Source organism: Marmota flaviventris, chromosome 3 (genome assembly GCF_047511675.1).
Source record: "Marmota flaviventris isolate mMarFla1 chromosome 3, mMarFla1.hap1, whole genome shotgun sequence".
In the NCBI taxonomy this organism is placed as follows: domain Eukaryota; kingdom Metazoa; phylum Chordata; class Mammalia; order Rodentia; family Sciuridae; genus Marmota; species Marmota flaviventris.
The window spans coordinates 4474618-4616974 of NC_092500.1; the positions used below are offsets into that span (position 1 = coordinate 4474618).

At 48.4% G+C, this 142357-nt stretch overlaps 2 protein-coding genes across 3 annotated transcripts; one reads left to right on the top strand and one right to left on the bottom strand.

Annotated features, from left to right (window-relative positions):
• The first annotated feature begins 2688 nt into the window (after positions 1 to 2688).
• Positions 2689 to 42184, top strand: Kiaa0930 (KIAA0930 ortholog). Of its 2 annotated transcripts, none has more exons than XM_027954576.2 (10): positions 2689 to 2795; positions 26644 to 26792; positions 30641 to 30766; positions 30845 to 30922; positions 31258 to 31359; positions 33015 to 33155; positions 33725 to 33919; positions 36380 to 36542; positions 37680 to 37838; positions 38275 to 42184. In XM_027954576.2, exons 1-10 carry the CDS (start codon positions 2732 to 2734, stop codon positions 38313 to 38315), a joined length of 1218 nt encoding a protein of 405 aa, XP_027810377.1. In that variant the 5' UTR covers positions 2689 to 2731; the 3' UTR covers positions 38316 to 42184. The 2 variants fall into 2 exon arrangements, with proteins under 2 accessions (XP_027810377.1, XP_027810378.1); XM_027954577.2 differs by having other exon boundaries at positions 30644 to 30766.
• Positions 42185 to 44814: 2630 nt separating this feature from the next.
• Nup50 (nucleoporin 50) lies at positions 44815 to 65687 on the bottom strand. The gene is made up of 8 exons (XM_027954575.2): positions 65349 to 65687; positions 62898 to 62976; positions 59009 to 59092; positions 54735 to 54918; positions 53005 to 53670; positions 51198 to 51279; positions 49371 to 49489; positions 44815 to 48501 (listed from the first exon to the last, which is right to left on the bottom strand). The coding sequence occupies exons 2-8, from the start codon at positions 62964 to 62966 to the stop codon at positions 48299 to 48301; spliced, it is 1407 nt and encodes a 468-aa protein (XP_027810376.1). The 5' UTR covers positions 62967 to 62976; positions 65349 to 65687; the 3' UTR covers positions 44815 to 48298.
• Between the last annotated feature and the right edge of the window lie 76670 nt (positions 65688 to 142357).

Below are 142357 nucleotides of genomic sequence, written 5' to 3' on the forward strand. Positions count from 1 at the left end.
ATTGTTTATTTTTATTCATTTATTTTATGTGGTGCTGAGGTTTGAACCTAAGGCCTTACATGTGCTAGGCAAGTGCTCTACCACTGAGCCACAACCCAGCCTCTGTAGCATTCATTTTATTGTACAGTAGAAACAATAAAACATTGTTACATTTAACAAACAAAACCATGGAATTCTTTTTCCATTTATTTATATATTTAGGGCTCAGACTTGAACTCGGGGCCTTATGCACATGTTCCAGTTTTGCTCAACACTCTAAAAAAGTGGATTTTATATCTTTTATGGAAAACATTTTCATCATAATAGGAAATACGGCTAAACCAGAATTTTTTCAAAGATCTCAAATCTTTTTGTTTTTATATATCTTATCTAATTCTATTTTATATTCTGAATATTTGTATACAGAAAAATGCAAAGACACCTCCAAGTCACAACTTGCTTAATTCCCACGAACCAAACACATCCATGTGAGCAGCACAAAGATGAACAAATGGCTGTGTGGAGCCCTGAGTCCTGTCCCCACCCTCTTCCAGTCCAAGATATTACTTTACATTTGCTGATGTCAGAAAATTCCCTGCATGGCAACGCCAGGAGTATTACTGACCTAAGAAAGGGGGAGTCCAAGCGAAGTTCATTTGTTCTTTCAACAAATCTTTTCTGGCACCCGTGCTGGGCTTGCCAGGGAAAACGGGATGAGGGATCAGTTGCTGGTCCTTTGGCTCAGACTCGAGGGAGGCAGGCTTGAGGGGTGGGGTGGGACTCCTGTGCAGTCCCTGAAAACAATGCTTTGGCCAAGCCACCCAGAGGGCCTCCAGGGAAGAATCTGCTGCAGGCAGGCAGAGTCCCAAGAATACAGGTGGGGGACGGGCCTGGGCAGAGGGATAGCAGTGGGAAGGCCGGTGAGCTGTGCAGCTGGGAGGCAGAGGGAAAGCCCATTGCACTGCCAGCCTCTGTGTTGTCCGCTGCCACTAGTGCAGACCCAGTGCTCAGGCGGGGCTGCAGATGCAGAACTGGAGGCCCCAACCCCCACAGAGTCCCCATGTTACAGATGGGGACGCAGGCCCAGTGAGAAGGGAGGTACAACCCCCAGTCACTTCATCCATTCCCTCCTGCACACCCTTTTTCAGAGCTCCTGCCTCCTGTGCCTGGCACTGAGGACAGGAGAGTCAGGCAGGGCCCTGCTCTGTGGAGCTGAGGAGAGTGCCTGAGGCAGGGAGGACACCAGTCCTGTGAGATCTGGGCGCCATGGTATGACCTGATTTAACTGTAATTACCTTCTGATATGCGTATCTTCAAATGCTGTCCTATGGGGGTTAGGGCTTCGACATATGAATCTCAGGCGAAGTCCTAGGCCCTGGGATACAGCCATGCAGAAAACAGACCTTCCCCCCTGGGAGAGTCAGGCCGTCGGCAGAACGTCTGCTTGGATGTGAGGTGCGGAGGAGGTAAGGGTGCTGTGCGGCAGAAAAATAAGCAGATCAAGGGGACAGGGAGGGGAGAAGGCGTTTGGGGAAAGGTAGTCAAGGAAGGCTCATGGAAGAGGTGCCACCTGGGTCCCAAGGGAAAGGAGCAAAAAAGTTTTAGGAGGATGAGGAGAAGAGTACCCCAGGCACAGTGCGCCAGGCGGGCAGTGGTGGGAGTGGGAGAGGGAGCCTGCCGGCTGGTGGGACTGCAGGGGGTGACAGTGAGATTTAGCTGGCCAGGGCTGGCTCCACCTCCCCCTGTCCTGGGACCGGACCACCAGGCCGAAGTTTGGGGAAAGCCTGTAGCTGCTGCTTTCCTGGGTCTTCCTCTCTCAGCCCATGGGCCTGCAAGACCACTAGCCCCGCAGACCTCGCCCACCTCTGGCCCCTCAGACGCAGTCAACTGAGGCAGTCAAAACACGGAGACCCCCACACCGTTCGCTCTTCAGCCACGTACAGCCACTGTACCGCGTGGCTGCAGAGGGGTCAGTGCAGGGCGGGAGGGACTTTGCCACTATGTCCCCCAGGAGACCTTCTTTTGCCGGGATCAGAGGAGGAACTTCCCCTTAGAAACCAGGCGGAAGGTTCCCGGAAGACATCAGCCCAGGCGGCTTGGTGGAGGGGGAGGGCAAGGAAAGGGCGGTGACAGAATGCCAACGTCGCGCGGGGCGGCGGAGGAGGGGCGTCCGGACCCCGGAGCAGGGCCTGGAGGAGGTGGGCCCCGAGGGAAGGGGACAGGCAGCGCGGGACACGAGGCCCGAGGCTGCGATGTGGTGCGGGACCCCGCGCACGGCTGGAGCCACGCGGCTCTGGGCGCGCCAGGTGGAGCAGGCGGCCGCGGGGTGGGCGGGGGCAGGCGCTCTGGCAGCGGGGGCGGGGCCAGGGGCCCGGAGGCGGTTCTGGGCGGGGCCAAGGCGGCGGGGGCGGGGGCGCGCGGCGGTGGCGGCGCGCAGTGCGCTCGCCTCTGAGGGCTCGGCGGGCGGCGGGGACGGCGACGGCGACGCGCACAAAGGCGGATTGTGGCTTCACTGGTGCTCGCGGCGGGCGGCGTCGGGGCGGGGGCGGCGGGGCGCGCCGGGGGCCCCCGCGGGCGCGGCGCGGGCGATGAGCCGGGGCCCGGCATGGCCTCCGCGCGGCCGCCGGGCCGGGCCTGTGCCTCGGCGCCGCCCGCGGGGCTCCGGGCCGGGCCGCCCGCCCTCCCCGCCGCCGCCGCCGCGTCCCCGGAGCCTGCGGGCGGCGCCGAGGCCGAGGAGCGCTCGCTGCAGCACATGCTGCGCGCCATAGCGGAGGAGCGCGGCCGCCTGAGCCTGCGCCGCGAGGTCTGCGGCCTCGGTGAGTGGGCGGCGGGGCCGGCTGGGGCCGGCGGGCGAGGCCGGGGGCCGGCGGGGTCGCGAGCGTCGCCCGGTGCGCCTCCGCGCGGCTCTGCGGGCCGCGTTCCTGCTGTCCGCCTCCTTGCTGTCCACCTCCGTGTGTCTGCACCTGGGTCCCTGCTTGTCCGCCCCGTGTGTCCTTTTCTGCGTGTCCATCTCCGTGTCAGTGTGCCTCTGCAAGTCCATCTCAGTGTCTCTGCGTGTCTGTCTCTTCGTGTCCATCTCGGTGTTTCTGGGTGTCCCAATCTGCTCTCCTTCCCTGCATCTGGGTCTTTCCTGTGTCCCTGTGTCTCCAGCTCGGTTTTTGGTACCTTGAGTGCTCTGCACTTTTGTGTCCCCCTTCTTTTTCTGCTTCCCAGGTCATTTGATGTCTCCCTCTGTCCATTCGTATGTCTGTCCCATCTCTATTCTTCCTCTTGGTGGTTCTGCAAGTGGCCTTCCTTCTCCAGGAAGCCGTCCTGGGGGCTTCAGTGCTGCTGCAGGGAGTGAGATTTGGGGAGACCCTTAGCTGTACGTCCTCAGCTCACATGGAGGGCCATGTCTCTGGCTTGCTGAGTCTTTGTCTGTACCTGCCTGGCCCTCTCCTCCAGCCACTCTGCCAGGGACCTGTTGGCCTCTGCTCCCTGAACCCACTGGCTTGGCTCGCAGATGGGGGATTGCTGCCTCTCTAGGTGGATCTGTTCTAAGAACCCTAGTCATGCATCTGCCAGGTGGTGTGGGTGGGGATGCCTCTTATTGTTTGAAAAAGGGCCTGGGACTGCAGGTGTGGGTGGGGTCTGCTGGCCTGGCTGGGTGTGAGGTAATCCATACTGATGGATTGCGCCCCCCCACCCCCAAGCCGGAAGGAGCCCCCTCCCCTGTAGTCTTGGTTTGTCATTTTCTCCATGAAAAGACCCCTCCCTCTCCAGGCAAGGAATGACTTCATTCCACATTGTCAGCAGCCCCTCACCCCACCCCTGCCTGGGCTGGGGATTTCTGAGGGGACAGTAGCCTTTCGCATTGTACCAGTGCCCTATTGGTTCACCTTTCTCAGACCCCAGGAGGGGATGCCTCCCCACTGAGGTCAGCAGCAGCAGGGGCCTCAGCAGGCCACGCCCTGGAGGCTGCGAGGAATCCTGTGAAGGCTTTTTGTGGGAGGCAGGCTTAGCACCAGGCTTAGCTTCTCAGGGAGCAGGTCCCAGCCCAGTCTGTCAAGTGTGAGTGCTCTTCTCGATAGGGACCGGTGTAGTGGGGGTGGCTTCTGAAGTGGGGACGGACAAGAACAGGTTTCAATGGTTTTGTCTCAGAAAAGGTGTCCAGATATGGGAAGATCCTTATTAATTCATTCAGCAAACATTCCCTGAGCACCTACTGTGTGGTCAGCCTGGCAGACCCACCTGTCACCTGGCACAGAATGTCTGAACTAGGAGGGGTCTGAAGACCATCTGCTGTAGGCCCTCAGCCCTGCAGGCTCAGCCACTCCAAGCAGCCCCTCCCCACTTAAAGCACTGCCCACCGTCGCCTTGACTGTGAGCATCTCTCCCCTCTTAGATGTTCCCTGTCCCCAAGGAGCCTGCAGTACTATCCCTCAAGAACAGCAGTGATGGCACCCAGCATTTACGAGGCTGTTGGTATGTGCAGGTGCTTTGTGCGTGTTCCGACAGTTTCATCCTGATACACTACTCAATGCCTTGGCCAAGTGGAAATACAAGCTCCGTGTCACCCATGAGTAGCCTTCCCAAGGACAGCAGTGAGGAAGTGGCACAGCTGACTGACCCCTGGCTAGTCTAATCCCACAGCCTCCTCCCACCCCACGTCCCCAGCCAGGCCTGCTGTGCTTACAGCTCTCACCTTTACCTCGCCGTCTCCCCTCCCTGCACCCCACTCCAGCTCCCTCACGTGGGCACTCCCGTTACCAGCTCCTGAGCTCAGTCCCTGGCGCTCTCACCCCTGGGCTTTTTTGTGTGCTGTTGGCACAGACAGCTGTCCCTGCTCGTTTGCCTCCCGAGCGGCCCCCGTCTTCCTTTAGGTCTCAGCTCCAAGCTGCTGCTGGGACCTTCCTGGACCCGGCAGACACTCCTGCTCTGCTGCTGCTCATTCTCTGTGCTGGACGGTCAGGAAGCCGAGGTGTCGTGTGTGTCATAACAACTGTGGCATTGTAAGGGACTGTGGTACTGCCCCCGGAGAAGAGCAAGTGAGCTCCTTGAGGGCAGTGTGAGTCTTATCAGTGCTTAACATGAGGCATGGACAGAGCGAGTGCCCGATAAACACCTAGAGAACAAACGCGAGGACTTTTGAACTGGCAAAGGAAGGGTGTGGATGACCAGGAGGTAGAGTCGGGACTCTGGGAGGGTCCACCTCTTTTAAGTTTCATCTGAGAAATTTGATGTTCCTAGAGAAGAGAGCTTACCAGGGACATATGCCCAAAGCAGAGCAGGGCCTGATGTTGGTCCCGTCACCTGGAACATGGGAACCCACAACACCTGAGCGCTGCACGTGCACCCTGGTGCTCCTTCAGCCTCTCACCTGTGGGTTCAGGATTATGGTTTTGTTCTTGTGATTTTAAAATTCTGTTTCTGTTCTTTTCCTTTGGACTGCATTTCCTTATCCTCTCTTTACAGCTGTGACAACCTGTTAGATTTATGAATGGATGTACTCATTCTTTGTGGTCCTGGGATTGAACGCAGGGCTTCACCCATGCAAAGCACATGCTCTGCTGCTGAGGTGTACCTCTGGCCTGCTCGAATGAATTTAAATCTCCCAGATTAAAAAAAAAAAACAAAACAGTTTGAGTTGTACATGGACCCAGTGCCTTTATTTACTTATTTTTGTGTGGTGCTGAGGGTTGAACCTAGTGCCTTACATGTGCCAGGCAGATGCTCTGCCACTGAGCCGCAACCCTGGCCCAAATCGCCCAGATTTTGGTGGTGGGGTTTAATGAAAGCTTTGGTCACTCAGAGCTGGTTGTGGCCTCTGAGGCTGTTTGAAGGTGTCCAGGAAGTCTCTGGTGGAGCTGCTGTCATCTCTGAGTCAGTGTCTGTGAGATGGAACAAAGCTACAGGTCCCCACGCCAGGTCACTGCTGGCTCTTAGGATGAAAGGCACTGTGTAGCTACTGGCTGACGTGACTCTCATTATGGTGGCCTCTGGCAGAAGTCTTTCTTGAGCACTTGCTTTGTGCCAGGTGGGGCTGACCCGGGTCCCTGCTTGGTGAGAGGGCACAGTCTCTGGGGAGAGAAACCAGGTGTACAGGTGGCTGCTACTGAAGTAAAAACCCCGCTGGAAACAGCCAGGGCCATGGCCACGCCCAGCAGGATTTTGATGTTGCTTCCACAGCAAACTTTTAGTTCTGGGTGAAAAATGAGCCCCGCTGGTGGCTGAGGTGCTTCTGTAGGGCTTCAGGGTCTCTGAGTGGGACTGATCCTGTGGTTCAGTGCTCAGGTGTGCAGTGCAGACATCTGAACCAAAGGTGGACAGATCCTGCCTCTTCTCCCAGGACGTGGGCCTCCTCCTGGGCTCTGAACAGCAGCCCAAGCACACCAGGCAGTGTGCGCTCTGGACCTGGCTGGGTGTGAGTCCTGAGAGGCTGGGACTGTTGGAGCCATCTATGCCTGGCGTTTGGGGCTCACCTCTGTCAGGTGGCATAGGGTCCTCACCTCTTCTAGAGTGCTGCAGGTCTAAGGAGTGGGGTATTTTGGTTTGTTGCTTGTTTGTTTTTAATATTGGGGATTGAACCCAGCATGCTTTACCACTGAGCTATATTTCCAGTCTTTTTATTTTTTGGGGAGAGGATCTTGCTAACTTGCTGAAGGCCTTACTAAGTTGCCTAGACTGTCCTTATATTTGGAATCCTCCTGTCTCAGCTGCTGACTCTGTCTCAGTCGCTGGGATTACTGGTGTGCACCACTGCTCCCAGCAAAGGAGTGTTTTGTGTTTATTCTTTTTTTTTGGTACTGGGGATTGAACTCAGGGGCACTTAACCACTGAGCCACATCCCCAGCTCTTTGTATTTTTTTACTTAGAGATGGGGATTCAGTCATCCTGTCTTTGCCCCCCCAGTTGCTGGGATTATAGCATGCACCACCAAGCCTAGCCAGAAAATCCACCTTTTGGTTTTTTTTGGTGGGGGGGTTACTGGGGATTGAATGCAGGGGCTCTCAACCACTGAGCCACATCCCCAGCCCTATTTTGTATTTTATTTAGAGACAGGGCCTCACTGAGTTGCTTAGCAGCTTGATGTTGCTGAGGCTGGCTTTGAACTTGTGATCCTCCTGTCTCAGCCTTCCGAGCTGCTGCGATTACAGGGGTGGGCCACTGCGCCCGGCTGAGTTCATTCTTTTTTTTTTTTTTTAATTTTTTCATAGTCGTAGATGGACAGATTGCCTTTATTTTATTTGTATATGGTGCTGAGGATTGAACTTAGTGCCTCACACAGGCCAGGCAAGCGCTCTGCCATTGAGCTACAGCCCCAGCCCCTGGCTGTGTTCATTCTTTTTTTTTCCCATATATATATATATTTTTTTTTTAGGTGGACACAATATCTTTATTGTATTTTCATGTGGTGCTGAAGATGGAACCCAGTGCCTCATGCATGCCAGGCGAGCACGTTACCACTTGAGCCACATCCCCAGCCCCTGTGTTCATTCTTTATACTTGGAATTAGTTTCTGAGGCAGGTCTCATTATACTCTTTGTCCCGACAGAACATAGCTTGGGAGGGGCTGTACTGTGCCCCCAGTCACAAGGGTAGAAAGTGCTGGGCGCTGCACAGAGCTGCAGGCTGCCCTTTCCTGTCCTCTGAGTGCCAGCTGCCCAGCCACTGATGGGCTGCCTGGCTGCGGAGGATCATGGAAGGGCCAGTAGAGCGTGAGCTCCCAGCCAGCTGGAGGGTCCCTGAATAGGGGCTGTGGCCCCAGGAGGCAGAACCTTGGAGCAGGGCTGAGGCTGGGTGAGACCTGCCTGATATAGGAGCAGAGGCTCCGGTGGCTTAGGTGGCTGGAGGGGTCCCTGAGCAGTTAGACTGGGTGGGGCCCTGTGTGCCTGGTCTCGGAATTTTGCAGGTGTGACTAGTGGGCCAGCCGTCAGCACAGACTGCCTGCCATGGGCCAGCTTCCCTGAACCTGCAGCTGTCCTTAAGTCCTACTCCTGTGGAGGTAGGCAGTGTCATTACCCCCATCTGACAGGTGAGGAAGCTGAGCTTTAAGAGGAAAGTAACTCTTCAAGGTCACCGTGCTGGGGGGCGGCAGATCTGGGATTCTAGTCAAGGCCTGTCAGGTGTGACCTGGAGAGGTCTCATGGAATAGGCTGTAGGAAATGGGGGCTACCTTCCGAGGAGCACTGTCCTGGCTGTACCCACCATGTGCTGGGCCCCAAGAACCCCTTTGAATTGGGACAAGCCCTGTGTGTCCTTGGTAGCTGGGCACAAGTGTGGGTCTGGGGATTCAGCTGGAGCCATGGTGGAAGGGAATGCTGGGGTCCTGAACAAGCACAACAGCCTTTGGACCTCCGTCTAGGGACATGGGATGCATAGGGAAGTGGCAGGTGGCAAGTGAGCTGTGGCAGGCACAGGCGCTCAGCCTGGCCCCGGCAGCCAGATGCAGTTTGCAGCTGTGGCTGTCGCTGTCCAGGATCAGCGCATCTGGCCCAGTGCCTGCACACAGAACCAAAGTCCAGACTGCTTGGCCATCACGGGGATGGGCTCCCTGGGTCTCTTGGGCCTCTAGTGGCCCCAGCCCTGAGGCAGTTGCAGCTGGTTGGGGGCCAGCATGGTGGGGAGGAAGTGTGGCTGTTGGGAGTGGGAGCAGGGCCCCTTTCGGTTCCTGGGTCTATTTTAAGGCCTTGGGTTGCGGCTTCTCCATTCCTGGGGCTGGTGCAGCCCAGGAGGCTCTCCTGAGGCAGAGACTCTGTGTCCTTCAGGACCCGAGGACTCTGGGCCTTGCACTCTAAAAAGGCAGGGCCACAGCCACAGGACATCTCTGCAGTCTGTGTCGGCCTCACCCATCCTGGGAGAGTGCTGTGCTGCTCTGCCTGGGTGCGTTTCCCCTTTGGGCCTTCCGCCTTCTGGCAGGGCGGGTGGACCCTGCCCCTGTCACCGGGCAGTGCAGGCTTTGGCGCATCCACTGAGCAGGAGGCTGAGGAAGTGCTCCAAGCCGACTATCCTTAAAAAGTTTTTAGGGCTGGGTTGTGGCTTCCTGGTAGAGTGCCTGCATAGCGTGTGTGAGGGACTGGTTCATTTCTCAGCATCACTTAAAAAAATAAATGAAATAAAAGTCCATTGATAACTAAACAAAAATTTTAAAAAAGTCTTTAAAACCCAAAGCCATTTTTTTTCCAATTAAAAATGTTACATTATAGAACTTGGATAAAGAAGAGGGGGGAGAATGACCCACAGAGCCTTGCGCTCCAGCCTTTTCAGAGCCTTGCTTAGGAATACTTGATATTCTGTGCAGAAAACTTCTTAATCATGCTTTTTCACTTAAAATTCCTAAAACATTTTCATGTTGTTCAAACTCCAAACATGATTTAAACTACTACACGACCGTGGAGCGGATGTACCATGATTTATTTAATTGGTTTCGTCTTGTTGGAAGCTTAGTTGGATCCAGTTTTTTGCTGTTTTAATAACTTGTGACAGACCTCATTGTTCGTGACAGGCTTCTATATGGTAGTAACCTGCGAGTCCTATTTCTTGGGGGCTGACATCTGACCCCCACAGTGTGGACAGATGTTTACCAAACTTAAGGAGAAGCTTATTTTTTTGGTACTGGGGATTGAACCCAGGGGTGCTTAACCACTGAGCCGTATCCCCAGCCCTTTTATTTATTTATTTAAAAAATATTTTATTAGTTGTTGATGGGCCTTTATTTATTTATATGTGGTACTGAAAATCAAACCCGGTGCCTCACATATGATAGGCAAGTGCTCTACCACTGAGCCACAACCCCAGCCCCCCTTTTTATTTTTTATTTTGAGACTCTAAGTTACCAAGGGCCTCACTAAGTTTGAGGCTGGCTTTGAACTCATGACCCTCCTGCCTCAGCCTCCTGAGTCGCTGGGATTGCAGGCGTGGCCACCGCGCCACACTAAGGGGAAGCGTTTACAAAAGCTGGTACAGAACAGAAAGAAAGGTGACTGCAGACAGAGCGATGAGCTCCCCCCACGGTGGCAGAGCTGAGGGGGCCCAGCATCGGGGCCTGGGCGGGCGTCTCTGCTCGGTCGGTCTGCTCACCCTGGAGGCCCCTGGGATTTTAGGCTTGCCTCTGCTTCCACAGGCAGAGGCCTCTGTTCCCAGCCAAGGAGAGGGGAGTCCAGAGCTGAGCCTCTGACACAGGCCAGGCTGGCTCCACCAGTCCCTGCGTCCCATCTGCACTCCATGGCTGGCTGCTGCCCCTCCCACACCTCACGCCTCTTAGCTTTACTCTGGGCCACTAAGTGGGCAGCTTTGTAAATCGTACCCTAGTGAATGCTCAGCCCCGGGGAGGTGGGCGCTTACCCGTGATTTACAGGAGAGCGAGTGGTGCTGCTGCTTGACCTTTCTGAGGAGGGCCAGGTTCACTGCCCAGTCCCTAAGCCCCGCTGTGGGTGGAGGCTGCGGGATGGAGGCTGGTGTCTTGCTCATCCCAGGGGCTGGGCTGTCCTCCCAGGTTCTGGAGAGGTAGGGACAGCAAGTGCCCCAGCAGCTGGGCCACCAGAGCTGTTTTAAACCTGACTTTGAAGACTCTTCAGGCATGTTCTGACCAGACGTGATCTCCCCAAAGGCCCCAGGTGTCCCTCCTCTAGGCCTGCCAAGGGTGCTCGCTGTGTTGCTCTTGACCCCAGGACTGTGCTTGCTTGGTTCACTTTACAGCCTGAGCCCCAGCTCCCTGGCCAGCCTGCGTGCCTTGGTGTACCCACTTGGTGCCGTACCTCTTGCTTCCACGTCTGGGCCACACTCCCTGCCCCCATGTCAGGGCATCTTCGCCAAGGATGACCAGGAACTTTAGAACTAGAATTCCCACTCCTTTGCCCACCTGGACACCTGAGTTAGATCCTCTGGGGGCCCTGAGTCTGTGGTGGTAACATGTTCCCTTCATGACTGGGGCATCAGCCAGAGTCAGTGGCCACTGACCTGTCCAGTTACCACCTCTTGCCTCATTTTATAGATGGACACCAAAGCTCATAACAGGGAGGGAGCTCGCTGTCACACCTCCCCCAGTGCAGTTACCCCTGCCTTCCTGCAGCGAGTGACATGGCTTAACTCCCAGCCAGTGCTCACGGATCCCCCTGGGCCAGCTGACTGCATCCCAGCAGCATGGACCTCAGTGTCCTCACCCTAGTGTTTGGCAGGAGTGGGTGGCCAGGTCATGCTCTGCAGAGGTGGGCCTCACACCCAGAGGCCTCTGCCCGTAGGAAGACAGGTTCCTGTGGGGTACAGATTAATTGCTCTGCCCATCAAGTGGGGAGGCAGTAGCCAGCCTGCCTGACTGTCCTGTCCTGGGAGGCCTGGTGGGACCTTGCCCACCTGGGGCACAGGGTGACCTTGGCAGCTTGCTCCTCATCTCCTCCTTTTGGCTCATGCAGCAGAATGCCCTCTGGACTCCGGCCTGTCCTGGAGGAGCTGGAGAGAGCAGGGAAAGCATCTCAGAATGTCCTTAGTAGGGACATGTGGGGAGGCTCCAAGGGGACCCTGACTGGCACAAAAGGGGTGTCCCGAGCCACGTTCCTGCCTTGACCCCTCCCTCCTGCAGCCCACTGCACAGGTGGAGCTTCTTGAACTCACTGCAACCTTGGGGCAGGCTGGAGGCAGGTTTCAAGGATTCCCCTCCTGGAGCTGGACTGTGGGCGGTGTCCGCTGATGGTCCTCAGGACCTGCAGACATGGGTTCTGGAGCCCGGGGCTCATTTGGGTTCACAGGGTTGGGGCACCAGCTGGTGGAGGACCCTTTGTGCAGTCCAGGCTTGGAGAAGAGAGACAGCACTCACCCTGGGGGACCCCCTCCTTCTAAAAATACCTTTTATCTGGCAGGATGTGAGACAAACACCAGCTTGCTTGAGTTTTTAAAATGATTTTTCTCCCATCGAATGACCAGTGTACACCTGAGGGATGTCTGTGACCATAAAAAGGAGGGCGTTGTTTTTGTTTCCTTGACGTGTAGTGGAAGTTCCAATGCTGTCAGTATGAAAACCCGGGCATTTGGATGTGCTCCGACTGTTGCAAAGTGATTTTCTTGCTTGGGACATAGCTGTGGACAGAGAGAAAGAAAAGCAGAATACCAAACGTGTGTGTGTGTGGTGTGTGTGTGTGTGTGTGTGTGTGTGTGTGTGTGGTGAAGCATGGATTTCCCATATAAATAGAGGGAAAACCCCAACTTGTACAAAGTGCTGTCTTCTCTGCACTCTCGTTTGTCCTCATGGCAGAGTGCAGGGTGCTGGCCCACTTCACAGGGGACAGAGGCTTAGGAGAAGGAGGTCCTGAGTTGGGGCCCTGACCGTGGCTTCCAGTTTTTTCTAAAACATGGCTACACAGGCACCTTTACAACAACCCCCTCACAAGATCTTTGTGTGCTGCTGTCTCACCTTTGTGGCTTCTACCCATCCCATTGCACGTTCTCCTTCAGTGTCCCTGGTCACTGTTGCCTGTCTCATGGGTCCAAAGGCCCTAGCCTGAAGGTGCACTGCTAAGTTAGAGCTGGCCCTGCCTCCAGGAGCCTGCAGCTTACGGAGAGGGCAGTACAGGTTGGTAGAGGGTGGTTATTCAGTGTGTCCTGTCCACGTCTCAGGACCTACACAGACACTCCCCAGGCCTCCAGCCCCCACTGCCAATGTAGGAGACAAACAGTGTTGCTTCTTCCCATCCTGAGATCGCGGCTCAGGTCCCAGCAACACGAGGCAGATTCACAAGAGAAGAGCACGCAGTTCAGTTTAGTCTAAGTTCTGCACACATGGAGCCTTCACAAGGAAATGAAACCTGGAAGGATGGAGTGATCCTGTGTCTTTTTTCTTTTTTGGTAGATTGAACCCAGGGGTGCTCTACCACTGAGCTGTACTGCCATCTTTTTGTTTACTTTTTAAATTTTGAGACAGGATCACTATGTTGCTGAGACTGGCCTGGGACTTGGAATCCTGATCAGCCTCCTGAATATGGGGCGACAGGCGTGCACCACTGCGCCCAGCTTGACCCTGTGACTTTCACTGCTAGGTGTGGTGGGGAGGTGGGCAGCCATGGAGAACTGTGCTTGGATAAAGAGGTCTGTGTGCTCTAATGCTGCTAAACTGCCGGGACTCCCCAGGGCCTGGCCCGGTCTTCTCTGTCTGTGTCTGTGGAGATAGGGACGTTCCTTTCCTCTGGGTTTAGGGAGTCACTTCTTGGGTGAGGGTCTTTGACCTGCTTCAGGGAAGGTCAGAGCATCTTTCCTAGTTGTGTGCCTGCTGCAGGGGAAGAGGGTGAGGGAGGCCATATTGGGGATAATGTGTCCTGAACCCTGTCACCAACTGCTTTGGACATCTGTCCCCACCTGAAGGATCCACTGGTTCCTCCCACTCAGCCTGCTCAAGGTGACTCACTGCTCGGCCCCCAGCTTGCTGCCCTCCTCTCCCCTGTGCCCAGCCACAGCCAGCCCCACCTGCGCAGTCCCCAGACAGTGGCTGCTCTTGACTGTCACCCCTGTAGTTCACACCTTCGGTGACCTCTGAATGCCTACACAGCAGAAAGTCCAAGACCCTTCCTGCCGGAGCTGCAGCGACACGGCTCTTGGCTTCGCGAGGCCCCTGCCCTGCTGTCCCATGTCTGAAGTTGCCGTCCTTGCCCTATCAGGGGACCTCGTTCTCACCTCACGGACCCTTCTCTGTCCCTGTGGCGTGGCCTTTTCCTGACATCTGCTGGAGTTGGCTCCCGCCCTCTTTGCAGGATTCCTGCTGCCCGTTTTGTGTGGCATGGACTCCTTGCTCACCCACCTGAGCTCCCCCTCAGGGCAGGGTTGGTGCTGGCTGTGGGCCTGTGTGGAGTGGGTGATGCCCAAGACAGCCCCACAGGGCAGAGGAAGCTGCCATGGGCATGTCAGGCGGTGGGCTGGTGGAGGGGCTCCACTTAGTAGGGAGAGTGGTCAAGTCTTTGGGAGGAGCCCTTGAGTGGGGCCTTCCCACAGGGACCCACCTGAGCAGGGCAAGAGAAAGGTCTGAAATTCATTTGCTGTGCTACTTTGGGGAAATCACTGCAGCTCTCTGGGCTGAGTAGAACTGATCACTGCTCTTTCTCTCCCCAGGAGGCAGTGAGGGGCAGACCTAGAGCCCGCGGACACCACAGAAGCTGCCTGTGACAGCAGGCCTGTGGGGGAGGCCCTTTCCCCAGCTCTGGGTATCCTCTTATGCCAACGCTGTCAGTGTCAGCAGTTGACATGGGTCACTGCTTCGGGCCCGGGCTCAGGGACACCTGCTTAACTGCTTAAAATGGTGCCATGTGCTTAAAGCACCCTTGGCAATCAGGGCCAGTTGCTCAGGCGGTCAGTGCCACATGCGTGCCTAGGTTCAGAGACAAGGGAGACGAGGGAGGAAGGACGCCTGCCCACGGCATGGAGCTGAGACCTGCTGCCACCTTCTGTGAAGAGCTGTGGCTTCGCCTCGGGCCCCACTGTCCGCAGGTCCGCCTTGCAGACCCAGGGGAAGAGGGCTGCCCCAGTGCCAGGAAGGGGGCTGGGGAGCAGCTCCCGCTGTCTGGCGGCTCCGGGAGTCCCCCTGCAGCAGGCCCTCACTGAGGTCACCTTCCTCCAGGCTGTGGCGGGAGGCTCTGCGCCGGGATCCTCACCTGAGCCCCAGACAGCCAACGCTTTCCCAGAGCCTCCTCCCCCGTGCCCAGGTGCGTGGGCAGCACACCACACCTCTTCCTGTGGGCACCCCTGAGTTGGGGGTCACCCTGCAGGCACACGGAGCCAGTGAGACTTGGGTGGAGGCTCTGTTCAGGGTTCCACAGCAAGAGTGGGTGTGGGACCCAGTTCCTTTGGCCTGGCTCACACTCCACGGGTCCATTTCTCCAGGAAGAGGTGTGGCCGCCCTTCCTGCTGTGTGTCTGGTCTTGGTCCAGTGCACGAGGAGGACCAGCCTCTGGTGTCCAGCAGGGGAGGCTGTGGAGTGAGGCTGAGGGGTAGAGGGTCTGGGCTCGCGGGGCCTTTCCAGGGGGTCGCTCCACAGAGGGCCAGGGATTGAGCAAGGGACTAAGGTGCCCAGGTCCAGGGGCTAGCTCGAGAAGGGCCACCTGGTGCTGAGGTGGGACTGCGTGCCTCTGTCGAGCCCGAGAGGGGGTAGGCTAGATGACCTCGAAGTAGGACAGCTGAAGGGTCCCATTGGTTCTTGGGGTCTGTGTAGGCGCCCTGGGCTCTTACACCTCATTCTGATCCCACGGGGAGAGCCCTGTACGTGTTAGCTGGAGCTGGGAACCTGCAGGAGCTAGCGTAGGGCACGTGTGGACGCGACGAGGCTCATGGCCGTGTGGACCAGTCTGCTCTAGCCCAGAGCTGGTGAGTGCAGGAGGTGGGTGCGCTCCCCAGCAGGTGCAGAGCTCCTGGGCCTGGGTGCCCCCTGCCCTCTGTGCTACCTGGGCTGCCTGGTAGCTGGCTGTGGGCTCTGGGCTTCCTGGGCGGGTGACTCCCGCGGGCCACGTAGTGCCTGGAGGAAGGGAACAGTGCCAACTGGTCGGCAGTTGGGGAGCCGTGTGCACGTGTGTGTCTGCCCGCCAGGGCTCTTGCTGCTGCCCTCTGTCTGGGACAGGTGCCTCTGAGTGTCAGTGTCAGCCCAAGGCAGACTCAGGAGAGCATGTGGCAGCTTGTCAGTCTCAGAGCCACTTGCCATATCCGAGAGGCAGCAGTTAGCAATTTGGATCTGGCTGCAGTGGTGGCGAGCTCATGGCTGGGAGGCAGATGTGGAGCTCCAACCCGACCCAGGAGCTGTGCTCAGGAAAGGCTGCGTGGGCTGCAGGCCGGCTGGGCAGCCAGGTGGCGGGTGCAGGGTGGTGCTGAGTGTCCAGGAGGTTTTGCAGGCACTGCTATTAAGGAGGGAGTACAGAGTCCACTCTGTGGACACTGTGATTGGTGACTGCCCATGACTGCCCTGGTAGAAGCCCTACCACCTGAAAGGGATCTTGAGGTCCTTGGGGACTCGCTGGGTAGCCTGGCCTCCAAGCTTGGTTTTCTTAACAGAGGAATGGGTCAATGGGGAATGGGTCAGCAGGGCGGTCACAGTGCTGCACCGGAGTTGAGAGTGAGGCTGCTGCTCACCTGCCGCAGTGAGTCAGGCTTCGCAAGTGCCCTGAACCTACAGTCCCAACTTTGTTTGTTCCACATCCACTGGCTTCCTGTTGCAGGCTTCCCTGTGCCGGGGACCAGGACACCCTGTTCAGCAAGCTGAAAGGACCCTGACAGACAGGTTGGAGCCAGCAGGACGCAGCCTCGGGCCTGGAATGTGGCCTTGAGGGCAGCTGCAGGTTATGGGCTGGTCCTGTCATCACACAGGGGACTCAAGCCTGGGCCTGCTTCCTCTTCAGACGAGTGAAGGTCACAAGGGGCAAGGAAGCCCTGGGTGGGCGCTCACAAGGGAGCAGGCGCTTGGGGACAGGGAGCCTAAGGCACACTTGCAGGGCACAGTTGCTTAGAGGATTCTGGCATGGGGTGGGTGGTGGGAAGGCTCCCACCAGTGTCAGCTGACCCCCAAAGGCTGTGCCAGACAGAGACCTGCTGGGCATTTGGTCAGGGAAGAAGGACCCAGGCTGGCTTCAGCCTCAGCAGACCTGGGGGTCTGGAGAGCCTGGCTAGTTTGGTGAAGAAGCCTGGACTTTTTCCCAAAAAAGATGGGGAGCCGGGCAGGGTTTTGAGGCCTGTCTGCCTCCTTGCGTCATTGAAAGCCCTTGGGCCAGGCCCTCGGGGTTGCTCACATGGGGACCCGACTGACCAGTTCCTCCTCCAAAGGCCTCAGCAAGCCAGCCTGGCCCCTCTGTGGGCAGCTCCTTTGTCTTTTGTGCCACAGGGAGGGCGGGGTCCCTGAGCAGGAGAGGCACAGCTGATGAAGGGCTCATTGAGGGGCCACAGAGGCCTATTCATCCTGCTTGGCCATGGCAGCGTGGGGAAGTTCTAGAGGGTCAGAGGCTGCCTTGCACTTGTCCCCAGAGACCAGCTGACTCCCCACCTTGGGAGGTGGCCAGAGGTGAACAGTCTGCAGCCAGGCACGTGCCCTCCCAGGGGCCCTTCACCCAGGCGTTTGCAGGCCACAACAAAGACACCGCACCAGACCTCTCAGGTTCCCCAAGCCACAGACCTGGCCAGGAGGTCTTCGGGTCCCCCCAGCTCTGGTTCTCACACGTCCTTGCTCCGGGGCTTTTTGTCCTATCCTCTCCTGGTCTGGCATTCCTGCAGGTGGACCTTGAATGCTGACCTGTCCCCGCCCCGCATTTGCCTCATTAACTTGCGTCTCTGCTGAGCTGCGCTCCTGGAGCCGCTGGCTGGGTCAGGTGTGCGCTGCCCTCCTGCTCTGGCTGCACCGCTTAGTGGTGAACATGCTCCAGGGGAGTTCTGGGAGGACAGAGCTTCTGCCCAGCCTCCTCAACCTCACTCCAGCCCTAACCCTGCCAGCAGCTGTGGGAGCGCTGGGCTCAGGGTCCAGCTGGAGCCACTGTGTCCCCAGGCGGCCTCCCACTTCTGCAGTGTAGACCTGTGGGATCAAGAAGGAAGTTTGGCATGGCGTCTGCACAGGGAAGGTGTGAGTCTGTGCTGCAGGTTATCTGGAACCAGGAGAGAGGTGGGCCTGCCACTCACATGAACCACGGGGCCTATGACACGCCCCCCTCAGTCTCTCAGTTCCATGCACTGCCACCACTGCCCGAGCAGTTTTCCAGTTAGCTCCATGGTTATTAGATGCAGCTAACAGCTTGATCTTTTGGTTACCTTTGGAATAGGTAAATGTGCCAAGGCGCAGAATTCAAAAGGTGTAAGAAAACTCAAAGTGAGAAAACCAAGTCTCCCGTCTCCCTGGTTCTGTCTCCACAGGCAGCAATGACACTAAGGATGCCTGAAATGCTACCCTGGGTTGGGGGGGCTTTGGTGTATCAGCTGATTTAAACTCTGGGCTGCCCCAGAGTGGGGAACCACTGTGACCACCAGTTTGCCGGTCAGGACATGGTGTCAGGACTGTATCGGCCCCAGCGGCAGCCAGACCTGCAGGGGCCCGAGGTGCCCGCAGGCTGCCCCAGCTCTCCGGCCTCCCTCGTCCTCTCTCCAGCCTCCAGTCCCACCTTCCAGGCCTGCCTGGTGCATCACTTGCGTTTATGTCATTTTAAACTCTTTTCTTTAATTTTAAAGGCCTCCAATATTGGTCTGCCCCACTTTTTTGTGTGTGAGGGCAGCCGGGGGCGGGGGGAGGCTGGCATGAAGCTAGGGCCTCATGCACGCTGGGCAAGGGCTCCACCACTGAGTGTCAGCCAGCCCTGAGCATCTGATGTGTGCCCATTGTCCCCATAGATGTTTTACCAGTGGATGTCTCCGTTGTAGGACAGGATGTCCCTGGTCCTACTTGAGACCTGTCAGGCAGTCTTGTCTTTGCAGATCCAACAGGTAGACGACACATCGTGTAGTTCACATGTCTGTGTGAAGGTGAGCTGCTTTTCATGTTGTGAAGGCCACTGTCCACTGTTTTCTTATGCAGTGCACAGAACTCCGTTTGTGTTAAGGTTGGCCCTTGTTCAGGAGCCACTTCTCTGCCAGCGTGGGGTTGGTTTTTGCTTGCTGTGCAGAGGCGTGTGGAGGTACATGTGTCTCCTTCCCCTGTAGGGACTAGTTTTTATGTAGTTTGGTTTATTGTTCTTTTTTTTTTTTCTTTTTCATATTTTTATTGGTGCATAATAATGGTGCGTTTGTTGTTGTATATTTGTAATTTTATTTTTTATTTGCCATATTTTTAATTTGCCATTCTTTTGTGTTCTACTTTGAAAGGCTTTTCCTTCTCTGAAAAAATTAAAAATTCATGTTTTCTCCTTTTTCCTTTCCTGTTGAAAGTTTTGATCTTGGCTTCCTGAAAAGCTGTGCTGTGGTCCTGCCCGGATCTATCCACTCGTGTGCTGGCCACCGTGCTTTCCTCCATCCCTCAGCCCGTCTTGTGTACTACTTCAGGTTAGGAACATTTACTGTTTCCTAAAGACCCTGTTGTAGGAACTGAGCCCACAGCAGTGAGTGCAACAGCCCACGGGGAAAAACACCGAGGCCCGCGCCACAGGTCCAGCCGGGCATCCCGAGGCCCTGGCTTGGGTGGCCGGTCTCGGCACTGTGGCCCAGGACAGTCTCAGCTCTTGCCCTTTTTTCTTTTGTGGTATGGGCACTGACCCCAGAGCATTTTACCAGTGAGCTCCGTCCCCAGGGCTTTTCATTTTGAGAGACAGAATCTCATGGAGTTGTTCAGGCTGGCCTGGTGTCTCCCTTCTGAGGAGCTGGGACTGCCACTGCAGTCCTTTATGTATCATGTGGCTGACTTTGTAGTTGCGATAGGCCCGTGTGCCTGCAGAGCCTAAGGTGTTTTCTGTTTGGATCTTGCAGGAAAGGCTGGGGACTCCTGTACAGAAGAAATGGGTAGAATGCCTCTTGTGTTAGATGCTGACAAGTACCACGGGGAAAGGCCAGAAGCCGATGCCGTGTGGGTGGCGATTCAGAGGGGGAGGTTTCAGAAGGTGGTGATTCTGTACACAGCCTGGAGCGAGTGGGGAGGCCAAGCTGAGGCCTGGGTCACGTTTTCACAGTGGGGCAGATGTAACGACAGGGTGGAGATGTGTCATTTTTGCACCGTGCTTGGATTTGAAAACAGAATCAGTGAAGCCATACAGCTTGCCGGGTCTGAGGGTTCCACGGGCGAAAAGCAGTGGCAGAAACGATGATCTGTGAATTGGCAAATCTGCCCAAGAGAATGGCGACCGGAAGGTTTCCGCCGGAGCTGGGGTCAGCGTCTGATATCAGAGACAGAAGCCAGGGGAGGATCTGGGGTGAGCCTCAAATGTGTGAGGGTTCTTGAAGTTGCAAGTGCAGGACTCACCCTGTAAGACTTAGAGGAGGGGAAACTTACCAGCCAAACCTCACCGGCTGAGGCTGGAAACGGAGCACCAGCTCCAGGTGCAAGGCTGCCTCTGCCTCCAGCCCCTCCTCCACAGCTCTCCGGCCTGTTCTCTCCTTTTTTATTTTCTCCTTTGAGACAGGGTCTTGCTAAGTTGCTGAGGCTGGCTTCGAGCCTGCGATCCCCCTGCCTTAGCCCGCGAGTTGCTGGGGTAACAGCCTGGCTGTCTAGGATGTCGTGACGTGACGAGAAGCCCCACAGAACTCTCCTGGATTCTCCTGGCTGTACTGGCTTTGAACACTGTCTGCCTGTCTCTCAGGGGTAGAGCGCCTGCCTAGCGTGTGCGAGGCCCAGGTTCCATTCCCAGCACCGCAAAACCAAACCAGACCAGCCATTCTCTCGGCATGTTAAATGGACAGATCAAATTAGACAGAGTTGCTCCCCTGTGACTTGAGGGCTCCCGGCTGAGAATGTGGTGGGCCTTTTCATCTGTTCAGGTCCTTCTGTTTCAAATTCTGAAGGACAGAACGCCCCCGTCCCCCTCCACCAGGAGAGTTGGCTCTGGCGCTCTGTTCCCTGCGTGTTCTGGCGACGCTGCGCCTGGTGCTGGTGCTCCCATCGACGGCTGGTCTTTCAGCTTCCCCGCCTGTGTCCTCCAGGGCAGGTGCTCACCGCGTCACACCGTCCATAGTGACGTGGCTTTTCCCCCCAGTTGCTGTTGTTCTCAGTACGTTTTTGTTGCCTGATGATAATGTCCAGCATCTTCAGAACAATGCTGATAATAGTGGACTGTGATGATCGATTTGTTTGTAACTCTGGAAGTTAAGATATATCATGTTTAAGGAAGTATCTGTTTATAGAAATAAACAGATTTTATGGAGGCTACTTTTTAGATTTTTAAATTATTACTTAGTATTTTTACTTGTGATATTGGGGATGGAACCCAAGGCCTTGCACATGTTAGGCAAGTACCTTCCCACTGAGCTATGTCCCCAGCTTTTTATTTTATTTTGAGGCAGGGCTTTGCTAACTTGTCCAGGCTGGCCTTGAACTTGTGATCCTTCTGTTTCAGCCTTTGGAGTTGCTGGCATCACAGGTGTGCACCACGCCCAGCAGACTATTTTTTAAAAATCAACAATGGGTATTGAGTTTCATTGAGTGGTCTTGACCCAGCCTCTGTGAGATGATCATGTGTTATTTCTCTTTTGAGTCATAAGTAGATATAAATGTATATAATAGTTTTCCTAATATTGGGCTATCCTTGTATTACTGACTAAATTCTGTTTGGCCATTGGCATATATTTTAATAGATTTCTGGACTCTGTTTAGTACTGTATATAAAATTTTTTTAAAAAATATTTATTTTTTAGTTGTAGTTGGACACAATACCTTTATTTATTTTTTTGTGGTGCTGAGGATCGAACCCAGGGCCTTGCATGTGCCAAGCAAGCGCTCTTCCGCTGAGCCACAACCCCAGCCCCTGTATGTAAAGTCTTTATGTTGATATCCTATGATCCGGGATATTAATGTGTAATCGTACCTGAGAGAGAGTGTGTGTTATCTTTGGAGTTGATATTCTCAATTAGAATTTGCCAGTTAAAAAGAATTCGCAATTTTCTGAGGCTCTGAAAGTGTGTGTGTGGCTCTGGACGGTCGAGACCCAATGGAGTCGCTCTCTCGGGGACACCTCTTGGCTGTTGCTCCAGTGTCCTCCAGCAGAGTGTGGTGCGTTTTCCCCTGAATACACGGCCGTCCTTTCTGATGGCCTTAGCACAGCTGGCTGGAACCTTGTGGGTTAGTGGTCCAGATGGCCTGGGAGAGGTCTCAAGCAGTGCTCCTCAGAACCAGTCCTCGGGTTTTCCAAAGGTCCAGCTGGTGGAAAGCAGCCCAGTGGTTAACTTAGCCACGGAGTGGTTGTCTGTCCAGGAGCGCTCACCGGGCCCGTGCTCTGCCCAGCCCCTCCTGCGGTCTCCCTGCTCTCCCTGGAGGCTTGCTGGCAGTGCTGGGTCAACAGTGTGGGCCAAGTCTCTTCTCGCTCCTGGTCTAACGGAGCCTCTGCAGCCTGCGCTGGTATTGTGAAAAGCCCTGAGAGGTGCAGAGGTCCCTTTCTGGTCAGGTACACTTGAGGGGTCTCTCTATGGGTCATTATTGGTGCTTACTTGGCACTCTGCGGGAAGTGGTCCCCACAGCACCCATGGTCAAGGCGGGTGTCCTCCTGGCTGGCCTGAGAGGCCCACTGTGAGCCACCCCCATGTGTTGTGTTGGGGAGGGCAGGGCTGGGGCTCAGTGAGGGGACCTGGGCTGCCTTCCCAGCCGTTCAGCCTGCAGTGCCATGTGTGGGCCTGGGAAGCACATGTCTGCCACACTTCAGGTCCCAGCTCTGAATCTCCCCTGAGTCTCTCCATTCCCAGGTTGCTTTATCTCTGGAATGAAGACCGAGTTTCTATTGAGCCCAGGGCCTCCCTCACCCCATAATGTTGCCTCGAGGGTGCAGTGATTGACAGGAGTCCCGCCAGCCACTGTCACTGCTCTGCCTTGCTCACACCAGTCCTGCTGAGCAGCTGGGCTCCCTGTCCCCCCGCCCTCAGTGTCCTGCAGGATGAGATAGCAGCAGCAGAGAGCACCCCAGATGAGGGAGGCCTGGCAGCATGCCCCGCTATGAGCCTCACCCACTCCTCCCTGAGCTGCTGGTCTGTGGGGGGCCTGCAGGTCTGTGATCCAGCGAGCAACTCGGGCAGACCCCTGGCTGGGGTGGGGGGGCACGGCTGGGCCTTGTGTTCCCAGCTGGAGCTGGCAGGGTCAGTCCTGATGCAGCCAGTACTTGTTGCTCATGGACTCTGTGTTTGTGAATTCGCCTCTTTGCTGAAATTATCTCTAATCCCAAATCAGTAGTGGGCACGCTTTTGTGGTTAGTGGTGGACATTTGGAAAATGTGTCCCCTGCACACTGGTTCCCAGCGAAGGGTGCAGGAGGAGACCTGTGTCCTGCCTGTAGATCTGAGTCTGTGGGCCCACGTGGTGCCGTGGGACTCACACCTCCTGCTTTTTGTGGGTGACTCATGGTGCTGCCCAATGCAGTGCCCAGATCCTGCCTGGCCCAGCACAGGAGGGCCGGGCCATGCGTCACAGAGGTGTGTTCAGTGAGCTTCCTTCAGGCTGCGTTCAGTTGAGGAATGAGCTCTGTGTGGAATAAAAGGCCTTTGGACAGAAACCTGCCTTGAGGCCATGAGTGGTCACTGGTGACGGCATAGTGACCAGAGGCTCCTGGAGCCTGCCCAGTATTGCCCCCAGGAGCAGGATCCTGTGTGCTCATTCAGTGCTAGAGGCTCTGTTGTGGGACACAGCCCCTTAGGACCCCAGCCCCGAGCCTGCCACGTGGAGCGCAGCTGTCCGTGGTGCTGCCTGAGTGAGTCTGTCTCAGCTTCAGGGGCTGCATCTGCTCCAGGAGTCCATCCCCTGGATTCCAAGGTGGCGTTCCCTCCAGCCAGGTGGCAGGGGCCACGGTGTCGATACTGGGGTGGAGATGCAAGAGGCGCAGAGGTGAAGCGGCAGAGCCTGAGCCTCTCAGTGCATTGATCCCCTGACAGGGATTAGCTGGGTGGTGACTGTAGGCAGGGGGGTGTGGCTGGAGGAGGTGGGTCACCCAGGAGGTGCCTGTGAGCGGAGCTGCTTCTTGGGTGCCACCTTCCCAGCTGCTTTCCTCAGCCACACATTTCCGCCATGATGTCCTGCCCCACCTCATACCCCAAAGAATGGAGCTGTGTGTGGACTGAGCCTCTGAAACCATGAACCTTAAAACTTCTCATCCTTAAAATTGATCTTGTCAGGTCTTTTGGTCACAGCAACGAGAAAGCTGCTGAATGCAGGTAGACAGGACGGTGGGTTCTGGAGACTAGGAGGCTCCCTCTGGAGGGCAGCCCCTGGGGCTGGACCCAGGGGACTAATTGCTGGGCAGTGGAGGCCTGTGTGTCCCTGGCAGCCTGGCTCTTCCTGCTGGTCTGCCCTGCTGGCACTAGATAGAACAGTGCTGGTGATGCTGGGCTGCGTCCCACTGCCGACAGCCCTGGGTTCTTGGAGCTCATTGGCTCGGGCTCTCCTGGCCCGCACCTGCCTGGCCCGCGGCGGCAGCAGAGGGAAGGTAGTGGACTGTGACATGGGCCTGCACCTTCAGCACAGCGGGTGCTGCAACTCCCGAGCCCAGAAGGGCAGAGAAGCGGGGCTCAGCCCTGGCACCTGTGTGAGAATCGGGGCTTCTTTGGAAGCTCACAAGTCAGAAACCCTGAGGCTAAAAGGGCTGTAGCTCATGGCCCGCACTCTTCTCTGGTCTGGTTGGGTACTGCATGTGCTCAGCCTGCATTTATTGAATGCTTGCTGTGTGCGTGGTGCTGATCTGGGTACTGAGATCTAATAGTAACCAAGTTCCTCCTCTGGGAACGCCTTCGTGTCAGTGCATGGGTGTGGAATGCCAGGTCGTGATAAGGCTCTGATGGCAGCAAAACAAGATAGGGGGTCCCTGTGGATATGTTTAACAGGGGTCGGGGGTCTCTGTTAAACATCTTAGGTGACATCTAAGCCAAACCTGGAGGGATGGGGAGGGGCTGGAGGAGGAGGAGGAGCCTGTATCCTGGCCCTAAAGGGAGTGTGTACGGCACTGTGGGCAGCCAGCGTGGCCAGGGAGAGGTGGCCAAGGGGGCCGACATGGAGTGCTTAGGAAGGACTCTGGACTTTTTCCTGATTTGATGGGAAGGCCCTAGGGAGAAGGCAGGAGAGGGCTTGAAGTAAAGTTCCAACAGCTGCAGGGGGCAGCCTGGCCATGGGGTAGAATCAGAGGCTGGTTTACACGAGGTGTTGGCAGGGGGTGTCGCCTGCTGGACTTTCTGATGGTCTCACGGCTGCTGGGACGTGTGCTGCAGGGGTGCTTATGGGCAGGACCAGCTTGGGGCCTGGCACACAGCACTGTGGCCTGCTGACCCCAGGGTGTGGTCAGCCACCCTGTGCTCCAGAACCCTGTGCGTGCCCAGCCACCCTGCTGGGAGTCCCCATAGGCAGGTAGCCTGCTTCAGCTGCCTGATTCCTGGAGCCCAAGGAGATTGGCTGCAAGCAGGGATGGGACCTGCTGGATCCTGCTGGGCTTGGAGATTCCTAGAGAGCCACCAGCAGCAGGAGGTGCCAGGCCCCAGACTCCCCTGATCCTGCCAATCCTGCCTGCACCCCTGGGGCTGCAGCTGCCTGCTGAGTGCGTTTTTGGACCCGTCTCAGGTTCAACAGGTTGCTGAGCACCGAGATTTCCCAGGAGTCTGAGTGTGGCACCTGGCAGATCTGTCTCCAGCTCTGTGAACCGGGGTGCCACCTTCATAATTTGGGGAGTGGCTATTGAGGGTTGAACACAGAGGCGCTCTACCACTGAGCTACACCCTTAGCCCCAGCTAATTAGCAAGAAAAAGGCCGGGGGTGTGTAGCTCATTGGCAGAGCACTTGAGCTCAATCTCTAATACAGAAAGAAAGAAAGACCCATCCTGTGTTTAAAGGGCCAGAGGTTAGTCCAGGAACAGCTATCCTGCCTTTGCCTAATTTTGCAGGGCTCTGGTGGGGTGGACTGTGCGTTGCATGTCGGGAAAGTGGGGCAGGAATTCAAAGGGGTGAGATGTCACAGACATTGGTTCTACCTGGGCCTTTTGAGCCTGGCCAGCTGCCTGTGCTGTGGGGCCTCCTGGCCTGTGCTCCTGAGGCTGACGAGCCTCACTGACCTGGACCCCTCCCTGAGGGAGTCTGCCTTTACCCTCCTACTTGCTGCTTCTATGTCTGGAGGCCAGGCCAGGCAGGGTGTGGGAGCTGGCCACGCCAGGGCTGGTCTTGAGCCCTGGTTCTCTGGCTAGTGGTGTGGCTGGGGCTCTCTGCTGGGGTCTTAGCATCATGGCTGACCTTTGGGAGGTGGGACATGGGCAGGTCCTGCTCATGCCACTGACAGCCAGTGAGGCTGGGAGATGGTCCTACTGGCCCTTAGGTTCTCCATGTCTAAGAGCAGGGACTGGGTCCTTCCAGCAGCACAGTACTAGGCCTAGATCAGAGTGGCACTGGGGTGGGAGGGGACAGCAACAGCTAGCGCACCAGTGGTGAAGAGGGCTCCACGGGGTGTGTTGGTTCTGACCAGGAGGGAGGAAGCCCACCTTGTCAAGCCTGCTATTCCAGGAAGGGCTTTTCCACCCACCGTTTAGTTCACCTAGCTCAGAGGCTGAGCCACCTGTCCACTGTCACATAATGATGTGGCCGCATTGGAATGGTGACCCAGTTCTCCTACCAAAACCTGTGGGCTTTTTCTTCTTGTGCAAAAAAAGATGACAAATATTTATCAAAAAGAAATACCCTCTGTAATGAAGTCTGTGCAAGAATTTAATAAGCAACCTGCGCAGGGCTCCTGTTTGCCTGGGAAGCAGCTGGCAAAGGGCAGCTGTCCCTTTAAGTCGGATTCTCCGTGGGAATTGCCGCAGCAGCTCGGGCGGGCGGGTGGAGGTGGGGACTCCGCAGCGGTGGTGGCAGCGGGGATGCCTGATGCCGCCTCCAGAGCCTCGACTCGGTCCTCCAGGCTCCCTGGGACCGGCTGCCCAGCTGCTGTCTGACTCATGTGGTGGATCGGTTGTGGGGGACAAGGAGCCGCGGGAGCCGGCCTCCGGGGGGCGCCCCAGCCTCTCGGGTGCCTGGCAGACGGGCGGGCGGGTGGGTGCTGGGCGGAGGGTCAGCAGCCTGGGCTGGGCGGCCGCTCACGGCTCGGGCCTCCCCCTGCAGGGTGCTTCAAGGATGACCGCATCGTCTTCTGGACCTGGATGTTCTCCACCTACTTCATGGAGAAGTGGGCCCCGCGGCAGGATGACATGCTCTTCTACGTGCGCAGGAAGCTGGCCTACGCGGGCAGCGAGGGCGGCGAGGGCAGGAAGGTGGGTGACCCGTGGGAGGCCTGTGCAGGCCAGAAGGACGCCTGTCGGGGCTGGGGCAGTCGCGGGTGCCAGGACGGCTGGGGCAGCGATGTCCGCACCACTGCAGCTTTGAGGAGTGCCCAGCCTCTCACTGCAAGGGAACAGATGGCAGTGCTGAGGCCTGAGCCCAGTGTCCTGGGCCTACCCACTGTGGGCAGGGCCGCCCGCGTGTCCCTAGGCGGAACACAGGCACCTCACAGCCTGGCAGGGTGGACATCGGGCAAGCCAGAGGGGGCTGTGGAGCCGGGCCCACTGCTAAGCCAACGCTCGCCGCCCAGGCAGCCAGTCGCAGCCCTTGCCGGCCTCGCATCTGCTCTGAGAGCCCGAATACATGCAGGACCGGCCAGTGGACAGGCCTGGGAGCCAGGGCAAAGGAGCTGACGTGCCTTCCTGCCAGGCTGGCCTTGGAGGGACCAGCAGGAGACTGTTGGCCAGAGAAGCAGAAGAGCCAAGTGGGGAAGGGCCTGGAGAGGTGGCATGGCCAGTGCTGGGACTGGGGACAGGGAGGGTGTAGAGGCCTGGCAGAGCAGTTTCAGTGGTGGGGGGTGGTGAGGAGGAGGCCTGATTGGTGGGGCCATCCAGCAGGTGTTGGTTGTGGGACCTCTCAGTCCAGCCACCTCACCTGTCCTGTCTGGCAGGCAGTCTAAGCCAGCTGCCTAGACCAGCTTAGCCCCCTAATTGTTGGGTGACACTTCTAGTCACCTCTTAGGCTCAGGCTCTTATTCCATAAGGGTGGGGCCCTGCTGTCATGCACCCCTGGGTGGCTGGAAGGCTTGGGTGATGTGACTGACCACAGAGATGCCCTTGGCAGGACACAGCTGGTGTCTGGCTCTTCCTCATGAGGGTGACTCTTGCTGTGGGTGCTCCCTGCTCCAGCCTCAGCATGGCCCTGGGGGATGGGACCTTCTCTCCCTTAGGAGGTGGAAGTCCTTGTCTGCCCAGCAGGGAGTAAGTAGCTGGGGTAGAAAAGCTCTGGGCCCCAGCCTCTGTCCCTAACCCTCCAGCCTGTTGGTGTCTGCTGGAGTCAGGTTGCAAAAAGTTCTTTTTGTGAAATGTTGGTCTTTTCCTCAAGGCAAAGGCTACTGTGGCCAGAGGCTGTGGAGAGGCCAGGGCACTGGGAGGCATTCTTGTCTTCCGTTTCAGGAGAGGTGGCAGCTCTGGTCAGGAGGCAGAGGGGAGGTCAGGTCTGTGTGCCCTGGAGAGGCCTGGTGAGGGGAGAGAGGGTTGGCAGAGATGGCACATAAGAGAAGTGAGAGATGTGAGCCCTCCTTGGGGAAGAGCAGCCTGGGCCCAGGACTGACGAGTTTGGAACAGGAGGGGCAGGGCTGCCTGCAGCTGCTCTTGAAGATGTGGGGGGGGGGGGGTTGAGTCCCACAGGAGCACTGTGCACCCATGGTGAGCCATGTGCAAGCACCCTTTGCCCCAGCATTGCAGCATAGAAGTGACCCAGAGCTGGCCACTGTCCTTAGGAAGCCCCCCTGTCTTATGGAACAGGCAGACATCATGGCCAGTGTTGTACAGAGTCACTAGTGCTCTGATGGTGGGAAGAACAGAGGGCCAGTGGGGGCTGCAAAAGGAAAGTAACATCTGCCCACAGGATAGCGAGGAAAGCTGTGTACTGTGGACACCCCAAGGGGAAGGACTAGCACCTGTATTATGGGAAGGGGGTTCCAGATACCTGTGACCCAGGGTGTGACAGTGTGTGACATATGTGACATGGCATTAACATAGTGCCTTTCCCGGGTAGCATTTGGTGCAGTATGTGGAGGGCCAAGACCTGCCCAGAATCCCTCTACACAGGGCACTTTTTATAGCTCACCAGGCTGCAGTGCAGAGGACGGCCTGCAGGGGGCGGGCTGGGAGCACAATCACGGAGCCCCGCCCCATGGAGAACTAACTGCAGACCAGCTTTGTTTGCTGCGCCTGCGCACCCAGAGTCTTCTGCAGCAAGCATGGAGCCAGCTCCCACCCCTTCCCGCTCCTCCCTATCCTGTTGGTCCCCGGTTGCCATGGTAACCATATGGGCTAGTGGAGGAGGGTGGATAGGCAGAGCCAGTGCTGCAGTGTGGGTGGGCACAGGATGCTGGGATCTCTGCACCCTGCTGCAGGGACACGTTAGGGATCCTGGCCCAGCCTGTCCCGGGAGTGTCCTTGATTCCCTACACTCTGTTTACACCACCCCTGGATGAAATACTCCTGGTGGCCATTTTGTCCCTGGCAATGATGAGCACTGGGGCACCTGTGGCCTACTCTGCTGGTGGCCCATGCAGTGTGCCACTGTCACTCCCATTGATGCCCTCAGCAGTCCTGGAGTACAGATTATCTTAAACCCACTCACAGGAAAACCAGAGCTCAGGGACAGGAAGGAGCCTGCCTTGGATCCCATCACTTCCCACGACGCGGCTCTGCTCCATCCCCTTTTCTCTTGGAGTAGGTTTTCTGGAGCATAACAGGCATGCGGGAAAGCGCACCGGCCAGCGTGCATAGCTTGATGGTCTCTCTCAGTGGGAACACCCGGGGTCGCCAGCCCCCAGATCCAGGCACACCTGAGGCCCTGGCCATCCTCGGCTACCTCCCTCCCCCAGGGCAGGCCTGGCTTCTTGCACCCCTGGTCATGGAGTTGCTGCCTCCTCGGTGTCTTCTGGGCTGTGTCTGTTGACTCAGGTGGCTGTGGTTTGTCTGGCTGCTGTATGCTGTTCCCCTGAGTGTACCACAGCCGTCCATCTGTCCTGTGGGTGGACATCTGAGCAGCTTCCAGCACATCCTTGGACCTTTCTTGTGGTGCATACTCGGGCGCTTTGCTGATGGGACTGCTGGTTCTGCTGTCCAGGGTGCGTGGTTCTGATCTGAAAGTAGCCCTGCGCTTGCACCTCGTACCTGTCCATCCACTCACTGGCCAGCAAAGACTTGCAGAGCCTCCACCACATGCAGGGTCTACAGCCCTGTTTGGGGCTGTGTTCTCTTGGAGGAGACTAAACAAGTGGGGCACTGGAGGAAAGGAGAGTGGCCCAGCCAGGGCCATGAAGTGCGACCAAGAGCAGCAACAGCCTGGGGCCCCAGGGACCCAATTCAGAGGTCAGGGGACTTTCTGCTGCACAGGCCGTGGGAAGTGGGAGTCCCGCCCTAGGACATCCTTTCTCTTGCTGAGGCTAAAGCCTCTGGCACCTCTGCATGGGTCTCAGCTCTACCTCCGGGTACACAGACCTGCACCCCTGTGAGAGGCCTGAACACTCCCTTTCTGGGGTGCCTGGTTCCCCTTGATGCCCTCTGGGCCTCACCAGGATCCAGGACAGGAGGCCTCCCAGCAGGACAGATGCATCAAAACCTGCTTTTGACTTTTCCCTAACGTTCTTCTCCGTGGAGAGGTGCAGGTAGATGCTCTCATTCCTCTTTCATGTGTGCGTATTATTTGACCTTCAATAAATTTGAGCTTTATCTGTTACAATGTGACTAATGACACTTGTCTTCTAGGAATGTTGTTAGGTCCAAAAAATAAATAATTCGCAAAACATTGAACCCAACCCCTCCTGGCCACTGTGAGCTCAATAGATGTCACTGTCATTAGTGACACTTAGCAGATATGATCTTTTTTAATCATCACAATAACTTTGAGTGGAAGATGCTGGCCCGGTGCAGATGAGGAAATCCAGACTCCAAGAGGAGAATGGATGCCCTGTGGGTCCCAGAGCTCGAGCGCTGGGAGTGGAACAGTGGGAGTGGGAGGCCTTGTCCATCTTGGGCCTGCTCAGCACCATGGTGGGGCACAGGTGTTCAGTGGTCAGCACACTCACTCCCGCCCGGTGCTGTAGCAGGCGGAGGCTGAGCCCGAGGTGGAGGTGGAGGTGTACCGGCGCGACTCCAAGAAGTTGCCGGGCCTGGGGGACCCCGACATTGACTGGGAGGAGAGCGTGTGCCTGAATCTCATCCTGCAGAAGGTACGAGCACAGTGGGTGGAGTTTGCATGGGTGTGAGGGAAGTGCCCCTTCTGCACACTGACCTGTGCTCTCTTCCAGCTGGACTACATGGTGACCTGTGCAGTGTGCACACGTTCTGATGGAGGTGACATTCACATCCATAAGAAGAAATCCCAGGTGAGCCCTGGTTCGAGAGCCCCAGGCCACCCACCTGCCACGTCAGTCCAGGGTTGCCTGGTGTTTAGGCTGGAAAGACTCCTCCCCCTCCCCGCCCCTCCTCCCTTCCCCTGAGGGGAGAGAGGGTCTGACTGCAGAAGTACCTTCAGTGCCTGGGGTCCTGTGTCCCATGCAAGGAGCATGCAACCAGGTCTTGGCACACAGCTCCTCCAGAGTGGCTCCTTGGTTTTGGACAGGCTCTGAGCAGTGTGGCCATGCCAGCCCGTACTAGAGTGGCCCTGGGCCAGCCCGCGAGGTATGACCTCTCTCAGCCCTTGAAATCTGCTTTCTTTCAGCAAGTGTTTGCATCTCCCAGCAAACACCCCATGGACAGCAAAGGGGAAGAGTCCAAGATGAGTTACCCTAACATCTTCTTCATGATTGACAGCTTTGAGGAGGTGAGTTGCTTGCCCTGGCTGCTCCCCAGCTCTATCCGGGAGGCGCAGGGCGAGGACCTTCTCCCACAGGAGGTGTTGGGCTAGTGGTGGTCCAGAGGCTGGCCAGCGAGGCCTCTCTTGCTGGTGTCTGACTTGGGGCAGGGGAGTTCACCCAGCCTCATCTGTAAAATGAGTGTGAATGTCATTGCGTGTCCTACTTGCCCATGGGGTAGATGATCCAAGGGCCGCTGGGAGGGAGAGCACCTTGCAGACTCACAGTGCGTGCCTCCTGGGCAGGAAGTCTTTGTTGTCTCCCATGACCACAAATGGGCATCTTCATGCCCCACCATCAGGAAATCCTGGTGTGTCAGGCAGGGTTGGGCTTCAGGAGTCACCTGGACCAAGACTGTGTTTAAAGCTGGGAAAACCGGAGCTCACTGGGCACAGGGCACTGGGTGGAGCAGAAGGGAAGCCACTGCTTCTCTCTTGAGGCCCTGGAGTGGTCCTTGTGCTCACCAGGGTTTCCCTGGGAGGACCCACAGGAAGGCAGGCATGTCTTTTGGGGCTTCTGAGCACCTGAGGCACAGGAGCTGACACCCTCCCCACCTCACACAGCAAAGCTGTTGGCATCTGAGTCTCTGGCTTTAAAACTCACATCTGGAGCTGGGGACAGCTCAGTTGGTAGAGTGCTTGCCTTGCATGCACAAGGCCCTGGGTTCAGTCCCCAACCACCCACCCCTCCCCCCCACACACAATCTGTGTGCCAGCCCCAGGGAATAGCAGCTCAGAAAGGCAGCAGGTGGTCATTGTGTCAGTGCTGCTGAGCATTTGACTTGAGCCCAGGGACCAGTTCAGGGCATAGAGGGCCAGGCAGGATGGGGCTGCATAGCTGGCATGGGGAGGTGCCCAGCGGCCAGGCCAACTTGTAACCTGTCTCACTTGCTTGCAGAAGAAGTGTGACGAGGGGCCTGGCCTTCCTGTGGCCCAGCAGGGGCCGCACTGCTGATAACGCCAAGGTTGCGGGTTCGTTCCCCGTACGGGCCACCAAATGCCGCAGTATGGCTGGGCACAATTCAGGAGCCACTTGTCAAAAGAAATGAACTTTATTTTTAGAACACACACACCACACTACCCAGCTCTTCAGGAAAACCCTCAGAGCCCAAGTGCCACCACCCGCTTCCCACAAGCCTCTCAACCTCCCCGACTCCTCCTGCTCTTGAGGCCGATTGGCTGGGTTGCATGGGCGGAGCCAAAAAAAGTCCCCCAATGAGCAGCTCTGTGGTCTGAAAGGGCAGGGAAACAATCCAATGAGCATCACCACAGAGGAGCCAATCAGTTGGCAGCTAGAAGTTTGCTGGGGCCGCTGTGAGCCAACCATCAGCTGGCAGCTGGTGCTGGCAGCTGGAAGTTTGCTGGGGCCCCTTCGGCTGTGGCTCTCAACACCGTACCTCTAGTCCTGGAGTTCCTGCAGTAAGCCCTGCCCAGTGGGAGGCTGATCCAAGGGTCTGGGGGACTGGGTAGAGCTGGGGGTCAGGACGGCTGTCGCCTTCTCCATCAGTGACTTCACGGGCAAACTGGGGCTTTGAAGCAGGCTGTCCCTGCAGGTGGGCCCGGCTGCGGTCCCAGTGGTGGCAGCGGACACTCCATATCCCCCTGTCCTCCTTGTGCCCCCTCAGGTGTTTAGCGACATGACCGTGGGGGAAGGAGAGATGGTGTGTGTGGAGCTGGTGGCCAGTGACAAAACCAACATGTTCCAGGGGGTCATCTTCCAGGGCTCTATCCGCTACGAGGCGCTCAAGAAGGTGTATGACAACCGAGTGAGTGTCCGCCTGGGGTCCCCCATCCCCATCTCCCTGCGTGGCCTCAAGCCTGCCTTTGGGCCATGCCTGTCCCCCAGCACCTGTGGCCCTGGGCCACGCTCAGCTGGCCCCCGCCTGGCCTAGCCTTGCCCTCCGACACAAGGGGGTCTTTCTCTTCTCCCTCCTCACTGTGCCATGAGCCCCTGGCTCTCCCTTGCCTGTTCCTGGGGACAGCCCAGAAGCTGGCCCTGACTGCCAGCCAAGGGTGAGGAGCCCAGGCTGCTCCTGTGTGGCAGGGCTGCTAGAGACCGGAGCCTCTCCCAGCCTGGGAAGGGGTCAGTATTAGGCCTTGTGTGCTGGTGCCCTGTCCTAGCCTGGTACTGCACTGTTGTGGCACAGCTTCCGGGGCAGCGAGAATGGCACCAGGAGACCGGAATACCTCCCCACGCTGCACCTGCCAGGCTGGGGTCTGCCCCTTCCCCCACGGGTAGCCCACAGGGATGGTCACCCTGGCTGCTGTGTCCCTGGGGGAGGCCTGAGGAGCAGTCCCCACCACTCTGGCTCAGGCCACATCCCACCTGCTGCAGGTGAGCGTGGCTGCTCGCATGGCCCAGAAGATGTCATTTGGCTTCTACAAGTACAACAACATGGAGTTTGTGCGCATGAAGGGGCCGCAGGGAAAGGGCCATGCCGAGATGGCAGTCAGCCGTGTGTCCACTGGTGACACGTCCCCCTGCGGGACTGAAGAGGACTCCAGCCCAGCTTCACCCATGCATGAGCGGGTAAGGGCTACACAGCTGGGGGAGGGGCCTCCTGTCCCTCGGATTTGCTTCTCACAGGTCCCCTACCCCATAGTCCCTGGGAGGTAGGTACCATCACTCCCACCCACGAGGAAGCCGAGGCTCAGAGACCTGGGGACCCTGCCCGAGGTCACACAGTAGGCTGGGCCTGGGCCACAGCTCCTTCTGCTTCTCTGAGCTGCCAGTGCAGCCAGGCTGAGTCCCCAGGGGCTGTGGACAGGAGAGTCCGACCAGAAAGCCAGGCCTAGCCCTGGTGCCAGCCCAGCTGGACCTGCTGGGTGAGGTGGCCACATGAAACTGGATGTTGAGTCAGAGGGAGGTGAGGAGGAGCTGGCCTTCCTGCTGCCCACTAGGTGGGCAGAGCACAAGCCCCGGAGCCGCCGGTTCCTCCTGTGGGTAGGGGGCAGGATCCTACCCACAGGCCTGGAACCCAGGTTGCTGCCCAGGTCACACACCTCTTGGGGACACCACTGGGCCCTGGGCACTGTCCGTCCCTAGGGCGGAGAGCTGAGGTCAGCAGTAGCTTCACCCCCAGGGCCAGGTGAGACCAGGCTCTGCCCACTGGCTCCCCTGACCTGCTGGGTCTCCAGAGCGAGGGCCACTCGGAGCTGCGGGCCCTGGAGGAGGCGGCATTTTGTGCACTGGCCCAGGCGCAGCCTGCCCAGCCCTGTCCGAAGACGCTGTGTGCTTGGGACCGTGGTGTGTCTGCCTCTTCCGCTCCAACCTCAGCGCTCTCCTTCAGACACCTGCCTCCAGGTGTGAGGGAGCCTGTGGCCCTCTGGCTGCTGGGGTGCTGGGCTGTGGCCTCAGGTGTGCGAGTCACGGCCCGGGAGCCTGAGGCGAGGGAGCAGAGGGAGCACTGCCTGTGCTTTGATTCTGTAAGAAGGTCTGAGCCTCGATCGTCTCCAGGGCTCAGGGCCAGCTTCTCTCCCCTCACAAGCTTTTCCGTGCTCCCATCGGTGTGTGTGTGAGACAGACAGATGCTGCTACTCAGGAAGATGGTGGAGTTCCAGGTGGCCTCTTGTCCCAGGAACGGAGGCCGTTCATATTTCTGAGATAAGGGGTCTGCTTTTTCCTGGCCCTAGACTGCCCACTGGGACTCTGAAAAGATGGGTGTAGCGTTCGTGTGGAGTTGTGGCTGGGTGCTGAGTGGCCACAGACGTGTCACCAGGCCTGCCCCAACCTCGATTCCCCAGGTAGTGTGGCTGTGAGGGGTGAGGCAGCCCCAGACCCTGGTAGCAGGAGGCCCTGGGCGCTGGGGTCACATGGGCCAGCAGCCAGGCCTGAGCTCTGGGGACCCTGCTCTTTGCTGCCTGTCACATGTCCTCTTATACCCAGAGGCCACCTGTAACCAGCGCGGATCACAAATGCAGACTGTGTGTATTGTAGCTTCTGGTGTTTGTTTTTTTTATCTTCTAAACCTTCCCGGCTTGTGGGAGGACCGTCTGGAGCCCAGCAGCCGCGGGACTTTGGTGGATGTCGGAGCTGTGACGAGGAGCCGATGGGGCTCTCGAAGCCTCAGTCCCAGCTCATCTTGCCGCCCTGATTCTTGTTTGCGTGGGGAGGAGGGAGGAGATGGGCCAAGTTCCCTCTGCCTGGAACGCCCTTCCCCCCCTTCTTCACCTGGCGAACTCCTACTCGTCCTTCAAGACCCAGCTGAAGCGCACCTCCTCCAAGAAGCCTACCCCGATTCCCCAGGCTGCCAGTCCCTTCTGCCTCTGTGCTCCTGTGTCCTGTGCTTCCCGTTCTCTGTCTCAGTGGCCAGCATGCTGTCTGTGGTTGTCACTCTCTGAGTCTGGCACCCCCAACAGACTGTGAGCTCCTTGAGGGCAGGGACCTCTGTCTGTACCTGTGTGTGCCAGCCTAGCCTCAGCGGCTGTGGACGTCAGGAGAATGGGACCAGTGTGCTCTGGCGGGAGGAGTGGAGATGAGCTATATAGTGCTTCTCAGGAAAGGGACTGGGAGTCAGAGGGGTGGGGCCTCACAGCGGGAGGACACTAGGGGATGACCTGGACTGCGGTCCTGTTTGCCGTCAGGCCTCTGGCTGACTTAGGCAAGTCAAGGCCGCTGTCTCGACTTCCTTTCCTGATGGTCAGATGGGCTAGCGCCAGCCCCTGGCCTATAGTCAAGGCTCCAGGGGGCGGGGCGGGGCTCGGGCTTGATCCATGGTTGCACCTGTCACCCTCCCTGGGTGGAGGCCAGGAAGAGGCACCCTGCATCCTTCCCGGTGGCAGTGGGCTTCCTCCTTGGAGGGCACTGCAGCCAGGCATCCTGCCCTTGCCCGGGTGGCTGCACTCGAGCCAGAGCCAGCAGCCGCAGCCCAGTGGCCGCTCCCCTGGGGCTCAGAGCTGGGCTGTTTGGGGGACAGGATGTGAGCGGCCCTGGGGCCCTCAGACCGCGGCTACTCTTGCTGCTCCAGTGACTCGGGCTCCTTGTTCCCAGGTGACCTCCTTCAGCACCCCCCCGACCCCGGAGCGGAACAACCGGCCTGCCTTCTTCTCCCCATCCCTCAAGAGGAAGGTGCCCCGGAACCGGATCGCCGAGATGAAGAAGTCTCACTCCGCCAATGACAGTGAGGAGTTTTTCCGGGAGGACGATGGTGGAGGTGAGCCTGGCCCCGAGGCTCGGCGGCTGCACCGTGCGGGCGCTGGCCGGGGTCTGGGAGTGCCGCGCAGATAGCCGCGTGCCACCTGGGTTGGGGCAGCCGCTGCACACAGCCAGCGGGCACTCAGCTAGGCCTGGCTCTGGTCCTGTTCACTCCTGTGCTGTCATGGCCAGCGGGCCTCACGCTGGGACCTTCCGTGGTGGGTGTGTCTCAGGGTCGCCCCCATCTCTGCTCAACGCCCTGTTCTCCAGGGGCAGAATCATGACTTGCAGGACCCCTCAGGCTCCCGCCCACAGCCTCCAGGGCATCTCTGCCCAGTGTCCAGAGGCCCCAGGTCCCTCAGCCGACTGTGCCTCTCACACACCAGCCCCTTCTCCGTGTCTTCTCAGTGATTACTGCTGCCAGCCAGCTGTGCAGCCAGACAGCAGGGGTCCTCTTCTATCCCTGGTCAGGGAGGCCACCGGAGGGCTTAGAAGTGGACTTCCAGCACGGGGAGGGAAGTCCTGGCGTACTCTGCTGGTGAGGGCTGAGTGTCCCTCAAGGACCAGGCCAGTGGGTGTGTGCCAGCCCATGTCATATCGTGTGAGAGCAGAAGTTCCAAGAGCACCGTCCCACGGGGGCCCCAAGGGAGCAGGTGGCAGCACTGATGGGGCTTGGAAGCTGTCCTTGTCCTGACCCTAACCCAGGGCCATGACCTTGACCTGCTTGGACAAGCCTCCCCTCCGCTGGCTTCTTCCCAGCTCAATGGGAAGTGCCCGCAGCACCTGCTCTGCCTGCAGGGGCAGCTCTCCTGCTGGGCCCAGAGCGCTGTGTCCTGCTGCCCCGGGGCCTGCAGCTGGCAGGGCCTAGTTCGAGGGTCAGACAGGGCACAGGGAAGCAGCAACCTTCAAGGAGACTCAGCTAGATACCGAGAAGGGGAGGCTGGGAGAAGCCAGGGAAGTCTCCCTGGAGGCAGAGGGTGGGAGGAGGGGCTGGAAGGTGAGGAGACAGCAGCTCTGGGGTGCATGGGTGCTGTGGGGGCCGTCAGGAGTGCCCAGGACACAGCCGAGGGGGTCCTGGCCTGGACTGGGGATTTGCTCCTGCAGCTCCTGCCGAGTCCCCACTGCTGGGACCCTGATCTGGCTTTCTGACCTCCAGCCGACCTGCACAATGCAACGAATCTGCGGTCCCGGTCCCTGTCTGGCACGGGACGGTCCCTGGTCGGGTCCTGGCTGAAACTGAACAGAGCCGATGGGAACTTCCTTCTCTATGCACACTTGACATACGTCACTTTGCCGCTGCATCGAATCTTAACAGGTGAGGTGGGGGGGCGGGGGCAGAGCCCCTTCTCCGCACTTGCCCAGACCCAGGGTCCTGTGGCTCGGGGCCGTCTCCCCGCACTGCTCACCCCTGCAGGGTCGGGCCTCCTGCTCCAGGCTTCAGGTGGGCTGCAGCTGACCCCAAACCAGGGTGCCCCTTTGCACACCTGCCTGCACTTCTTGCTGTCCCTCTTGAGTGGCTGCAGTCCTGGGTGTCATGTGGGCGGGGTTTGGCTCTTGGCCTGCAGCCTCAAGGGGAGCCCTGGAGTGTGCTGCTCCTTCCTCGCCCTTTCCAGGCTCTGCAGCTGCTCTGGGCACCTTTCCGCAGGGCAGGTGACGGTGTGTGGCCACTGTGGGCTCCTGCTAGGGCCCGTTGTGGCCAGGCATGGTGGTCGAGTGTCCCTGACCCCCCTGCCCCTCCCTGCTGGCCCTAGACATCCTGGAAGTCCGGCAGAAGCCCATCCTGATGACCTAGAGTGCGTGCGGCCCTCTCGGAGCCCCGGCCCTGCTCAGCCCTGGGACTGCTGCCAAGTGCCTACCTGTCACCGCCACGGGGTCTTCTGTGACAAGCCAGTGCTGGAGCCACAGCCAGGCGGGGCCACTCGACTCCCGGGGCCAGGGCCGACTCTAGAACACCAGCCCAAACTGAAGTGCCTCGAACTCCTCCCTCTGGCTCTGCTCCCGCCCTGTGCCGCCACTCGCCACCCCAGCCCGCCTCTGGAGGGCCCTCTGCATCCAGAGGCCAGAGACACCAAGAGGCCATAGGATAGCCAGCGTCCCGAATGTGCCAGACCCACTGACCTGGCTCACAGCTGACAGAGCCGGACCCACCCCGGGCGCTCCGTGGTCAGACTGTGTGTCCTTAGGGAAGCCCAGCTGAGGATTTTGCAAAGGGGTCCCGACACACCTGGGCCTCCAGCTAGTCCAGCTCAGCCTCCCCTAGTCACTGCTGTCACAATAGGTTACTGCAGGAAGACGGGGAAGATGGGAACTTGCTATTGGACGCTTTGCCCTGGGCTGGAGCACCTCACTCACACCCAGTTCCAGAACAGCCTGAGCCAAGCAGATCGCCCTGATTCCGCCAGAATGGCCTTTCGCTTCCAGCCAAAGAACACCACCAACACACAACCTCCGACCCGGACGCGTCCTGTTCTGGGCCTCGGCTGGAGGGTCCCCTGGAATTTGGATTCTTTGGGCAGGTGGGAGGGCTTGGTGGTCAGTGTCTGATGTGGGCTGGGGTTGGCCTCCCCTCAGGAAGGTTCTAGGCCTACCCGCCGTCCTGAGGCCGGAGGGGGCTGGGCATCATTTCCTGTCCTTGGTGGTCTTTGGCTAGTGTGCTGGCCCCTCTTCTCAGACCAGCTCCCTGGGCAAAGAGTGGGGCTCAGCTGGGTGTGCACGGCAGGTGCAGCGGTCAGTGTGTGGGCTGCCAGCCTGGCCTTGCCCTAGCGCGAAGGAGCCGCATCTGGTGACGCGCAGTGTGCTCTCGTGAGCAGAGGCCTCCCCCACCCAACAGGGAATAAACTGGAAGCTGGGTCTCTTTGTTGCTGTTTTGAAGTCCCCCATACTGGAGGGCACCAGTCGTTTAAGACCCTCTGCAGGCCGCAGAGGCAGACGGGAGCATGTCTTCCTGCCTCTGCGTTCTGCGGGCTCCGGGAATGGGGCACCACTTCGGGGCTTTCTCCAGATTTTGTATGTTGTTATTAAAAGCGAGCTGTTGCATTTCACCCTGCCTCCGTCTGCCCGCTGTGACCGGGGCCGGTTCCACCTACCTCACTCCATCTCCAGGGTTCAGTGCACCACGGGTCAGGGCGCCGTCAGTCCTTCTGCATGGTGTGGGTTGGTCATTGGGCGGCTGCTCTAGAGGCTCGCCACCTCTCCCCCTTTGTAATGACCTGTGTCAATGTGGACCTCCAGCAGCGTCCGGCCCAGGCTGGAGCTGCAGCTCAGCTCTGATGGTTGCGCCTAGGGCAGCAGGGTCAGGCCAGGCCCCAGAGTGCCTGCGCAGAGCCCTGTCCAGCACGCTCTTCTCCAGGGGTGCCTGACGCCGCTCCCGTCTGTGTCCAGGATGGCCAAAATACACCTCCTGCCTCCAGAACTTTCTCCCTGCTCATTCTGGGCTGTGGACTTGTGGACTGGGTCTCGGAGAAGTAAAGCCCTGATGTGTCTTCCATGGAAGGACAAGGCAGTCCAGGGCGGCAGCAGGTAGTGGGTCCCCACTGTACGGTGGGGTAGCTGTGAGGAGCTGCTGAAGGCACGTGGGAAAGTGCTTGCGATTTAGGTCACACCCGTGAGTGTAAGGCGCGTGAACAGGGCACGCGGTGGCGTGGAGCGCTAAACCCAACACTTAGGTTGGATTGTTGTTCCCATCTTAGGCGAGGAGGCAGCTGGAGGGGCTCAGAGCCCTGCCAGCACTGCGCCACAAGCAGTGGTGACAGTCGAGCTGGGCTTCAGCTGCAGCGTGGCCCACAGCGCGCTGCCCGGGACACGCAGGCACTCTGTCCTCAACCCGGAAGCCCTTCTCCAACACGCTCAGGGGCACTTGACAGCCAGACTTGAGCTGTCACTCCAAGTCAGGCTTTTTTCAGAATAATGAATTTTATCAGTGAAAAAGTGACAAATGCTGGCTGGAACCAGAGCCCAACAGCCCCATGTGGCACGCTCTTGCTTCTTGAAGGCCATCTTTAGCTTTTCTGGGAACGCCCGTCTCCTGAAGAGTAGAGGGTGACGGAAGCAAGCATACAGGTCCCGACTGGGGATCGGGAAGCTTTCCTTTGAGGAAACTTAGGTGTCAGTTTTTAGGACATTGAGAAAACTGAGGGTTTTCTTTTTTAAGTGTCCAGCTCCTGCACTCTGACGGGGCTGTGAGCCTCCATCCCACCCTCCGGCAGCTCTTGAAAGAACAGGTGGAGCAGCTCTGCCTTCTGAGGTCTTACTGGAACTTCTAGGTGCCTGCAAAGAGGCCAGGCTCACTTTTTCAAAAGAATATTATTTAAAACACAACTTAGCAGGGAAGTGGTCAAAAGAGGACAAAAAGCAAGCACTCCCCAGCCCACAGCATGGCGGGAGGGTGGCGTCTGGCACTCGTGTCAGGAATCAGGTTTCCGTGCAGCCCTGAGACCAGGAGGGTGTGCTCCTCCTGTGGCTTCTCTCAAAAAATCCAGCTAGAAAGAAATGGGATATTTTCCCTGTTTACTCACAAGTACATTAGTTAGTAGGAGACTTTAGAAGGCATTTCCATCCCTGATCCTAGTGACGGAAAATACATGTAACAGTGTCGTTCCTGGTAGATTTAAATCATTGGCCAAAATTCTTTAGAGGCCTTTTTTTAGATATCTGCCAACTTGATATTGAACTTGGTGGGTTTCACCCAGAAATGTTTGCAGATTTCCAGGTTAACTGGAATTTCACATCCAGCCTCAAAAACCAGATCCCTTGACCTCTCCCTGTCAGGCTGGGTCTTGTCTTTGTACTGGGAAGCAAATTACTTCTCAATAAAACCATCCTAACAGGACAAGGACTGAATGAAGGGAGTCTTTGGAGGGCTGGGCAGCAGCCCCTGCTGGAGAGCTGCTCCAAGTACCACCCTGTGCTCTGCAGAGGCCGCTGGGAGCTGGGGTACCCCCCAGACCTGCTTTTCGTACTTTGCTTTTCACTGACTAGATACTAAATGAGCCTCCGTGGAAACAGAACCCACCAGCCCTCTCTCTGAGCCCACTTGGCCGCCACGCAAACCAGACCACTGGACACCTGTAGCTGGGGCTGGGTGGAGCTCTGTCTGCAGCAGGTGGAGCCCGGAGTGGAGCAGCAGGATCACGGGGAGCTTAGTTTACAGCTTCCGATCATATTCCCAAGGCCATCAGGTCTTCTATTAGGATTCCGGACCATGGCCTCGGTCAGTCAAAAGCAGCAGCGATCCTCCGGCTCTGCTGAGCAGCTGGAAGCGTTGTCTGTTAGACCCTCTTTTGACTTCAGTCCTCCACTTTGCAGGTCAGAAAGTTTGTAAATGGGAATTTCTTATGGTTTCCAAACTAATTCTATGTTTGAGAGTGGTTAAATCTGCAAAGAAAATGTTGAGGGTTTTTTGCCACTTTGAGGCATAACTCATGGTTTTTACAAAATATATTTTAGCAAAAACATCATGCTGGCACACAGTGGGCACACTGGCATGCTGATTGTCCGTGGTGTTTCCATAAAGGTCCCGGCTAATTGATGAGCCATCTTCCGCCTCCAGCAGAAGTCATCTCTAGGCAGGATTTGCAGTTCCGTCAGCTTTGCTGTATGATTTCCTGTTTCTTTGGAAAGTTGCTTTGCATATTAAAGTTATTTTCTCCTGGTTTCCTCTGATCTGTACGTACATAGTTATTTTTTCTGTTGTGCTCAGTTCAGGCTATTGCAGATGTTAGAGCAAAGTGATAGCTTAATGATGGAAACTTGGTTTGCCCCAGAGCCCTGCAGTGGCTTTGGGGGCTTTCACAGGCACTTCTTTGGAATGGGATGTGCTGGAGTCCTGCAGAAGGCCCCAGGGTGCTCTGTCTATGTTCGTGCTAGCCATCCCGGAGTCTGTGACCAGAGGTGCCATGTTTACAAAGGTAAATCCCGAAACATGTTTCAGGCACAGCTCCCCGCCCTCAGAGTGGTTCACACCCCCACGGTCGTGCTGTGGAACTTCCCAACTCCTCGCAAATGTGGGCCAATGCCTGGAACAGAAGCTGGGGCTGGCTTTGGTTTGGGCATGCTCCCAGTAAGAGGTTTGGGAACAGGTGCTCTCCCTGCCTGGCACCCCACAGAACGCACCCTGCTGGGCGTGCTCACGGGGGTTCTTTGATCCTCCCAGAGGCTGCTTTTGTGTTCATCACAGGCAGAAAGCCTCAGAACCACCTTCCAGGGAATGTTTTTTTTTTATTAGGATGAACAACTTGCTGCAGAGTGTTGGGTGTGAGTAAGGCCCAAGAGACTGAAGAGCTACAGAATGGAGACACATTTAGGAATGCAGGGGGTCTAGCCCTCTGCCTTGGAAACACCAGATTGAAAATTTCTTGACCTGGCATCTCCAAGGGCACACTGAAAAGTGGAAGCAGGAGGGAGGTAGATCAGAAGGGGGACAAGACTTCCTTGTGGTCTGAAGCAAATCCTGTTTCTGTTAAATAACCAGGAAGTCCCTTCAAAACAGTCACCACCTGGCCTGTAACTACGGATTGGTAGTCTGAGCTGAGGCCACGCCCAAACCTAGAGAAAATGCTCCCTGGAAAGGGAACTGGTACTGGGAAGAGAGAAATGAAAACTGGGCCACCCACCCACGCACCCACGCACGACGGCTCAGGAATGTCTGGGGTAGCTGTGCAGACCGGCTGTGCTCTTGAGCTTGGTGTTAACATGACCAACAGCTGGAAAATCTGGAGGACCAGGGAGGTGCCTGTTTGTAGGGGGCCAAGTTGTCTTTCCTTCACAGCGTCACTGACCTCCTCCTGCCTCAGCCTCTGCCTGAGTGACGGGTAAGATTTTTCTTTTATGATGTGGATGAAGGGTCTTTCATCTTGGAATGTGACTTAATAAAACAATTAGGTTGCTCAGTTTGAAATAATTTTGATTATATTTTGAATAAACAACTTTGCTCAAAAGACTTTAGCTAATTCCAGAAACCCATTTAGTCATTTAATGGGCATGCACATAGGTTCAAGGGCAGGCTGGAGGGAGCCGCGGGGACCCACACCAGGACACGTCACAGTACCTAGGCTGGTCATCTAAAGATAGGGCAAGGGTTTCCTCAAAGGGAACGTGGCCTACCACTTGCCTCCCACGACAGTGATGCAGGCCAGAGAAGGCCGTGTACCAGTAACTGCTGGCCCTGATGATTACTGCTGGTTCCTCCAGAGCATGCCAAGAGGCACTGCATGGTCCCTCGCGTCTGAGCAGGAGTCTCAGGGAGTGAGTGTGCGTGTGTGTGGTCCTCAAGCTCGACTTCACGTTGGGTTCAGCTGTTCAAACCTAATGGCTGATTATGACAATACTTTGAAAGTAGTGACAGTGGTTGTGCCACTCTGAATGAACTAAAAGCCACATCGAATACTTAAAAGTGTGATTTTATTGTGAATTACACCCAATTTAGGTGATGATTGGGCGGGTCTCGCCCGAGATTCTGGTTCTGTAAGCCTGGGCTGGGGCCCAAAGGTCTCCATTTCCAGCAAGCTCCCAGATGCTGCGGGCCCAGGGCCACACCTGGAAACCCTGTGGTAGGCAGGCCAGGCGGCTAAGCACCTCCTGCAGGGCTGGGGAGCTGGGCACAACCCGCTCTTCAGCCAGCACCTTTGGTGCCACTCAGTCGCTCCCTTCAGACGTCAGGAGTTCAGGAAAAACACCTTGATAGATCAACTCTCTTCAATATGTATTTTTCAAACAAGGAAACACCTTCCAAATCAAATAAATACTTAATTACTTAGGAGACTTCAAGAGTATAAACACAATTCCAGAGTACTACTGATTATGGAATTTAATCTTTTTTTTTCCCTAAATCACCCCGTATTTTAAGTGACATAAATTCGCAATGTTTGCCTTGATCCTTTTTGTTTCTGCAGTGCTGGGGACTGAGCCCAGGGCCTTCTGCATGATAGGCAGGCGCCCTGCCACTGAGCAACGCCCCAGCCCAGGTTTCCTTTTTAAGGAGAAACGAGAGTTTGCACTGAGGATGGACCAGGAGAAGCCATGACCATGGCACCACATCCACGTGCCAGCCAGTCAAGGACCTACTCCCATTCTGTTTTTAAAGCAATCCAACATAGCCCAAGGCCTGAGCGACCTGGGGTGGCCTCGTCCCACCCACAGGAGTCTGATACATACACAGATCTCTAGATTAAGCACATGTCCCTGGTCATGCTGCCTGGGAGGCTCCTGCAGCTCCTCATTCTCTCCCTTCCATTCTACCTGAGTATCCATGCCAAGTGTACCAGAGAGCAACATAAAGTGTCAAACGCAGTGGCTTTTGTTTACTTCCCATTTATTCACATTTCATGGATTAACACTCCCTCAACGGGGTCACTCAAAACTAATACAAACTGAGATTATGTTTAACAATTCAAGTATTTGTCTTAGAAAACAATTTCCTATTTAAAGTAAAAACAACACTTTATCCATTTGATTGCTAAGAAGTTTTACATCTCCCTTAGAGTGGTGTCCGCATCAAATGGAGAGTCCTTAGACCTTACCATGATGGCCTCCGGCTAGGAACACACAGAGCCTGTGCTCAGTGCACGGTAGGAAGAACCAAAGACCAGTCTCGACAGGCTGCTGCCCTCTACGGGCTACAGGACAAGCCGTGTTTCCAGGATGAGAAGACCCGGGTGCGAGGACGCTAGAGTCCACAGAGCCTTCTAACCCATCACACCTGCACTGCGACTCCACAGAGATGCCAAGGACAGCAGACCCGTCAACTCGACAGCACACTGAAAGGCTCTCTGTGAACACCTGTTCTGAGTTCTAGTGCTAAGGTGGAATATTTTCTCTCCAAGAACAGGCATTATTATTATTATTTTTTTTGGCATGCAGCATAGAATATGATTTATAATTGAAACTGTAAAACATAGTTCTCTTCAAGAAAATCAGTCCACAGTCAGACTTGGCCTCCCATGTAAAACACTAAAGTCCTTTTAAAACCAACGTTTCCAGTGTGATTCTAGTAAGGCGGGCGGCATAACACTCAGCCTTCTGCTTACTGGGAATGGCAAGGACCCATCAGTTTTTTGGGAAAAAAAGGCCACGGGATACTTAGCACAAAGTAAAAAGCAAACAGTTTATCCATTTGATTGCTAAGAAGTTTTGCATCTCCCTTAGAGTGCTGTCCGCATCAAGTGGAGAGTCCTTAGTCCTTACATGATGGCCACTCTCAGCGCAGGATGGGGAGAGAAGACGCTGACAGGCTGCGCCCTCTACAGGTTTTGCTGCAGAACAAGCCAGAACAAGTTTCCCTAGAGCTCCCACTTCCAGAATGAGATCAGGATGAAATCTGACTTAGAATTAAAAATTCCGTGTGACCAGTGCGCACGCACACAAGCCCCGCTTCAGGTCTCGTACACGAGATACAAGTTATGGATTTTCAAACTAAAGATGGAAATTTTCAGTCCATATTGAACATTCCAAAGTCTAACTTCTAACATTTTGTTAAAATATATCAGACTAAAATAACCCACAGGCTAGAATTAGTTATTAACACAGTAGAGAAAAACTGGGTAAGCCCTCCAGGGGCCCCTAACCCCAAGCAATATATAAGGTGTTGGATTTTATCATAAAATACACTCATACTCAGGTTCATTTATATGAATACACTAAGTGGGTCCAACAAGATCCTAAAGCATAAAAATTTTCAAGAAAATATCACATTTTGAGTCGAAGCATCATTTTCCCCTGTAATTCTCACTTTAATAGTGATAGTCTCAGCAGCAAAAATTTGCTGGGAATGTTAGGACAAAAGAAAGCCACACACATCCACTAATTTAAAAACAAACCTGGCTTCAGGAAGGAGGTTAGAAGGTGACACGAGCTTTCATGCTGCTTTTGTAAACACCTATGACACATGCAGACGTGGGCCACATACGCCCCCCACGCCCCAGGACATGCTATGCTCCTCTGCGGCCTGAGAGTGAGTATGTGGGATGGTGCCAAGGCAGCAGGTGAGGCTGAGTGGTCACATCCTGAAATTTGTCCCCCTATTTACCCTTCATTTTTCAGAAAGTTAATATGAATAGGGCAGGGCAGTGTCATTCTAACAGTTATCAACCACTTGCTTACCATAAATCATCTTTAATAAAAACTCTTGAGCATTCTCAATTCTAAAGGTAAATGCAAACCTACCTGCCGCCTCCCCAGGCCTCACAACAACAGAGTAAAAGTTGAGCCACATCCCTAACAGCACAACTCTCTGCACGTATTTATTCAGAGCCACACTCTAGGCCAAATTCTCCCACTGAAATGAGAAAACTGCTCGGTCACAGGCAACACAAAATCTCACCATCTCTCACCTCAAGGGCTCCAGAGCAAGCTACCCCGTGCAGAGCGCTCCACACACCACACCCGAAGACTGCAGTTTCTAAAAGCACCCAGACCACCCACAAGTATTCTGATTCCTGTTTCCTAAGTCAGGCACATTACATACTGAAGATGAGGATTTTCAAGTGGGCAGTGACCCTGAGCCCTGAGACAGCACCAGCTGGCACTAGCACTTTCATTTTTAATTCACAAGGAATCAAAGTGGGAATTTAGACATTAAATCTTGCATGTAATTCACGTGCCCAGTCTTCAAAGCAAGCTAGTGCTACCTGACAGCTCTGGAGAAGTGACTTGATATTCCTGGGCACAACCATGGCTCCAAATGGACACACTGAGTATTTTATTCTTAAAAAAACAAACAAACAAACAAAAAACTTCAGATAATAGGTGTATAAATATACCGCTGTCTAAAGTTAAAGGCAAACTTCACACACAGTTTCCTTCTCCACTACCTTAAGTTCATGTTTCCTAGTGAATTCAAACTCCTCTTACGTAAATTTTTTAGATCTATGGGGCTCATTTAAGGTACAAGTGACTATGAACACATTTTTCTTTTCCAGTGCAGTCTGACTTCACTTTTTTTCTTAAGGGTTTGATGTCCATGGTCATTTCTAGAAATGATAAGCTACCAAATTTGTGCTTTTAAACCCCATTCCTGGCAATAATCCCCTTCTATCTTAATTGTCTCTGGGGAATAAACAAATAATAGCACCTCATGAATAAAAACTACAAAACCAGATATTCAAAACCCAAGAACTCCTTGTCGAGCAACCTGCTTCCTTTTAAAATGAAAATGCAGTTCCTGAATTACAGTAAAGCAGCCCACAGGGTTAAAGGCCAATGTCTGCAAATCATAAGTTGACGATGTACACCCACAGTGAACGGAGAGTGCCCACACTGCAGTTTGAAAACGGAACATACAACAGAGCAGAACACAACGTCGGTCACAGCATGGCGGCTGGTTCATTTGGTAGAGTGCTGGTCTCACACATCCGTTGCGCCCACGCGTAAGAACCACACCAGCAGGTTTCTTCCTGGATGCCGCATCCGCCGTCAGGAAGCCTTGCCAGTGCTGGTATCGACCCGAAACCCCATGGATCAGAAAAGCCTTTGGGAAAGCTAATCCAAACCCTGACTGCGGTCCATTAAGAAATCACTAACAGTTTAATAAACAAATGAACATTTAAAAAACTTCCAAAAAATTTCATTCGAATGTATTTTGCACAGTTGTCAGTCTTGGAAGAAAGGAGAATACAGTTCCTTGACATTGAAATAAAACATTGAAAGGTTTTATTGGCCTTAATCTTCCCCACAACAGTTTTAAGTTATCTAGAAGTCCTTAGAAGGTCAAAGAAAAGAAAAACTAAGTTTAAAGGGAGGTGGGGGAGCAGCAACTTGGCAATGCTTCCTCCGACTTCACCTTCAGGCGCCCTTTTTCTCCAGTAAAATCCTGTGCAACTCGTCTGCATCTTCGCTAGTTTTCACCCGAATCAACATGGTGGCAGGGACGGTGGCACTCTTCTCATCAAGTGGTGGGTTTGGAATGCAGACAATGAGTACATTGTTTTTCCCTGTTCGGGTACATGGCATATTGGGTGGAATCAAAACATTCAATAGTATGTTGCCTGCATTAAAACAAAGGAAAATATACATCAAAATCATATCAACTAGAGCTCCACGGAAGGAGTCCACAGCTCGATGAGCACGAAACCCTGAAGCAGCTCAGACTCAATGGATCCCAAACCGGGAGCCATTAAGAATGCGCACTGGCTCCCTCACAGGTACTAGCACTGTCCTGGACAGAGTGCTGGGAGGTCTCTGGTGGCCCTGCCCAACGCTCCCACTCACACACCCACATGACTCAGCTCCGAGAGGACTGGAGGAAGAGCTAGCTAGTACGACCCACAAACAAGAACATCATCTCAGAGATGATGCTTTACTGTAATTCAGAGACCAGCACAACTTACTGGGCAATGGTGACATTATGGTGTCGTTATTATAAATTACTCAAGCCCTGGGAAGGAAAAAACGCTTCCTAGAAGTTTCTCTGTGTGACACGGCTTGTAGCCACAGATCTAGCGATCCTGCCATTCATCTCAGGCCCTGCCACTCCCATCTGCTGAGCACTGCTCTCCTTCCAGCAGTTTCCAGGGAAAAACGGAGGCTGGCGGACAGTGTGGGCAGCAGTGGGCTCTGATGCTTTCATCTATACAAGGCCTCCTCGGGATGGCCCGTTTCCTGAACTGCCCAGCTTCTCTCTAGCCTCAGTCACACTTCTAACAAAGCAAATGAAATGATTTCCTTTCTCGTTAGTTTGAAACATGTCTACATTTCCTTACACACTGTTTCCCTATTATTCAAAACTAAGTCTTTAATGAATAAATACAGCATGACTTGGCCTGAATGATCTCTTCCATTCCAAAAACACATCAATAAACCCCCAAATCTCAAGGACTAAAATCAGGGAGGAACAAGGCTGAAAAAAAATCCTCACCTAAATTGGTATCGGCCCGTACTAAGAGCTGTGTCTTCTGACTTGCTGTAGGCTTTAAGTGCAGGGTCCCCACACCCTTCTCTTTAAATTCATTGTCTTTCTTGTAAAATAGTTTACACCTATGGAAAAAGATAACAGGTATAGTCAGGTATTCAGTGACAAGTCACAGTTTTTTCTAACAATCACGGTTGTGGAAAAATCTATATTAAATGAAAGCAGAGAATAATTTTATTGATCCAGATCAACTAGGTCTGGATAAAAATCAGAAAAAGAAAATCTACTTAGCCTTCTAGAATCCCTCCCCATTTTTTCCAATTGAATAGTGGGTCCCCTAAAAATTTCTGTGTTTTCAAATGCTGAGGACTGAACCTAGGGCCGTGTATATGGCAGGCAGGCAGGCACTGTACCACTGAGCCACACCCCTAGACCGCCATAAAAATTTTAATAACTCTTGCTAAAACCATCTTTTCTCAAGTCAGTCAAAATCATACTTAGACACCCCATGGCTCCTTGATCTGCACCTCTGGCTCTGAGCTCAAGAGCTGATCTGGTCCTTTAAGTACAAACAATCTGTCCTTCATCGCCCCCACCCTATCTTTTCCTTTATCTCTTATTTTAGAAATTTTCTTTCAGGCTCCTTCAATTTTATCTCCCAAGATGCTGAGGTAAATCTCAAGTAGGCTCAACAATACAGTAATGATATTTCATCCTAGCCTCCCATGTCATTTGGTTATTAACACAACAAAACTACTGTCCGCTCATTTGATTTATTCTTAGGAAAAAATCTTTAAAAAGTCAGGGTCACTCTTGCAATTAAAACTAAAAATAAGCTGGGTGGCACACACCTATAATCTCAGCAGCTTGGGAGACTGAGGCAGAAGGATCACAAGTTCATAGCCAGCCTCAGCAACGCCGGGCACAGTGGTGCATGTCTATAATCCCAGTGGCTCAGGAGGCTGAGGCAGGAGGATCTCAAGTTCAAAGCAGCCTCAGCAAACATGAGGTGCTAAACAACTCAGTGAGACCCTGTCTTTAAAAAGAATAGAAAATAGGGCTGGGGGTGTGGCTCAGTGGTCAAGTGCCTCTGAGCTCAATCTCCAGTACCCAACCTGCCCTTGCCAAAAAAAAAACCTTAAAAATAAGCAAAGGTAATTGTTGGTCCCTTAAAAATTCTTGAAAATAACACTTAAGAATCTCAGAGGATATGATGATTTGTTAAATGGAAAACTATGGATTCGTTATTAATTTTTTCTTATTAAAAACTGTACATTATAAATGAAATGGTAAATATCTTTTAGGAAATATCTCTGCAAGCAATAATCTCATTTAATCAAGAGGAAGAAAAATTTGAATTTCCCTTCAGCTGAAAGAGGCAGCTCATTTAAAAACAAAGCAATCCTCCCCTCCCCAACCCCAAGTAATAGCCTCGTTACCAGAGGAGGCCAAAGTTCTCGCAACCCTTAACAGAAGGGGGTGGCGGGTCACTGTGCCCAACTCTTGTCTGTAAGAAAATCCAGAAAGATCAGGTCTCCAGGAAGGGGTCAGGGACGCTTCCAGATAAGGAGCAGAAGCAAAACCAAACCAACTTTCTTCACGATGAAAGCAGAAGGGAAGAGAAGGAAGGAAGAAAAGGGGCAGAAGTCTGTCTCTAAAGCATGGACAGAGGTGCTCAGCAGGAAATCTCCAGACCTGGCCTGTTTAAAATAGCAGGCCAAGGGTTCTCCCTGTTCTGGTTCAGAGTTGCCCAGTGTGAGCTCAGGCCTCGATGAGGACACGCTGACCCACAGCCCCGGGACTCCCACGCCAGCTCCCAGGGTCATCTCGTACTTGGTGGAGTAGAAAGCGTCTTCTTCCTTCACTTCAGTGACCACCACCTTGGGAGGCTCATCACTCTCCTCTTCGTCTCCACCTTACAAAAAATGACAGCTCAGTCAAGCTTAACTCAGGACTGCAAAAGCAGCAGGAGCTTGCTCCTGACCATCTAGGTCTCAACCCTGAATACCCCATGCAAGCCAACATGAAGACTGAACACATACCGTTTTTCATTTTGTTTTTGGAGGGGGGAGGCCACTGCTGAATTTTAATTATTGTGTAAAAAATAATAGTTTTTAATGAGAACATATTTCTCTATTCTAAAGTAACTGCTAATATGTAGAAAGTCCTAGAACAAATCCATGCTTACGACATGCATAGAAAATTAACCTGTCAATATTCAATTATTTATATTCAGGTTATCTGCTGGAGAACTAAAATCTCAGAGGATCCTCTAATGCCTTCATCTCCAAATGCTCTTGTGACTGGATCCACAGCATGCCGAGATATAGCAATGTCAGCAATGCCAATGATAGGAAAAGTAAAATTTTTTAAAGAGGAAGTTTGTCAGAGAAATTGCTCCAAAGCCAAGTGTAAGTAAGTTTGCCTTTGTCTGAATGGCCACAGGGCTCACTGCTCTGCTCCTACAGGTCCCTGGCTAACTGGGCCAGAAGGCACTTTCAGTCACGGCAGTACTCAACCTCTAAGACTCTGTTTAAGTGGGAAGGGTTCCCTGGAAGAGAAAGGCAGCTGCATGAAAACTTGCTAAATCAAAAAGCAACTCTGCATTGTGTAAATGTACGAATATGTAACAACATATCCCACCAATGTGACAACTATAAAGTACCAATAAAAAAGCTCGGGAGGCTGAGGCAGGAGATCAGAGTTCAAAGCCAGCCTCAGTGAAAATGAGGCACGACTAAGCAACTCAGTGAGACCCTGTCTCTAAATAAACTACAAAACAGGACTGGAAGTGTGGCTCAGTGGCTAAGTGCCCGGATTCAATCCTTGGTTACCCCCACCCCCCAAAAAAAGAGAGAAAAAGAGAGCCAAGAGCAGAGGGAGTGGAAGGACCAAGGCTCTGGCTGCTGCCTGGTCTGTGACATTGGTGCTGCAGACAGAACTGTCACTCAGAACCCACCACTGACCTTCAGGAAGATGAATTTCAGACTTGTAGGGGAACCACTGCGTTGGTTTAATTGCTGTGCTATGAGAAGTCAATCTCTTTAAATGCAAAGCCATGCATTTGATACTTCTCAAAATCATTAATGCTAGATATTTTTTTTTTCCTTTTAGGTACCAGGGATTTAACTCAGGGTGCTTAATCACTGAGCCATGTCCTCGGCCCGTTTATTTTATTTTTGTTATTTTGAGAGGATCTGACAAAGTTGCTCAAGGCCTCAATAAGTTGCTGAGGCTGGTTTTGGACTTAGGATCCTCCTGCTCCAGACTCCAGAGCTGCTGGGATTACAAGCCTGCACCACCATATGCCTGGCTGTACATATTCTTTATGTGTGTGTATATATTTTTTTTGGGGGGTGGGGGGTGCTGGGGATGGAACCCAGGGCCTCATGCACGCCAAACAAGCACTATACCACTGAACTACCTCCAAGTCCCATTTTATAATCCTTCCAACAACCCTACAAAATAGGTCCTAGGTCATTTTACAAGTAAGGACTAATAAACTTTATCCAGGACAACACAAGCAGGATGCGATGGAGTCACAGTGTGAGATCCACCTGGAATGGGGAAAAAAATATGCCTTTCCCACTAAACACAAAATTTACAAATATAAACTTACAATGATAATTTTAAAATTTACCTTTGCTTTCATTACTGCCACCTTCTGCTTGACCCTCCAATGTTTTGGCAGAAAATGGTGAAGAAACTGGTTTACTCTGGGTAATATCTTTACTAAATAAACTGGAGTTTCCAGGTGAAAATGAAAATCCAGCTGAGGGACCAGAGCTCAGTGAGCCCAAAACAGAGCTATCAATTTTCTTGCCGAAATTAAACGAGACACTTGCTGCTTCTGGTGCTGTGTCGGTCTTCTTTTCAGACACAACTTCCATCTTCTTCTCAGATGTGTCCTCAGTTTTGTTGCCATGAAACAAAAATGTTGACTCTTGTGGTAGTTTTGCTGAACCAAACAGGGAAGGGGTCTGTGTGTCAACTGACATCTGGCTTGTTCCGCTTTCAGAGTTTCCACTGCCACTGTTGTCATGCTGTTGCTCAATAGTGGCCAGGTACTTCTCATAGTCCTTAAAGATGGGTGTCAGGTCACACAGGGGGTTTGTGTTCACGTGCTTCACTATCCAGTCCCGAACCGAGCAGTTCAAGGCCGCCAGCTGTTTGTGGTAGGTGCTCCCTGCACAGGCTGTGCTAGAAGCAAGGCTGGAGGACGAGGGCTGCGGACTGCTGCCGTTGGTTTTGGGATCTGAAATCTTTTTATCCAGCAAGGCAGTTGGGCCATTTGCAGCAAAAGAACCTATAGGAAATTAAAGTTTGAACAATTTATTTTAAAACTAATTTGATGAAGCCATCTGGATTTTTACACCACTCTTCTGTCTTGTTCTGCTTTAACTATACCCTGTTTTGTAGCACTACAACAAGTGCGTGTTCAAGAGGGAATATTTAGGATCTGGGTATCAAGGCTGGTTATGGCAAAGAGCAGTATTCACTGTATGACTACATTAAGCCTCTGTATTTTTAAAGTAAAAATTTTTCCTTTAAAACAATGTTCATTTCAAACAGAACTGGCAGAAATATTGTTAGTAAAAGATTTTAATTCTCAAAGTTGCTGGCAAAAACATATATTAAAGTAGTTCAAACTGTAACAGAAAGTACATAGTATAAAAATCGAACAGTATAAACTTTCAGAATAATTAGCTAAATAAAACCCAACCAGTCAGGATCCCATGATCCTGTTCTCTGTGTAAATCCCAAGAGTTCTTGACTAACTCCATTAAAACAGGATCAGGTAATCGACATATTTTGTTCAAACATGGCCTGGGATGGCTCTGTGACCAGGGACAGTGTCATGGGAATTCCCAGTGACCATCGTGGTAAGAAGCACACATAACCCTTGGTACACATGTCCATAATGAATTAATGGACAAGCAGGCAAACCTTCATAAAGGGTCTATGAAGTATTTTTCCTTTTCACCTCATTTTTTTATTTTGCTGCATTGGGGATGGAATCCAGGGTGCCTCAGCCATGCTAAGCAAGTGCTCTACCACTGAGCTACAACCTCAGCTCTCTTAGGTCAATTCTGAAGGTCAGAGGTTAAGGAACTTTGCCAAGATCATATAGTTCATAACTGGCAGAACTGAGCTCAGAATCCAGATCTGTTTTGGCTTGAAACCTTGTGCTCTGCTTATCTGCCTACTGTATATACATAGCCAATATCTCCCCAAAGTTCCATCCCTGACATTACTGTTGTTTCTGCTTACAGACTGAGGACTGAGGGTTTGTACAAGAGAAACTTCTTTACAAAGTTATTTCTCCTAGATTCCATTCATATGAGGTGGCTGAGGAGGGGGGCTACTTACCAAAGGTTGCCTTAGGCTCTGCTGCTGCCCTTGCACCAGTGAAGGGAGGGGCACTAGTGCTGTTTCCATTAGATAGTCCTTCCAGAGGCTTCCCTCCAGGGCCACTACCAAATGCAGAAAAACCTCCACCTCCAGAAGGCACAACCAAGCCTTTAAAACCTTTGAAGGCTCCTCCACTGTCAGACTGCAATATGAGCAGAGAACACATGTTAGGAAAGGGCCTTTCCTATCTGCAAATAAGCAAGGAAGTGACAATATCCTCTTGACTGCTGAGCACCCAGTTTCCACAGGTAATCTGTACTGCACGAAAAACTGGCGGCGCAACCAGCACTGCATGGAAAGACTGCATTTGAAGGCCTGGCGATCCAAAGCTGGCACCTTCAGGCAGGCACCATTTACAATCAGTTATATTTTTAAAAATGTCTTGTGCATACATAGACATAAAAGGTTAATAGAAATCAATGCAATAAATCCACGTACCTCCCATCCAGCTTCAGAATGGTAACTGAACACACACCTAATACAACTGAATCTGAAGGAAAGATCCTTCATGTACCTTCCAAAGGCAACTTACCTAAGGAAGTTTTAGAAACATCCCATTAGGTTAACTAAAGGTATTTTACCATTTATCTCATTTCCTAGGAACTTTTGTTGTTTTCCAGTTGTTCTCAGCCTAGAGAGCTTCAGAAAATGGTCATATTTCAAATAGAGATTTCCCAGTAATTGAGCAATCCCAGGGCATTTTTCTTGCTGCTTTCTTAAGTTTGACGTCTTTGACAAGACCCTTCTAGCAGCCTCTCCCCTTGTGCTAGCTTGCTCATATCTCTAATCATAGAGGCTCTGGAAATGTTTGGCATTCATTAGGAAATTCTAAAGCTGCTTTCTGTCCCTGGGGGGCTTCTGGAGAACAGTTTCTCAGTTTACAGTGTTTTGCTAAACTGGCTATAATTTTTTTTTATAAATCTTTCATCCATTTAAAATAGTGGTGACACCATAGGGAACAATCTGCTTCTCCCCCAAAGAGTACACACATAAATGTATCAACCACCATCTCATCAAAAAATCACCTCAACCAGACCTCTTCACTGTCTAGATGGGCCAGTGAGCCTGAATACTACTGCATATATTTCTAAAAACACAGGTGTCAATCAACTCTACAAAATTCCAGATGTTTACTGACCACTGAAACACACTAGATTTAAAGTTACAAGATGTTTACAGCTATTTTAGAAATTACTGTAATTTAGCAATAGTAAATTAGCTCTAAAATAACCCCCCAAACCAACAAAAACCACTATTAAAAAAAAAGGAGAGACACATAAGACAGACCTTCAGAAGAGTGAGAAAAAGAACTGACTGGGATGTACTCAGTTTGGCTCCTTGGGCCCTGAAACATTATGATATTCCCCAATCTCCCCAATTTTTCTTTAGGATTCATATGGAGGAAAAAATATAGACCCTTAAACTTAATTTAGAAGTTAAATTCCACAAAACAAAGATATTCTGGATTATTTTATTATCCATAGATCTCCAGTGCTAAGATCTGTTTAACAGGCAAATCCACTAGTTGGGAAAAGCCACATTTGTGCTTATAGCAAATGATATGACATTATTTTTCAAATATCCAAGTTTCATGAAAACTAGAGGCTAAAAGTTATAACCCAAATTAAATTTGGATTTCAATTATCCACGTATATTTCTGTCCCTTCCCAGTTCCAGGGCTCACGACAGAACACCCTCCCCGGGATTCTCCTTCTGCTGACCTGCTGCTGCCCACTCCTCACTATGGGCTCCTTCTGACTGCCTCTTCGTCCACTCTGGTGGTGTCTCCGCCATCTGTGTGGTGAGAACTCCCAGCACCCCATCCACCTCTCACCCGCCCTAATTCCTGTTCTATATCCAGTGTCTTGGAGAGAACTTAACAGGATTTTCAAATGCCACATTCGCAAACTGAACTGTCTCATCCTTAATTAAATTATTCCATCTTTCCTCGCATCTTCTCAGTGAGAGAACTACCAACATCACTCGGCTCCATACCACAACTGCCAACCAGTCACCAGTCTTAAGGTAATAATGAAATCAGACCAGGAAAAAACAAAACCCTGGAATTAAAATAATAACAACTAAACTCAAGACATATACTTAGTAGAGTTAATGTGCTGAGCTTTAAGTGTTCTTACCAAATTTAAAAAAATAAATAAGGGCTGGAGCTGTAGCTCAGTGGCAGAGTGCTTGCCTAGCATGTGTGAGGCACTGGGTTCGAGCCTTAGCACCACATAAAACAATAAACAAAATAGAGTCATGCTATCCATCTACAACTACAAAAAAAAGTGTGATAATACAAGCTAGTCAACTCACTTAGCTATTCCACAATGAATACTAATTCAAAACATTATGCTGGGGTTGTGGCTCAGTGGCAGAGGACTTGCCTTGCACATGTGAGGCACTGAGTTCAATCCTCAGTACCACATAAAAAATAAACAAAATAAAGATATTAAAAAAAAAATTCACGCTGTACCACATTTGTTAATTGTAAAAGATAAAAATCTTCAAGCTGAAATTATTTTAAAAATAGAAGTCCTACTGGCCGTAGTGGTGCATGCCTGTAATCCCAGCACTTTGGGAGGGTGAAACAGCAGGATTATAAATCAAATGCACCTGGGTCCAATCCCTGGTACCAAAAACAACAAAATACAAGACCTGACTGCTAGGTGCGTTCTGAAGAAGTCTGCATGCCATCCCTTCCTTCACTAAGACTTGTTCCCTGTCTCCTTTTGGGCAGCACTACCCTAGACAACCTCAGGTTCCATGTCAAAGAGCTTTTACAGCTCCAGGAAATGAGGTCCTCTAGAGCAGCCATGGAGCAGAGAACGGGTACTTATCATCACTACATTCTACATGTGTACAAGCGACCATATAGAACCACCTGAGAATCAGTTTGCTTTATGATTGCATTTGTCCGCCCTGAATTACACGGTGCATATATTCTAGGTAAAGACGTTTTTAAAAACTGTTTTCCCCTTAACACACACCATCATTTATGCAACACTGATTCACTACGTAACTCTAGCTGTAAATTTCTTACTAATTGCCTTCCCAAAGCCTCTGTCTGCCCACCTCCTTCTTCCTTCCTTTATACATTTTCCAACTTAAAACCTATGATGAAAACCTTCAAAAATAATAAATTTTCTTTTTGTATTTTGTGGTCTCGCTGTGTTGCCCATGCTGGCCTTAAACTTTTGGGCTCAGGTGATTCTCCTACCTGCCTCTGAGGAGCTGGGACTACAAGTATGTGCCACCATGTCTACCTACTATTTCTATAATAAGGATTCCATTTTATTGTTTCTCAAGGTGAGAACAGAAAGGGAGGGGCTGGGGCTGAGCAGTAGCACACTTACCTGGCATGTGTGAGGCACTGGGTTTGATTCTTAGCATCACATATAAATAAATAAGTAAATAAAAAATAAAATAAAGGTCTATCAACAATTAAAAAAGAAAAATATAAGAATACAATTCCTTTGGGATTGAAACTTGAGAAATGCAGAATGTGTGGCTAAGGAGGTTTATTCCAAAGCTGCCATGCAAGATGTCTAAAGCTGTTTCTCCTGCCTGACAATAGATATCCAAGATTACCAAAACCACACTTGTGGGTCTGGAGTGTCAAGGGTGAGGACTGTACTGGGGAGGAGTTCTGAAAGGTGGGGTGACTGCTGAATACTGACCACATGATTCCAATTCAGGAGTTACAACTCTTCTTTTTTTGCACTAAGGATCCAACCCAGGGCCTCACTAGGCAAGTGCCCTACCACTGAGTTACACCCCCAGTCCTCATCTTTTATCTTTCCGAGCACAAGAACGAAATATCTTAATATACTAAACTAGAAAGAAAACTGACACATTTCTCGCATAGTGAAGGAACTACTCCCTATAATTTGGTCCCAGGAGTAGGTGAAGACTTGAAGACACCTCTTCAAGTCCCCTTCTTATCCCACCATACCACATCTCCAGCCTATGAACTCCTACACTGGCTTTTACTCTCACGGTGTCACTGGGCTTGCATTTGCCCCTCTCATCTTACTTCCTCAAACAGACACGCTTCCTTTAAGACATGGATGTGACATTGATTACTTTCTTCTCTCTCCCGTGAGCTACACAAAGGAGTAAGCATTTTTTAAAAAAAAGCATTTGTTGCTGTGATTGTTCCCAAAGGAAGAAAAGGTCTGTATTCAGAAAGAGTCAGTATTCAGTAGCAAAGCCACTAAGAAGGCACTTACTTCAGACCCAACATTTCTCCGCTTTGCTTTCTTTATGGCTCTATTCTTCAAGACTTCCTCACTGGCCACTGAGAATGTTCCCACCTGCAGGGCATACGAATTAAACACAGAAAGATTAAGGACAAAAGGAGGTAAAATGCTGAACAAAACAGCAAGCGGAGACAAATTTACCTAATATGGCTTTAAAATACTGTTAATGTTAATACTATGGAGAGAGCTTGTTAACAGAAATGGCTTACATCTACCTAAAGCAGAAGATGGAGTGTTAGGGAAGGAGAAGGGTTGGGGAAAGCAAAGGGGAAGGTGTGGATGGGCAAGAGAGGGCAGGTGGATACCATCAAAGCATGCTATATGCATTTGGGAAATGTCACAGTGAAACCCATTAATTTATACGACTAATATGATTAACAATTAACAGAAAATAGTGTGTGTGTGTGTATATATATATAAATATATATATATTTATATAAATATAAATTTTTTCTTGTGGATTCCACTTCTAGCTAGGCAAACCATCTACCTTCTACAATATACAAATCCAAACTTCAAATTCCAATTCAAAGAGAGGAGTATATACAACAGTTTTTGAAAAGATAAGACCATCAAAACTTTGGTGCCAATTCTTCAAATTTTTGGATATATACTGGATACTATTAATAAATGCCGCAGTCTGTATGGGCACAAAATAACCGAGCCGCCACACAGCCTTGTAGGTTCAAACAGCAACTCTTTATTCCCGAACTCTCACCGGCACTATACACACACTTCCCGGGAATACACTCCCTCCACCGGGCTCCTTGCGCCAATTCTCAACTTCTCCCAGAACCGAGAACTCCAAAGTAGCAGGCGCCCAAGGCAGCAGGATCCACCCTAATCCCGGAGCCGCCCTATTCCCGGAGCAGGGTCACCTTTCAACCATTCCCTCTAGCAAAATGCCAGGCATCATTCCGACTAAACTGTGGCTCAACAAAAGTTTAGAAAAAAATTAAAGGTTTCTTTAAAAAATATAAGCTATCATTTAAAAACAGAAAAGTATCTTAAACATCATGAATAGCTGATGGGGCAACCCACTGTGAAACCCAGATGCCTGTATCTACTCTAATACAGTTTTTAAAAATAAATTTTATTTATAACACCCCTGCCCCTTTTGTTGCAGTGCTGGTGACTGAAATCAGGGCTTTGTGCATGCTAAACAGGCACTCTATCACTGAGCTATACCCCAAAGCCCACATACACATGATTTTTAAGAAAAGAGTCCTGGCTGGAGGGTCACAGGTTCAAGGCCAGCCTGGGCAACTAGCAAGACACTGTCTCTGTCTCTCTCACACACAGGGTGAAGGGCTGGGGATGTAGCTCAGTGGTAGAGCATCTCTAGACTCTACCTCCAGGACCGAGAAAAAGAAAATCCTGCCCAACTTGCCCACCAAAAGGCGATGGAGGCTCCCAGCATTGTACTCTGACTACTGCCCTTCCATAACATGCTAAAAGTCCTATGTCTGCAAACTGAAGTTTGCTAATGATCTTTGTCTTAACTTGAACTCTTCTTTTATCCTGTAGGGCTAGAGCATGCTGGGAGCCATTAGCCAAGTAGGTATGACAATTTCCTTGCCAGCATACCCCATGTTGCAGTGACATTGAATGTAGGTGACCTTGCTCAAGGACCAAGGCGGATTAGGGCGTTCCGGGTTTAGGTTCCAGGTTTAAGGTTTAAGATTATTCCTGCTGGGAATAGGGCGTATCCTGCTGCCTGAGTTCCCCTTGAGTTCTCACGGGATTCAGACAGTATTCTTTGGGAGATAGAAGCCCAGTGGAGGTGGATTTGGGCAGAGAACATGGATTTCCCCAGAACGTGTTTGTAGATGGCTGGTGTGAGTTCGGGAATAAAGAGTTGCTGTTTGAATCTACAAGCTGTGTGGTGGCTCGTGATTGTGTGCCCAGCCAGACTGCGGCATTTGGTGGCCCGTACGGGGATACTTCTTGTAAATAAATACTTCTTGTAAAGAAATCTCATTTATAATTACTGCAGATCATATAAAACTTAAAGGTATTCATTCTTACACCTACACAAGGGATCATTTGGACACACTTGTCCCAATTAAATGTAATTAATGCAATCCTTCCATACTCATGTCATTAGAACCTGTCCAAGTGGGACTTTTTTCATTCCTGAATATTTTAATGCCAAAGAAAATCATTATACGGTAGTCTAGATTTTACTATAGCCCTGAATGTATCCGTGCTTAGACCTGAGGAAAAAAAAAATCCGTAACAAAGGATTCACTGGTGGCTGGAGTCATAGTTCAGTGGTAGAGCGTTTGCTTAACGTGTGAGGCACTGGGTTTGATCCTTAGCACCACATAAATAAAATAAAATTAAAATAAAGGTATTGTGTCCATCTTCTTCTTTTAAATATTTTTTTTAGATGTAGTTGAACACAATACCTTTATTTTTTATTTATTTTTATGTGGTGCCGAGGATTGAACCCAGTGCCTCGCACGTGCTAGGCTAGCACTCTACCACTGAACCACAACCCCAGCCCTGTGTCCACTTCTTTAAAAAAAAAAAAAAAGTTTTGCTGGGGGCAGTGGCACAAACTGTAATCTCAACAGCTCAGGAGGCTGAGGCAGGAGGATCAGAGTTCAAAACCAGCCTCAGCAACTTAGTAAAGCCCTAAGCAACTCAGTGAGACCCTGTCTCTAAATAAAATACAACAAAGGGCTGGGGATGTGGCTCGGTGGTTAAGCACCCCTGGATTCACTCCCCAGCATCAAAGAAAAAAAGAAAAAGACTCAATTCCAAGTCAGCCAGGCATGGTGTCACCACCTGTAATACAAACTACTGGGGAGGCTGAGACAAGAGAAGCACAAGTGTAAGGCCAGTCTAAGCAACTTAGCAAGATCCTGTTTCAAAATAAAATTCTAAAAAAGGGGCTGGCAATGTAGCTCAATGGTAGAGCACTAGCTTAGCACACATGAGGTCGTGGGTTCAATACCAAGTACCAGAAACAAAACAAACCACACCAAAAACACACACAGAAAAACCTTGAGTTAAAGGTCCTGTGAAAACATTAACACACTGTGATTTTGGTTCCCCAAAACCAAATAAATTTTTTTTTAAAGTAAAGTATATCTACTTCTAAAGGAAAATAAAAAAGTAACAGAAAGATTGATTCAGAAAGGAAGATATTAGTCAAAGAACAAGCTTAGAAATACTCCTGTAAAATTCTTTTATCTTTTTTCTTTTCCTTTCTTAGACTATGTTATAAATTTGAAAGGCTAAAAACTTGGCTACAGATGTCCTGAGTGAACTGGCCTAGCAGTATCAACTGCTGGTGAGACACTAGAAATGCAATTACATGGTGAGATTTATTCAGGGAAGACGATTTTCATTTTGCTTCTAAAGAAACTACAGACTAGGAATTCTATTACTAATAATGCAACTGCTGGGGGTATCAGCTCTACCATCAGAATAGGAACGAGAAGAATTTGAGTAAGGCAAACAACCTCAACTTCTGAAATCTAAAGTGACAGGGACAGCAGCCTGAGATGGTGATGCGTTTCCTACCTGAGTGCCAGCACTGAGCTAGCCTCATGACCAGATCACTTAAGTCATTCTTCAGTAATGACTAAAATGACTTATTCAAAATCATGGGTTTAGAATGCTGCCAAGTATATGAAATTCAGGGGGAAGGTGCTTTTCCAAAGAATATTTTAGGAGCAGGCACTAGTGGAAAAGCACACAAGTCACAAGAAACCACAGTACCACCCATTTGGGATGTTCTTAAAATGTCTGACTTAATTCTACCACACTTCTTCAGGAAGAACCCCAAAATGAACTAAATGTAGGTACAATAAGAAATCATTTTGGGGGGAACTTTTTTTTTTTTTACCTCTTCAGCTTCATCTTCTTGGTCCCAGTTTCTATCTGTCAATTCCTTCTCGGCAATTCTTTTGGCCATTTTTTCGAATCTAAATCACAGAAAACAGAGAAAAAAAAACGTAACCTTTCTAGATCAAGATATGGCTTTCACAAAGAACTATAAAAATTAAGAATTTTAAAAATTCACTCTAGTAAGAAACAAAAACATTAGTGATGCCAGTAGAAACTGATTCAATATGGATGCACCAACATTCTGAGAATGTGTAGTGCTTCAAAAACAGATCATCAGCTTAACTGACAGCATTACTTCAGCAGTGGATTCCTATCCACAGAGTGTGCTTGTGTCCATCCCTTTAAATTTGCAATTATTTCCTGTCCTAACATCACATACATTGCTGTTTAAGAAGCAACAGCAACAACAAAAGAAAAAACAAAACAAAAAACTAGAACTGAGAGCTTTGTTTGGGGGTAGACTGGTTTCTTTACTAATTCACCAGCCAAATAGACCAAAAAACCCTTCCCATTTAATTCTTAGTACCCTCCAGGGCTGACTAAACTTACCTGAATTCCTTCCTGAGTTTGTGCTCAATACCACAACCTACGAGATTAAGCTTCCCAAAATATCCAAGTCATTAAGACACAAATTCATAGATCACCTACTGCTATAGAACAAAATTCAGATGTTGATATTCCAAAGTCTTCCAAAATCTAATGTCTAAGGGCTTTCAGCTTTTAGTAAATCTTTAATAGTCTTTGAAATCTCTCTTACAAGTATGTTCTTTTTTTCTGATTACGGAATGATTTAAGTCCAAGATTTTAAAATATAAAGTATGAGATTTAGCATAGTTTCCAGCATCACCTGAGAGTCTTCTCTTCTTAATGCCTCCCCAAAAACACTTGGTCAATTTCTGCTATTGATTTTTTCACAGAAACAAAAACAAATAGAGGAATAGATAAAATTCCTTACTGAACTATTCAGACTGTCTCTGGATTCTTCGGGCTATTCATTAACTTCGCCACCAGAGGGCGAAAGAGGTGAGAGGTTGGAGTGATAATGTTATCAAAGATTTAACTATGGAGCAAAAGGGGTGGAGTTGAAAAAGGAAAAAAAGGTAGTAAGAAAATTTTGCTGGGGGCAAGGGTGGTGGTGTACAATCCCAGTGACTAGGAAAGTTGAGGCAGGAGGATCTCAAGTTCAGGCCAGTCCTGCAAGTTAAAGTTAGCAAGACCCTGTCTTGAATTAGAAAAAAAAGGGGTGGGGGATGGGGTGGGGGCTTGTAGTAGGTTTCAGTGGTAGTAGATCCCAGGATTCAATACCCAGTATTGGGGGGCGGGAGGTAAGTTTAATATCTAACTCACACCTATACCTTTAGAGATAACTGGCAGAGTAAAACAAGCTAAATTAATGTAGTAGCTTTCATTTTCGAACACACTTATCAAGTCAGCATAACCAGAAAGCAGGGAGGTTAGTTTTGCCTACTGAAGTTCTCCAAATACCCCAAGCTGTTCAGCTCCTAGAGGTTCTATCTGTTGTTGAATCAGTGATCTTGGGCACTACATATATGAGAAAACCCAAGAGGCTGGCATCTGATTTTGCCATTTTCTAGCTGTGAGATCTTGAGTAATTAATTTTTCTGCCTCAGTTTCTTTATCTGCAGGGCAGGGAAGAGTTCATTAGGAACATTAAATGAGATAAAGAGCTTAGTTACAACAGTGCCTGGAACAAAGAAAGAGCTTTATAAGTATAATCGAAGAAAAAAGTTTTCTTAGAAACAGAGGCTATTTTTTTTCCCAAAACTTGTAAGTCGTAGTGTAGAAAAAGACAGTTCCAATATGCGCCGGACTTTAAAAACCATTTTTTACCAAGTTCGTATGTTATTCCAAAGCATGTCACGAGATAAGGCTGCCCTTTTTAGACACAGAGAGGGGACTGATACACCTGTGTGCAATGGAGCAAGGCCAGGCGCCCAGGGTCCTCGGCTGCGGTTACGGGGCACACAGGCCGGCCGGGGTGCCCGGGGTGCGGCGGCAGACCTCCGCGACGACGCCCGGTGCTGGGAACCCGAAAGTCCGGGTGACAGGGGGCGCCTCGGCCCCGGGAGGACGCCTGCAGTGGCGCCTCCGAGAAGAGATCTGACCCGGACGGGGAAGCACCTGCTGGAGGACGAGGGAGGGGGCCGCCGGCGACGCCGCGGAAGACCCGCATCCCCACGCCGCTGCTCGGAGGCCGGGCGACGGCGGGAAGCGCGGGGCACGGCGAGGACGCGCCTGAGGGAGGCCGCCGCCCGCCCGCCGCAGGCCCGGGGCGCGCCCGCCCGAGCTGCGCCGCCGCTTCACAAACGCCCCGCCGCGTCCGGCGCCCCGCCGGCCCCGGCCCCGCACGTCCCCGTCCCGGCCCCGCCTGTTCCTTCCGACCCCGGCCGGTCTCGGACGTCCCCGCCGCCCTCCACCTGTCCCGCACCTCTCCGGCGGCCGCCGCAGCTCTCGCTGGCTCGTGGGCGCGGCGGCGAGCAGGGACGCGGTGGCGATGGCTGCGCTCGGGGCCCAGGCGGCGGCGGGACGCTTCCGGTGCGCTGAGAGCCTCGGAGGACTTGGTGGCCAGCAAGCCCGGAGTCTCCAACACCATGTCCCCCGGGGGCCGCGTGTCTGTGAGCTCGGCACCGAGACGCGGAGACATCCACTAAGCCAGAGACCACCAGGGAAACGGCGGGGAGCGCACTCTAGGCCGCCATTTTGTAACTCGAATCTACCCCTCAAACCCGATTCGAAGAAAAAGGAGAAACGCCCGCGTCCGGCCACTGCGCAAGCGCGTCCGAGTGGGGGCAGAAGCACCTCCTTCCCCAGGCCGCAGGGCGTCGCGCGGCGCATGCGTCCAGCGCTTTGGAAACGGTCGCCGGGAGGAGCGCGCCCGTCGCACGCATGCGCACACGCCTTGGGCGGCTGCGGGGAGGTGGGCGGTCGCAGCCGCAGCTCACGCGCACGGGTGACGTGTGGGCCACCTTCGAGTTGAGGTCGGTTCGCGCGGAAGTCGCTGCTGAATCTTCGGAGGGCTGGTGCCGGGCGAGGAGCCCTGGAGGGCATGGTGGGGGCCCCGTCGCGGTGAGCCTCGCGGTGTCCGACCTGCCCCCGCCGCCCCCGCGGGGAGGAGGTGGGGCCTTTGTGACGTCTTCGCGTGGGGGGGGGGCTGCGGGGAGAGGAGCCCGCCTGCGGGGCGCCGGGTCCCCCCAGGGCTCCGGAGGTGAGAGCCCTTCACTATCCTCCACTAGCCGTGGCAAGCTGTCGGAAAGGAGCGCTTTTTAGAGCTGTGTGGTTTTTTTTTTAATGTCTATTTTTAGTTGTTGATGGACTTTTATTGGCTTACTTATGTGCGGTGCTGAAGCCAGATTTAAAGTTAGGTAGTCAGTGTAGTTAGGTAAATCGGGCCTAATATGGAGTAAGATCTGAAATGGAGGCCACATTGAATAAATTCCGGGAAACGCAGGACAACTCATGGAATGTCAATATAGTCCCTGAGAAAAGCCCTAGGCCCAAAGTCCATACCGAAGAAATGTTAATGAACAGCCCCAGCAGATTTGAAGTTAGCCCATCCCAAAGAAATGTTAATGAAGTCCTTCCTGCCCAGATTGCTTCTTTGGCCCACTTGTGTCCCACCCCTCAGGCCTTCCAGCCTACATTTCATCACTGAAAGAACTATAAAAAGGGGAAACAACCGCACTTCCACGGATTCCACCTCTTGGGTCCCCTTCTTCTTCCGGAGAAGTCTTTTCTGCTGTCCTTTAATAAACTTCTAATTTCTACTCTGACCTAGCCTCCGCGTGCTTCTCTGGTGTTATTCTTCAACATTGGGGAAGCAAGGACTGGTCACCGGCCAACAGTGGTAACAGTGCCAGGCAAGAGCTGTACCCCCCGCCCCAGCCCCATCCCAGCGCCGGGGTTCTCGACCCTCTGGGTGAGGGTATGGAGAGTCTAAGGACGTTGCCAACAGGCCTGGAGAAAACGGGGCTCTGCATACCTCCAGGGTGTTCCAGGGACCCCTTGTTTAGCTCTGCTTAAGCCGAGAAGAGATTGCATTTACAGCCCACGCGCCCTGATCATGGTTCCTTCCCTGTGGATTCAGCTAACACAGATCCAAACTATTCAGGGGGAAAAAAAAATTGTAAAGGACATGCACAAACTTTCCCCTCATTGTTCTCTTAAATACTAGGACCATTTACATAGCATTAACCGTGGGCACTGGCCAGGCCCTGGTACTTGGATGCTGAGACAGAAGGATGAAGGACCTAGCCATTTAGAGCACAGTCTGGGCAACTTAGGGGGAGCTTCCCCAAAAGTAAATGAGATATATGGGAGGATGTGAATAGGTCATATGCAAACAGCATGTCATTTTATGTAGGGGACTTCATCATCTAAGGATTTTGATGTCTGCCAGAGGATCCTGGAACCTGTTCCCCCTGGACATGGGGTTTACTATAAAAGGGTTAAAAAAAAAGTGGTACCTATGTTGGTTATTTAATAAAGCCAGATTTATTCATAGCTAATATATTTACTTCCCCCAAGAAATCCAAAGCATTGATATTGGCAGATGTTTTGTTCTTAGAAGGATAAATGTGGAGAGCAATATCCAGCCAGAGATCTGTATTAGATTGTGAATAGCTAGATTTTGGGCATTTTTTTTTTTTTTTTTTAAATATAGGAGGGATGGTACTGTGAATTGAACCTAAGTGCATTCTACCACTAAACTGCATCTCCAACCCCCCCCCCTTTTTTTTTTAATTTTATTTTGAAATAGAGTCTCACTCAGTTGCCCATACTGCCCTTGAACTTATGATCTTCATGCCTCCGCCTCCCGAATAGCAGGGACTTACAGGGTTGTACCATTGTGCCTCATTTGTATTTCTACATTTTGATAAATCTTTTATACCAGGCTGTATTAGAGTTCTCTAGAGGAACAGAATCAACAGGAAGTATAATTATAAAAAGGGGATATATTAGGTTGGCTCATGTGACCAGAAGTTGGATAGTCCACAATGGCTGTCCGCAGGTGGAGAGCTGGAAGAACCCAGTAGCTGCACCGTGCAAGAGGCTGAAGCCCCAGTATAAGAGGGATCAATGGTACTACCCCAGTCTGAGACCAAAGTCTTCTGGAGAATTACTGTCACAGTCTGCTTTGGAAGAGTGAAGAAACGAGAATCTGATATCCTCAGAGGATCACAGCAGCAACCAAGAACTGGCTCAAGAAGAATCCAGCTTGCTTCTGCTTTCTTGTTTTTCCAACTTTTTTTTTAAATACTTATTTTTTATTGTAGTTGGACACAATACCTTTATTTTATTTATTTTTTATTTTAATTTTTTATGTGGTTCTGAGGATTGAACCCAGGGCCTTGAACATGCTAGGCAAGTGCTCTGCCACTGAGTCACAATCCCAGCCCCCTTGTTCTTCCAACTTTTATTCCTTTCCAGCCATCATCCTATTGGATGGTGCTGCGCATGTTTAGGGAGGGTTTCCATTTCAGTTTGCTATCCCACATGCCAATCATTCCTAGACACACCCTCACAGACACACCAGCAATCCTCTTAATCGAATCAAGCCGACAATTCAATTTGATACCAGCCTTGTGACTTGAATGGATTAACATGAACTGTGTGTATAACTAGTTGAAAACTGTAATCAGAGTGTTGACTCTTAGTTTTCCCATTATTATAACAAAATGCCCGAGGCTGGGTAACTTTATAGAGTCTTATTTTGCTCACAATTCTGGAGGTTCAAGAGCATGGTGCTGGCATCTGCTTGGTGCTGGTGAAGGCAGCCTATCCTAGTGGATGGTCTCACAATGGCAGGAGTAGGTACAAGAGGGAACCTCCTGTGACTAGGCAGGAAGCCAGAGTGGAGCTAGGCTGTATAACAATCTTCTGTGAGAATTAAGGTGTCTCACATGGTAACTACCTTAATCTCTTCCGAGGTAGCTCCCCTTGACCTAAGGACTTCTCATCAGGCCCCACCTCTAAAGATCCCACCACCTCAGCACCACCGCATTGAGGACCAAGTCTCCAACATGTGAATCCTTCGGGGACAACCCGTAGCAAATAGTGTATTTCAAAGAGAGGTGGCATGCTCTTCAATGTTTTTGTTTTGGTTGATAGAACTTTCAGTACAATGACACGTAACTTGCCAGAGCCCCACCTAGTTGCTTAGTGGCTGAGGTTGGGTCGGAGCCCAGATCTCACCTCCAGCCAACATCCCCTTCCACGTGCCCTTTGAATAAATGGAGCACACACCCACTGTTGAGGGCACCAAGGCTTGTGCAGAGTCACAATAGGCCCTTCTTCCACTGTTCCCTGTACTTCACAATGACTACTTTAAACCCTATCACAAGCCTTCCTCCCTGCCTGCCACCGATCCCCCCTCCAGCCTCTAGCCTCACTCCTTTGTAGAAGAGGCAGGCTTGCCTGTTTGTCCTTGCCCCATTTCATTACCTTCTGTGAATCTTATAAAGATGTCCCATTTTCCTTTTTAAAATTATCTCTTCTTAGTATATAAGAGACAACTATTAACCACATGAACACACCTTTTACTTCATTGGGAGACACATTATCCCCATTTCTGAGTTCCTTTCTGACTTGACTGCACATCTTCAGATTTTGTTCTTTCAGTGTGAAACTCATTTTTTTCTAAGTCGCTTCTAATGCTTTGTTATAAATTGGTGATTTTTAACTTCAATGTACAATCACCAGTCTACTTGCTAAATGGCCTCTAGGTTGTTATTGTGTAAGGAATGTTGTGGTAGACTTTTACAACATTGACATGTGGTTTAGTTAAAAATAGCTTTTATTCTTCGGCTAGAATCGTGGATCAGTGGTAGAGCACTTGCCTAGCATGTGTGAGGCCCTGGGTTCAATCCTCAGTACCACATATAGATAGATAAATAAATAAAAGATCTACTGACAACTAAAAAATATTTAAAAAATAGTTCTTATTTTTATTAATACAACATTTATCTTGTAAGATTAAGCAAAATAACATTTACTTCTTAATCACATTTTAACATGAGGTAATTGTTGCCTTTCTAATGCACATAAAAAATATTTATGCCTATAATAGCACTGAGTAGACTTGCATGTTACCAGATGGATTATTAAAATGACAGCTTTAGTCTCAGGACAGAGGAGGAGAGCTCATGTAGACATCTACCTCCACTGGATTTGGCTATTTCCACTTAGCGAGGCTCTATGTCCCTCATTTTATAAAATAGCCCTTCAAAGGTGTTAGCCAGTTTTTTTCTGAAGCGACCCTTCAAACACCCCCTTTCAATTTGCTTAAGCCCTGGGAGCCAAAGGATTTTTATTGTTGTCAGGCTAGTCATTTTCATATTAAGCAAATATCCAGACACATTGGTTTATCCGCTTTACCTAATTAAAAACAGTTTGGGGCTGGAGTGTGGCTCAGTGGTAGAGCATTTGTTTAGCATCCCCAGCCCTACAAACAGAGCAAAACTGAATGAGTTAGTGGTGATCTCATACTGTCTTCCTTTCTGCTACTAAAGTCCCATGGCAGACACCATCATGGTTGCAAGTTTTCTAGTGTGATAAAGTCGGAAGTGTCCTGCATAATTCAAGCCCGGTTTGACCCAGGAAAGAAAATTGCAAGAGAATAATTTGATTTCCAGTTCTGCTGTTACTTGGGCAGTGGGGCTTCAGAATAAACCATCCTGGGCTTTCATTGCTGGCCATGCCATTACAAGCAGAGTGACCTAGGATGAGCTGTTAAAGTCCTTGAGCTCAGTTCGTCATCTGCAGTAGTACCTTCATTTGGTTGTGGGGGCTAATGTGGACACTCCTGTAAACCTCACAAGAGGGGCCCAACAAACAGACTGTGCTTTACTATTAAGACAACCACTTTAAGTTCCTTGGAGCTTTTCCTCCCTAAACACTTCAAAAGGTTTTCATTAATTTTTTCCAATACTAATATTTTTCAAATTTTTGTTTTAAAAGATGATTTTTAAAAATTGTGAAGTACTAATTTGATTTCCCTTTTTTGATAGTCAAAAATGTAACTGGGAGGGCTGGGGTTGTGGCTCAGTGGTGGAGCGCTCACCTCGCACGTGTGCGAGACCCTGGGTTTGATCCTCAACACCGCATGGAAATAAATGAATAAAGATATTGTGTCCAACTACACCAAAAAATAAATACTTAAAAAAAATTTAACTGGGGGCTGGGGTTGTGGCTCAGAGGAAGAGTGCTTGCATAGCATGCGTGGGGCACTGGGTTCGATCCTTAGCACCACATGAAAATAAAATAAAGGTATTGTGTCCACCTACAACTAAAAAAATAAATGTTTTTTTTTTTTTTTTTTTTTTTTAATGTAACTGACATCCAGAGGTTTGGGCTTCCGTACCATCATTAATATCAGAGCACTGGTTCCTGTAACACTGGCTAGAAGTGAAGAGCTGTGGTGTTTTAGCTGGAGCAGTTTTATTGTGAGTTAGAATTATGATTTCCAGCAGGCTTTTTGAAATGTTGCACAGGGATCAGGAACTCCCTCCCGATCCCTCTTTGTAGATTCTAGACTGATCCTTAAATCTGAACACATTTGGCTCCATAATATTAGATCTCTTGAGACGTTGGGCAAAACATGACTTATTTTGTCCTAAAGATTCCAATCCATTGAGCTCTCAGAAGCTCTCTGTCATGAGGGGGCAAAATTGCAAAGTATGCAGTCAAGGGGAGAAATAAAGAATGTCCACATGCTTCTGTCTCTTTCAATGCTTTAGTTACTCAAATTACTCAATACAATTTCACTCTATAGCTTCTTAATCAAGAAACGACAATCCTTGTGCTAGGCATAGACATAATCAATTTACAGCAAACAATTCTGGATTAATTAATTCACAGCAAACAATTTGAGATTAATTCTAAGCACTGTAAACACACTTAATCATGACAGGCTATTGATAGACATTCCCTCTGTGCGCTAAGTTCAGAAGTCTCAAGTCTTAGGCTTTATGTCCAGAAGATGCACACTCACTCAGACCTCGGTGACCAGGTCCAGAACCAAGGAAGGCTTTTCCTGACATGGAGTGGACGACTGGTTGAGGAGAGGGTTGTAGGGAGAAGTTGAGGCTCTCACTAAGGTCCAGATGAGGCGGTAGAGTTTGAGAGCAGTGAGGATCACAAAGAGGATCAGGAATGATGACAAATGATGGGATGTCAGGTCCTCATCAGGCTCTCCAGCTCGAGTGCATCCTTGTTTCTGCTGGCTGAATCCCTGCTCATCAGCTCTATTATTTATACTAAATTTTGGGGCTTCTGACCCCCCTTTCAATCCTTATCAGCTACCACTGGATTTCTCAGTGATATCATTCACTCTGAGGTCAGAGACATCTGGTCTGGTGGTCTCCACCCTGATCTTCTGGACTTTCCCTCTTATCAGATGAGGACAGCCTGCAGGGAGCTTTCACTCTGTTTATCAGGGTGAGGGGAAGTGACTTGTCTGAGGCCACACTGGAGGGCTCTGTGGGTGTGCCTGGGGAGACTGCAGGTTAAACTGGAGTTTTAAAATGGAGTTTCTTAGGCTCAGGCCTCAGGCCATCCTTGCACTTTCACAACTTGTATTTTTCATATTTTAGGCCCCAATGCAAAAGGATTAAAATTTTGGCAAATTTATCTGGTATCATTTTTTCTTAAATATTTTTTAGTTGTAGTTGGACATAATACCTTTATTTATTTTTATGTGGTGCTGAGTATCGAACCCAGCATCTCGCACATGCGAGATAAGTGCTCTACTGCTGAGCCACAACCCCAGCCCCCTGGTGTCATTTTTTTCCCTTGAGGCTTAATAATCATTTTTAAAAAGTGACAATATATAGTATGTTTAAAAAAAAAAACTTAAAATATTGTGAATTATATGAAATAGCATGGTTTATCATTTTCCTGGTAAAAAAATTAGCTGATTAAAGAATAAAGTGTCAGGAGACATCACAGGCCAATGATGGCAAAGGCTAAGTGGTTCTGTGTTCCAGAGAGGGAGAAGTCACTGCCAGCAGAGTGATCAAGAGAGCACTCATGCCTTGGAGCTAGATGACCTCCCAGGATGGACAGGCTTTGTGTCACCGAGAGGTAGGGCTGGTGTTCTTCAGGAAATGGGACAGTGTGAAAGGAGGCTGTGGAGGTAGGAATCGGCTGAGGTGAATCAGTGTCGGGGAGGAAGATACATGAGCTCTACAAAATCAGGGCTGGGTGTTGCTCATTGGAATAGTGCTTGCCTGGTAGGCACAGGGCCTGGGTGTGATCACCTGCACCACATCCACACAGGGGCAGACTTATGTACTGTTCTGCCATTCCCCCTTGTGCCAAGAGCCTTGGGACTCGGGCCTCTTGAGCTGCCTTGCCTGTACCTAGAGCGCTGCACTGCTTTCCAGGGCTGCGCGAGTGTGACTCTAGATGCTACTGAGCATGGGTCTGCCTTTGTTCTTTAAGGCCTATTTTGAGAGGCATAATATACTGGAACACCCTGTTGGTGATCCTATCAGAGTTGCATGAACCTGCTGCAGCCGCTCCGGCTTCTCTCCATGCTGACCTGGCTGCTGCCTCACCTTGGATTTCTCAGCTGCTTTGTGTCTGACCTTCTCTTGTACTTGGCCTTCTTTCCAGCTCTGCACCCTCACCCCCATCCTTATACCTTTTCTTCAGATTGCGACTTTTGCAGACCTTTTAAACTGGCCCCCAACCCACCCCATGACCTGGCAGCATGATGGCGTCTGCCTGGAGAGCGGGGAGTTGGCAGATTCCAAGATGTATGTTCTGTAAGACAAAGTCTGTATTCAGACACTTGGTCTTGGATCTATTGGGAAAATGGAGAAAAAATGGGTGGAAAAAAAGGTGGCTAAGTGTTTTTTGTGCAAGAGAGTACTAGGTAAGCCACGGGAAGTTCCAGCAGGTAGCTGAGAGAGGGAGGCGTTGTTTTGAAGCCAGATTTAAAATTAGGTAGTTAGTGTAGTTAGGTAAATCGGGTCTAATATCTAGTGAAATCTAAAATGGAGGCCATGCTGACAATGATTCCGGAAACACAGGACAATTCATGGAATGTTAATGAAGTCCCGAAAAAGCCCTAGGCCCAAAGTCCATCCCAAAGGAATGTTAATGGAGCCCAGGAAACAGCCCCCAACAGATTTGGAGATAGCCCATCCCAAAGAAGTGATAATGAAGTCCTTCCTGCCCAGATTACTTGTTTGGCCCACCTGTGTCCCAACCCTTCCCCCCTACATTCCATCACCAAAACTATAAAAAGGAGAACACATTCTCCCTTCAACGGATTCCACCTCTTGGGTCCCCTTCTTCCTCCTGGAGAAGTCTTTTCTGCTGTCCTTTAATAAACTTCTAATTTCTACTCTGACTTTGCCTCGGGGTGCTTCTCTGGTGTTATTTTTCAACATTGGGGAAGCAAGGACTTGTCACCGGCCAACAGCGGTAACAGTTTCAGGCTGGGGCTGTTTTAGTTTGCACAAGCTGCCATAACAAACCCCCTCTGGGCTCCAACTAGAGATTTAGCATCCAGCCCTGGAGGCTGAAGGCCAAGCTCAAAGTGTCTGCTCCTGAGGCTTCTTCCTTGGCTACAGATGCCATCTTCTCCCTGTGTCCTCACAGGATTGTCCCTCTGTGTGTTTGAGTTCTGATCTCTTCTTCTGAGGACCCCAGTCGTACTGGATCTAACTGCCACATTTGAACTTAGTTTTCTCAAAGGATCTGTCTTTAAATATAGTCACATTCTGGGGGTTAGGACTTCGCATGAGTTTTGAAAAGACACAACTCAGCCTACAACAGGACAGTATGAAGGTTTTGTAAAGGTAAAGCTAGATTTGAAGTGCTTTCTTTCTGTGCTAAAAAAGTGTATATTTTGACATTTCTGAAATCAATATTTTTGACCTTCAGTTTTAAAATGTATACTTCTTTGGTTGAAAAGGAGGGCAGTACAGACTTTTACTGGTCAAAATCAAGCTTCATCTAGCATTGGAGGAATTGGCCTGTGCACTATCTTGGGGAGGGCAAGGCCTGCTTCTTCTCAGGTTGCCCATCTGGTCTTCCTGGGCATCAGTGACCCTTCAGTCTTTACCCCAGGCCCTTCTTTTTCCCTCTGCCTCAAAACTCGGTTAGTTGAGAGCAAAAGAAACCAGGACCAGAACTCATTCTCAGAGAATGCAGGGCTGGAAGGGTTCTATGAACTGTATTGTGTCCCTCCCCTTTCATGTGTTGAAGCCCCAACCCCCAGTGTGACTATATTCGAAATGAGGAAGTAATTAAGGTTAAATAAATTAAAGGTCAAAGATCAGTGTCCATATGAGAAGAGATACCAAAGAACTCTCTCTACTTCTGTCCTGATACAGAAGATGACCATCTGCAAAGAAGGCATCAGGAACTGACTTTCCGGTCTAGAACAGTGAGAAAATAGATTTCTGTATAAGCTACCCAGTCTGATATTTTGTTATAGCAGCCCAAGCTGATTAATACACAGAAGAATGAATTCCTCTGAAAATTGTCATTGCCCCTTCAGCATTCATTGGGCTAACTATTATAGGCTCTTTCCTGGACCAAGCATGGTCATCAACTGGATGCCCTTGGTCTTAGGCCAGCTAAGCAGTACCATGAGCATTATGCCAGGTGCATCCCCCTAAATTGGGAACAAGACAAGGCTCTACACTCTGGTACTTCTCCGAAACACTATAGTGAAGTGTGTAGCCAGGAAAACTAGGCAAGATAAAGAAAGCGTTCACATTGGAAAGGAAGAAGAAAAACTATTCATGGCTGACATGATCAGGTATATAAAAATTCTAAGCAATTCACACACAAAAAATAGAACTAATAAATGAGCTCAACAGGCTTACAAGAGCAAAGAAAAAGTTGCATTTCTAAACATTATCAGTGAATTTTTTGAAAATTAAATAAAAATCATTCCATTTGCAACAGCATAAAGAGATGAAATAGGAATGAATTTAACAAGAGCTATAGGATGTGTAAGCTGAAACACTGTTGGGGGTCATTAAAGGAGACAGACTTAAATGGGAAGACACTTAGATTTATAGGTTGAAATGTTTCATATTATTAAGGTGATATTATTACCAAAATTGATACACAGATTCAACATAATTCCTACCAAAATTCTAGCTGCCCTTTTTAAATAAATTGGCAAGCTGATCCTAAAATTCACCTGGAGATGCAAGAGACCCAGAAGAGCCAAAAGAATCTTGAAGGATTCTCACTTCCCAATTTTAAAATTTGCTACAAAGCTACATTAATCAAGATAGTGTGGGACAGGTGTAAGATCAGAGATGTTGATCCGTGGAATGGAATTGGGAGTCCATTTGAAGTATCATGATGACACTATATATCAGTAGCCAACTGATTTTCAAAAAGGAACTTCAATAAGGAGAAGGGTAGTCTTTTCAACAAATGGTGCTGGGACAACTGGGTATCCATAGCTCCTAGAAGAAAAGATAGAAAATACAGAAGAAAGGGTAATAAGTGTGAGGTACAGAGTAAGAAGGTCTAATGTATTTGCTGCATCCCAGAAAAAAAAAAGGAGAGAAGAAATGAGGCAGAGGAAACAGAAGAGACAACGCTCTGATTGTAATCAGCCTTGTCAAATATACACATCCCTCTATTGAAGAATCCTAAACAAGATTAAAACAAATGACAACAAGCCACTTCCACCTAACATACCTAATGAGATTGCAAGACAACCAAAGACAGAAAGAAAATTGTCAGTGTGTATGGAGAGGAGGCCCCTCACAGAGCGAGAACTCGATTGGCTCTAGAGCAACAAGACACATCAGAAACAGCAGTAAGAATTACTTCACAGAAAATAGCCACCCGGGAAACTTTCAAGAATTAAAGTGAAATGAGCATATTTTTTTTAAAAGTTGAGTCTGTGCTAGCAGACCCCTTCTAAATAAAATAGTAAAAGTTCTACTTCAGGCTGAAGGAGAGTGATCCCAGATGAAAGGATAAGATGAAAAGAAAATGTGTGGACAGATATACATTTATACATATAAAACATTGATTAGGGCTGGGGTTGTGGCTCAGCGGTAGAGTGCTTGCCTTGCACGTGCGAGATCTGGGTTCAATCCTCAGCACCACATAAAAATAAATAAATGAAATAAAGGTAAAAAACAAAACAAAAAGAAAAATATTGATTAAAGGTCTTTTCTAGGGCTGGGATTGTGGCTCAGCGGTAGAGCGCTCGCCTGGCATGCGCGGGGGCCCTGGGTTCAATCCTCAGCGCCACATAAAAATTAATGAATGGAATAAAGGTATTGTGTCCAACTACAACTAAATAAATAAATATTAAAAAAAGAAAAGCTCTTTTCTAAAAAGAATAATCATGTACAAAGGTTAGAGAAGTGTTACTATTTATTTAGATCTTCAGTATTTTTGTTCTATTTCCTGTTTTGTTTTGTTTTGTTAGTCCTTTTTAGGTCTTTAATCTACCTGGATTTATTTTTGTGAATGGTATTAAGAAGCAATTCAATTTAAATTTTTTTTTAATATGGAAAACTAACTATGCTAAAAATCTGCACCCATTTATTAAATCCTCTTCCTTTTTCTGGTCCCAGCTGTTTGCATTGTGTTTTCATAGATGTGGGAATCTGTTTTGCTAATCTTCATTTTGATTCAGAATATATCTCAGTAGCAATGTCTTAATCACAGTAGCTTCATAGTAAGTCCTGATAACTGGAAAAGTAAGTCTCACATTATTCAAAATACTCTTGGTTGTCCTTGGCTTTTTGTTCTTTCACATAGATTTAGAACCAGTTTATAAGCTCTTCAGAAAGCTCGGTGGAGCTGGGTACAGTGGTGCACACCTGTGATCCCAGTGGCTCAGAAAGCTGAGGCAGGAGGATTGCACTTCAAAGCCAGCCTCAGCAACTTAGCAAGGTCCGACATAACTTAATGAGACTCTGTCTCTAAATAAGATATTAAAAAAGGGCTTGGGGTGTGGCTCAGTGGTTAAGTGCCCCTGGGTTCAGTCCTCAATACAAAAAAAAAAAAAAAGAAAGAAAGAAAAAGAAAAAAGCTTGGTGGAGATTTTTAGTAATTTGCATTTAACATTAATATTTAATATTTTGGGGGAAAATTCCCATTTTTCTTTTTTTAAAATTTTTTATCCTAATTTGTTATAAATGACAGCAGAATGCATTACAATTCATATTACACATATAGAGCAACATTTTTCTTATTTCTGGTTGTATACAAAGTATATTTACACCAGTTGTCTCTTCATACATGTACTTAGGGTGATGATGTCCATCTCATTCCAAGTTCTCCAAGGAATCTCCATACTGCTTTCCATATTGGTTGCACCAATTTGCAGTCCCACCAGCAATGTATGAGTGTGCCTTTTCCCCATGTCCTCGCCAACACTTATTGTTATTTGTATTCTTAATATCTGCCATTCTGACTGGAGTGAGATGAAACCTTAGAGTAGTTTTGATTTGCATTTCTTTAATTGCTAGAGATGATGAACATTTTTTTTTCATATATTTGTTGACTGATTGTATATCCTCTTCTGAGGAGTGTCTGTTCAGTTCCTTCGCCCATTTATCGATTGGGTTATTTGTTTTTTTGGTGTTTAACTTTTTAAGTTCTTTATATACCCTAAAAATTAGTGCTCTATCTAATGTGCAAGTGGTAAATATTTGCTCCCAAGCTGTAGGCTCTCTATTCACTTCACTGATTATTTCTTTTGCTGAGAAGAAGCTTTTTAGTTTGAATCCATCCCATTTATTGATTCTTGATTTTAATTCTTGTACTACCAGGAGTGTTATTAGGGAAGTAGGGGCCTAATCCAATATGATGGATTTAGGCCTACTTTTTCTTATTTTAGGTGCGAGGTCTCTGGTTTAATTCCTAGGTCCTCGATCCACTTTGAGTTGAGTTTTGTGCATGGTGAGAGAGAGAAGGGTTTAATTTCATTTTGTTGCATATGGATTTCCAGTTTTCCCAGCACCATTTGTTGAAGAGGCTAACTTTTCTCCAATGTATGTTTTTGGTGCCTTTGTCTGATATGAGATAACTGTGATTATATGGGTTAGTCTCTGTGTCCTCTATTCTGTACCATTGGTCTACCAGTGTATTTTGGTGCCAATATCATGCCATTTTTGTTACTATTGCTCTCTAGTATAGTTTAAGGTCTGGTGTAGTGATGCCACCTGCTTTACTCTTCTGCTAAGGATTGCTTTGGCTATTCTGGGTCTCTTATTTTTCCAGATGAATTTCATGATTGCTTTTTCTATTTCTATGAGGAATGTCATTGGGATTTTGATTGGAATTGCATTAAATTTGTTTAGTGCTTTTGGTATATGTCATTTTGACAATATTAATTCTGCCTATCCAAGAACAAGGAGATCTTTCCATCTTCTAAGGTCTTCTTTGATTTCTTTCTTTAGTGTTCTGTAGTTTTCATTGTAGAGGTCTTCCACCTCTTTTGTCAGGTTGATTCCTAAGTTTTTTTTTTTTTTTTTTTTTTTTTTTTTTTGAGGCTATTGTCATTGATATAAAGAAATGCCTTTGATTTATGGGTGTTGATTTGGTATCCTGCTACTTTGTAGAAGATTTGTTCTTCTTTTTCTAGGGCTTTGAGATGTAATGTTAAGTCATTTATTTGTTGACTTTTTCTTTTAAGGGATGGACTCCATGCAATGAACTTTCCTCTTAGAACTGCTTCATAGTGTCCCAGAGATTTCAAATCCCTTTCAGAGGATTTGTCATTGATATAAAGAAATGCCTTTGATTTATGGGTGTTGATTTGGTATCCTGCTACTTTGCTGAATTCATTTACTAGTTCTAGAAGTTTTCTGGTTTAATTTTTTTGGGGTCTTCTACGCATAGAACCATATAGTTGGCAAATAGTGCTGATTTGAATTCTTCTTATCATATATGTATCCCTTTAATTTCTGTCTAATTGCTCTGGCCAGTGTTTCAAGAACTATGTTAAGTAGAAGTAGTGAAAGAGGGCATTGCTGTCTTGTTCCAGTTTTTAGAACAAGTTTCCCTAGTGTTTTGAACATGAAGGGGTGCTGTATTTTGTCGAATGCTTTTTCTGCATCTATTGAGATGATCATATGGTTTTTATCTTTAAGTCTATTGATGTGATGAATGACATTTATTGATTTCCACATGTTGAATCAACCTTGCATCCCCAGGATGAACCCCACTCGATCGTGGTACACTATCTTTTTGATATGTTTTTGTATTCTATTTGCCAGAATTTTGTTGAGAATTTTTTCATCTATATTTATTAGAGATATTGGTCTGAAGTTTTCTTTCTTTGATGCATCTTTGCCTGGTTTTGGAATCAGGGTGATATTGGTCTTGTATGATGAGTTTGGAAGTGCTGCCTCTTTTTCTATTTCATGAAATAATTTGAGGACTATTGGTATTAGTTCTTCTTTAAAGGTCTTATAGAACTCAGCTGTGTATCCATATGGTCCTGGGCTTTTCTTGATTGGTAGGCTTTTGATGGCATCTTCTATTTCATTGCTAGAAATCAATCTGTTTAAATTGTTTATATCATCCTGATTCAATTTTGGCAAATCATATGAGTCTAGATATTTGTCAGTGTTTTTGATATTTTCTATTTTATTGGAGTACAAATTTTCAAGATAATTTCTAATTATCTTCTGTATTTCTGTGGTGTCTGTTGTGATATTTCCTTTTCATCATGTATGTTAGTAATTTGAGTTTTCTCTCTCCTTCTCTTCGTTAGCATGGCTAAGGGTTTGTCAATTTTATTTATTTTTTCAAAGAACCAACTTTTTGTATTGTCAATTTTTTCAATTGCTTCATTTGTTTCAATTTCATTGATTTAAGCTCTGATTTTAATTAGTTCCTGTCTTCTACTGCTTTGGGGGTTGATTTGTTCTTCTTTTTCTAGGGCTTTGAGATGTAATGTTAAGTCATTTATTTGTTGACTTTTTCTTCTTTTAAGGGATGGACTCCATGCAATGAACTTTCCTCTTAGAACTGCTTCATAGTGTCCCAGAGATTTCAATATATTGTATCTGTGTTCTCATTTACCTCTAAGAATTTTTTAATCTCCTCCTTGATGTCTTTTGCAATCCATTGTTCATTCATTATTTAGTCTCCAGGTGTTGGAGTAACTTTTATTTTTTATTTTATCATTGATTTCTAATTTCATTCCATCATAATCTGATAGTATGTCTCTACTTTTTTATATTTGCTAAGAGTTGCTTTGTGGCCATAATATATGGTCTATTTTAGAGAAGGATCCATGTGGTGCTGAGAAGTAAGAGTTTTCACTCATTGATGGATGAAATATTCTATATATGTCAGTTAAATCTAAGTTATTGATTGTAGTATTGAGTTCTGTAGTTTCTTTGTTCATCTTGTTTAGAAGATCTGTCCAGTGGTGAGAGAGGTGTGTTAAAGTCACTCAGAATTATTGTGTTGAACTTGAGAAGGGTGTGTTTGATGAATATATATGGTCCATTGTTTGGGACATATAAATTTACTATTATTATGTCTTGTTGATGAATGCTTCCCTTAAGCAATATGAAATATATTTTTTGTCCCTTTTGATTAACTTTGGCTTGAAGTCTACTATATTTGATATGAGGATGGAAACCCCTGCTTGTTTCTGCAGTCCATGTGAGTGGCATATTTTTTTCCCAAGATTTTGACTTCAGTCTGTGAATGTCTTTTCCTATGATATGAATCTCTTAGAGGCAGCTTATTGGGTCTTTTTAAAAATCCAATCTGTCAGTCTATGTCTTTTGATTGGTGAATTTAGGCCATTAACATTCAGGGTTATAATTGAGACATGATTTGTATTCTCAGCCTTTTTTGTTTATTTTTGGTATTTAACTTTACTTGGTGACTCCTTTGATTAATTTTTCCTTTAGTGTAATACCTCCCTTTGCTGATTTTCATTGTTGTTTTTCAATTCCTTTTCATGAAATATTTTGCCAAGGATGTTCTGTAATGCAGGCTTTTGAGTTGTAAATTCTTTTAACTTCTGTTTATCAAGGAAGGTTTTTATTTCATCATCAAATCTAAAGCTTAATTTTGCTGGATATAAAATTCTTGGTTGGCATCCATTTTCTTTCAGAGATTGACATATTTATTCCAGGATCTTCTAGCTTTCAGGGTCTGGGTTAAAAAATCTGCACATAATCTAATTGGTTTCCCCTATTTTTAATCTGGTTCCCTTCTCTCATGGCTTTAATATTCTCTCCTTATTCTTCATTTAGGCATTTTCATATAATGTGCCATAGTATGGATCTGTTGTGATTTTGTACATTTGGCATCCTGTAAGCCTCTTGCATTTGGTTTTCCAATTTATTCTTCATGTTTGGAAATTTTTCTGATATATTTCATTGAGTATATTGCTCATTTTTTTGGTTTGGAACTCTATGCCTTCCTCTATCCCAATAACTCTTAAATTTGGTCTGTCTTTCTTTTTTTAAAATATTTTTTAGTGTAGTTGGACACAGTACCTTTATTTTATTTATTTATTTTTATGTGGTGCTGAGGATCAAACCCAGCACCTTGCATGTGCTAGGTGAGCTGCTGAGCCACAGCCCCAGCCCTTAAATTTGATCTTTCTATGTTATCCCATATTTCTTGAATGTTCTGCTCTTGGTTTCTTACCATTTTCACTGTGTGGTCTACATTCTTTTCAAGATTATATATTTTGTCTTCATTGTCTGAGGTCCTGTCTTCCAAATGGTCTAATCTGTTTGTGGTGCTTTCAATTGAACTTTTAATTTGGTTTATTGTTTCTTTCATTTCAAGGATTTCTGTTTTTTTTTTTTAAGAACCCCTTCTCCCTATTGAAGTAATCTTTTGCTTCCTATATTTGCTTATGTAGCTCTTTGTGAAAATAATCTTTTGCTGCCTATATTTGCTCTCTTATATCATCCTTTAATTCACAGAACATTTTAATTATGTACATTTGAACTCCTTCTCTGTCATTTCTTCTGCTGTGCTGGCCATGGATTCTAATAATGTGGCATCTTGATTTGTTTGGGGCACTTTCTTCCCTTCTCTTTTCATATTGCTTGTGTGTCTTCCTTTCTAGCACTGTGGACCTGAGGCATTACCGTGTTTACTCTGTAGGCTCATAGTGGCCTTTTAGGGTTCTAATACCTCTCTCCTTTGAGGTGAAGGCAATGTTAACATATCCCAATATAAACTGCTGGGAGCCATTAGCCAAGTAGGTATGACAATTTCCTTGCCAGCGTACCCCATGTTGCAGTGACATTGAATGTAGGTGACCTTGCTCAAGGACCAAGGCGGATTAGGGTGTTCCCGGTTTAAGATAATCGTGTTTAGGGCGTTCCCAGTTTAGGTTCCAGGTTTAAGGTTTAAGATTATTCCTGCTGGGAATAGGGCGTATCCTGCTGCCTGAGTTCCCCTTGAGTTCTCACGGGATTCAGACAGTATTTTTTGAGAGATAGAAGCCTAGTGGAGGTGGATTTGGGCAGAGAACGTGAATTTGGGCAGAGAACGTGGATTTCACCAGAACGTGATTGTAGATGGCTGGTGTGAGTTCGGGAATAAAGAGTTGCTGTTTGAATCTACAAGCTGTGTGGTGGCTCGTGATTGTGTGCCCAGCCAGACTGCGGCATTTGTGCCCAACCAGACTGTGGCAATAAACAAAATAAATATTTGCTATTAAGACATTTATAGTTTGGTCACAATATACAGAAATGGTGAATTATTATCTACAATTTACTCAGTAGGTTTGTAAAAGTATTTACATTTGGGGCTGGGGATGTGGCTCAAGTGGCAGCGCACTCGCCTGGCACGCGTGGGGCGCTGGGTTCGATCCTCAGCACCACATACAAATAAAATAAAGATATTGTGTCCAACGAAAACTAAAAAATAAATATTTTAAAAAATTCTCTCTCTCTCTAAAAAAAGTGTTTACAGTTTCTGATGGTGGACAAAGAAACGAGGTGAGGAATAGAATGATATGCTGAGGAGGTAGGAGGTGAGGATATAGGGTTGTTATATCTTAGGAAGTTGAAAGAGAAATCTAAAGAGGAAGCTTAATAGCAGAGCAGGATAAGAGAGAGGAAGTAATTTTGGGTAGACAGTAAGTAGGAAGACAGTAGAGTACATAAAACAAAGACACATATATATTAAGAAAAATAAAAGTATGTTAAAATAGTAAAAATTGGTGGAAAAATGAAAAAAGAAAGAATACAAAATACAACTGTAATATATTATTCAGACATTCCAGTCCTCAAAATCCTAATTCATCCAAAGTACTTGGTTTCACATGTTTGGGGATGTGAGGGTGGGAGAGTAGAGAGGGAGAAGGAAAAAAAATCTTGAAGGAAGAAATAGGGACTGTTTTGGTTGGAGTTCAATAGCTTTCCTGCTTCCCGTCTCATCCAGTAGGTGGGGTTGTCTGTTGTTCGCTGGTGTCTCTGCTCTCAGGATGGTGGAGGTTGGTCCTGGTTGGGAGGGTTGGTCTTGATTGGAGAGCACCTGGAAGTGGGGTGTAGGGCCCGCCAATCCCCGAGGGGAGACTGAACTTCAAGGATCTCTTTTTGGACCCACTTGTGTGATGTGAGCACCTGGTCTTTCTCCTTATCTCGCCCACAGACCTCCCAGTTCCTGGTCTCTGCTAGTCTCTAAACTGTTATACTCACCCTCTCCCATACTACTTCCTAATGAGGGACCTTCACTCTGGGGCTCTTGAGCATGGTGCTTTGGGCACACTGCACACCTGCTCTGCCCGCTAAGAGCTGCTGTTTTGTGTGAGCACTCACTGTGCCTGGTCAGCGGCTGTTGGCAAGAGGTGGGAGTTAGAAACTGGGTACCTGGCCAGCCGGAGTTCCAAACTGGGAGTTGCCCCACTAAAGATGGTGATGAAAGTGATCCGAGATTGAGGTGGTTGCTTTCAGCAATGGGTGTTGGGTCGAGTGGGGGAGTTGGGCGATGGTGTTGGGCCATGAGTTCAGAGAGGAGCTCTGTGGTGTTTAGTGTGTGGCTGTCAGCTGACTTCAGAGCCTGTGTGAGATTCTCGGGTGCAGGTAGGCCACTGCATGTAGGGGTCTATCTCTGCTGCTGCAGAGTCTCAAGATGGAGGAGATCAGGGGAGCCCCAAGTTGGTAGATGGGGGTACACATTGAAGTGGCAGCCACAGTTCCTGCATATGGGAAGCTGCTGGGTGTCCTGTGTGGAAGCAGTGTCCTTGATTTCTGCTCTGGTGGGTGGCCAAAATTTCTGTGCGGGTGCTGCTGCTGAGGGTCCTGCTCAGGTACCCCTTAGTCCTGCGTGAGCGAGTAGTTGGGAGATGTATCTGATGCTGAGGCCTGGATCCCTGGACGGGTACAGTGGCTGTGATTCCTGTGTGGAAGCAGGAATATCGCTCACAGAGGTGCAGTATTCTCACTACTTGAGTCCCAGGTCACAGAGCGACACAGAATGCTGCTTCCCTGTGGCCCGTCATCTTGGATCCTCCCATAAATTTTTTCAAGAATTCCCATTTTAAAAAAATTTTTAGTTGTAGATGGTCACAATATCTTTATTTATTTTATTTATGTGGTGCTGAGGATCGAACCAAGTGCCCCACTCATGCGAGACAAGCGCTCTACCATTGAGCCACAACCCCAGCCTAAGAATTCTCATTTAAAAAAAATTTTTTTAGTTGTTGATGGATGTTTATTTTTTTAATTTACTTATATGCAATGCTAAGAATCAAACCCAGTGCCTCGTACATGCTAGGCAAGTGCTCTACCACTGAGCCACAACCCCAGCTCTAAGAATTCCCATTTTTAAAATATGAGATTTTCTTATCCACTTACGCTGTTCAAATAATTTTATGTTTTTAAACATGAATGTTGTACACATCTTTCATATTTTCCTTGATGGCTTAAATACATTATAGCGTGTTAAAAAGTTTCCAGCCACTTGCTGTGGGCCTGTGGGCTCACAGTTGGCGTTGGACATTCACCATCTATCCTGCAGTCTAATTCAGCACTTTGCTCTTTATTGCTTGTCTTCCATTTTTCTGAGAATAAGGTAACAATAGCTTTCTTTTGGTTAAGATTTGTCTAGTAAACCTCCCCACACCTTTCAGTTTCAGTTTTTCTAGACACTTCAGTTTTCGGCATGTTCCTAAAATGAAGAGATGGATTTTCCTGGTGGTGGAGGGTAACCTGAGTCTCTCGACAGTTGTTGTGACAGAAGCTGGTGCCCACACTGTACTGAGGGTGAGAGTCCTGGGCTCCACGCACAGCTTCCCACTGTCAGGGCAGAAGCTCGACCTCCCTTCACCACCCCGTCACTCCCATCAGAGGTTGATGGCTTCTTCCTCTTCTGCGTTGTGGGGCGCCTGACCCGTGGCAGGCTGGAGGACAGCCTTCACACATTCCGCCCTGCGAAGTGGCCAGAGCCTAACTTTGGCGACCTCTGCTGCTTGTACTGGTCTGAGCCTCATATTTGCATGATCTGCTTTGAGTCCAGGGAGGTGATTTCCCCCGCATCTGACTTGGTGCCAGGCACCTGACATTCAGTGAGCAATCAATCCATTGGAACCAGACTTCTGACCTGGCTCAAATCATTTACATTCCTGGGCTTGCTTCCGGTGCCTTCTCTGCCAGGGAGAGACTTCAAGTTAGATGTTCTTTCAAGTGCCTTTCAGCTCTCGAGTGCATATATTCAACACGTGAAGGCCACTTTCTGACAGCTTCTAATTACTGTTGGGAAAACATATAATGGCAGCAGCACCCCAGAGAAAAACCCCAACATGGCGTCTAACGACCCTCTTTCTCCTCTTTGTTTCTTTCACTGGTGCGAAATGTTCCCACCGGCGCCAATGCTCAAACCCTGCTGGTGGGAAGCCTTAGCCCCAATTAGAATTAACTTCTTGGGCTCCGGAACTGACATATGGAAGAGCTTGCCAATAAACAGGCGACCTGTTATCTACCTCAGCCCTGTGACCTCTCCTTAGACCTATATAAACCCACAGCCTTTTGTAATAAAGCGGAAACCTCTTTGGTGATCTGTGTCATGTAGTGCGGTGTCTTCCAGTCTTACAGTGGTGCCGAAACCCGGGAGATGGCGTGCTCGATAAACCAAGCCCCGTCTCTGCCACCGCCGTCACCAACGACACATTTTGCCCTTGTCTGTCTTTTTGGGCGTGGGCTTCCTGCACTCACCACTGATCGGGTCTAGGTAAGGTTCCCCCTCCCCGGCTCGCCAACTCCCTTCAGGTTAGCACTCTCCTGACGCCCAGTAGGGAGGAGGGAATGCACTCCACTGAGACCTTCACTGGTCGCAGTGGACCCTCTGGCTACCCGCTTCCCTTTGGGGCGTGAGGCTTCTAGGTTTACACGAGAGAGGCTCCCTGGTCTCTTCCTCCCGCTGCCAGAGCTGTGTTCAGCCCGGAGCTGAACTTCTGCTGGGGCTCTGTCTTTCCTTCCTTGACTTTCTCTCGTTCCGGTGGAAAAATTTTCCTGACGTCAGGTGGCTCGCGGCCTGGACCTTACAGGGTCACACAGACTGCACTTTGTCGGTGACGACCGAGCTGTGCCTTCTGTGCCTACTCGCAGTGGACTGGTCACTTCGGGGACGCCCACGTGATCCTCCATCTGCTCTTCGCTTCCAGGAAGCTCCTATGGCCTGGGTTAATTCTTTTTCTCCCTCTGTTGTCCCTTCCTCCACTCTGTAACTATGGGAGCCTCCCCGTCTATACCAGAAACCTCACCACTCAAGTGTCTCCTTAAGAATTTGGCTACTCTCTCTCTCCCTGGACCTCAAGCCCAAAATTCTTATCAGATTCTGTACCCAAAATTGGCCCACATATCCGCTAGATAATGACAATCATTGGCCTCCAGAAGGCTTGTTAGATCCAAATTTCCTCCGGGACCTTTTAACTATTGCCGGCGCCTGAAAGGGTAGAAAGAGTTCCCAGGCCTCCCCGTCCTGCCTTCTGCTCTCTGTTCCCAACCTTCCCCTCTGCGCCCTGCCTGCGCACTTCCCCCTCCTTTTCCTCCCGTCCACGTCCCCTCCCTGCCGCCGGGGCCGCCGCCCGTGGCCTTGTCTGCGCGCTTATAGTCTGCCTGGCCACCAGACACGTGCGCTGGTGCTCCTCCACCTTCCCGGTGCGGCGGGCGAAACGGGCCGGCAGTGCACCCTTGGTGGCTTGGAGAGGCCTTGGGATCCCACCTCAGCTGGCAGGCGAGCCGCCGTCCTTCACCTTCATTGTGCCACAGCAGCTTTTGCACGAGCCCCTGACTCGCGCGTCTCCCTTTGCCGCCCGGTTCCAACAGGCAGGCAGGATGGGTCCCACCTGGCTGCAATGGGTGGGATCTCCGGATCCCTCCGAACCTCTCTCCCTCCCCCCAACTCTGCTCACCTCTTCTACTGATAAGCCCTTCCCCTCCCCCTACTCACGCCTCTCTTCTCCTGTCAGTGCCTCACTGATCCCTCTTATCAGATAACTCACAGTTCCTTTGTTCCATCAGGGAAGTAGCTGGTGCTGAAGGGATAAGTCTGAGTGCACGTCCCATAACTGAACCTAACTGGGACTGCATGCAAGCAGTTTCTAATAAGGTAGTTAACTTTGATAAACTGAAGGACATTACCCAGAACACTGATGAAAATTCATCCTTATTTCTCAACCGCCTTACAGAGGCCCTAACCAAATACATTAAGCTAGATCTTGAGTCTCCCATCAGGGCTACAGTGTTAGCAACCCATTTCATTACTCAATCGGCTCATGATATTAGAAAAAGCTCAAATGAGCTGAGGAGGACTATCAGACCCCTATCTGAGATCTGGTGAAAATGGCTTTTAAAGCAGGCTCCATTGCAGAAAAGAAGGTAACACCCCAAACTCAGGCCTTGACAACAGCCCTGAGGCCTACATCTCCAGCAAAGTTTCAGAGGGGAACCAGCATTCCTCTCCACCAGAGGCTTGCCTCAAATATGGATGCAAAGGTCACTGGGCTCACCAATGCCCAAACCCACAGCCTCCTTCCAGGCCATGCCCCACCTGTAAGCAGACAGGACATTGGAAGATTGACTGCACGGGGCTGGCCCTTCCTCGGCGCCTCTACGCAGGGGGTATGACCAGTCAGGCAGTCCCCTCTCCTGAACTTTTGGGGTTTGCAGAAGACTGAAGAAGCCCAGATTCAAAGACCCTCTCAGCCCTCTCCGAGCCCAGGGTAACGCTCCAGGCAGCGGGTAAGTCCATAACCTTCCTTGTGGACACGGGGGCTACCTATTCTGTCTTGCCTGCCCATTCTAGGCCTCTGTTTCCTTCCCAGGTCTCAGTTATGGGGATTGATAACAAACCCTTCTCCCCAAACAGAACTGTAAAGCTGGCCTGTGCCCTGGAGGGACATTCACTCAGTATTCTGGTCATTCCATCCTGTCAGTTCCTCTCCTAGGCAGAGATGTTCTCCAATTATTAGCAGCCACCCTCCAATTACACCCCAAGAATATTACCACCCATCTCCTTTGGCCTTTAACTCTTACCCTCTCTAATGACCTGACAGTACCTATTGTGCCATTGCCACCTGATCCTAGGTCTGAGACATCTCCATGCTGGTTATTTCCTCCCACCACAAGCCAGTCCATACCCAGCTGAAACATCAAACTAAACTTCCTTGTGTTCCCAATTTCCTATCTCCAAAACCCATAGGGAGGGATTTAAGCCCATTATACACTGGTTGCTGGCCCAGGGACTCCTTATTCCTACTGACTCCCCCTGCAACACCCCCATACTGCCATTGTGCAAACCCTCCGGAGCCTATTGCTTAGTCCAGGAACTCCGCCTAATTAATGAGACAGTTATTCCCATCCACTCGGTTTCCAACCCTCATGCTTTTCTTTCTCATATCCCCCTTTGACCATTCACTTTACTGTCCTGGATCTTAAATCTGGCTTCTTTACAGTGCCTCTGCATCCTGACTCTTATTACCCCTTTGCCTTCACATGGGAAGACCTTACATTCTTTAGGCTTCAACAGCTGACATGGACAGGCCTACCCCAAGGCTTCAGGGACAGTCCCTACCACTTTGGTCAGGCCTTGACACAGGATTTAACTGTTTGTAATTTGGGGATAGCCTCTCTTACAGTTGGATAGAAGCCTTCCCTACCTCCAGGAAAACTGCTGACACCATCGGAAACCGCTGACACTGTCGCCTCCATCCTCATTGAGCAGATCATTCCTAGGTTCGAACTTCCTCCCTCCATCCAGCCAGACAACGGTCCAGCCTTCACTTCTCAGATTGTTTAACTAGTTTCCAAAGGCCTTAACAGCACTTGGAGGCCCCACATCCCCCACTGACCCCAATCTTCGGGTAAGGTTGAGAGGCCTAATGGCATTCTCAAGGATCATCTCACTAAACTTGCTTGAACTCAGACTGTCCTGGCCCAATCTTTTGCCACTGGCCCTCACCCAAATTCGGGCAACCCCTAGAGCACCCTCAGGCCTTAGCCCCTTTGAGCTGTTCTATGGATGCCTTTCTTAATCAACTAAAACTTTCCTGTCACTCCTCCCCCCCTTGTGTCCCACCTGCCCTATCTCATGCTTCTATACAAACTCCTAAGAGAACACGCACACTGGTGTCTTCCTGCACCATCTGTTACTTCTGTTCCAGCACAATCGGGAATTAAATCGGACCCTCTTCAACCGGGTGATGCAGTCTTACTTCGAGAGCTACATTCTCAGTCGTTGAAACCTCACCGGACAGGACCCCATACAGTCATATTTCCACCATGCTGGGGCCCACCAAACCCAAAGTTTCTCACCAACCCTCTCCTATTACTAATCATTAATCTCTCTCAAGCTTCTATCCCAACCCACAGATGGCACCTCTACATCCAAGCGACATGGCAACAGGATGGCACCATCCGCTCTCAGTCTATGAGCCAAGGCAATTGGCCTTTCCCTGGCTGTGATCGGGCCCATATTGTTACTGGATTCAACTGGGCCACCTCATCCCACTTATGTTCAGCAATGCTATGCTTCATAGCAGACCAGACTGAGGAATCCTGTTGAAGCCATATCACTAGGAGGCCGCCCCACCTGCTGATGACAAGACTACCCCAGAGGAGCCTTAAGAGTCACCTCCTAGACCTCCCCTTTACTCCTGTTCTCCACATCCTAACTATCCTCTAAAGCTTCGCCTGTCTCGTGTCACCGCCCATACTCCACCATGATACTTGGAGATTCAAAGTCAGAGAGACATGTGTCCAAGGCATATGTAGTGAGACATATGTCCTCGTTACACTTGCCTAGTTTCTTCAGTTGACTGCGTCCCTACGGGATGTAATGCATCTATCTTCCTTCCCCTCTTCTCCCAGAATTCTGAACTTTTAAAAATAGCCACTAGGCCTTACCTTTGCTTCTTATATGATCAGACAGAGGATTACTGCAAATGGTGGCCCGAAACCTATGGGGGATGCCCCTACTGGTCATGTCACGTTCATAACCCACATGCATGCATCGGGGATTCCTGCGTTGGAAATTTCAGATTGATCTCGGGGGGGCTATCAATTGGCTATCACTGACCCTAATCATCCATGCTGGACTTCTAGGGTAAATGCTTCCTTCTACTGTGACATATCCTCTCCCACCCCCTGTGGCTCCATCTCCATTGCCCAAGAGCTTCAACCCTCCCAGCCCTCAGTAGCTATAATCTCTACTGACATAAAGCATTCTGAACAGCAGTTGTTAGACTCCATACAGGATCCATATGAGCCTAATGTCGGGAGTCCACCACAGTATTCATGGCTACGACTACTTACTGAAACTGTAACCTTCTTAAATCTAACCCTCCCTGCCATCACACCAACTGATTGCTACTTATGCGCCTCTCTGACTCGACCTTTGCTTGCAGCGGTTCCCTTGAACTTCTAGGCTTTTGACCTCTCAAATTTCTCCACTCCATCTACCCGCCGTTCTCTCCAAACCCTTTCACCCGACGCTCCATTATGGGAGTCTGAGGAGTCTAACCATACTGTGATTCCCTGACGCTGCCTCCTGGGCTTGGGTATCTCCCAGTCAAAGTTTTGCCACTCTAACATCACCTTTAACTTCACCCTCTATGCACCACCTGGCTCATTCTTCTGGTGTAATGGTTCTCTCATCACTATCTTATTCACCAACACCTCTACCCCATGTATACAGGTGATGCTTGTCCCACAATTGACTCTCTATACCCCAGCTGAAGTGCAGGCCCTCTTGTCTCCCTCAGTGCAGAATAAGCGGGCTGCTTTCCTTCCAATACTGGTGGGTCTCTCACCGGCTGTATCTGCAGCAGGAGCTGAAATTTCTGGTGGAGCTCTAGGACACTCCTTATGGGCTGTACAGGACTCAAGTTCTAAACTTGAACAAGCGCTCACTTCTACAGCAGAATCTCTAGCATCTTTACAAAGGCAGGTCACATCCTTGGCTCAAGTTACTCTTCAAAATCGACGAGCTATAGACTTACTCACAGCGGAAAAAGGTGGAACCTGTCTTTTCTTGAGGGAAGAATGCTGTTACTACATCAATGAATCAGGCCTTATGGAAACTAATGTAGTCAAGCTCACCGACTTGGCTACCTCTTTGAAAAATCCACCAAACCCAAACCCATTTGCCACCTTCTTTTTAGCCCACTTCCAATCGTGGCTGTTGCCTCTTTTAGGGCCCATATGTCTTCTTTTCCTGATGTGTCTGTTCCTGCCCTGTCTGCTTCGCTTCCTACAGGGCCAATTACGGAAGATCTCTAACCAAACTTTCAACCAGCTTCTGTTTAGGTACTACCAGCCTCTGACCAGTGAACCCCCAACATCTTCAAGAGAACAGTTCACTCATTGCTGAAGCTCACTACCAGTTGCAATGGAATGCAACAGACATCGGACAGCGGGAGACAATGAGCTCGGAGAACCTCTTAATCTGCCATCCTGGATTCTTGAGCCTTTATGTCCTTTTAAGCCTCCCCATGGCCCTTGGCCTCTTCTCTGTCAGTCCCCTGACATGGAACATCTGCCAAAAACTGACATTTGCTTTAATTTTTATCTTCATCCTGCTTTTGTTTGCTCTGATCTTCTTCAGGTGTTGGTGACGCCATGTCAAGGCAACCCTTCCAATATTTCCTAGAGCCTCTGTTACAGGACCAGTGGCTGATACCAACAATCTCCTCCATCCAGGACTGGTTCGACGCCATCAACGACTTGTGGTTTCAGGGAACTTTCATAGACTTCACCCCTACGGAAGTAGCTGTCTATAGCCACTGGGTTTTATTTCTGGTTGCCATGATATCCCCAGACCTTCCCCCCACCACCAACATTCCTCCACTTCCCCTTCTAGACCCTACGCCGCACCTGCACAGCCGGAAGCAGCCAGATCTGACCAATGATGCCCCAATTCCTAAGAAAACAAAAAGGGAGGAATGTTGGGAAAACATATAATGGCAGCAGCACCTCAGAGAAAAACCCCAACATGGTGTCTAACGACCCTCTTTCTCCTCTTTGTTTCTTTCACTGGCGCAAAACGTTCCCACCGGCGCCAATGCTCAAACCCTGCTGGTGGGAAGCCTTAGCCCCAATTAGAATTAACTTCTTGGGCTCTGGAACTGACATATGGAAGAGCTTGCCAATAAACTGGTGACCTGTTATCTACCTCAGCCCTGCGACCTCTCCTTAGACCTATATAAACCCACAGCCATTTGTAATAAAGCGGAAACCTCTTTGGTGATCTGTGTCGTGTAGTGCGGCGTCTTCCAGTCTTACAATTACCAGCTACACTTTTTATCCATCCTGCACCCCAAACCAAAGCATAACCTAGGGTTTGGGGGAGTTATCTAGTCCTACAGGGAATCAAAAGAATCCCCCATTTCTTTTAATCCAAGACCGTGGTCATGCTTCTTGGTGAAGGTGTTCACTGGTGTGCTAGAGGCCTTCCAGTCACCTTCAGGTCCCATAACTTGCTTGGAAGACTCACAGAAGTCAGAGAAGTTCCCATGGTCATGGCCATGATATATCACCTTGAAAGGATACAGTTTAAATCTGCAAAGGTTACAGGCACAGAGCTTGCAATTATCCTCTCAGTGGTCATGGGGCATCACTTTGTACCTTCAGCCAGGACAGTGGACAGTAGAGGGAATGGACGCCTGTGACCGAAGTGGGTCTGATTTGAGGCGGTAGAGTTGACAAACCCTGAGGAGTGACTGGGGGCTTGCAAGGCAGGAAGGTGGACATCCCCCCCCCCCCATTTTCTGCTTTTATGAGAGGGAACATTGGGGGGGGAGGCAGGTCTGGGGAGGGAGCAGAGCTATAGTGAGCCAGTTTCTGCCATCCTGGTCTGGGTCCCTGAGACACAGCATGTGGGCCTCAAGTTCAAGCAGGGGTTTGAGCTGGGAGTCCTCGTGTTCCACGAGCAGACATGGAGCTGGATGGCTTGTGGGGGTAGGGCTCAGAGTGGAAGGCATGTTCATGAGGAAGTCCCATGGCGAAGTATTTTAAAAAGTCCCTGGAGGTGGGGAGCCAGGCAGGAGACAGGATGGCCAGCATGAGGTCAGGGAGGGAGTGAGGTGGAGCCCACTGTTTGAAGAAAGAAGGCGTGGGTAGGGGTCTTGAATGTCGCTGAAAAGGACACAAGATGAAGAAGACACAATATGTATGGTTGGAGCTAGTAAAATAACTGGCCACTAGTGGCCTCAGGGAAAGCCATTTTGGAGGAGGGAGGGGTGGGCAGCAGCTCTCCGCAGTGGATTGGGAAAGAGAGGAACCGTCGAAAGTAAGTATAGATGGCTTTGCACATATTCATCTGAGAACAGACGTTTATAGGTTGGGAAAAAGCTGGAAGGTGTTGTGTGGGGGTGAGGGGTCTGTTTCTTTTGTGGGAACCCTGAGCAGGTTAAAATGTAGAGGGAGAGGGAAGACAGGGACAGGCTGTAGACAAGGAGTCCTGGGAGAAAGCGGGCAGTTGTTGAGCAGTGTGGTCGTGGGCGGGTGGGGACCCCGAGCCCAAGGAGGAGAGAGCAGGGAGCAGGAGGGAAGGCAGTGCAGACAGTAACTCCAGGTGCAGGAGAGTTGCCTTAATGCCCCAGGAAGTCACCACTTGTCTGCTCAGGTCAGCTCAGCAGGGGCTTGCTGAGTGCTCCCAGTGCTAGACCTCTGCTCTGAGCTGCTCTGAGCTGGTGCTAGTGAAGCCAGATTTAAAGTTAGGTAGTCAGTGTAGTTAGGTAAATCGGGTGTAATATGGGTCTAATATCGAGTGAAATCTAAAATGGAGACCATGCTGGAGACCATGCGGAGAGTGACTCAGGGAAAACACAGGACAACTCATGGAATGTTAATGAAGTCCCAAAAAGGCCCTAGGCCAAAGTCCACCTCAAAGAAAGGTTAATGAACAGCCCCCAGCAAAAAGGTGCTGACTCAGAAGTCCTTCCTGACCAGATTACTTCTTTGGCCCACCTGTGTCCCACCCCTCGGTCCTTCCCACCTACATTCCATCACTGAAAGAACTATAAAAAGGGGAGACAACATCCCTTCCACGGATTCCACCTATTGGGTCCCCTTCTTCCTCCGGGAGAAGTCTTTTCTGCTGTCCTTTAATAAACTTCTAATTTCTACTCTGACCTTGCCTCGGCGTGCTTCTTTGGTGTTATTCTTCAACATTGGGGAAGCAAGAACTCGTCACCGGTCAACAGCGGTAACATATTGGAGGTCCCAGACCGAGATTCTACACCGAGGTAAGTGCACGCACCCCATGTCTGTTTGAGGTGCATCTTTCTCTCTCTTTCTTTCTGGAGGGTAAGGTGGGCACCCGACGGCTACTTAAACGCAATTAGTGCAGCCGCCACTCTTCAAGACTCGGGTGAGAGGTTTCCCGGCCTAGGCAGCTCTCAATCACCTGTTCAATACAGAGCAGGCATGTTGGGTTCTGCCAAAGCTGCTTCCAACTTTTCTGTCTGGGCCTGGAGAGCAATTGGCGTGAGTACACAGTGTCCCGAATCCCGATCTGCCTCGGATGCGTGGAGGTGGAGGAAGGAGTTTGGAACAACTGCGGAATTCCGGTCTGGGCTACACTCAGACGATTCCTAAGGTTCCTTTCTCTTGAGCCCCCTCCCGACAGCCCTCAGGGGTATCTAGGGTGATCGGTAGATGAATGGCACTGAGGGAAAGCCCCAATCACATTTGCCTCCGTATGGGCCATGCAACACTCCCAACCCCGCATCCATTCCCTCCTTGGATGCTCCCCTTCCTTCGCAGGTCAGAAATGTTAGCAATTCAGGTTGTAGGACTGAGAGAAAGGCATGAGATAATTAGCAAAATCTGCCCAGGTTCTCTAAGATGCATAGGTAAATTTTCACTAGCCTGTTTTACCGCCCCAATGTTTAAAATGTGTTGTGTTCCCTAAGCTGCTAGAGAGGCATTTTTAGAATCAACTCCTCTGGTAATCTGCTACCTTACAACCAGTAGATATTCCTTAACACTCAGGCGGCTCCTTTAGTCTACAGAGCAAAGGCAACAAAAGAGCACACGATTCTCTCTTGCAATGGGTTTTTAGTGACCGGGAGGATAAGCAGTAATGCCCTTAAGTCTGAATCCTCCCAGGGTCTCTGGTACAGGGCAAACTGAGACCCTAGCACTTTGCTAAAGGGGACCAGAAACCCCTTGGCAAAGCAAGGTGAGAGACGGGTTTTCTGGACCGTTTAGGAAGCTCAAACTTAGGGAGACGTCCATAATGAGAACAGTTTTCTCTGGCGCGGCGTGGGCGCCTGAGTCCTGTTTTCTTCTCACTCAGACGGGAGCTTCTCTCTCTCCAATACGCCAGGTGCACCACTAGCCTGCGTATTGAAAAATTGGGATAAATTTGAACCTCAGACGCTCAAGAAAAAGCACCTTATTTTCTTGGCCTGGCCTCAATACAAACACTCTGATGAAGAAACCTGGCCACCAGAGGGAAATATCAATTTAATACAATTTTACAGTTTGATAGAATTTACAAAAAGGAAATGGTGTGAGGTGCTGTATGTTCAGATTTTCTTTGCTCTAAGGGAAAATCTTAAATTATGCCAACAGTGTAAAGTAGACTTAGCTATGGTATCTGCCATGAAGAGAAAAAATCTTGGACTCACTGAGGAAAAAGAATCAAGAAAAAAATTTGGGCCGATCAAAGTACATACCCCCTTCCCACTTCAAGACCTAAGGCAAATAAAAACTGACTCTCCTGGAAAGTTAGGAGATATGCCAGATTGCCTGGGATTGGATCTATCCAAAGGAGCTAATCCTGTAAGTAAAAGGGAAACTGAGGATTCCCAGCAGCTGCCAGAGCCATTTTCGCTTTGGGGAATTTCCTCATTCTTCCCTGCACTGTAAGGATTGCTCCATCTCTGTCCCTTAAAAAGAAGGGACACTGAATGCAGTAAAGTCAGTCACACTGAGACCCTTGATTTTACACCTCTGTGAAAACATCTGGTCCACTTATGGGGAAATCTATGGTGCCACTGATAGGAGTCATAATTAAATGGAAGTAAAAAACCTGGAGAGATTTTTCTCTTATCTGGTCTCTCTATTTTAAAGATTATTATAGATTGTTTCTTGGGGATGATCTTGGCTAAATGTGTGTCTAAAAGATGATTTTTTTTATTGTAACAATCTGGTATCTAAATGAGTTTGAAGCATCGCATAATCTTGCAGTTAAAAGTTGGGGTTAGGTAATTGTTTAGTTTGTGATTCCAGATAATTCATGCCGGAGAACTTAAATACTTAGGATAGAAAATTAAAAAACTCTACTTCCAAGTTGGCAAGTAACTCCCAATCATTTAGCTTTATTTTTTTCTCATCAATTTTGAACTGGGTAGCCTGAGAAGATTTCACTAGGTGTACCAGTGCATTAACTTGGGCAAGGATAGTAAATTATGATATGGTATCTGTTCCCCTCAGTGTGTAAGATTTAGAAAAAATGTTGAATTGGAACGTTGGTCTGGCTTATTGAAATAACATTGAATAGCAACAGTCTTAAATTTTTAAAGCTTAATTTTGGATATACATGGTAGTGTGGTTCTCTTTTAAGATTTTTTTTCAGGTGATTTAATGTAACTTAATACTACTTTAGGAACTTCAGAACAAAGGAAGTAGCTTAATGATCCTGAAGGAATTTCTTCTGATGGTGGCTTTTGTATTATCAAGAAAGATCCTATTTTCAGTTTTGTGTGAGCAAGTTTTTCTAGTGTAGGAAAATGTAAAGGTATGAAATTTTGTAAATTGTATCTTAAACTTGTATCATAATTTTCAACATCCAAACCTGAAAATTGTGACTTATGGTTAAAATGCCTTAGGCATGAGGTTTCTGCTCAGAATTCCAGTTTTCCCAGTTCCTTCCAGACCTCAGCCAGGACTTAAGTTGATATGCAAATAGAAGAAGCCTAGAGCACTCAGTATGAGACAGATCTGAGGCCCCCCCCAAAAAAAAGAGTAAGGTCTTTTTATGGGCACTCAAACTAGATTAAACCAAAGAGTAAGTTGTATGGCATTTACTAATTACTGGCCAGTCAATTTTTTCTAGGACTTTTACTTTTTTCTTAGATTTTTTTTGAGCTCGTGATTTTAATCCTACAGACAAGTTAATGTTTTTCTGATAAGTTCTATTTTTGATCAACTGGAGTTTTTTTTAAACATTGCAATGAGATTTCACCTGAAAAAGCTACAAGGCCTTTACTATTGTGTTGTGTTACACTTGTGTTACGTGTTGTATGTCGGTATGTCTGTGTGTATGTCCATATATCATGCAGGGATATGACAATTGACAGATGAGGCGCGCTCATGAAAAATTTAAAAAAAAATGGATCCAAATATCTTTGATTCACGTGATTCAAATGGTTCAATTTAAATTTGGTAAACAGATGAAAGTAAAGATGTCTTTAAAATTAAGCTTATAAGTTTTTCTAGATGTTCAAAAAGGCCCTAATAAAGTGTTAAATCTGCTTAAATTCAAAAATTTACAAGTATTGTTTCAAAATGTGAACAGGAGGAGGTTAACAGATGAAAAAGAAAAATTAGAAGTTTCTAGGTATGGATTTAATAGAGGGAAAATGTGTTTCTGGATAAGAGTCTATATGATTAAGTAATTAAGAGAGTTTAAGTAAATGATATAAAAAAGGTCTGTGTAAGTTGCTTATAAGTGTAAGTTTTTGAGCAAGTAAGTCTTAAAGAAATTAAACAGCTGGTTAAACAAGTACTGTTTTTAGAGAATTGTGCCATATTTCTTTAAAAAGCTAAACTTGATTAATATAAACATCAATGTAATTGTGGTGTTAATGTGTCCATATCTTCCAGGTATACAAGTCTGTAAGGTAGAAGCTTTAGAAAGAGCATTATATCAAGCTGGTGTTCTAAAATTGTATGGTAATTTTAGATTTAAAAAGAAAAACCTGTTGGAAATTTATTTATCATTTGTGTTCTATAACTGGACTTATTATCAATAAGATATGTAAAGTTCTATGTTACTTTTTACACTGAGATACAATTTAAATGTATTTTTAAGTTAATGAGAGCCTAATCTGTGAAGGTTTTATTGCAAAACACAAAAGTACTTTGCTACTTTTCTACAAAAGGTTAAAAGCTTTCAGCCTTTCTTTAATTCATGTTTTAGATGTGATATTATGTTGTGTTTGCTCAAGTTCACAACAATTTATGTAGGCTTTGTAAAATGATGTTTGAAAAGCAAAGATCAGTTTCAGAACTACAGTACTTAAGATTTATGAAGAGCCCTGCCTTACTTGAGATAAGGCTCTGTTCCATCTCACTACATGTGAAAGTGACTATGAAAGAAGTAGGCCAGATTTCAGTACAGTTAAAGTTGTGTCCAAAAGTAGTTTTTTGTCATGATTACCAGGATCTCAAACAAGGGATTATAATGTATAACCCTGCCAGAATTCAAGGTAGCTATTATATAAGCTAAATATGTTTTTACTCTTGATAATTTTATTTTGTAGTTTGATTATAAATGATTTAAGATTGCCTGTTAATGTTTTAAGGAGGTACTGCTTTAAGAACACACAACCTGAGTCAACATAAGATAAGGAGTTATCACCTACAGGATAGAGAGATAGACATTAAAGCCCAGTGCTCTTAATATAAGGCTGTTAACTTATTTGCTGGATGTTTAAGATTAAGTTTTAAAATTAAAGTTAAATTAAAAGGGCCAAGAAAACCAATATTTGGCTCTTGCCCTCTAAGTCAGTCTGAATCAGGGAATAGGGGACTTCTCCAAAGGGCTCTGCAACTCTAGGCCACATAACCTCCTGAGCAGGGAGATTAATGAGACCAGTGGAGGACAGAAAGCCAATCAGTGCATTTGCTGTGAAGAGGAGGGTCATCAGAAAAGAGAGACATCCCTGATGCTTCCAAGGGAAGCCACATGGTCAAGCAAGGCCTGGACCCATCCTAGCGCAATGGCACTAGCAGAACTGAGAAGCTGCTGTGAAGTTCCTGAGGACTCCCAGGGAAACTCAGCTGACTGTTAACAATAGATAGAAACAAAAGTCAATTTGACTCGCTTCATCTTAAACACTTAGCAAAGACAGTCAAAGCCAAAACACAGCTATCCCTGGGCATTTTAAATAATAATAATAGTTAAATGTAACTTCCAAAAATAAGCAAACTGGAGGTTAACAAAAGAGATTCTCAGACAGGAATGCCTGATAACTATCAAAAGGAACTGCCAGAGTAGTTTTTAGTTTAAGGCCTTTATTTCTAACCTACACAGGTAGGGTTAGTGTTTGCAAGTATGGTTATCCAGCCCTAAGTAACAGAATTAAAGATTTCTGTATTAGACACAGAGGTCATACTAGTAAAAGGATTTTTCAAGATCAGATGACATTAAATTATTAAACTATATCTTAAGGGAAAAAATGTCTATAACCCTAAAAGTTAAATGTTGTGTTTACATCCCTGACATTTCTCGCAATGTGACAAATATCCTTAAAGATTTACATGCTCAGATAGAAGCCATGTCCTCAGCAACTTTGTCATGGAAACAATATCTTAGCTCCTGGTTCTTGGTACTTCCTGGTGGAAAACATTGTTAGTCTTTGTCTTTGCCATCATACTCATTGGCATATTCCTGTGGTATGGCATTTATTGCTGCATCGATATGGTTCCAGTACTAATGAATTCTTGTTTCTCTTATAGACCATCCATCACTCAAATGGCCCTCCAGCCTATTACTTCTCAATCAGACTTCTATCATGGACCACTCGATAGACCCGATTTTTAAAGGGGGACTCCAAACTGCTTGCCCCACATCGTCCCTTTTCAGCCTGAAGAAGCCAGAGAGATTCTCTTCGCCCCCCTTCCTTACAGCAGTAAGGAGTTCCCAACTTAGAGGGGGGAATGAAGCCAGATTTAAAGTTAGGTAGTCAGTGTAGTTAGGTAAATCGGGTGTAATATGGGTCTAATATCGAGTGAAATCTAAAATGGAGACCATGCTGGAGACCATGCGGAGAGTGACTCAGGGAAAACACAGGACAACTCATGGAATGTTAATGAAGTCCCAAAAAGGCCCTAGGCCAAAGTCCACCTCAAAGAAAGGTTAATGAACAGCCCCCAGCAAAAAGGTGCTGACTCAGAAGTCCTTCCTGACCAGATTACTTCTTTGGCCCACCTGTGTCCCACCCCTCGGTCCTTCCCACCTACATTCCATCACTGAAAGAACTATAAAAAGGGGAGACAACATCCCTTCCACGGATTCCACCTATTGGGTCCCCTTCTTCCTCCGGGAGAAGTCTTTTCTGCTGTCCTTTAATAAACTTCTAATTTCTACTCTGACCTTGCCTCGGCGTGCTTCTTTGGTGTTATTCTTCAACATTGGGGAAGCAAGAACTCGTCACCGGTCAACAGCGGTAACACTAGGATGAGGGTGAGCAGGCCTGTGAGGCTCCAGTGGCGTCGTAGGGAAATGGGGAGTCAGACCGCGCGTGAACTGGGTCCACACAGGCCTGGCATTCAGTTCTCACATCAGCCCCAGGGGTGGGTGGCAGTGTGGTGCTATTTTAACAGATGAAGTAGTAGAGATATGAACAGTGAAATCACTTGTCCCACTTTAGAAGAAGCCGTGGGACTGGAGGGCTGTGCGCTTCGCGGTGGTGTCACGAGTGTCCAGCTCGCGCGCTGTTCCAGGCCATCTTGAGCCAGCTCGCTGGCCTTCCTGTGAGCATCTCCATCTGGCAGCTCCTGCTCACCCTTCATATCCAAACTCGTGTCAACCTGCTGCCTCCTCTGCAGAGCTTGGCTCATGGTGGGTTAATCCGGTTCGGCTTTTAATTATAGCTATTTCCCGTATCCCAAAGTGGGGTGTAAAGGATTTGTTTTAATTTAGGAATTGTGTGGGAATCTTACAAAAGGCCCACAGAGAACACAAAAGATTTTCTCTCCTGTTATTCTGTCCCCGGAGCTCCAGAGTTTCCTGCGTGGTTCCCTGAATGGCTTCTTTAGTTGGGCATCTAAACCTCAGACTTCAAAGCTCAGACCCCCAATCTCCTCTGCAACTCTGGCTGCTGTGCTCTCTCCCCGTCTCGGTTACTGGCATCTCCATATTTCCAGGTGCTGGGGACAGAGCCCATCCTGCTCTCAGGTCCCTGCATGGAATTGTCAGTGCATTCCTGGCTTTCTCTGTGAGTTAGGCGTGTCCACAGTCCAGTTGTGTGTGGATCAATTTCATGCATCAGCATAGATAATGGCACCCAGATAGATATCTGGGTAACACTACTCCAGATGTTGCTGTGAAGATTTTTTTAAAAAATGAGATGAAAATTTAAATCATCAGAATTTAAGCAACGCTGATGCCAGGGGTGGGCCTCCCTCAGTCATTTGAAGTCCTTAAGATTAAGACACCTCTCCTGAGGAGGAGGTAGCTGCCAGCAGCCCACCTTGGGAGCCCAGCTTAGCATCAGCTCTTTCCTGGGGCTCCAGCCTCCCAGCCTCCCTGCAGAGTTTGGGGCTTGCCAACTTCCACAGTCATGTGAGCCAATTCCTTAAAATAAGCCTCTCTCTGGAGAAAACAAGAAACTCTCCCCACAGTCGCAGTCTCCATTCCTGGCCATGTGGCCACACTGGCACAGTGGCCTGCCTCACTGCCCACTCTGTGTTCCCTTTGCCCTCAGAAGACTGTGGTGGCTGTGGCTCCTGTCCTGAAGATGGAGGTGCCCACGTCTGCACTCTTGGAGAGTCTTGGGCCGCTAGTCCTGTCTGCATGGGATTGTCTTAATTTCTACTGTCTTTAGCCATGGGCCGTGGCAACACCAAAAGAACCCCATGTTCTCCCACACCTATGCTGTGGAGAAGTGGTCCAGTTTCCCTTGGCGGTGATCATTGGTCACCAGCCAGCACGTAACTCCCACGTAACTCAGAGGCCTGGGGAGCCCAGGTGGCCAAGGAGTCTCCACTCTGGTCCAGTGGAATCATGTTTCTTGGTAGAAGCATCCTTCCTTTCTGTTTGGGAAGATGAAAGAGTTCTGGAGAGGAATGGGGGTGACAGTGCAGAGTGAATATACCTGTGCACTTAAAATGATTAAAATAGCCAATTTTCTATCACATATATTTTTCCATAACAAAAAGGAAAAATTACTACAGATGAAAATGGTCGTAGGCTCTCGGGCAGCAGAGCAGGAACCTGCAGGGACAGAAAGTGAAAATGCTGTTGCTCACTCCCCAGGGTGTGTGCCCTCTGTTCCACCTCTCCAGTGCTGGACTGTGGGTCCTGACTGCTGGACCACCAAGGGAGCACCCACACCCCAACTGGCAGGTTCTGTGGAGAACTCCAATAGCACAGGCCATTTCTTATCACCTCTGCTGTCACCTTGAACTATCGCAAAAGCCTGCTCCGCCATGAAGGAAGCCGTGAGTGCACAGAGGCTGGACCCAGAGGGTGTGTGGTCTGCAAGGTAGAGAGGGGACCGTGGCATTCTAGGCAGAGAAAAGAGCTCAGCCAGGGTGGAGGTGAGGTCCAGGACTGTGGGTCAATTTGCTGGACAGGATGAGCAAGGAAAAGCCGGGTGGGGCACATTGTGAAGTCTCTTGAGGCTTTCTTATGTATAAGCACTGAGCTTTATTACTTGTTCAGAAAGCCCTATGTGGATGATTACTCAGAACTGACTTTTATTTTATTTGGATAATTCAGAAAACTCCACCTGGATGACTTTTCAGAAGTGACTATTTAGATAAAAACATCTTATGAAACTCAATGGTACCTTTGCAATTTTCCTGTGATCTTCTTACATTATGTTAATGTACATGGAATTAGCCAAGTAGGATTTTTGAAAATTTTTCTTGTATATAGTAAATCTACTTAAAACACAAAAACCATATGACCAGCTGACACCATGATATTAATGAGTGTATCATATAATTTTAAAACATAGACTTTTAGCCAGGCACAATGGTGCACACTTGTAACCTCAGCAGCTTGGGAGGCTGAGACAGGAGAATTGTGAGTTCAAAGCCAGCCTCAGCAACTGAGAGGTGCTAAGCAACTTAGTGAAATCCTGTCTCTAAATAAAATAACAAAATAGGGTTGCAGATGTGGCTCAATGGTCAAGTGCCCCCGAATTTAATCCCTCATACCAAAAATAAATAAATTTTAAAAAATAAACTTTTAGTTTTGGAGCAATTTTGAAACTTACACAAAAGTGACAAAGTGGTTTTCATCTATACAATTTCTATTGGATTTTCCTTATCAGTCATGGGAGGAAGGTATGTAAAAATCTGAATCCACTGCTTAATTTGTGAATTTCTTGTAATTCTTTTGATGTTTGCTTTATAGATTTAGATAATGTATGACTAGATGCAAATAAATTAAGAATTTTTCTGTCTTCCTTATTACTTTGAAAATCAGTGACTGACTTTGAATGTAGTAATTTTTCCTCTTATTGTGATAAAGTATATAGCACACAAAATTGGGTAATATTTGCGTATTCTGTATTCCTCTGTTTCTTGCTGTGTGTAGGGAGATTGACTAATGTAACATTCGACCCTCTTTCTGCCCCGACTTACACTGATGGCTGGGTTTGGCAGAAGAAATGAGGCCCGTGCCATCTTGCTGTCTTTTTGGAGTGAGTAGCTCTCAGGAAGGAAACATGTGACCCTTTTCCTCCATGTGGTGAGTTTTGTGAAAAGCAGGTCCCTGGTACATGATGGGTGATGGTGCCACTGTGGAGATCAGAAGTGTCTGTGACTGGCTAAGTTGGCCTCATGTTAGGGTTCTTATTAGGAAATGTAATTTCCTGGAAATATAAGTTATATTTTTGCCGCAGTCTGGCTGGGCACAAAATAACCGAGCCACCACAAAGCCTTGTAGATTCAAACAGCAACTCTTTATTCCCGAACTCTCACCGTCACTCTACTCTCACTACCTGGGAATACACTGCCTTCACTCGGCTCTGCGCACCAATTATCATGTAGGCTGGGTATTATTAACAACTGTGCTATTCTATCTCCTGGTGAAATTACTGATATACCTCTTGGAGAACTAGCTATAATTTTTATTTCACCTTCATAATCGGGATCAATTACCCCAGGACTTATCATAAGTCCTTTTAGAGTAGAAGTGCTGTGTCCCAATAATAAGCCTACTGTTCCTTGGGGAAGAGGTACTTTTACTCCTCTGGGAATGATTTGAACTCCCATCTCTGGAGTTAGTACTGATCTGGTGGAGGCGCAGATGTCCAACCCTGCATTCCCTCTGGTTTGTTTGATGAGGGATCTAATGGACAATGTGTCCTGGGCACTACCCTGATGGTGTTGCTGGGTTCCTCCACTGCCCCGTGTATTTGTGCTTGTGGGCCCCGGAGCATTGGGCCCCCCAGTCCATTTTTTGGCAATGGAGCCTGATGCCTTTCTCCACGATATCATGGGTAAATACCTTGTCCTTGTCCATTTTTTGATAAGGGAGTACCCTCTATGGTGGTTTGAGAATGGCATTCATTAGCCCAATGTCTCCCTCTATGGCATCGTGGGCAAATACCCGGTATTCTATTCCTTTGATACCTAGTTTTGTTAAACCCTTTTCCTATGGGGCAATTCCTTTTAAAATGTCCTGTTTCTTCACAATTGTAGCATGTTTTTGGCCTGGAATCTAAAGCCTGTTGTACTGCAGCTGCCAAGACTTGCCCTTGTTCATTAATTTCTCTACATAATTTAATATATGTGTTTAAATCTTCATGTCTCCATGGTCTAATGACCTCTCTGCAGTAACGATTTGCTTGGTCATAAGCCAGTTGTTTTATTAATGGCATTGCTTGTTCTGTATCCCCCAAAATTCTGGCAGCTGTTTGAATAAGCCTATCTACAAATTCAGCATAAGGTTCATTAGCTCTCTGTATTACCTTAGATAGCTGACCTTGTAAATCTCCATGTCCTTGTAAAGTCTTCCATGCCCTAACTGCATCTGCAGCAATTTGTGCATATATAGCAGGATCATATTCAATTTGTTGCCGTTGACCCTCATAAGGTCCTTTTCCTAACAACATATCTAGATTTCTTTGAGGGTAACCAGCTGCTGCATTTCGCCTAGCTGTCTCCATGCAAAATTTCTCATTGGTAACCTTCCATAATAAATATTGTCCTCCATTTAGCACAGATTTATACATGCTAGCCCAATCTGCTGGCGTCATGTCCAAGTTGGTAATGGATTCGACCATGCTTACGGTGAAGGGTGCTTGGGGACCATAGGTTGTTACAGCCTCCTTTAACTGCTTCACTGTTTTGAAACTAAAGCATGGTGAATTTGCTGCCCTCCTGCCTCCTCAAGTACAGGGCATGCTAATCTTTGAGGTCCTGCCTCAGGATTCCATCTATCAACTACGGGGGTTGCGGGCCACTCAGCTGTTTCTATAAGTGGAGCTGTTGGTTGAATTACACCCTCTGGTGATAGAATGGAGTTAGTAGCAGCATCCTGTTGTAGTTTCCCCCCTGATAGCTGTTTCTCCTCTAAGCTTTTTCCCTTTAAATTTTCTTCCTCTATCTGACTAGCTGGAGAGACCTTCTCTTTTGCGTGATCTAACATGTTTTCTACCATAGTCTGGACCTCTAACAATTTACTTAACACTCTTTCAGTTTGTTTTTTACTAATTTCTAATCTACTATAAAGATAATGCAACCCAATAAGATAACACAAAACAAAACCAAAACTGAATGAAACAAAAACGGAATAAAAAATTGTTGAGAGCCATAGCCGAAGGGGCCCCAGCAAACTTCCAGCCTCCAGCAAACTTCCAGCTGCCAGCTGATGATTGGCTCATAGCAGCCCCAGCAAACTTCTAGCTGCCAACTGATTGGCTCCTCTGTGTGATGCTCATTGGGTTGTTTCCCCGCCCTTTCAGACCACGGAGCTGCTCATTGGGGGACTTTTTTTGGCTCTGCCCATGCAACCCAGCCAATCAGCCTCAAGAGCAGGAGGAGTGGGGGAGGTTGAGAGGCTTGTGGGAAGCCGGTGGTGGCAGTTGGGCTCTGAGGGTTTTCCTGAGGAGCTGTGTGGTGTGGTGTGTGTGTTCTAAAAATAAAGTTCGTTTCTTTTGACAAATGGCTCCTGAATTGTGCCCAGCCAGACTGCAGCATTTGGTGACCGCACGGGGAACGACTGAGGGTAAGTGATAAGGTAAACTGCTCGCCCCTGAGGGCAGGGCGAGAGGATGGGTAGCCATTTTAAGATTCTTCTTTTGTTTTGCTTCACTTTTGTTTTAAGTTGCCTGTCCCTGGAGATGAGTGAGATGGAAGAAAAACCGCTCACATCTGAGGAACAGATAGGGAGAAAGGACGGATGGACATTTCAGGAGGATAGAAAGGCTATACTGATTTTCTGTTGTTCCACTTCTGTTTCATTCTGTTTCAGTTTTGTTTGGTGTTAACTTGTTGGGTTGTATTATAGTTATAGTAGAAATATTCAAGTAAAAGAGAAGGTCTCTCAAGCTAGTCAGACAGAGAAAAAAATTCAAGTAAAAAAGAAGGTCTCTTGAGCTAGTCAGAGAGAGGAAAAAAATTCAAGTAAAAGAGAAGGTCTCTCGAACTAGTCAGACAGAGGAAAAAATTCAATTAAAAGAGAAGGTCTCTCGAACTAGTCAGACAGAGGAAAAAATTCAATTAAAAGAGAAGGCCTCTCAAGCTAGTCAGACAGAGAAAGAAGGTTTAGAGCAGAAAAAGCCATCAGGGGGAAAGTTACAACAGGAGACTGCTACTAACACCTTTCTATCACCAGAGGACATAAGTGTCCAACCAACAAGGCCACCTCCATATGCTGGGAGGCTCCCAACCCCCGCAGTTGATAGATGGGATCCTGAGACAGGATCTCAAATATTAACATGCCCTGTATTTGAGGCAGGAGGGCAGCGAATTCACAATGCTTTAAATTTCAAAACAGTGAAGCAGCTAAAAGAGGCTGTAACACCCTATGGTCCTCAAGCACCCTTCACTGTAAGCATGGTCGAATCCATTACCAACTTGAACATGATGCCAGCAGATTGGGCTAATATGTGTAAAGCTGTGCTAAATGGAGGACAATACCTGTTATGGAAGGTTGCCAATGAGGAATTTTTGCAAGGAGATGGCTAGGCGAAATGCAGCAGCTGGTTATCCTCAGAGAAATCTAAATATGTTGTTAGGAAAGGGACCTTATGAGGATCAGAAACAACAAATTGCATATGATCCTGGAGTATACACATAAATTGCTGCAGATGCAGTTAGGGCATGGAAGACTTTACAAGGACATGGACGTTTACAAGGTCAATTATCTAAGGTAATACAAGGAACTAATGAATCTTACACTGAATTTGTAGATAGGCTTATTCAAACAGCTACCAGAGTTTTTGGGAATACAGAACAAGCAATGCCATTAAAAAAACAACTGGCTTATGAGCAAGCGAAACGTTGGTGCAGAGAAGTCATTAGACCATGGAAACATGAAGATTTAAACACACATATTAAATTATGTAGAGACATTAATGAACAAGGGCAAGTCGTGGCAGCTGCAGTAAAACAGGCTTTAGATGCCAGAGACATTAATGAACAAGGGCAAGTCGTGGCAGCTGCAGTACAACAGGCTTTAGATGCCAGGCCAAGAACATATAATTGTGAACAAACAGGACATTTTAAAAGGAATTGCCCCATAGGAGGAGGGTTTAATAAAACTAGGTATCAAAGGAGTAGAATACCAGGTATTTGCCCATGATGCCGTAGAGGGAGACATTGGGCTAATGAATGCCGTTCTCAAACCACCTTGTTCAAAAAATGAACAAGGACCAGGTGTTTACCACGATATCATGGAGAAAGGCATCGGGCTCCATTGCCAAAAAATGGACAGGGTGGCCCAATGCTCCGGGGACCAAGACCACAAATATACAGAGCACTGGAGGAACCCAGCAACCCCATCAGGGTAGTGCCCAGGACACATTGTCCATTAGATCCCTCATCAGACAAACCAGAGGGAACACAGGGTTGGACATCTGCCCCTCTGCCAGATCTGTACTAACTCCAGAGATGGGAGTTCAAATCATTCCCACAGGGGTAAAAGGACCTCTTCCCAAAGGAACAGTAGGCTTATTATTGGGACACAGCACTTCTACTCTAAAAGGACTTATGATAAGTCCTGGGGTAATTGATCCCAATTATGAAGGTGAAATAAAAATTATAGCCAGTTCTCCAAAGGGTATATCAGTAATTTCTCCAGGAGATAGAATAGCACAGTTACTAATAATACCCAGCCTACATGATAAATTTTCCAGTAGTACTGTAGAAAGAGGTTCCAAGGGATTAGGCTCCACAGGTGTAGATTGGGCTATGCTTTCTTTAAATTTAGATTCTCGCCCCATGCTAAAACTAAATATTCAAGGACATGAATTTAATGGGCTACTGGATACAGGTGCAGACCTTAGCATCATTTCTCGTCAAGAATGGCCAAAACATTGGCCATTACAACAAGTCACTCAAATGCTTCGAGGCCTAGGAGTGGCAACTAATCCCCATAGAAGTGCAATGGTATTAGATTGGAAGGATCCTGAAGGATGTGAAGGAACTATACAACCATATGTATTGGATCATCTTCCTATAAATTTATGGGGACGAGATGTCCTAGATCAATTAGGTTTGACATTAACAAATAACATCAATCAAAATGCACCCACTATTATGGCTAGACAAGGTTTTAGGAAAGGAAAAATATTAGGAGAACAGAAACAAGGTATAGCAGCATCAATACAAACAGATCAAGGAACAGACAGGCATGGATTGGATATTCAGAAGGGGCCACTGAGACAATCAAAATTACTTGGAAATCAGAAAGACCAGTATGGGTTCCTCAGTGGCCCCTGACTAAAGAAAATATACAAGCAGCCCATGACCTGGTCAAACAACAATTAGCGGAAGGACATATACAACCTTCTGTATCTCCCCATAATACTCCCATTTTTTTGTCATCAAAAAGAAATCTGGTAAATGGAGATTATTGCAAGATTTAAGAGCCATTAATAATGAGATGGTTATTATGGGGCCTGCTCAATCAGGGATTCCTCAATTGTCTGCTTTGCCAAAAACCTGGTATGTTTTAGTTATAGTTATTAAAGATTGTTTTTTTTTTCAATTTCAATTCATCCTGAGGATAGTCCACATTTTGCATTTACTATCCCTGCACTGAATCATGAAGGTCCTGATCAGAGATATGAATGGAAAGTACTCCCTCAAGGGATGGCTAACAGCCCAACTATATGTCAAATTTATGTTAACAAAGCAATCCAGCCACTTAGAAATCAAAATCCTGAACTACAAATATTTCACTATATGGATGATGTATTGTTAGCACACAAAGATAAAAACACATTGCTAGAATGTTATGCCACACTGACAAACTTATTAAAAAATTATAATCTAGAGATAGCAATAGATAAAGTACAATTAAATTTTCCAATTAATTATTTAGGAGTTCTATTATCCTCAACCATGGTCCGTCCACTAAAAATTCAAATACGAGTAGATCAACTCAAATCACTTAACGACTTTCAAAAGTTATTAGGAGACATAAATTGGATAAGGCCTTATCTAGGTATACCAACAGGAGAGTTGGGACCTTTATTTGATATCCTAAAAGGTCCATCAGATCCAAATTCACCCCGAATGTTAACACCTGAAGCAAGAAAGGCATTAAAAATCATTGAAACATATATGGAAAATATGCATTTGAATAGAATTGATATAAGTTTGCCTTTATTATTTATTGTACTACCAACAAAAAATATTCCTACAGGAGTATTTTGGCAAGAAAGTCCATTATTGTGGATACATTTATCTTATTCTCCTAATACTATTCTTACTAGGTATCCTGAGGCTGTAGGACAATTAATACTCAAAGGAATAAAAGCAGCAAAGGGAGTGTTTGGAATTTCTCCCAATAAAATTATTACTCCGTATACTATGGATCAAATTGATGAGTTAGCAAATGAGTTAAATACTTGGGCAATAATCATGTGCAAATCTAATGTTTCATTTGATAACCACTTACCATCTAATCCTTTATTGTCTTTTTGGTCATCGCATCCTGTAATTTTTCCAAAAATGACAAGAAAAACACCTATCATGAATGCTCCCAATATATTCACTGATGGGTCAAATAATGGTACATCAGCAATAGTTACACCTGATCAAACTTTTACAGTTTTGGTACGCAAACAATCAGCTGAAAAGGTAGAGCTTAATGCAGTATTACAAACTTTTGTGATGTTTAAAAATTCTGTATTTAATTTATTTTCCGATAGTCAGTATATAGTTAATGCTATAGTATCCCTTGAAGATGCTGGCAGGATTTCCCCTTCCTCTACTGTTTTCTCTTTGCTTTCCACTATACAAAGTCTAATCTGGGACAGAAAAGATCCATTCTTTATAGGACATATCAGGGCACATACAGGATTGCCTGGAGCCCTTAGTTTGGGCAATGATTTAGCAGATAGAACTACACATGACATACATATTTTCTCTACACTAGAAGAAGCTATAAATTTTCATAAAAAGTTCCATGTCAATGCTAATACTTTACAAAAGCATTTTAAAATAACTAAGGAACAAGCTAGACAAATAATAAAACAATGTCAAAATTGTGTGACCTTTTTACCACACGTTAATCTTGGAGTCAATCCTAGAGGACTGATACCTAACCATATTTGGCAGATGGACATCACACACTTGCCAGAATTTGGAAAATTAAAATATTTGCATGTTACAGTTGATACTTCTTCCGGATTTTTGATGGGCTCCCTTCATGCTGGAGAAAGAACTAAAGATATTATAGCTCATTGCTTACAAAATTTTGCCACTGTGGGCGTTCCAAAACAGTTAAAAACAGATAATGCCCCTGGTTATACTTCTACCTCTTTTAAACAATTTTGCTCATCATTTGGCATTACTCACATAACAGGAATCCCATACAATCCACAGGGACAAGGCATAGTTGAAAGAGCTCATTAAACTATTAAAATGTACTTATTAAAGCAAAAAGAAGGAATTAGGAAGGGGTATATATTCCCCAAAGATAAACTTAAAATAACACTTTTTACTCTAAACTTTTTAAATTTGGATTCATCAGGGCTTAGTGCTGCGGAAAGGCATATGTGTCCAAAAAATGTGCATAAGCCCAAGGTACTTTGGAAGGATATTCTAACAGGACAATGGAAAGGTCCTGACCCAGTAATTGTCTGGAGTCGGGGGTCTGTTTGTGTGTTTCCACAGGGAGAACAGCAGCCGATTTGGATTCCAGAGAGATTAACTAAAGCGATTTCTACAGACCAAAAAGAAGATGATTTGGCTCGAATCCATAACAGCTGACATCCAAAACTCCAGTTTGGCTATCCTTACATCTGCGACAGAACCACAATGCTTTTTTCAATATCTATTTTATTATTACCCTTTCCCACATCATGAAGTTCTATTTTGTTTTTTGAGCTCATACAGACCTAGGTTAATGTTTTGCTTATCAGTTCTATTTTTTGACTATAGAGTTTTTAAATATTGCAATGGAGATTTCACCTGTAAAAAGTTATAAGGCCTTTACTATTATGTTATGTGTTGTATGTATTATATTATGTGTGCACACTTGTGTTTTATGTTGTATGTTTGTATGTACATATGTCCATATATCATATATGATGAGGGCTCATGAAAAAATGGATCCAAATATTTTTTTATTCATGTGATTTAAATGGTTTAATTTAAATTGGGTAAACAGCTGTTGAGGATTGTTTTAATATGTGAACAAAAAAGGAGGTTAACAGATCTGTTTGTTTACTTTCACCTTTCCTTTTCATTATATTTAATAATTCTGTTCAAGATAATGTAAATTGTTAAGAAAATTGTTTTCTTTTAGTGCCTTCTGGAATGTTACATAATTTTTTCTTTAGCCATTATTGCCAGAATTCCTATCTTCATCCCAGTGCCAGTGAAGACAAAGATAAAACCAATCTACAGCTTCTGCAATAGCCATCACTGAACTGCTTGCAGAACTTGCCTGGACTATGTATCACTTGCATGCATTGTGAACTCACTTATATGCATTGTGAACTATCTGTTGGTGCAGCAACTTGTGGTAGTGTTGGGGTATTTAGGTGTCATCTGTGGTATAATTTTTCCAAAAGGAGCCGTCAATTGGCTTGGTGTATCCTCCTCCCTTCTGCTTGTGATGGTCGTTCAGCTAAAATTTGGGGGCCAACAGAGGTGAGGCAAAGAACCTCACCCCGCCGCTGGTACAAAGACCTATCCACAGGTGTGGCTGTATGCTGGACCGGTAGTCAATGACAGGTAAGATCCAATTGCAATGGTACCAACCTAAGATGGGTAAGGACCATATGTACTATTGGACAACCTAAGGCAGGCACGGTCCCTAAGCCACATGCTTGTTGTTTAAACAGAGAGGGGGAGATGTTGAGAGCCACAGCTGAAGGGGCCCCAGCAAACTTCCAGCTGCCAGCTGATGATTGGCTCACAGCAAACTTCCAGCTGCCAACTGATTGGCTCCTCTGCAGTGATGCTCATTGGGCTGTTTCCCCGCCCTTTCAGACCATGGAGCTGCTCATTGGGGGACTTTTTTTGGCTCTGCCCACGCGACCCAGCCAATCAGCCTCAAGAGCAGGAGGAGTTGGGGAGGTTGAGAGGCTTGTGGGAAGCCGGTGGTGGCAGTTGGGCTCTGAAGGTTTTTTCCTGAGGAGCTGTGTGGTGTGGTGTGTGTGTTCTAAAAATAAAGTTCGTTTCTTTTGACAAGTGGCTCCTGAATTGTGCCCAGCCAGACTGCGGCAAAAAATCATTATATCAATTTTCTCTTCCTCAGGGCTGAACAACTTCAAACCTTGAGCCAACCATTTTTCCCAGTTTGCTTGAGAAAGTTCTAGAGATAGGCAGCTTGAAACAAAAACAAAATAAATCAAAACAAGAACACATTGTTTTTTGAAATGGTCACCCATTCTCTCGCCTTCCCTCAGGGGCGAGTAATTTCACTTACCTCCAAGCTTCAGATGTTCCCCGTATGGCCGCCAAATGCCGCAGTCTGGCTGGGCACAAAATAACCCAGCCATCACAAAGCCTTGTAGATTCAAACAGCAACTCTTTATTCCCGAACTCTCACCGACACTCTACTCTCACTACCTGGGAATACACTGCCTTCACTCGGCTCCGCGCACCAATTCTCTCAGAACCCCCGTGAGAACTCCACGGGAACTCCAAAGAGCGGGCGCCTGAGGCAGCAGGATACTCCCTAATCCTGGAGCCGTCCTATTCCCAGCAGGATCCACCCTAAACCTGGAGCCACCCTAATCCCAGCAGGATCCACTCTAAACCTGGAGCCACCCTAATCCCTGAGCAGGGTCACCTTTCAACCCAAAATGCCATGCGTCATTCCTAGTTGGCTATGGCTTTCAGCATATTTTCCAATATTAGTTTTGTCAATAATAAAGGTAATATTTTAGCCTTCTTTCTGCTTTATTGTATTTTCTTGTTTCACAATCCATTTACAACTGCTGTATGGAAAAGCAATATGTGTGAGTGTGCTCACATGTATATGTTTTAGGAATTCTTTTTATTGGTCTCTCTAAAACCCTAATGTGTTTCTGTTATTGTTTTATACAGTAATTAGCATATTAATATTTCTCCAATATTTGCCATTCTTTGCTTACCTATTTTCGGGCATCTCAAACTTTTCTTTTTGATTGCTATCCTTCTTCTCCAAGTTATCTTTATTTGCTCCTTTGAGGGACTATGTGGCTGATAAACTTTCTCATTTTCATTTGGCTTAATTTTGTTCTTGAAGATATTTTAGAGTACATGTAATCCTAGGCTATCATTTACTCTCCCAGAAGATGAAAAGCCACTGGTTTTTGGCTTTTACTATTGCCACTCAAGTCAGTTGTCAATTATTCAACCTCGTCCTTGAAACTCTAGCCAAGCAATTAGACAGAAGAAAGAAAATAAAGGGATACAAACAGGTAAAGAAGAACTACCACTATCACTATTTACTGATGACATGATACTATATTTAGAAGATCCAAAAAAATTCCACCAGAAAACTTCTAGAGCTAATAAATGAATTCAGCAAAGTAGCAGGATATAAAATCAACACCGTAAATCAAACGTGTTCCTATACATCAGTGATGAATCTACTGAAAGAGAAATTAGAGAAAACTACCCCGTTCACAATAGCTTAAAAAAAAAACAAAACTTGAGAATCAATCTGACCAAAGGGGTGAAAGACATCTACAATGAAAACTACAGAACACTAAAGCAATATGGAGATTTCTTGGGAAACTTGGAATGGAACGACCATTTGACCCAGCTATCCCACTCCTCAGTTTATACCCAAAGGACTTAAAATCAGCAGACTACAGTGACGCAGCCCCATCCATGTTTATAACAGCTCAACTAACAATAGCTAAACTATGGAACCAACCTATATGCCTTCAACAGATGAGTGGAGAAAGAAGAGTGGGGGAGGAGGAGGAGAAAAAGTAGGCAAAAAACATACCTTAATATATATACATATGATGGACTATTACTCAGATTGAAAGAAGAATACAATGATGGCATTTGCTGGTAAATAGATGGAGTTGGAGGGTATCATGCTAAGTAAAGTAAGTCAGTCCCCCCAAACCAAAGGCCAGATGTTTTATCTGATATGCAGATGCTAATTCACAATAAGGGGAGGTGCACTAGGGAAGAATGGAGTTACTTCAGGTAGAGGGGAGTGAAGCGGGGGTATAGGGGAGTGAAGCGGGGGTATGGGGTAGGAAGAGAGTAGAATGAAGCAGACATTATTACCTTATGTACATTTGTAACACATGACTGATGTGACTCTACAACATGTATAATCTGAAAAATGAGAAATCATACCCCATTTATGTATGATATATCAAAGTGCATAAATGCATTCTACTGTTGTATACAAGTAATTAGAACAAATAAAATAATTTTAAAGTCAGTTATCAATTTAATTATTATTTCTTTTAAAATACTTTTTCTTTCCTTACTAGCTGCTTTTAGGACTTCTTTGTCTTACATTTTCTGAAGGTTTGTAGTGATATTTTAAGGTATGAATTATTTAAAAATCCAGATTAGAATTCACTGGAAATTCAGACTCTGAGAATTCATTTTTTTAAATTCAATTTGGGAAAATTGTCAATGATTATCTCTCCCCTATTCCTCTCTCATTTCCTTCTGGAAACTCTTCCTTGTTTCTCAACTTCTTTTCTTCCTCCTCCCCAACTACTACTGCTGCTACTCCTCTCCCCCCTCCCCTCCCCCTCCCCTTCCTCCTCCTCCCTCCCCTCCCCTCCCCTCCCCCTCCTCCCCTCCCCCTCCCCTCCCCTTCCCTCCCCCTTCCCCTTCTCCTCCCCCTCCCCCCTCCCCTTCCTCCTCCCTCCTCCTTTTTTTCCCCCAATGCTGGGGATTGACTCCAGGGCCTCACACTTGCTAAGCAAGCACTCACCTTCCTGTGTGCCCCTGCTCCGCACTCTCACTGACAGTTCAGTCTCACTGAATCTCTGTCACTGGGAATTCCCTGAGGACCTGCCTGAGGATGGAGATTTTAGTTTGCTGCTGTCAGGCTCTTGGGACTGCTTTGGAACAAATGCTCAGTTTGGAGTTTTTCTGATCAGGCAGGTAGTGTTGATGGAAGCCACAGCCTGTTTGAGGACCGGCTTCTGGCTAGGACTTTTCAAGAGTGCCTTTCCCCCACTGGGAGTTAAAGCTGAGACAGACTTGTTTCCTTCTGGTCCCTTCATAGGGCGGGTTTTTCCTAGTTGCCTGCTCAGGGTTTCTGATGGAAAGGCCCACCTTGAGCTCACCCTAGCCTTGCCTCCTGGCCCTGAGGCTCCGTTTGTTCCCAGGGTTGGAGAGTGAGGCCCGCAGGCCTCGGCCCCAGGGCTTTGCTCCTGACTTCCCATAATTCCCTTTTCTTTCCCCCCAGCCTGGCCCTGCGTTTAGGAGAATGCTCCTTGCTTCACTTTGGAGTCCCAGGCCTTTTCAGCAGGACAGTGTCAGGACAACTGACCTTCCCCTTCCTGCTGCAGCAGAAACCGCTCACTGGCTCCTTCGTTCTCTCTGCTGCAAGGAGGCGCTCTTCCTTTTTCTCATAATCACAGCTTCTTTTTTGGCCGTTCCCTCACTCCAGCAAACAGTCATTTCTTTCCAACTAATTTACATATCAAGGAACTGAAAAATAAAAAAGGGCTGATTTTTTGGCTCCTTTTGCTAACTTAGAATGTAAGTATTTTAGCAGGGCCTGGTGATGCACGCCTGTCATCCCAGGGGCCTGGGAGGCTGAGGCAGGAGGATGGCGAGTTCAAAACCAGTGAGGCCCTAAGCAACTCAGTGAGACCCATACAGAATAGGGCTGGGGATGAGGCTCAGTTGTGGAGTGCCCCTGAGTTCAATCCTGGTACCAAACAACAGCAACAACAACCTCCCCCGCCAAAAAAGACAACATTTTGAGAGTGGTAATTTCCTGGGGGATACTTTGCAGATACTTTCTCTTGGTTGTAGACTTGCATTTATTTCACAGGTTTGTGTGGTAAAGTGGATATTTACCACCTGGTTGTGCGTTTGGAGTTGGGGAGTGGAGCTGACTCTGTGTATGTGGTACTCATGATTTAAACCATAAGCACTCTGCCACTGAGCCACACCCCAACCCATTTTATTTTTTTATTTTGAGATACGGTCTCAACTTGTGATCCTCCCGCCTCAGACTTCTAAATTGCTAAGATCACAGGAGTTTGTCACAACTCCTGGCCTGAACTGACTATTTGAAGCCGGGGGCGGTGGCGAATGCTAGTAATCCCAGTGGCTCAGGAGGCTGAGGCAGGAGGATCTCCAGTTCAAAGCCAGCCTCAGCAACTTAGTGAGGCCCTAAGCAACTCAGGGACACCCTGTCTCTAAATAAAATACAAAAAAGTGCTGGGGATGTGGCTCAGTGGTTGAGTGCCCCTGAGTTCAATCCCTGGTACCAAAAATAAATAAATGAAACCTCTTTTATCTATTTATTTTTGGTATATTAAAAGGCTGAATAAAAGTGCTATGAATTGAACATTTGCACCCTCACACCCCAAACCATCTATGTCAAAACCCTGATCCCCAAAATAACAGCATTAGGAGATGGCGCTTTGGGGAGGTAACTGCATCCTGATGGTAAAGCCATCAGAATGGGATCCATGTCCTGATAGCCAGAGAATGAAAAGAGTTTGCTTCTCTTTTCTTTTTATATGAGGATACAGCAAGAATGGGGCTGACTAGACACCAGGAAGTGGCTTCTTGTCAGACGCCAGATGTGATGTGCTGGCCTTGTGACCCTGGGACCCTGGCCTTGTGACCCTGGACTCCCAGGCTCTGGAACTGTGAGGAATAAGCATCTGTTGTTCAGGTCACTTTTCTGTGGTATGCTGTCACAGCAGCCCAGACTGAGGCACGCTCGCACACCACAGGGAATGTGGCCTGAAGTGGGATGTCCCTGGGATTGCCTCACCACATGCGGATGGAACCAGTAGAAGATACTGGGGGACGCCTCTGTCATCTTATGGGTCAGAACCTTGTCTTCCTCATGATTTCTGTATCAGCAGTCACCCAACACCTGCCACCCAAACAGGTAAGATGGGGGAACCTTGCTTCCCGGCCCCTGAGGAGCCACCTTTCACCTGCTGCTTTCAGCCTGAACCTGTGGGTGCTGTTGTGAGACCACGCCAGCTCCCTGGCTGCGGGAGCCCCTGCACAGACCAGGGCAGCCAGAGGACCAGAGGACCAGCAGGCCATGTGCTTTGTTGTCCTGAGCGACCAGCTCCTCACCAGGCCCCCTTTCCAGGGACCCCCAGCTCCCCTTGTTCCTTTAAGTCGCCAGGGGTGCTGGGAGCGTGGGAGGGGCCCAGGGCCTTCATTCAGCTCCCCCCTCCTGCAGCAAGAAGGCTCATTTAAAGAGCGCCAGGGAGGGCTTCCTTACCGTGCAGGGCAGGGAACACCCCAAAGGCCACAGGGGAGCCCAGGGACCCCCAAACCACAGGCTACAGAATCATCTAGGGAGTTAGGACTTGGAGATGAGGTGAATGTTTCTATGAGTTTGCAAATTATTCTTACAAACCTACAGAAGGCATTTGAAGAGCCTCAAACTCAGAATATAAAATGACAATGACACTCCGTCAGCACAATCTGCCACCTTTTCGGGTTTGGAGTCCTCTGGAGGTGCTCACTGCCTATCAGGACCCAGGATTTCCAAAAAAGGATGCCCAGCTCCCAAACGGGCCAAGATACTTAACAATGGTTTTTGTGCTTTGGGTTTTTAAAGAAGCCCCACAGAATTACAATGTTGTCCTATGCTTATGTGTCAGGTGGCCTGAGACTATTCCAACTCCTTCAAGCACAGTGATTCTCATGTGGGCACCAGCTGAGCCAGCGGCGAGACAGGCCAGGCTGCAGCAATCCACTGGTCCAGTGAGGATCTCTAACTTCTGACCCCTAGTTATCATTCCTTCTGTCTCCTCACGGCGTCTGTGTTGAAAGCACCTGGAACCACTTTATTATGCATAGCACTTTTTGGGGAGATCAGGGATTGAACACAGGGGTGCTTAACCACTGAGCCACATCCCCTGCCCTTTTTATATTTTATTTAGAGACAGGGTCTCACTGAGTTGCTTAGGGCCTTGCTTTTGCTGAGGCTAGCTTTGAACCCCCAACCCGCCTGCCTCAGCCCCCCCGAGTCGCTGGGATTGCAGGTGTGCGCTGCCCTGCAGGTCTTTTTTTCACTGTTTAGAAGATCTGCTGTTTCGATCTATGTGACAGCAGAGTGTGTTTTTGACATACTGTACACACATGGAGGGTAGCAGGGTCCCATTTTTGTGGCTGGACATGGTGTGGTTTCCCTGGTCGCAGTCGTATATGAACCTAGGGAGCCTACGTCTGCTGCCTTCTGCTGCCTTTCCTGTTCCGCCCACTGCGCAGACTTCTGTCTCAGTCCCGTGTCCCCTGTGTCATGAGCATCGTGGGCATGGGGTTTAAAAAAAAAGATTTAGAGCTAAAATGTTCAGACACTTTTTAAAAAAATATATTCTTTTCCTTAGTTTGATTGATTTATTTGTATGTGGTGCTGAGAATCAAACCCAGTGCCTCACACCTGCCAGGCAAGCGCTGCACCATTGAGCTACGGCCCCAGCCCAGACACTTTTTTTTTGAAGTAACATTTACTGGTGCAAAATGTCCTCAGCTTTTCAAAGATCCTTCAAGTGATATTTTTATTATGCTATTAAGAGGCGGGAAATCCGTGGTCAGTTCTCTGAAACCAAAACACATCTTCCACACACAGTTGGTTGAAGCTGAGGATGGGAAATCCACTGAGGTGGATTTGAAGGGGGCACCCAGATGATATCCAGAGCTTGATACCACTGGGGGTCCTGAATCCAGCCCCCCATGTCAGCAGGGGACAACTCACATTGCTCTCTTCTCGTACCTTCAGATAGCAGAACTGAGGTTCAGAAAGTAACATGGCCATGTGGCCCCACAGCAGAGCCTCTACAAAAACCCTGAAAAATCCTTGGCCTGTAATCTCAGCAGCTCAGGAGGCTGAGGCAGGAGGATCATAAGTTCAATGCCAGCCTCAGCAAAACTGAGGTGCTAAGTAACTCACTGAGACCCCTGTCTCTAGACAAAGTGCAGAAGAGGGCTGGGGATGTGGCTCTATGGTTTAGTGCCCCTGAGTTCAATCCCTGGTACCCCTCACCACCAAAAAAAAAAAAAAATCCTTGGGTGATATTATTGTGACATTAAGCGTGAGACAACAGTTTATTTTTGTGGGTGAGACGCACTTGGCTGGGTGTGTGTGTGTGTGTGTGTGCACGCGCGCGTGCACGTTTGCTTCAGCTAGCAATAGAAGTAGCAGAAGAAGAGGGTGGCGTGGTTGTAAGAATGCGCAGCAAGGCACACAGCTGGGCACTGGCATCGTTGCTGGGGGTGAACTGTCTCAGTGATGGCTCCTGGGGATCCACCTCCCAGGACTCAACTTCACGTGGTCTTCACACACTGTCCTGTGACTCTCTTTAACCCGTACAGTGAAGCCTGAGGGATACTTGGCCCATTCATGATTTAAGGCTTAAAGGTGTTTTGAACTTTGGGGACCCCTGAGCTACCATGTAAGAGATCCAGCCACCCTGCTGGAGAACACAGGGAGAGGGAGGAGCCACGAGTTTACATGGAAGTGGTGAGGGCGGGGGGAAAGAGCAGAACCAGAGTCTGGCTGAGCTCATAGCATTCCTGTTGCCCTGACCAAGGTGCTGGACACTGGGGGAAGGCCCATCATGGAGGCTCACTCATGCTGTACCATGCATCACAACCTTGTTCTTTTTCATGGGTTAATACTATTCTGTTACACGGATATACTACAGTTTGTGATTATCAGTTCATCTGTTGATGGACACTTAATTTACACTGTTCTACTTTTTATCTAGTATGAACAAGGTCGATGCATATTGTCAGGTCTCTTGGGTATCTATTGAGGAATGGAATTTCTGGAACATATGGAAACTCAATAGTTAACATGGTAAGGATTGCTGAATTGTTTCCCAAAGCATCTGAACTATTCACATTCCACACAGTGATGTGTAACTATTCCAGTTTCTCTACACCCTCACCAACACTGTGAGTTTTACTTTTTGGTCATGGTCACACCAGTGGATTTGCTTAACATTTCCTTGATGACATGATTTTTTTTTTCCAGGTGGATTTCGTTTTATTTCACAAGGACAGAAATTTGGGTTTTAAGAAATGTTAAACAGAGTTACCTTGACTTTAGCAGTACTCAAGGGTCTTAGTCCAGCTACCCGCATGATGACATGATTTTAACCATCTTTTTATGTACTAATTGACTATTTGCACATCTTCTTGGAGTAAATGTTTATTCAAATGCTTTGCTCATTTAAAAAGCGTGGATTGTCTTTTTTATTTTTTGTGGAATTGTAGAGATTCTTTCTGCATCCTGCAAGTTCCTTATCAGACATTGGCAAATATTCTCCCCCATCCTGGGGGTGACCTTGTGACTTTGTTGGTGGTTTCCTTGGAAACACGAATGGTTTCGATTCTGTTGAAACTCAGTTTATCTATTTTAATTTTGCAGCTCATGCTTTTGGTGTCATATGTAAGATGTCATCATGTAACCCACGGCCACAGAGGTGCACTATGGCTCCCGGAAGGGCCTTGTAGTTTTAGCTCTTATTTTAGGCTATTGAGCCATAACTTCTGCAGTTTCTTTTTTATTTTTAAAAATTGTGATAGAATTTACTAAACACACAGTTATCATCTTAATCATTTTTAAGAATACAGCCCAGTGACATTAAGTGAGTTCACTCTGCTTTGCAATGATCACCACCATTTTCCCACAGAACCCTTTTCATCCTGCAAAGCGGAAACTCTGCAGCTGTGGAACACCAGCACACCCCAACCCTCAGCCCTAACCCGCTGGAGGTCACCGTTCTACTTTCTGTCTCTGTGAATCTCAATGCTCCAGACACCTCAGTCAGTGGAACCCCACAGGACTCGTTCTGTGATTGCCCTACTTCACTTAGCACAGTGTCCTCAAGGTTTGTGCATGTGTGTGCAGAAGGGGTCAGAATTTTCTTTCTTTTTAAGGCTGTGTAGTATTCCATTGTGTGGATGGGCCACATTTTACTTATTCATCCACCATGGACACTTGGCCTGCTTCCACCTTTCAGCCAGCATTATTAATGCTGATATGAACAAATATCTGTTGCAGACCTTGCTTTTGATTATTTTTTGCTATACACCCAGAAGTGGAGTGGCTGGGCCATTGGTGATTCTGTGTTTATGGTCTGAGGAGGCTCCAGGTCTTTCCACCATGGCTGCACCCTTATACCTTCCCACCCATGTGAACAAGGGTTCCAACTCCTCTGTATCCTTCCCAAAACTGCTGTTTTATGGCAGCCATGCTGATGGGTGTGAGGTGGCATCACACTCATTGTGGTTTTGATTTGCACTTCCCTAGCAAATACTTTTCATGTAATTATTAACCACTTGTGTGTTTTCTTTTGAGAAATGTCTATTCAATTACTTTGCCCATTTAAAAATTTTTGTTGGGTTGTAGGAATTCTTTATGTACCATGGCTATAAATGCCTTATCAGCTCTTTGATTTGTGAACATTTCCTCCTGTCCCCACATTGCCCATCACTCTAGACTGTGTCTTTTGATGCACAGAAGTTTTACATTTTGATGTAGTCCAACTATCTACTGTTTCTATTATTGCCTGTGTTTTTAGTTTTGTATCCAATAAAACACTCCTAAATCCAATGTCATGAAGTTCTTCTATTTCCTTCTGAGAATTTTATAGTGTTAGGTCTTGCAAATTCCTTCTTTTCATGTGAATAACCAGTCCTGGACCATTGCTGACAAAATTATTCCCTCCCCGTTGAGTAGCCTTGCCACACTCATCAGTTTGTCGGCCGCGAGTGTGAAGTCTGATTCTCAGCTCTCAGTTTATTCTACGATGTGTCTGCCTGTCTTTGTTTTGGTCACTGTAGCTTTGCACTAAATTTTAGAGTCAGGAAATGTGGGTCTTCCAAGTTTGTTGTTTTGCCGGATTGTTTTGGCTATCCTGGGTCCCTGCCATCTCCCTCAAATTTTCAAATCAGTTTGTTAATTTCTTGGGGAAAAAAATCCAGAACTCTGACAGGGATTGCACCGAGTCTGGAGATGAGTTGGATTTGGGGAGGGAAGCCCCAGGACCGAGCAGTCCAGCCCAGGAACATGGTGTCCTCTCGCTGTTTCCCAGGCTTTGCGGTCCTCCGTGCGCACACCCCGTTCTCTTGTGGAAGGTGCGTTGCTGTCCTAAGTGGAATTGTCTTCTGCACTCCGTCTTCAGGTTTTTTGCCGCTACTGGGTGGATGGCTCCGTTTTCAGTACTGATAGAACTCGCTTCCTTGTCCCCGGGTCTTGGGTGAGTCAGGATTTCCTCTGTTGCAGGCCACGTCATCTGTGAGTAGACACGGCCTCCCTGCTGCTTTCTAGTCTGGGTGCTCTTCCATTTCTTTTACTGGCCCGATTGCCTGGCTGGAACCCCGGGAAAATGTTAATGGAGGCAAGTGGCCACGACTTTTTTTGTTGTAGTGCTGGGGACTGAACCCAGGGGTGCACTAACACTGAGATACGCTCACAGGCTTTTTTTTTTTCCTTCTTTCTCTCTCATTCTTTTCTTTCTTTCTTTCTTTTTGACAGGGTCTCTCTAAGTTGCCCAGGCTGGCCTTGAACTTGTGAGCCTCCTGCCTCAGCCTCCTGAGTAGCTGGGATTGCAGGTGTGGGCCACCCTACCCCATTTGCTAGACATTGTTAGGAAAGGGTTTCGGATTTGTCAAATGACTTTTTTGGGTCCATTAAGATGCTCTTGGTTTTTGTCCTTTATCCTGTTGATATACGGTTTATTACATTAACTGATTTTGAAGAGGAAGCTGAATTCCCATTCCTGGAATAAGAATCCCAGCTGATTATGGGATAAATCCTGCTTGGTCACAGTATATAATCCTTTATATGTTTCTGGATTCCATTTGCTGGCATTTTATTTTTTAAATATTTTTATTAGTTATACATGGACACAGTGCATTTATTTTATTTATTTTTTATGTGGTACTAAGAATTGAACCCAGAGTCTCACACATGTCGGTGAGCGCTCTACCACGAGCCATAACTCCAGCCCCTCTTGACTTATTCTTTTTTAAAATTAAATTATTTATTTATTCTAATTTGTTATATATGATAGCAGAATGTAATTCATTTCACATTACACATATAGAGCACAATTTTTCAAGTCTCTGGTTGTACACAAAGTATTTTCACACCATTCGTGTCTTCACACATGTACTTAGGGTAATGATGTCCATCTCATTCCACCATCTTTCCTGCCCCTGCCCTCTCTCTTCTCCTCCTCCCCTTTGCCCTCTCTAGAGTCCTTCCATTCCTCCCATGCCCCCCGACCATCATTGTGGGTCAGCATCCACATATCAGAGAAAACTTTCAGCCTTTGGTTTTGGGGATTGGCTTATTTCACTTAGCATTATATTCCCCAACTCCATACATTCACCTCAAATGCCATGATTTTATTCTCTTTTAATGCTGAGTAATATTCCACTGTGTATATATACCAGTTTCTTTATCCATTCATTTCCTGAAGGGCATCTAGGTTGGCTCCACAGTTTAGCTGTTGTGAATTATGCTGCTATAAACATGGATGTGGCTGTGTCCCTGTAGTAGGCTGTTTTTAAGTCCTTTGGGTATAAACTGAGGAGTGGGATAGCTGGGTCAAATGGTGGTTCCATTCCCAGTTTTCCAAGGAATTTCCATACTGCTTTCCATATTGGCTGCACCAATTTGCAGTCCCACCAGCAATGTATGAGTGTGCCTTTTCCCCCACATCCTCGCCAACACTTATTGTTGTTTGTATTCTTAAATAGCTGCCGTTCTGACTGGAGTAAGATGAAATCTTAGAGTGGTTTTGATTTGCATTTCTCTAACTGCTAGAGATGTTGAACATTTTTCATATATTTGTTGACTGACTGTATATCCTCTTCTGAGGAGTGTCTGTTCAGTTCCTTGGGCCATTTATTGATTGGGTTATTTGTATTTTTGGTGTTAACGTTTTTGAGTGCTTTATATACCCTAGAGATTAGTGCTCTATCTGATGTGCATGTGTAAAAATTTGCTCCCATTCTGTAGGCTCTCTATTCACCTCACTGTTTGTTTCTCTTGCTGAGAAGAAGCTTTTTGGTTTGAATCATCCCATTTATTGATTCTTGCGTTTAATTCTTGTGCTATAGGAGTCTTATTAAGGAAGTTGGGACCTAATCCAACATGATGGAGATTTAGGCCTACTTTTTCTTCTATTAGACTCAGGGTCTCTGGTTTAATTCCTAGGTCCTTGATCCACTTTGAGTTGAGTTTTGTGCAGGGTGAGAGATAGGGGTTTAATTTCATTTTGTTGCATATGGATTTCCAGTTTTCCTGGCACCTTTTGTTGAAGAGGCTAACTTTTCTCCAATGTATGTTTTTGGCACTTTTGTCTAATATGAGATAATTGTATTTAAGTAGGTTAGTCTTGTCCTCTATTCTGTACCATTGGTCTACTAGTCTATTTTGGTGCCAATACCATGCCATTTTTGTTACTATTGCTCTGTAGTATAGTTTAAGGTCTGGTGTAGTGATGCCACCTGCTTTACTCTTCTGCTAAGGATTGCTTTGGCTATTCTGGGTCTCTTATTTTTCCAGATGAATTTCATGACTGCTTTTTCTATTTGTATGAGGAATGTCATTGGGATTTTGATTGGAATTGCATTAAATCTGTGTAATGTTTTTGGTACTATGGTCATTTTGACAATATTAATTCTGCCTATCCAAGAACAAGGGAGATCTTTCCATCTTCTAAGGTCTTCTTTGATTTCTTTCTTCAGAATTCTATAACTTTCATTGTAGAGGTCTTCCACCTCTTTTGTTAAGTTGATTCCCAAGTGTTTTATTTTATTTTTTGAGGCTATTATAAATGGGGTGGTTTTCCTAGTTTCTCTTTCTGAGGATTTGTCACTGATGTACAGAAATGCCTTTTGATTTATGGGTGTTGATTTGGTATCCTGCTACTTTGTTGAATTCATTTATACAGTTCTAGAAGTTTTCTGGTGGAATTTTTTTGGGTCTTCTAGGTATAGAATTGTATCATCAGCAAATAATAATAATTTGAGTTCTTCTTTTCATATCCATATCCTTTTAATTTCTTTCATCTGTCTAATTGCTCTGGCTAGTGTTTCAAGAACTATGTTAAAAAGAAGTGGTGAAAGAGGGCATCCCTGTTTTGTTCCAGTTTTTGGAGGGAATGCTTTCAATTTTTCTCCATTTAGAATGATGTTGCCCTGGGGTTTAGCATGGATAACATCATACAATATTGAGATATATTCCTGATATCCCTAGTTTTTCTATTGTTTTGAACATAAAGGGGTGCTGTATTTTGTCAAATGCTTTCTCTGTATCTATTAAGATGATCATATGATTTTCATCTTTGAGTCTATTGATGTGATGATTTAAGTTTATTGAATGCCATATATTGAACCAACCTTGCATCCCTGGAATGAACCCTACTTGACTGTGGTACACTATTTTTTTGATATGATTTTGTATTCTATTTGCCAGAATTTTATTGAGAATTTTTGCATCTATATTCATTAGAGATATTGGTTTGAAATTTTCTTTCTTTGGTGTGTCTTGGTTTTGGAATCAGGTGATATTGGCCTCATAGAATGTGTTTGGAAGTGTTCCCTCTTTTTCTATTTCATGAAATAGTTTGAGGAGTATTGGTGTTATTTCTTCTTTCAAGATTTTGCAGAACCCAGCTGTGTATCCGTCTGGCCCTGGGCTTTTCTTGGTTGGTAGCTTCTGATGGCACCCTTTATTTCCTTGTTTGAAATCGATCTGTTTAAATTGTTTATATCGTCCTGATTCAATTTGGGCAAATCATATGAGTCTAGAAATTCGTCAATGTTTTTGATATTTTCTATTTTATTGGAGTACAAATTTTCAAAATAATTTCTAGTTATCTTCTGTATTTCTGTGGTGTCTGTTGTGATATTTCCTTTTTCATCATGTATGTTAGTAATTTGAGTTTTCTCTCTCCTTCTCTTCGTTAGCATGGCTAAGGGTTTGTCAATTTCATTTTTTCAAAGAACCAACTTTTTGTGTTGTCAATTTTTTCAAATGCTTCATTTGATTCAATTTCATTGATTTCAGCTCTGATTTTAATTATTTCCTGTCTTCTACTGCTTTGGGGGTTGATTTGTTCTTCTTTTTCTAGGGCTTTGAGATGTAAAGTTAGGTCCTTTATTTCTTGACTTTTTCTTCTTTTAAGGGATGGACTCCATGCAATGAACTTTCCTCTTAGAACTGCTTCATAGTGTCCCAGAGGTTTTGATATGTTATATCTGTGTTCTCATTTAACTCTAAGAATTTTTTATCTCCTTTTTGATGTCTTTTGCAACTCATTGTTCATTCAATAGCATATTATTTAGTCTCCAGGTGTTGGAGTAGCTTTTGTTTTTTATTTTATCATTGATTTCAAATTTCATTCCATTATGATCTGATAGAACGCAGGGTATGTCTCTACTTTTTTATATTTAGTTAAGAGTTGTTTTGTGGCATAATATATAGTCTATTTTAGAGAAGGATCCATGTGCTGCTGAGAAGAAAGTGTATTCACTCGTTGAAAGATGAAATACTTTAAATATTCTATATAAGTCTAAGTTATTGATTGTATTATTGAGATCTATAGTTTTTTTATTTAGCTTTTTGTTTGGAAGATGTATCCAATGGTGAAAGAGGTGTGTTAAAGTCACCCAGAATTATTGTGCTGTGGTCTATTTGACTCTTGAACTTGAGAAGAGTTTGTTTGATGAATGTAGATGCTCCATTGTTTGGGGCATGTATATTTATAATTGTTATGTCTTGTTGATGATGGTTCCCTTGAGCAGTATGTAGTGTCCTTTTTTATCCCTTTTGATTAACTTTGGCTTGAAGTCTACTTTATTTGATAGAAGGGTGGAAACCCCTGCTTGTTTACGCAGACCATGTGAGTGGTATATTTTATCCCAACCTTTCACCTTCAGTCTGTGGATGTCTTTTCCTATGAGATGAGTCTCTTGGAGGCAGCATATTCTTGGGTCTTTTTTTTTTTTTTTTTAACCCAATCTACCAGTCTATGTCTTTTGATTGGTGAGTTTATGCCATTAGCATTCAGGGTTATTATTGAGACATGATTTGTATTCCCAGTCATTTTTTGTTTAGTTTTGGTATTTAACTTGACTTGGTTTCTCCTTTGGTTGGCTTTTCCTTTATTATAGTTCTTCCCTTTGCAGATTTCCATTGTTGTCTTTCGTTTCCTCCTCTTGGAATATTTGCCAAGACTCTTCTGTGGTACAGGCTTTCTTGCTGTAAATTCTTTAGCTTTTGTTTATCATGGAAGGTTTTTATCTCCATTTTCTAGCATTTTGTTGAGGATTTTTGCATTATATTCAGAGACATTGGCCTGTGGTTTCCTTTTCCAGTGAACTCATCTGGTTTTGGTGTCAGTGTGACACTGGCCCATGGGAGTTGGCTGCCAGGCCCCAACACTGTTTAAATGTATCCAGTGGAAGCATATAATTCTGTGATTAAGCACATTCACAGTGTTGTGCCACCGTTTCCTCTACCCATTTCCAGAACTTTCTTATTTTTACTGCAAACAGAAAGTATGTGCCTGTTAAGCAACAGTCTCCCCATTTCCCCTCTCCCCGTCCCTGCTAGCCTTTGGTTTAGTTTCCCTCTTTATGGATTTGCCCATGACCAGTACCTTGACCTGGGGGGTCGTGCAGTATTTGCCTTTTTGTGTTTGACTTACTTTTATACTTTGTTTGTTTTTTTGCATTTTCCAACCTTTAACGATTTCATTTGAAAGTGAGAATTTAAAACAATTATTTTCTAGCATGCAGTATAATATTACACCTTTCAATAAACTCAGCAGAAGATACTTTGAAATTAGTGTACCTTGTCTTTGGTAATTTCATGGTTACTGAATTATGTATTTTGTTTCTACATATTATATTTTTAAAGAAAACATATAATCATTACAAATTAGATGCACAGCAAAGTCTTTAACATGTATAAAAAAGTAGATGCCTTTTTTTCTTTTTGTAAGATGAGATCTTGCCATGATGCTTAGGCTGGCCTTGAACTCCTGGGTACAAGCAATCAAGTGACAGATAAGCCACTTTTCTCTTTTGTGTGTGTGTGACCCTGTTAGGGGTCTAGATTTTATTTCAGAAATGTTTCCTCCCATTCATACTACGCCAGATTTCCACCGCTTCCCAAACAAAGCCAATCAGAACTCACACATTCAGAGGATCAACCCGCTCCTCTGGAGTCAGCCACAGTCAGCTGAGTGCTGGGGCAGGGGACCAGCCCTGGGTTGCTGAGGGCACAAGGCACTGGGACACTAAATTCTTCTTCTGGCACCTGAGTACACTCTCCCTGCCCCACATTGCATCTCCCACCCCTTTCTCTGAAGACCCCAAACATGTCACCTGAATGCTGTCCGCCAGGTAAAAGTGAGCCTCATCTCCCCTGCCTCTTGCTCAGGACCATAGTAAGTGATCTCCTGCGCCTCATGTTCAAACCACTCACCAGGCAGATTGGGTGGCTCAGGGCCTTTTTTGGCCTGTCTGTCGCTGTGCTTGCTAAGAGGTCGTGGGGACAGTGCCTGTCACAATGCCTGACGATGAGATGGTCAGGCCAGCTAACGTTCATGCAGCCCTCTCTGCCCTCACATGTGATGGTTCATTTAGTCCTTGCAGCAACCCTCAAAGGCTAGGGAACTCAGGCAGGAGGGGTTGAGCAGTTTGCCAGGTCACAGGACTGGTCAGCTTCCAGAGATGTTCCTCAGAGCTCTCACTGGGGCTGGTCCACAGTCCAGCACTGAACCTTTGTTTAATGCGCACCTGAGCTGAGGTCCTTAACTGCACTCATTCACACTGGAAAACAGTTGCTGAGGCCATTTCCACATTTGCAACTACTTTGAAATTTCCCTTTATCCTGGTTACAGCAGTTGTTACGCGATCAGCCCTCATTGATCTACTCACGATAACCTTAATCAATACAGTGTGTCGAAACACAAGGTAAGCACAATGTGTCCACACAGCGCTGGGAACAAACACCATGTATTTAGATAAAGGAAGCCAATGACCTGGGGACCCTGAGGGCACCCTTACCCCAGCGCAGAGGATTTTCTAGTTTCTAGATGACCCTAGCAGACAGTCTGAGGGAGCCCATGCGACGTCTGTGTATTTCCATTTCATTCTCTCCCTGCACTTCTAAGAAGTGTCCCCGAACTTCTGAGGCGCTATCGCTTCCCATTGTACCGTAGCCACTTCTGAGCTGACTTCACTCCCACCGTCTGTGCCGAGGGTCTGGAGGGAGGCCTGACCCTTGATTCGTCTGCCTGTCCATCCGCCTTCCCGCCCACAGGCTCTGCCACTCCACAGCTTGCTCTTAGAAGAGGCTCAGGACATATGGATGGTTGAATCAACAGTCCCCTCACTAGGACATCACCTGGTGGAAAAGACCCAGGTGTGCCTGCCCATGCTGCCACCACAGCCCAGACGAGTCTCTCAGGATCTGTCCACTGAACTCTCAGCGCATCTGGGAGGGTCAGCACCGGGGAAAGCTCTCTGTGGAGCTCCACGGCAGGTATCTGAAAGAAGACAGTTCAGCTGGACAAGAGGCCTTGCTCCCATTTATCCTTCCTCCACCCCACTCGAGCTACCAGGGGTTCCAGAGCCTCACGGCCCTGAAGTTGTCTCCAGGGGGTCTCCTGGCTCCCTGTGTCTGGGTGCTGCGGTCTGCTGACATGCCATTAGTTGAGGGTTGCTCCTGGGGATTGAACCCCGGGCCTCACACTTGCTAGGCAAGCGCTCCACTGCTGAGCCCCAACCCAGCCCTGGCACCACTTAAAAGGGGCTCAGAAGGAGAGCTGGGTGCTTGTGTTAGGTGACTCTCTGGGAGTAGACATGGGCCAAAGGAAGGGGCAGGCTGCCAATGGCGTTAGCACACCTTCAACACGCTCAGAATAACCCTGCAGACAGCAAGTCAGAACAAGTAGAGGACTGTGCCCTGAGCTGTCCCCAGGTCCTGCAGCTGTGAACTCAGGATGCTTGCATGGTACCAAGCCCAGCAATGCCCAGCAGCAAGGGCCTGGGACGGGCTGGCCAGCCTCACAGCAAGGAGGGTGCTCTCCAGGAGCCTATCCTGTGGGCCACCTCTGTCCCCCGCCCCTTCCCTTTGGGTCACCACCAACACTCTCAGTCAGGAGTCCCACATGGGCCCTGGTGCCACTACCCCTAGTCCCCACTTTGCTTGCCTCCGACAACAGCATCTCTTTTCCTGACTCAAGAGAAAGAAGAGCCAGGCGCTGGGACATCGCATTTCAAAGACCACCAGGTACTCCGCTAACACGGTCCCCTCCTGCCCAAAGCTCTTGCGCCTGCAAACCCCAGGGAGCGGAAATGGCAGCATGACTTGCTTTCTCTAAAAGTGATGAGAGCAAACTTCCTCTCCAGGGTAAAGTGACAGGAGGAGAAAAGCTCTCCGCACCCCGGGCCTCCCTGGAGAGGTCCCCACTGTCGCCAGCAGCGCTTCCCTTCCCGCCGTCTCCTGGCTTTCGGCAGCAGCTGAGCTGAGGAGAATGAGGCGCCAGCGTCCACCAGCAGGTGGGTTCCTCAAGTTTAAAAATGGCGAGAATCAGTTTGGGGAGTCAGTCCACACAGGGGCGCCCACCAGTGGTACAGTGTGGCCGGGGGCCCGAGGGAGGTGCGCCTGCTGTCCTTAGGCCGGTCCCTGGTGACAGGGCAGTGCAGAGTCTCCCGTGTTGGGGTGAAGCCAGTCAGTTCCCCGTTCTGAATCCTGAGGCCTGTCATTGAGGTCACCATATCCTGTCAGGATGAGCGTGTGCTCTTTCCTTCCGCTGTCATCTACCGCTGTTCCCAGTGAGCCTGTGAACCTGGGGGGGAGCCCGTTCCCCCATGTCCACAGCTGAGTCCTCGTCTCAGTAAAGTGACTTAAAGGAATCCTGGCTGCTTTAGCGGAGAGAAGCTCTTCCTGTGCAGACACTCCTCAGCCCCAGTGGGCGGAGGGGAAGGCCCGCTGGATGGCACCTGGGCCTTGCGTTCCTGTTTGCCACTGGACATTCTAGTTTCCGAATCCAGCCTGTATTTGGCCACTGGAAAGGCAGCTTACTGCCCAGAGGAAACAGAGAGGTCAAGGGCCTGAGGAAGACCTCTCCCTCAGAAACGACCTCAGAGTCGGCCATAAAAGCCATTGTTGCCCTGTCACCAATTGCGCATGTCCGCCTGGGCAGCTGCACTGCCCAGGTCACCTTACCTTGGCCTTTGCCGTCTGTCAATGCAGATCACTTCCTGTGCTTGGGACACCAGGCCAAGGAGCAGGACAACTACGACCCATGCAGTTGGAGCATCCCAACGCAGAGAGCGCGTCTCAGAGGCCAAGGACTGAGCGTGACGCAGGCACAAGTTTCTCATGAAGGGAATGCCATGCGGAAGGCAGGACGTGCGTCACCCAGCGCAGCCCCTGGAACGTCATTTGGTGCTATAGAGAAAGAAGCTCTCCGTCCACGAGAAGACAGGGAGGGAGCCTGAGCGAAGATTACCGAGAAAAAGGCCATGCTGGAAGGGCCACCAGCTGCAGATTCCAATGGCGACATCCGGACCACGACGCCAATGCAGAGACCTGGCTGCCAGGAGCACAGCGGGGAGCGGGGACAGGGTGACTCGGACGACTTTAAGGGCAGTGAGCTGCTCCGCATGGTACAGGGATGGTGGACGCACGTCCTCCTCTTGTCAAAAGCCCCACTGGAGTGAACCCTGATGTGAGCTGAGGACTTCGGGGGATGACGTGTCACTACAGTGCCACTGTGCTGCAGGATAGAGGATCAATAATGGGACAGCAGGGGCGGGAGTCCTGTGTGAACTCCATACTTTCTGCTCAGTTTTGCTGTGAACCTAAAACTGCTCTAAAAAATAAAGCCCACTTGCAAAACTCCGTGGTGGTGGACATACAAAGAGGCCATGCCAACGGGCCAGAGTGTGGTCAGCAGCCAGCCTCCTGGGTCTGCCCCTCAGAGCCTCCCCGCTGCGCTCAGGCCCTCAGTCTGGGACTGAGCCATTGAGGTGCAGTGTCCCGCCCCGTCGCAGAGCCCCTGGCCTGGCTGGGCCTGTAGCCAGGGGCTCCCCACCAGCTCCCGTCCCCTCTTTCTTTCACAGTGACCACGCTGTAGGCGTTCAGCATGTTTAGGATTGGGCTAGGGCTTTCAGGTTCCAAGTGGAGACAAAAGGCTGAAGATGACCAGCCAGTCTGATGGCTTCCTTCTCTCTAGGGTTGGCTGGGTTTGCTGCATGGTTGACCACTGACCTCGATGGCAGCGAAGCAAGCGCCTCAACAGGGACATGTGTGCTCAGGAAAGGAAAGCACGGACTGACCTGGCCAGCTGAGGTCCACTGGTGGAGTAGGGGCCAGGCTTTGCCTTCCTAACCTAGTGGCTGGCGGAGCTTCTGGCCCATGGATCAGCTGTGGAGTGCTCCACAGTGCTTCTGTGGACATGTCTATGGGGAGCCTCGCACCATGTGGGCAGGAGCAGGATTCCCATGAAAGGCCATGTCCACGCAGGGGCAGGGCCTTGCCAGGACTGAAGTTGGCATCTTGGGGCTAGAGCATGGCTTAGACTCTGTGCTATTAAGAATATATATGAGGCCGGGCATGGTGGTGCATGCCTGTGATCCCAGCTGCTTGGGAGGCTGAGACAGGAGGATCATCACAAGTTCAAAGTCAGCCTCAGCAATGGTGAGGGGCTAAGCAGCTCAGTGAGACCCTGTCTCTAAATGAAATACAAAATAGGGCTGGGGGTGTGGCTGAGTGGCCGAGTGCCCCTGAGTTCAATCCTAGGTACCCTCCAAAAAGAGTATATACTAGTGTTAGGAGACAGAGCCAGAGGAGTATTAGAAATTGAGTAATGCATCACTTCATAGACGGTGCTTTTGGCCAAAAAGGACTAAATATTTTGTTAAAATCCATAGTGCAGGTTAATGAGAGGATTCCAAGCAAAACTAAGAATGGCGTGTGAGAAAGAGAGAGAGAGATAGAAAGACTGTCCTATGTTGGAGCGGGGCTCCCTAGTGCAGCGGTGTTGGGAGGTGGGCTTAGTGAGAGGTGGCTGGGATTGGGGGCAGGGCCCTCCTGAGTGGGTCAATGCTGTCATAAGAGATTATACAGGTGAGACTTGCTTCTGTGCCTTCTCCTTAGCGTGGGCCCACCTTCTGGTGTGTTATGTCGCAGGGAGGAGGTCCTGGCCAGGGGTGGCAGCTACACCCTTCAGTTTCTGCCTCCAGAACCATGAGCCGAGTAAACTCCTTTTCCTTATAAATTACCCAGGCTGTGGCATTCTGTTAGAGCAGCAGTAAATGGACCAAGTCGCAAAGCTAAACAAAAGCAGAAGTACCTCAGGCCATCTTTGAACCATGTTCTCTTAAATCTACATTTCATTCCAAGAATTTGATCAAGTGATAAAATTTGGCCGTCACTCAACACTCAGCAACTAGTCACCAATGGCCTACTCTGTGCCTGGCATGGCTGTGGTACAACAGGGACCACGATGGAGAAGTTTCCGGCTTGCGTGACTCACTTTCTCGTCAGTGGAAGGCCACAGGGACACCTGTCAGACAGTGACGGGCACTGTGGAGGAGACAGCCAGTAGGCCCTCTCTCGCTTCTTTCAGGCACTTGACAAATATTCACTGAACTCCAACAGGTAGGGACAGACAGAACGGGTCCCTGTGGTCGCGGAGATTGGATTCTGGCTGAGGGAGGCGCAGTACATAAGGAGCAGAGGACACCTGCACACAGCAGCTGTGAAGCAGCACAGGGCGCGTGATCCGTGGGGCGCTGGGTGGGCTGAGCCCCTGGGAGTGCAAGGGCCCCGAGGCGGAAAAGGGACCAGCAGTTTCCACGAGAAGGAAGGAGAAGGTGGGCCGTGGTGTGATGTGGCGAAGGTCTTTGGTTTTGTCCTAGGAGCGTCGGGGAGAGAAGGGGGGATGACGAGGTCCTGGTGAGGAGCACAGCCTCCTGCCTGCGTCAGCTCAGGCCACATCCACAGAAATAGCCCAGGCTGGGTGGCTCACCCTGCAGAGACTCCGTTCTCGTTCTCGCGTTCTGAAGGCTGGGAACTCCACCCTCAGGTGCCCGCAGATTTGGTATCCTGCCGCAGTCTGGCTGGGCACAAAATAACCGAGCCGCCACGAGGCACTTGTAGGTTCAAACAGGAACTATTTTATTGCCCGAACTCCACCGGCACTCCACACGCACTCCACGTGCGCTTCCCGGGAACTCTCTCAGCTCTCCACTGGCTCCGTGTGAACTCCCCAGGAACCCCGGGAGAACTCAATGGGAAACTCCGTGAGAACTCAAAAGTAGCCGCCCTATTGCTGGACAGCAGGGGTCCATATACAACTGAATACACAGTCTGTTTCAATCCAGCATCATCCAGTCACAGCAATTATAACTTAATTATCATCATCTTAATGGCTCACCTCTCAACCACTCCTTCTGGCAATGCCAGGCGCCATCCCGACTCGGCTGTGGCTCTCAACAGTATCCGGTGAGGGCTTTCTTCCTGGTTTGCAGATGGCACCTTCTTGCCATCCACAGGGTGGTAGAGCCGGACAGCTCTCTGGAGTCTTTGATAGAAGTGGAAATCCTGTTCAGGAGGCCTCCTCCTCCCAGGGCCCTCCTAACGCCATCTTCTCGGGGCGAGGACTTCAACACTTGAATGGGAGCACATTCAGTCCAGGGCCTCCCGCCTCCCCAGCACAGAACCGGGGGTGGGGCCCTGGTGTTAGGTGGTGCGCTACCCCACACTGGCTGCAGTTCTGGGTGTTAGGCCGGTGCCCATCATCACGGCATGAATGGATCCAGGAGGCCCAAACTCGGAAGCTGTCACAGCCTCACTGATTCACCCACATATTTGAATGAGCCGGTGACCCCTAGGTCCTGAGATAAAATGCTGAACAAGACTCAGTCCCTGCTTCTGAACTGTGCAGAGACAGAGACAATGGTCACCCCCTGTGACAAGGACCTGGATAGACATGATGGTGTGCAGGGCCAGGGAAGGCTTCCGGAGGGAGTGACCACTGTGCTGGGGAGGAGAGCCTCTTCCTCTCCTTCATCAGGAGAGCAAAGCGCTATGGAGCCGGGACCCTTGTCATGTGCTGCTGCCTGACTGGCTAAGGCAGGTCACAGGGTGGGGCCATGCAGGGGACTGGAGCCCCTGCTTCACAGGCCATCTGTCCGGGGGTCCTCCACACCACTGTTGGCATAGGCAGAGAATGTTTTCCTCCCATAAGAAAGCAGAACAAAGCAAAGCAGAGCAGGCTCCGTTACAAATGCCAAGCAGCCTCCAGCCTCCACAGGGACAGAAAACAGGAATTGGCGGGTCCGCTGGGGGGTGAGCGCACCAGCCTGAGGCCGCAGCCCCTCTTAGCTCCTGATGATCATCGCTGCGGAGGACACAGGCCCGGGGCTGCCAGGGCTCCTGAATTTGGTTCAGCAAAACTGAAAATGTAGAGTTTTAAGTGAAATCCAGATTTTTAAAGTGTTGGCTCAAATTTTGAATCCCGTGTGGGCCAACAAAACCATCTGCAACTGGCATTCAGCTTGGGTGCCACTGGTTTGGTGCCTCTGCTTAGTGCTTCCTGGGTTCCCAAGCAGTGTCACTGTACCACCCTGTCGGTTTCCAGGGAAGGTGGGTAGAAGTCCCAAACCCAAGTTCACTCTGGCATCAAAGCAAAATTGGGTCAAAAGGTGAAGCTTGCACAGGGTCTGGGGCTTGCTTCGGTCCTGCTGAACTCAGGGCTCAAGCGACATCCCGAGGCTGGGTCTCTCCATCTCTCCATCTTGCTGTTCTGTGTCACTCTCCGGCTTCATTCTCGGACAACAGTGACATCCACGCAGGCTCCCAGAATCCTCAGAGCTGGAGTACACCCAAGGGAGGGAGGTCCTTTTTCTCAGAGATCTGGCTCAGGAGACACTTGGCAGACCCCCCTTCCCCTGCCCCCTGGACTCGGGAGGAGCAGGGATGTCCTGGTGGACTGCAGAGTGGGCAGGTGGGAGTGAACGATGGAAGAGGAAGGAAGTACCAGGCGTCAAGTGCAGGAGGTGAGGCCCACTTTTGGCTGAGTTCAAGGTTGTGAATACCGAGACTTCACATCAGCAAGTGACTTGCTTTAGCTGCCACTTGTAGGACAAGGACTCGAGAGTCCTGTATTCTCCCCTATGTTTTTAATAAAAGCTCTGGATGCTGGGATGTCTCCATTTGAGGCAAACTGATCATGGTGTTTCCTGGATATGATTTTGTAATGCGAGATTCGTGGGACCCCGATAGACCTCCAGGAGCCGAATCTGATGCAGTCACACAAGAGTCTTTATTGCAAGATCGAGCCTGGACTCACAACCGTTCCCCACGCAGCGGTCCCAGGGAGTGAGTTCCAGTCCTTTGTCCAGTGAGATTTTATAGGTTTTGGGGGATACTCTATGCGTCACAACATCACACAGCAAATCATTCCATACCGTGGGAAAGTCAAACAACTCTTAGCATTGATTAGCACATTCACTGGCGGGAACAAGTTGGGTAGGGGTGATTGGTTAGTCCAAGAGGGGGATTCCTTTGAACTGATTGGTTTAGGCCACGAGGGGTGTTCGTGCTGAACTACATGGTTTCCCAACATGTTATCAACCACCATAAACTACTGGGGGGTCATCTGGCGTCCCAGGTGTTTCCCTGTCTCATGCTGATTGGAGGTTGCTAGAGGGTTGCCATGGGTCCTCACCTAGCCTGACTGAGTCAGGGACACCTGGCACCGCAGACCTCTCCTGTTATTTACAGACAAACAACTCAGCAGGGTGGGTATGTGCTTAGGAGTGCTCTGTGGGTTTTTCCAAGGACAAGGGTCACGCCCCCTTCCTTAGGACAGGCCTTAGGTAGACGCTGCTGTTGTTTATTTTTAAAAACGGAGCCACATCAGTTTCTCAATTTCTGTTACTAGAACTGGAACACAAGGTTGGAGTGGAACCTTGAGATGTGGTTTTTAAGATCTTATTATTATTCCTCGCATGTTCATGGTAGAAAGTTTTAGAAATTCAAAAAAGTTAGGAAGACTCATTGCTAACGCAGTCTCTGAAAGGAAGCCGAGGGTGGTACACTTCTTTCTTCATGCCTGGGTATAAAGAAGGAAAAAACACCTGAGCCAAGCTCTCTGTTCAGTTCTGTACCTACCTTTTTTTTTTCACTAAAAGATCATAAGTTCTTCAAGTTGATGTCTTAATGGTCCCAGGGAGTCCGGCCTGGGGATCCTTGAAGTGTCAGCCTCGGGACAGGACAAGCTGCCCCTGGGGCTGGGTGAGCTCTTTGCTGAGGAGCTGGGGACTGACCCACAGTGAGGAATGGAGGGTGGGACCAGGCAGGCCCTGAAATACTTTCCAAGGACCAGCCATTGCAACCCTGAGGCTCTTCTTCAAGACCACCGTTTCGGTCAGCTTTTTTGCTGCCGTGACTAAAAGGCCTGACCAGAACAAGGGAAGAAGAGGGAAAGTGTGTTTGCGGGCTCCGGTTTCAGAGGTCTCAGTGCATAGAAAGCCGGCTCCGACCTTGGAGCTTGGGGTGAGGCAGAACATCGTGGCAGAAGGGTGTGTGGAGGGAAGCAGAGAGAGATTAGGCTCATCTCACCAAATATGAACCCCAAAGGCCTGCGCCCAAGGACCACCTCTTCCAGACACGCCGAACTACCTTCAGTTACCACCCAGCGGGTCCCTAGGGGATTGGTTCCCGGGTTGGGTAAAGGCTCTCATAACCCAACATTTCACCTCTGAGTGTTCTTGCGCGTCTCACACAGGAGCCTTTGGGGGACACCTCACATCCAGATCACAACAACCACAATCCTGTGACGATGTCAACGTCATGGAACACAGGTGACTTTTCCTCTGCCGCCTGGCGTTAGTGTTCCTGCACGTGGGCACTGTCTGTCCATGTGGTGGGGAGCCATAGGCAGCTGGAGCAGCTGCTCCCCCACCCCTGCTGGCTGGGGGCAGATGGAGGGTAGGGCATGAGAGACCCCCTGCCTTACCGTGGAAGAACTGGGGAGGACAGCTTCTGGTCATCCCGTGGTCGGCCTGATGTGGCAGCAGGTCCCTAGTGACGGCCCCCGACACGCAGCCCATCCACGGCATGCACACTATTTACGCCACTGCGCCCAGGGTCCAGGTGGCTCTCTTCTCCTGTGTGAGTCCGCACTTAGAGAAGTTCAGCACGCCGATTACGCACTCAGCCAACTGAGATGATTCTCTGTTGCTATTACAGTCAACGGGAAATCACACATGCCACTTTATAAAGTAAATTATTTTTTCACCTGATAGATCATAATGGCTCTCCAGGGTTGTTAGGGCCTAAAGAGTTCATTCAGAGCTTGGGGAGTGTGAATGGGCTGGGAGGGAGGGGCGCAGGTGAGAAGGAAGGTCCAGTATTTCAGAAAGCTGGGTGCCACGGAAATTGGCAGGCGGCACTCTTATCTTAACCGTTTCTGCCTTTAATGGGCTTGTAAATATCACTGAATCCTGTCCTGCATTCCCACCCACGACTTCTGCTTGGCTGACACCAACTCCCACACTTAGAAAACCTTTGTAATAACGCAAAGCACGGAGGGAGGGCCATTCGGTGCCTGCTGCCACTGCATGCCCAGCATACAGCCAGGTCCCACTCTGTCCCAAGCCACTCAAGACCCTTGGCTTGGTGACACAGCCCCCTGCTTCCCTTTCCTTTGAATCCTGATCATGCTGACAACAGAGATGACGACGGACAAACCCCTGGGACACAGTGTGTGGGCCCAGCACCACCCAGTTTGAAACCCTGTTTGAAATTCTGAATTAGCCAGTGCAGCACAGAACCGCAGTAGCGGAAGCCAGCGGGCATCACCTGTCATATAAATCAGGAGGCAGGAGAGGCTCGGTGACCCACCCCATCCACAAGGCTGGTCAGAGGCAGCAAGGATCTGGACCTTCGTCCTGGGCCTTGGGAGTCCAGGCTCATTCCCAGCGATGAGGTGCCTTTCCAGAGCCTCGGCAACTGGGTGCGCACTGTGTCCTTGGCAGCTGCTCTGCTGATCCGCCTTCTCTGTACCTCAAAGCTAAGAGACGTTCCTACCTCCAAGGCAGGTACCTCACGGTAGTGCTCAGGGGCATCGCCCCTGGGCAAAGGCCCTGTGGGCAGGTGGAGGAGTGCTTTCCTTTCTCAGTGGGAGGCCCTCTTTTGGCTCTCATCTGCTTAGTGGTGACATAGTGGCTGCCTCCCAGGTCCTGGTTGAGTTTGGATCTGGAGATACCTGGTTGGAGGACCAAGGTAGAGGTGTTTCCAAAGGAAGAAGACAGAATTGCCGTGTGCTGAGGGTCAGGCTGAGTCACTGGAAGGAACTCTGGGTGGGGAAGGGTGAGGGCCAGTGCCCCAGAGCCTGGGTGGGAGCTGAGGGGCTGGCAGGACCATGGCGGGGGCTGGCACCCGATTGACTGGCTGGGGCTATTGGTGAGACTTCTGGTGCTTCAGCAGCTTAGAGGGTGTCATGCAGGGAGACGGCCAGGCCACCACAGGGTGTTTAGGAGGGTCCCATGGCATCTCTTAAGGCAGAGTGCTTGCAGGATTCTGCCTCGGTGCAGGCCCCAGGTGACTCAGAATGTCACTGGACTGGAATGTCACTGCGGCTGTAGGAGGCAGCTAAGGCACAGGACCCGGCACACAGTAGGTCCTCATGCCTCATTGCTGAATGCATGACCGATGGGCAGTCCAGGGGTTAAGTGGACAGAGCTGAGCGATGGCAGCCTGGGCTTGGGAACAGGTGGGCATGGCCCAGGTGGGTAAGGCTGGTTGACCTCACCGAGACAGTCAGCTGCTGCAGCAGCCTGAGGAGTGCAGACCCAGTGGCCACCTGCATCTGGACTCTGGGAGGTCCCTTTACTGAACTCTGTAGATGCTTCTTAGGCAAAGATGGAGCCTGTTTCCATGAAGAAGAGAAAACAAAGTTGTATATTTTGATGGTCTCGTCACTCAAGTGAGCATGGATGCAACAGGGGACTTCCGCTGTCTGGGCTTTGGCTCTGCACCCTGAGCAGCTCTCCAGAATGTTCCTCTGGCCCTGGTCCCTGCCTATCGGCCCCATCGTCCTGCGTCCCTCCAGCACCTCTGGCAGGGGCTGTGGCTTTTCTTTCTTTCTTCCTTTTAGGTTGGAGGCTCGTGGTGTCCAGTTGTCTGTCTTGGTGATGTTGGCAGGTGTTGTCTAATGCCGAG

Excerpts from the sequence above, each read along its gene's own strand:
- Kiaa0930 (XM_027954576.2), top strand. The coding sequence starts at position 2,732 with ATGCTGCGCGCCATAGCGGAGGAGCGCGGCCGCCTGAGCCTGCGCCGC. Across the intron at positions 2,796-26,643 it reads CCGCGAGGTCTGCGGCCTCG|GGTGCTTCAAGGATGACCGC; the intron begins GTGAGTGGGCGG and ends CTCCCCCTGCAG. Across the intron at positions 33,920-36,379 it reads CTTCACCCATGCATGAGCGG|GTGACCTCCTTCAGCACCCC; the intron begins GTAAGGGCTACA and ends CCTTGTTCCCAG.
- Nup50 (XM_027954575.2), bottom strand. The coding sequence starts at position 62,966 with ATGGCCAAAAGAATTGCCGAGAAGGAATTGACAGATAGAAACTGGGAC. Across the intron at positions 49,490-51,197 it reads GACGCTTTCTACTCCACCAA|GTGTAAACTATTTTACAAGA; the intron begins GTACGAGATGAC and ends CTTTTTCCATAG. Across the intron at positions 48,502-49,370 it reads ACGGGCCGATACCAATTTAG|GCAACATACTATTGAATGTT; the intron begins GTGAGGATTTTT and ends GTTTTAATGCAG.